A 125,014-nucleotide genomic window follows, 5' to 3' on the forward strand; every position below is an offset into this window, starting at 1 on the left:
TTGCTTAAAGCTTGATATATCTTTCGCGTTAAAATAATTTTGTCGAGAAATATTATTCGAATCGTTTTAATCGCATAAATTTGCTATCGCTAATATTTAAGTTAGAATTTATATTTAAATAAAAGCGTATATTATATAATATCGTACTTCGTTGCACTTTATTTTTATAATTTATATAGCGTTTAAAGCTAGTCGATTCGTTCGTACCGTTCGAATTTGAATTTTTTAAATCGTTTTCGTTTTCTATATTATTAAGAACGTTTTAATTTATATCATCTTAAGTTTGCTTATCGAAAAGTAAATTCGTAATTACTTTCGATTGATTTACTTTGCTTAGTTTTCTTTGTAAAGAATATAATCGATTTGCTACGACTTTGCTTTAAAAAGCGGAAGAATGCGCTTTATATAATCTTATATAATAATTAATAAATGGATTAGTAAATCGATTAGTAAATCGATTAATAAATCGATAAAAAGTAAAAATATCGCAAGTAAATTAACTTACTTTTTAAATGCCTTTCGTAATTTAAAGACTTTCCGTACCGTAGCTATTGCATTTTAAACGAAACATCTTTATTAATATCTTACAACTTATTTAAGTTCTTTTTTATTTAATATAATTAATAAATATTTATAAAATCAATATTATTTAAACTTACGTAATTCTCGCACTTTAGCTTTTAATATTATCAACTTAGCTTCTCGTTACTTAAAACTTATTATTCGAAAGTCTTGATCGATCGCAAGATTATCGCAAGCAAAGATATATTTAAAATAAAATAAGCTTTAAAATTAACGATTTTATTATTCTTAAAACTTTTATACTTTTTATTTAAATTCTTTTTTAAGCTGATCTTTATTTAAATCATTATAATTTATTAAAATCGATTCGAATAAGTGCCGAGCTTTATTTAAGCGAGTATTATATATTTTAAAATATAAAGCAGTTATTTCTTTTGCGATTGTTAATAACGATAAATTATTGCGACGATAATCGTAAATATCTTTTGCAATATTAAATACCTTTTTTACGTAAACATTAATTAAAAAGATGCATAAAAAATCTTTAGCTATTCGAGCTAGATTAAGGTACCGAAGCTTAAGGTTTTGCTAAGAAGTCAAAATCTTTTGTTCGTCGACCGCTAAACTCAATTAATAAAAATCAATAAAATTAAGGTTTTAAATTAAAATTTTAAACTTACGAGCTAAAAGATAATCATGCATTTCCGACGACTCGTGATTTGTATCTTCGAAAGAAGCTTATAAAAAAGAACTTAATATTAATTTGCCGCGGAATAATAAAGCGGCTATCGATTAACGATCGATTGCTTTAATATTATTAATACGTTAAGCTATAAATATTAAAGATTTATAATGTTCGTTAAAAAGCTTTTCGAATTTCGCTTGATATATTGCAGATTAATCTTTACTTTCGTAAAGCTAAGAAAAATTTAAGTCGAAAGTCTTTAGCTTAATAGCAAAATATAAGATTATCGCGAAAGCAAAAATATCTTTTAGCGGCCTTTGCGTTTTCTTATAATACTTATTTAATTTTTCGATAGCATTAATAACGCTTTTTTTTAATTGCAAGATCTATTTAAAATCATTACGATCTTCTTTCGAAATCTTTATATATTTAAACTTTAATCGTGCTTATGTTTTATTTAAACGTTCGAATATTTTATCGAATATTAAAAATCCGTATTAAATAGTAAAACTAAACTCTTTACTTAAGTGCATAGTTAAAAAATGAAACGATCGAAAGATATCGATTAGCTATAAGATTTGCTTTTATTAAATATTAAATAATTTAAAAATACTTATCTTATCGATCTTTATATAATATTTTTAAATAATATCTTTAAGAGTTATAAATCGATTAAGTATATAAAATATAAAATCTTATCTTATAATAATATTTAAAATAAGCTTTAAGCTTTTCGTTAAAAGATGCTTTAAATCGTTAATAAAAGCTTTTATCGTTTTATTAAATCGCGATTTTCGAAGTTAGCTAGCCGTAATATACTTAATAAACTTTCGAACTTAAGTACGTTGATTAATAATTAGTAAATATAATTAATAAATATTTTTTTTAAAAAAAAAAAACTTATAATCGCAAGTGTATATGCAATCCTTCGTTTATTACGTCTTTTTGCTCTTTTTAGCTCGTTTATATCAGAATCTTTTTCTTAATGCTTTTTTAAGCTTTCGTTCGTTAGCGATAATCGCGGTCTAAGCAACGCTTTAAAAGATAATTGCAAGACGTAAGCTATATACGAAACGTATAAAATCTTTTAGCTTATAAAAAGCTTTTTTTTAAACGCATCTTCGACGCATTTAAGCAATTCTTTTATTATTATGTTATTCGAAGATGCGTTATCCGTTATAATCGCGATTATCTTTTTTATTAAGCTTAATTTAATAAAGCGTTCGTAAATAATTCTTGCTAATTCTTTTCTTATATAATTAAATTCAACGTATATAAATCTAAGTATAAGCTGAATTATATGCTAATCTTTTATAATTGCAATTCCGATTATATATATAAAAAAATAGCGCTTAATACTAGATTAATAGTCTAATGAAATGCTGAGTTTTTAATTAGCTAGTAAATTATCTAGTAAATAGCGATTAATTTCTAGAATCTTATCGTCGAAGTCTCGCTTAATAATTAAAGTACTAAAGAGCTTAAAATATAAGTTTTGTAATTCGTAAAAAGATTTTTAATCCGGGTTATTAATTATTCGAAACGAGCTTCGCGTAAATAATATAACATTTAAAACACCTTTTCGAAATGCTGATTTTAAGTCTTAATACGAAAGCGTTCTTTATAATAAATGTATTTATTTGATATTAGTTTTATTATTTATTAATCAGATTTACTAATCCGATTTACTAATTAGATTTACTAATCAGATTTACTAATTAAATTTATTAATTAGATTTATTAATTAAATTTACTAATCAGATTTATTAATCAGATTTATTAGATTTATTAATCGAATTTATAAATAAAAACAAACGTATTAAATTACGTTAAAAAGATTTAGATCTTAATTAAGTTTGCCGAAGCTTTTGTTTTAGCTTACTTACGACGCGTTTGCAAACGTTTGTTTTTTGATAATCGGCTAATGCTTTCGTTTTAAAAGCCTTTAGCTTCGGATGCTTTAAAGCTCGGTCGCATTTTTTATAGCATATTACAAGCTCTTTTATTAATTTCTTAGCTGCTTGAACGAATTTAATTTATATAAAAGAAGTTTTCTTTTTATTTTAATCGATTCGCAAAAGATTTTGATTAGCTTTTTGTTATTAAAAATATTATAAAGTTTATAATTATTAAGTATTAAAAGTCTTAATCTCTTTGACGTTTTAAATATAATATTAATTAAAACATTTAATAGTTGTTGTAGGCTGCTCCATGGGGCCCCATGGGGCCCCACGGAGTTTTGAGTCCTCCCCACGGGGGAACCCACGGGGGGTACAAAATTCTGCCCCTCCTTATAAGGAAACCCTATAAGGCGTAAGGTTATTCCATAGGGTTTATATATATAAAAATATGCATATGCATAATTATTAATCAGGTTTACTAATCACATTTACTAATCACATTTACTAATTACATTTACTAATCACATTTACTAATCACATTTACTAATCACATTTATTAATCAGAGACTTAAAGTATTAGTTAAATTTACTAGTTATAAAAGCCTAAGGGTTGGTAAAGACCCGTTCTTTAGCTTAAGTCTATTAGTTACAAAGAGTTGATAAAGACCCGTCCTTTTGCAGTTACGTAAAATACGTTCAACTCGGTCTCCGCCTTTGGCCTAAGCTTTTGCTTGTAAGCATAGTTTAGATAAATCTCGTCTGACTTAAGTAGCTCTCTTAGCTTTTAGCACTTATTGCTTTACTTAAACTCATTTTCATCCGAGAACTTGAGGGTAAAGCGTTTATATACTAAGGTGCTATCGATAGTGAAAGGGTATAGCATTAATAGCTCTTTCAAGATGCTTTTAGCTTCGGCATGATCGCTATCGAAAAGCTCAAGAGTAGGATCATCCAAGATCAATCGAACCTTAACATCCTTATAAGTGAATTGCTTTTTAATTGCGTTAAAAAAAGAGACAAAGTGGTCGAAAAGACAAAGGACTTAAGCGCTCTCTTTTTAAATAAAAAATCAATCAATGATCATAGAATATAGATGTTATTATTAACTTTGTTAGCATCGTAATGCTTGATGCCGAACTCGTCGATAAAACCTTTGCGACCCTTTCATTCGTACTCGAGGCCGATTGGTCTTAGAAACAAAGCGGTATCCTTTTCGTTATAGCAAATAAACATTGAATTAACAACGCTACCATCAGCATAAACGACTACGAAATCCTTATAGCGATTAAGTATCTCGTTGATTAGCTTGTTGCTATTAATGTCAAAAGGGTTGACTTCGATCATAGCGTTATAAAGGAAAAGAATCGATATTGCTAAATAAAGAAAATAATTAGCTTAAAGCAAAGAATCAAAAAGCAAGAAATTAAAAAGCAAGGAATCAAAAAGCAAGGAATTAAAAAAAAAATAATTACTTAAGTTGAATGTGGTTGTAGTTGAGTGTTAAGGTTGGTTAAGAAGTTAAAGTTGGGTGTTGAGGTTGAGAAGTTGAAGTTGGGTGTTAAGGTTAAAGTTAAGAAGTTGAGTGTTAAGGTTAAGGTTGAGAAGTTAAGTGTTGAAGTGATGATGAAAAAAAGAAAAGGAAAAAGAAAAGGAGCGAGTACTTATATAAAAATAAAAGTGTAGCTTAATCGTAATCGAGGCATTGCTTCGATTTATTAAAGGTGAATTATAATATTTGAAACAATGAATCGACGCGGAATAAAGAAAATAACGCGTTTTGAAACAATGAATCGACGCGGAACAAAGAAAATAACGCGTCGCTTAATGATAATCGATGCAATGCTTCGATTCAATAAAAGTGAATTACAATATTTGAAACACGAACTCGACGCGGAATAAAAAAGGAACGCTTCGCTTAGTAAATCTGATTAGTAAATCTGATTAGTAAATCTGATTAGTAAATCTGATTAGTAAATCTGATTAATAAATGCTGCACGGAAAGAAACCTTGCATGCTGCACGTCCTTTTGTTATACGTGCTTAGCTCGGCTATAGCACGTGCTTTACCGTACGTAATCTGATTAGTAAATCTGATTAGTAAATCTAATTAGTAAATGCTGCACAAAAAGAATTCACGTACTTAAGGCTGCTATACGTAACCTACGTAAGGCTGCCACACTTAACGTACCTAAGGCTGCCACACGTAAACTACGTAAGGCTGCTATACGTAACTTACGTAAGGCTGCCACACTTAACCTACTTAAGGCTGCCACACGTAACCCACGTAAGGCTGCCATACGTAACTTACGTAAGGCTGCTACACTTACCGTACCTAAGGCTGCCATACGTAAACTACGTAAGGCTGCCACACCTAACGTACCTAAGGCTGCCATACGTAAACTACGTAAGGCTGCCATACGTAACCTACGTAAGGCTGCCACACCTAACGTACCTAAGGCTGCCACACGTAAACTACGTAAGGCTGCCACACCTAACGTACCTAAGGCTGCCACACGTAAACTACGTAAGGCTGCCACACTTAACGTACCTAAGGCTGCCACACGTAAACTACGTAAGGCTGCCATACGTAACCTACGCAAGGCTGCTATACTTAACGTACTTAAAGCTGCTACACGTAACTTACTCGTAAACCATAGTTCACGGGCTATATGGCTTTACGAATAACTTAACTTTACTAAAAAACTTAATAGTTATAAAAAGAATCAGCTCTTTTAAAGTTTAGTAAAGGTAATACTTATGATTAAAGGAACTACGTGCACTAGCTAACTAAAAGGTTTTATAATCAAGTTAAAAGTCCTTTGTGTGACGACACGCCAGGTCTCCTGGACGCACCTCACATGCGCCAAGCTACTTCCCTCTTTTTTTCCTTCGTATTCTTCGTATTCTCTTATTCCCCGCTTTTGACTTATGAACCATGGTTCACGAGTCCTTAGCGCTTTTACTTTCGTATATATAGACCTCAGCTACTTTCGACTTTTATACTCGGTAGTTGTTGATTCTAAGTCATTACTTTAAGATTCTCTTGAGCTCTTATATAAACTCCGCGCTCTCGTAAGTTCTTTTAAGTAATCGCTTAAGGTCGTCATATTATTAACAACTACTTTACTCCGCCGGGAACGGCTTTAATAATATTCCTCTTTTTTAGAATTCTTTAGTAGTTAGACGTCAAAAAACATTCAGACGACTTTAACGGTTACGAGAAGGCTTATTCCAAGTACAACTTAAAAGATAGCACCCACACAACACAGCAACCTTCGCCCCGCGAGCAAAATCCTTCGCACACTTCCTAAAGCTGCTCTAGCAGCTCCTTCTTCTTCCTTTACGGCCCAACCAGCAGTTCCTTTTACTCAAGAAGAAGCTACTAGTGAGCAAAACGATGAAGATAATCCTTCGGCTTTTACTAACTTCGAAGAAGCTTTAGCCCAACATTAAGCTCTTTTCTAGTCTTAACGAAAGGCCGCTAAGCTTAAAAAGCTTTTCGCAGATATAAAAACCCGTAACGAAGAGCTCGATAAAAGCGCTAGCGAACAAAAAACCTTCGCCGAAAAGGCTAAAAAAGAGGCCCGTCGAGCTCGAAAGGAACTAGACCAGCTTTAAGCGGTCTTGCCAACTACGGAACGCTCGTTAAAGCTTCTCTAAGTTTCTTTCGAAGATAATTTTAAAAGCAAGGAGCTATACAAGCCTTCGGTCCCCCAAGCCACTCCTTTTACTTATAGAACCGCTAACCTTCGCCGCTTCTTCGCCGACGACGATAAACCACTTTCTTTTTATAAGCTAACCAACCTCCGCATTCTAGCTAAGTTTAACACTCTTAAAGCCTCTTCCTTAGCTTCTTAAAGTCGCGCTCGTATCGAGCGGATCTTTAACCTTAAACAAAAGCTCTTAAACGGCGTAAGCTATCGAGCACGTTATTAGCAAGCCCGCGTCCTCGATAACTTAGAAGCTTTCGAAGAATACTTCTTTACAGAACGCTAACGCAAGAACTACGTTCTTAATCAAACCGAAAGAACAGCTTATTTGTTCTTGGCCCTTTTGGTCATGGATCGTAGCAACTTCGTAACCGCTTCGGAACTCGTCTAGATCGCTTTCGAGTTCTTGAACGACCTCGCTAAGAAGGCTAAAGCGTCAATTGAGTTCGAAAAACTCTATATAAAGCTTAACTAGTAATTTTAAGACTTTTACTTTGTTTTCTCGGAGCTTGCCGCTACCGCTGAAATCAAGGACGAAAACCGATTACGTGAGGCCTTGCGTTTTAAGATCATTAAAACGCTGCGCGATTAGCTCTATTTAGAATTTGCTAAGACTACAACCTTTAAGGACTTTTAGACCGCCGTCTAACAATTAGCTGCTGGCCAATACGCGTCTGCAAGGCTTTACGATGCTCTATAAGCTAAGTATAATACTCAATTCGCGAAGAGCTTTTACAGTAAAGCTTGTACCGAATCCCGCTCGGCTTAAAAAGCAGCGGTCAAGCAAATCACTTATTACGAAAACCGCTAAAGTAGCTCAGCCCCCGTCTCTTTCCTTACCTTTTAGCGTTAAACCTTTAACAGCCTTGGCGCTAATGCAGATCGATCTAATCGATTTAATAAATTCTTTTCTCTCGGAAACGCTTTTAAGTTAACAATCAAAACCTTTAGATCGTCTCGCAAGGACTCGAATACGCCGAAGCTCTTCCGCCACTACTTAATCAACGAGATAGAATACGGCGCTAGACCCGAATACGGCCTTTATTCGGATGACTCGGACGATAAGCCTTATTCCGACGCTCTTAAGGATCACTAAGAGCTCTTTCTTGCTGACCTCGACGCTCCCGACAATAAAGGAAACGTCGAGGCTTAAGCAAAGCCTCTTTCTTAAGCTAGCTTCGAGATATGCGATACCTCGACCTCACGAAGCTTTTTGATAGCAAAGCTATGACTATACCCGTTACTCTTATTAAAAATGGCTTTTCGTATAAGGTATCTGCTTTGCTCGATTCAAGAGCTAATGGGTACGCGCTGATTGATTCAGCGCTACTCAAATCGCTTTTTTTCTTTCTTAAACCTTTAATTTAACTCTTCTCGGCCTTATTCTTTATCAAGTTATATAATGGAGCTCGTGGAGCTACTATTTCACATTTTGCACTTCTTAACTTTACGGTTGATAAGCGCGTTTAATCTTTTACTTCTTTTCTTATCACTAACCTTAAGAATCACAGCGTGATCCTCGGACGAGCATAGCTAGTTGAGCACCAGATTCTTTTTAACTGCGCTCGCCGCAAGCTTTATTAGCTTCGTTTTAACCTTTCGACCGCCACTTACGCTAAACTTATTAAGATTATATATTTTAACTAGCGTAAAGTAAACGCTCGTCATCAACACGACGCTAACAAGCGTGATCGAGCCTTAGACTGCTTTTAAAAAGCTTACGACGCTAATTCACTCGTGAACTATAGTTTACAAGCGGATCAAGCAGCAATAATAGTCGCTGAATCACCTCTTTCTCTTCGGAATCGTCCTCCTTCCGCTTCTTTTTTTAAGATCGTTGAACCCTTTTCTTCTATTCACCTTTTCGTAAAGCCGTCATTCCTTCGCTTTACGAAAAACACTTTTTCTAAGGACTACGCTAAATCAATGTCTTAGATAAACCGTGAGCTTATGTTAACCGATATCGCTTCCGTAAAACCTTTCTTACCTGTTAAACGCTCCCGCTAAACATTTAAGCATAAAATCAATAAAAACCTTAAAATCAACGGCGTCTTCGGACACGCCTTTTATATAATCGTTCGCCAAAAAGACGTAGAACTGTTCTTTACGTCCTTTTACGAGCTCGATTGCTTAATCTCCGAGCGTCAGACGATTGCTTCTACTTAAGCTGATTATTAAGCATTGCTGACACGCTTCACTAACGGCTCTATCTTTGCTATTGACTTTGCAACGGAACTGTCAAAGCTTACTAACGACCTTCTTATCTTTCTCGAATACTCCGATTACGCATACGTGTTTTCTAAAGCTGCTAGCAACGTGCTAGCATTACACAAGCTTTACGATTACAAAATCGAGCTTCTCGAAAGGAAGGAGAAAGCGCTTCGGTACTCATTATTATACAAGATGTCGATCCTTGAGTTAGAGCTTATTAAAGCTTACCTTATCGACAATTTCAACAAAGGTTTTATCGAACTCTTAACAGCGCTATTTGCAGCTCTAGTTTTGTTTGCTAAGAAGCAAGACGGTTCTTTCCGCTTTTGTATTAACTTCCGCGCGCTGAACAACCTCACTCGTAAAGATCGATACCCTTTCCTTTTAATCGATAAAACCTTCGCACGTCTCTTAAGAGCTAAAATCTTTACGAAACTCGATATTCGGCAAGCCTTTCATAGAATACGGATAGACCCAGCTTTAAAAGAGCTTACAACATTCAAGATACGCTACGATGCTTATAAGTGCAAGGTTCTTTTATTCGGACTAACCAATAGACCCGCTATTTACTAACGCTATATAAATAACCTTCTCTTCGACTTCTTAAACATCTTCTGCACGGCATATTTAAACGACATCTTGATCTACTCTTCCGACCTTTTAGAGCACGCCTATTACGTTCGCTAAGTCCTTTAACGACTCGACGACGCTAGCCTTTAAGCTGACATCAAAAAATGCGAATTCAGCACAATCAAAGTAAAATACTTAAGCTTTATCATTTCTATCGAAAGCTTAAAGGTAAATCCGGATAAGACGTCGATAGTAGAGCATTAAGCGCCCTTTACGATCGTTAAAAGCGTTTAAAGCTTCTTTGGATTTTGCAACTTCTACCGCCGATTTATTCGAGATTACGGCGTAATCGCGAAGCTTTTAATGCACTTGATTAAAGCTAACGTTCCTTTTTCATTCAATTCTTAGTATCAGAGAAGCTTCGACCTTTTAAAGCTCGCTTTAACTACTGCGCTAATCTTATAGCATTACAACTAAAACCTCTTTTATATATTAAAGACTAACGCTTCCGACGGCGTAATCGCTTTAATCCTCTTTTAAAAGCATAGTTCCGACTGGCTACTAGTCGCTTACTACTTTAAAACTATAGCTCCCGCTAAGCTCAACTACGTCGTTTACGATAAAAAGATACTGGCTATTATACGCTCTTTTAATAACTTCTGCGCCGAACTCGCCGGCTCCTTTCACTAGGTTCAAGTAATCACCGACTATAAAGCCTTAAAGTACTTTATGACTTCTAAGACTTTTAACGCTCGTTAAGCACGTTAAGCAAAGCTCTTTTTCGATTACAACTTTATCATCACGTATAAACTAGGTAAAGATAACCTTTTGGTTGACGCGCTAATACGTCGCACCGAAAAGCTCTTTTCTTAAAACAGCTTTAAGCGCACTTAACGCTTGTAAACGCTACTCCGCGCTGACAACGTTGACTTACGACTCTTGATCGAAGAGCTACGCTAACTTACGCTTTCGAAGACCGCCGTTATTATCGAAAAGATCGCGGAGCTCTTATCGATATTCCGAGTTATTGACTAAGTCTTAAAAGCTAATCGGACCGCCTTTAGTTTCATAGCACTTCGAATTCAAGCTTTTAAAGCTAAGTCTTCACTCGTGAACTACGGTTCACAAGCTAAACTCATTATAAAAGGCGACTTGCTGCTTTATAACAACCGCTTATTAGTTCTCGACGTCCAAAACTTGCGCTCGTTATTCGTCCGAGAAGTCTACGACCAAGTATTTACGGCACATTCCAGCTCTTGCAAAACTTATAAGCTCTTTGCAACATAGTACTATTAGCACGGTATAGCCAGATTCGTCAACTAATACTACTGCAACTGCTACGCTTGCAAACGAGCTTTAGTGCTTCGCGATAAGAAACTTAGCTTGCTCTAACCTTTCTCGATCTCTTCGCGCTTTTAAGAGCACGTCATTATAGATTTTTGTAGCTTCAATAAAAACAAACACGGCTACGATAACGTCTTTATAGTAATCGACCGCTTCTTTAAGCAAGCAATTTCGATCTTTTATCATAAGTCTATTAACGCTAAAGGCTTCGCTAAGCTTTATATCTACTATATCTATAAGTATTTTAAAGCTCTTTTGACGCTGACTTCTGATAGAAGACTTTAATACTAATCTAAGTTCTAGAAAGAATTCAATAAAATCCTCGGCACTAAACTGACCCTTAGCACCGCCGCACACTTTGAGACTAACGGTCAGACCGAAATCTATAACTAGTACTTGCAGAAGCGCTTCCGTCTTTTCGTAAGCTACTACTAAGACGATTAAAGCGAGTTCTTTCTTATAATGGACTTCGCTTAATTGACGCTCTTTTACGACTCTTTCGGCGGCCTCTCCCCTTTTAAAGTAATTCACGGCTACGCTCTTCGGACCACTTGGAATTAAAGCTTAGAACGACTTGACGACCAAACCCTTTCTCGCAAGCTTAATTAAGACGAAGCTCGCGCTTACGCCAACCGCCACCTCGGAGCTTAAAACCTCGCTAAAGAGCACCTTTAGCGCGCCTAAAACCGCATAGCTAAACAAGCTAATAAATTAAAGCGCCCGGTTGACTTCGACGTTAATAATAAAGTTTAGTTAGATATGCGCCCGTTCTTTACCTCTCGATTATTAAAGAAGCTCGATAACTTTACGAACGGACCGTTCGAAGTTACCGACAACGTCTATAGCAGCTTTAAACTTAAGCTCTTCGAATTAATAAAAGTTCACTTAGTCTTTCACTTCGGACGGCTACGAAAAGCTCTTAATGACCTTACCTTCAAGCAAATCATTCTTGAACCTGACCCGATTAATATCACTAGCGAACTTAAGTACGAAGTAGAAAACATTTTAGCCGTGCGCTAAACTAAAAAGCACTTCGAGTATCGCGCTTCTTAGCTCGGCCGCGATATTGATTTTACTTAGTACTCCGCCTCCGACTTTATATACGCTCTTTTTAAAGTACGTGACTTCTACTTAAAACACAAAGAGCTCCTCGGCTTTCTCGCGAAGCTCTTCGACTAAATCAAAGCTTATTCGGACGGTGTTGATGATTACGATCACTTGAGTAGTAATAAAGCAATAGATAAACGCTCGAAGACGAGCTTTTTTCGGACGAGAAGGTAGTGTGACGATACGCTAAGTCTCTTAGACGCACTTTATATGCGCTAAGCTACTTCTTTCTTTTTTCCTTTTGTATTCTTCGTATTCTCTTATTCCCCGCTTTTAACTTATGAACCATAGTTCACGAGTCTTTAGCGCTTCTACTTTCGTGTATATAGACCTTAACTACCTTCGACCTTTACACTCGGTAGTTGTTGATTTTAAGTCATTACTTTGAGATTCTCTTAAGCTCTTATGTGAACCCCGCGCTCCCGTGAGTTCCTTCAGGTAATCGCTTAAGGTCGTCACACTTTGATTAATATAACATTTTAAGCGAAGCATATTAACTGACCCGTGAACCATGGTTCACGAGTGAACTCTTCTTTTAACTACTACTACCGGTGTTCTTAGCTAGCTAGCTAAAGTCGATATAGATATATTAATAATAATAAAAAAACTAAAAATATCGATAAAAAAGAATTCAATTAATTATTGCAATCAATTGTAAACAAGTAAATACAAAAACTTAATAATATAAAAAAAGCAATTTAATAAATAAAATCAAAGTCGCTAATTATAAAACCTAGCAAAAGCGATACTCTTTGCAATTAAACGCTTGATTCTAGAAGAAGCTTCTTTCTTTTTATCTTGTACCAATCCCGCTTTATTATCTTTTTTTTTTTCTATTCGTTTGCGCTTTAAAGTTGATGATAGATTTGTAATTCGTTCGCTTATAAAAGTATTAGATTTAAAGTCGTTAAACTTATATATAATAATTGACTTACTTTAACTTTGAATAACGACTGAAAGAGTAGTTTTAAGTTTCGAAATACTAGGTTTCGGGGTTTGAGCGGCATTTAAAGTTTTATAAGATAGCGAAGCCGAGTCCGGTATTCTATTAGCTTCCTTTCTACTTATTATCCCTTCATTACCTTGCTTAAGGCTTGATATTTCTTTTGCGTTAAAATAATTTTATTAAGAAATATTATTCGAATCGTTTTGATCGCATAAATTTGCTATCGCTAATATTTAAGTTAGAATTTATATATAAATAAAAGCGTATATTATATAATATCGTACTTCGTTGCACTTTATTTTTGTAGTTTATATAACGTTTAAAGCTAGTCGATTCGTTCGTACCGTTCGAATCTGAATTTTCTGAATCGTTTTCGTTTTTTATATTATTAAGAACGTTTTAATTTGTATTATCTTGAGTTTGCTTATCAAGAAGTAAATCCGTAGCTACTTTCGATTGATTTACTTTGCTTGGTTTTCTTTGTAAAGAATATAATCGATTTGCTACGACTTTGCTTTGAGAAGCGGAAGAATGCGCTTTGTATAATCTTATATAATAGTTAATAAATCGATTAGTAAATCGATTAGTAAATCGATTAGTAAATCGATAAAAAGTAAAAATATCGCAAGTAAATTAACTTACTTTTTGAATGCTCTTCGTAATTTAAAGACTTTCCGTACCGTAGCTGTCGCATTTTAAACGAAACATCTTTATTAATATCTTGAAACCTATTTAAGTTCTCTCTTATTCAATAAAATTAATAAATATTTATAAAATCAATATTATTTAAACTTACGTGATTCTCGCACTTCAGCTTTTAATATTATCAACTTAGCTTCTCGTTGCTTAAAACTCATTGTTCGAAGGTCTTAATCGATCGCAAGATTATCGCAAGCAAAGATATATTTAAAACAAGATAAGCTTTGAAATTGACGATTTTGCTATTCTTGAAATTTTTGTACTTCTTATTCGAATTCCTCTTCAAGCTGATCCTCATTTAAATCATTATAATTTACTAAAATCGATTCGAATAAGTGCCGAGCTTTATTTAAGCGAGTATTATACATCTTGAAATATAAAGCAGTTATTTCTTTTGCGATTGTTGATAGCGATAAATTACCGCGACGATAATCGCAAATATCTCTTGTAATATTAAATACCTTTTTTACGCAAACACTAGTTAAAGAGATGCATAGAAAATCTTTAGCTATTCGAACTAGATCAAGGTACCGAGGCTCAAGGTTTCGCCAAGAAGTCAAAATCTCTCGTCCGTCGACCGCTAAACTCAATTAATAAAAATCAATAAAATTAAGGTTTTGAATTAAAATTTTAAACTTACGAGCTGAAAGATAATCATGCACTTCTGACGACTCGTGATTTGTATTTTCGAAAGAAGCTTGTTAAGAAGAACTTGGCATTAATCTGCCGCGGAGTAATAAAGCGGCTATCGGTTAACGATCGATTGCTTTAATATTATTAATACGTTAAGCTATAAATATCGAAGACTTATAATGTTCGTTAAAAAGCCTTTCGAATCTCGCTCGATATATTACAAACCAATCTTTACTTTCGTAAAGCCAAGAAAAATTTAAGTCGAAAGTCCTTAGCTTAGTAGTAAGATATAAGATTGTCGCGAAAGCAAAAATATCCTTTAGCGGCCTTTGCGTTTTCTTATAATACTTATTTAATTTCTCGATAGCATTGATGACGCCTTTTTCTAATTGCAAGATTTATTTAAAATCATTACGATCTTCTTTCGAAATCTTTATATATTCAGACTTTAATCGTGCTTATGCTTCATTTAAACGTTCGAATATTTTATCGAACATTAAAAATCCGTATTGAATAGTAAGATTAAGCTTTTCACTTAAGTGCATAGTTAAAAGGTGAAACGGTCGAAAGATATCGATTAGCTATAAGATTTGCTTTTATTAAGTATTAGATAATTTAAAAATATTTATCTCATCGATCTTTATACAATATCTTTGAATAACATCTTTAAGAGTTATAAATCGATTAAGCATATAGAATGTAAAATCCTATCTTATAATAACATCTAAAACAAGCTTTAAGCTTTTCGTTAAAAGATGCTTTGAATCGTCGATAAAAGCTTTTATCGTTTTATTAAATCGCGATTTTCGAAGTTGGCTAGCCGTAATACACTTGACAAACTTCCGAACTTAAGTACGTTGATCAATGATTAATAAATATAATTAATAAATATTTTTTTTAAAAAAAAAAAACTTACAATCGCAAGTGTATATGCAATCCTTCGTTTATCGCGTCTTCTTGCTCCTTTTAGCTCGTTTATATCAGAATCTTCTTCTTAATGCTTTTTTAAGCTTTCGTTCGTTAGCGATAATCGCGGTCCGAGCAACGCTTTAAAAGATAATTGCAAGACGTGAGCTATACACGAAACGTATAGAATCTCTTAGCTTATAAAAAGCTTTTTCTTAAATGCATCTTCGACGCATTTAAGCAACTCTTTTATCATTATGTTATTCGAAGATGCGTTATCCGTTATAATCGCGATTATCCTTTCTATTAAGCCTAATTTAGTAAAGCGTTCGTAAATAATTCTTGCTAATTCTTTTCTTATATGATTGAACTCAACGTATATAAATTTAAGTATAAGCTGAATCATATGCTAATCTTTTGTAATTGCAGTTCCGATTATATATATGAAAGAATAGCGCTTAATGCTAGACCAACAGTTTAGTAAAATGCTAAGTTTTTGATTAGCTAGTAAATTGTCTAGTAGATAGCGATCAATTTCTAGAATCCTATCGTCAAGGTCTCGCTTAATAGTTGAAGCACTAAAGAGCTTAAGATATGAGTTTTGTAATTCGCAAAGAGATTTCCAATCCGAGTTATTAACTATTCGAAACGAGCTTCGCGTAAATAATATAATATTTAAAACACCTTTTCGAAATGCTGATTTTAAGTCTTGATGCGAAAGCGTTTTTCGTGATAGATGTATCTATTAGATATTAGTTTTATTATTTATTAATCAGATTTACTAATTCGATTTACTAATCAGATTTACTAATCAGATTTATTAATCAGATTTACTAATTAGATTTATTAATCCGATTTATTAATCAGATTTATTAATCAGATTTACTAGATTTATTAACCGAATTTATAAATAAAAACAAACGTATTAAATTGCGTTGAAGAGATTTAGATCTTAATTGAGTTTGCCGAAGCTTTTGTTTTGGCCTACTTACGACGCGTTTGCAAACATCCGTTTTTTGATGATCGGCTAATGCTTTCGTTTTAGAAGCCTTTAACTTCGGATGCTTTAAAGCTCGGTCGCACTTTTTATAGCATACTACAAGCTCTCTTGTTGATTTCTCAGCTGCTTGAACGAATCTAATCTATACAAAAGAAGTTTTCTTTCTATTTTAATCGATTCGCAAAGGATTTTGATTAGCCTCTTGTTATTAAGAATACTATGAAGTCTGTGACTACTAAGTATTAAAAGTCTTAATCTCTTTGACGTTTTAAATATAATATTGATTAGAACATCTAATAGTTGCTGATGGTACTGGGCTAAAGAAACTAGTTGTAGAGCTTTCGAACTCTTGACTTTGAAATGGATCGGTATCTTCGTAAGTGGTTGAAGTAATTTAAGATGAAAACGAATTAGTAGCTTGAGAAGACATGTTTAGATTCTAGCGAATTTGCTATTAAACTGTTGATTTGAACTTATATATCAACGTCTTATATATTTAAATATTGTATAATATCATTTTATGATTTAAATATATTTTATTAAGTTAGTTTATTTTTAAAAAGGGTTTTGCTTACGCTTAATTCTTTTTAAGCAGCATTCTTGCGAGCGTTAAGTTTTAATTAGCGGTTTTTTTTTTTATCTTTTTATTTCTTTTTATTTCCTTTTTATTAAAGCTTAATTATAATTATATCTTTTAACACTTTTAAGCTCTTTTTACTTAGGTTGACTATTACGAATAACCTTTTTATATATAGACCTTAATGTCGGTATATTTATATCGACTTTAGCTAGCTAGTAGTATTTGAGGGAGTTCACGGGCCACTTAACATGCCTCGCTCAGTATATTATATTAGTCAAAGGACCTTTAACTTAACTAGTAAACTTATTAGTTAGCTAGTGCGCGTGATTCCTTTTAATCATATAGAAAGAATCAGCTCCTTTAAATTTTAAAGAGCAATTAGAATTCAGATACTTTTACAACCGAGTGTTTTGCAATTGCAAGTACTTTAACGACCGTTACGAAGTTACGAATATATTCTTTAATCGCTTAAAAAGAATTTAACACTTAGTTTTTTTCAACTTTTACTTTCGATAATTATTAATTTTAAATTCAAATAATGATTTTATAATCTTCTTAAGCTTTATATGATCCTTTCGCTTTTTTATAAATTCTTTAAATAATCGCTTAAGGTCGTTATAACAAGTACTTACTTAAATTTATTAAGGTTTAATTAGTATACAAAGATAAGGTGCTTATAGAAATCTTAATTTAAATATAATCTTTACAGCTTTCTTTTCGGCTGCTGCTATGCGGTAAATAAAATTAATATAATCTAATAAATATTAAAAATAAAAGCATTTAATTAAAAATTTATTATATAAAACGATAGAACACTTTATAATCGTATTAGCTTATAATTATATCTACAAGCTCGAATATTTATTATGGCTGAAGAATGAATAAAAGAAATTCATATTTTAACGGACGCTTGCCGATTTATTTATAAGTGCCGTTTTATTATCTATATATTAATCAAGTTATTAATTTATTAAGGATTGCAAACCAATCAAACTCGATCCTTACTGAAGTAGATAATGAAACTTATTATTCCTTTTTTATTAGACGAACGAACGGTCGAAACGCTCGGTGTGCAGTAGAAATGCTAGACGAAGAAGGGCGTAATCGTAGCTAGTTAGTTAAAATGGACGAATATCGAGTTAAGCGGTTTTTAAATAACGGCTATAAAATTAAGCTATCTATTGAATGGATTAGTAAAAACGAACATAACGACGGATATCATAGAATTAGTATTATTAACGGGCAAAAGACTTTTTATATATAAAAGGGAAGTATCGCAAGAAAGGAAGGTAATAAATTCGATAGCTTGCGAAGGCCTCTTGAATTTCATTATTATAAATTAATAGATGAGTTTATATAGATAGTTTTAAAATCGTTATTATATTAAATAAAATATATATATGATTAACTTTAAATATAATTTATAAATCTAAATATTAAAATAATTTATTAATATATTTATATCGATTTTAAATACAGCAAGTCGGTCAATTCTTTTTATTCAAAACTTCAAGATGTGACGACTTTAAGCGATTACTTAAAAGAATTTACGAAAGCGCGGAGGTTCATATAAAAGCTTAAGAGAATCTTAAAGTAATGATTTAAAATCAACAATTACCGAGTATAGAGGTCGAAGGTAGCTGAGGTTTATATACACGAAGGTAGAAGCGCTAAAGACTCGTGAACTATGGTTTATAAGTCAAAAGCGGGGAATAAGAGAATACGAAGAATACGAAAGAAAAAATAAAGGAAGTAGCTTAGCGTATGTGAGGTGCGTCTAAGAGATTTATGACGACTTTAAGCGATTATTTAAAAGAATTCACGGGAGCGCGAGGTTCACATAAGAGCTTAAGAGAATCTTAAAGTAATGACTTAGAATCAATAACTATTAAGTATAAAGGTCGAAGGTAGCTAAGGTCTATATATACGAAAGTAAAAGCGCTAAAGACTCGTGAACTATGGTTTATAGGTTAAAAGCGGGGAATGAGAGAATATAAAGAATGCGAAGGAAAAAAGGAAGGAAGTAGCTTAGCGCATGTAAGGTGCGTCCAAGAGACTTGGCGTGTCGTTACAAGACCTAGCGTATCGTTACATAAGAAACCGACGATTAGTAAATGTGATTAGTAAATATGATTAGTAAATATAATTAGTAAATATGATTAGTAAATATGATTAATAAATATAATTAGTAAATATAATAAGTAAATATAATTAATAAGTATTATTAATAAATATAATTAATAAATAAGATAAATAGAAGTATTTTTGTAGAATATAAAATTTGTAATTAATCGTAAATTTTATTCTACATAAACTTAAGCATTGAGTTTAAGAATGATTTTAATTCCGTATCGCTATCCTTAACGCCGTAAAACAACTCCGGAGCTAGCTCGTTCTTTTTCTAAATCAATTGTATAACGCGTTGAAATAAAATAAGATCGCAATCAGCTTCTTTAAATTCAACATTCTTTTCGAATCCTTTTATATTTTATTAAGCGGCTAGACCCGGCAATTCGTATTCAATCTTATTAGTATTTGCTTTAATTTTAGCTCGCTAATACTTCTTTTTATCAAAGGAAAAGTAGACGTAAGGAGGCTTGATTAAATAAAGACTAAAAGTTATAATATTAGTTCAGTTGATTAAAAGCATAATAAAATGAATTCTTACTTAATTCGTTTTGAAACCGTGCTTGCCAAGTCTCAAGCTATTAATTTAAAGAAAGCTTCCCTACTCTTTAAATTAGCAGCTCGGCACTTCTTTGTTAAAAACCGCGCTACACTTTGCTAGTAGCGACGAAATTGCTAAACGGTTATTATATAGCGTGACTTTATATTATTAACAAAATATAAATATTTAAATGAAATAAATGCTTACTTATGCGTGCTAACGTGCTAATTGCCGAGTGACCTTCTTTATCTTTTTATCGGTAATCGAGACGTATCTATCGCGAGGTATATCATCATTTTCTTTTTCGTTTTTTCGCAAATTAAATTCCTTATAAACTTCTTCGTTTGAATTGAATGCTTTATCAACCTAATCGCTATTCAAGTATTTTTTATTATTGAATCTAGTTATAAAAGAAGCGGCTTGCATAGCAAGATTATCCGCGTGGATGCTTCGATTCTTTTTAAAATCGATTAGTAAATTGCTTAGTAAATTAAAGAAAAGAAAAAGTACCGTTTATCTATAAGATTCTTTCGCATTTCGGCTTATCGAGTTTTCTTTTCAGCTTTTGATGCTTAAGAATATTCTAAGGTTTGTTTTTAAATTGCAGAAAGCTGATTAGCGGCCGCTTAATCTCGTCTTTTAGCTTTTCGAAGCTCATTTGCTTAAGGATTTTGTTTCAGCTTTGCTGTACGAGCATTAGCCCTTATCGTATGAGGATTGGTTAATAATTAGCTTCTTTTTGGCCTTCCTTTTTAAGAAAAATTAATAAATTAATAAAAGTTAGAATACTACGTAAAAAAGATACTTACTTTGCGCTTGCCAAAGTTTCTTAGCACCGGATTGCTTATCGCCACGATTGCCGTCGTATCGGCCGCATTTTAAGAAAGACGTTTTTGATTAATAAATAGATTAATAAATAAGAAAATGATTCTTACTATAGATTTTTTAATCTTTTTTATTAAATCAAATTGATTTATATTTGCAATGATACTTTTTATCGAATCAAGCTGATAAGCGGCTATATTGAATAGTATTATAAAGAAGCCAAACGTTAAGAGTAATTGTTTAAAGTAAAATCAAAGGTAGTAGAATAAAAGTGTTAAGATTAAAAGTGAACTCGTACATTATATTTTTAAAACATTTTAGCGCGGCCGCTAGTGAATTCACGAGGTGATAAGGCAGCCGCAGCTAAGATAAGGCGGCCGCCTCGCGCAATTTTTACCTTATAAAGTAAAGTCTGATTCCTTTTTATTATTACTTAGTAATCAATTACAACTATCGCTTTCTTATTTGCTACGCCTTTAAATATAACGCTATTTATTGCTTTGTAAGGTCGTCCTTTTCTTGTTTAAAATTATCAACTTACTGATCGTAAACTAGATTATCGCGATCAAGTCTTTTTACTAATACTTTCAAATGGCCTTTTTACTAAACGAACCTTTGCTTTCGGACCGACCTTCTTTTACCGATATACTAAGCACTACGGCTAAAGGAGATGACGCAAGCCAAGATAAGTTAATTGATAAAGCAATTGAGAATCAAGCGATTAAGGGTTAAGCGGCTAAAGGTCAGGCGGTTAAAGGTCAGGCGGCTGAAGGTCAAGCGGCTAAGGGTCAAGCAGATGAGGACGAAGCACAAGAAGGTGAAGCAGATATAATACGCGGCGAAAGCGTAGAAGAAGAAAACTTAAATTTGCAAGGTGAACAAAGTAAGTTTATATTTAATTAATCGGAGTACTATTAATACTTTTTCAGTTACTTTGCTTAGCGCAAATCCTTATCTTCAATCTAGCAAAGCTCAATTGGCTACGAATGCGCTAGACTTTATTTTTGCTGAGCGCCGCGCTATTATAACTCGATAGCTATCCGGTTAGTATTTGATTAGTAAATTGATTAGTAAATCAATTGCAAATAGCTGACAAGTATTTATAGAAATTCTTGACCTTACTTTTGCTAAGCGCCGCGCTATTACAACTCGACAGCTATTCGGTTAATATTTAATTAATAAATTGATTAGTAAATCAATTGCAAATAGCTGACAAGCATTTATAGAAATTCTTGAAACCTCGCGCGGTATTGCAAGTCTATAATAAAGAACCGATTTATCTTCGTCCCTTTTTCGCCGAATTTCTTAAGGTCAAGCTAATAAGTATTAATTACTTTATTAATTAATAATTGCTAATTTCTATTATTTTAAGTGACGCTTTTTAAATACTAATAAACTCTCGCGCAAATACAAATTAGCACTTATCATCTTTTAGACTTCGATCCGGTAATGTTTTTGACTTATGATTAGTAAATATTTACTAATCAAATTTTTTTTTAGCAAACGCAGTCAGATTTACTCCGGCTATTCAATCCGAAATGAATAAAAGCATCGTTCTTGACAATACTAGCATGAGTACTAATAGCTTTCAGTAAGTTTAATCTTTTTAAACCTTTTTCTTTCGTTCGTTAATTGTTTTAGAACTGCTTTAAAAGCAATATAATAATCGACGAGCTAAGCGAGTGCATCAGCTCAGCTTTAAAACGAGGATCCGTCTTACGACTTAAGTGCTAGAAACAATTCTTTTGTAACTACTGAACCTTCTTTTATTTCTATTAGCAATCGCATTAAAAAAGCTTTCGCGCAAAAAGCTCTTAAAAGGTCTTTTATTGTCCCGGGCCTAATTATAGCTACAAAAACCGCGACGAGAACGATGCTTTATAATGATACAGATGAAGAAGAGCAAAGCGATGATAAAGAAAACTCAAGTGAAAATGATATTCCTTTTTTTTAATACAAAAGAGCTAAAAAATCACTCTCGACGGCTAGAGCTGCTCGCTCCGTTCTATCAGCTAGCAAATCACTTTCGGCAGCTAAAACTTCTTCTTGTTAAAAATCCAAAAAAAGCAAGTATCTTAAGAAGTCTGCAGTTGTTGCGAAAAAAGGAGGTTTAAGCTAACGAAAGCGCCGTCGCTACAAGTTAAGAAGTAAGTTCAATCAATTAATAAATTGATTCTCAAGTACAATTACTGATTTATATAGCTACTGCGTTAAGAGAGATCCGACGATACTAAAAAGGCATCGAGCTTCTTATTAAAAAGACTCTTTTTTAGCGTCTTATTCGAGAGATCACTTACGATTTTAAACAAGACTTTAAATTTTAAAGCGGTGCTTTAAAATGTTTACAAGAAGCTTTAAAGGTATTCCTTGTAAAAGAGTTTGAAAGTAAGTACTTATATATTTATTTACTAATCGATTTATTAATCGATTTACTAATCGATTTACTAATCACTTTTAGTGACGAACTTATATGCTATTTACGCTAAACGAATAACGATTTAAAACAAAGATATAGCGTTGATTAAGAAATTGCGAGAAATCATGACTGGAAGTTTTGTTTAGTAATTTTAGTTTATTATAATGTAATGCAATGTAATTGTAAAGTATAACATATGTGATTAATAAATATAATAAATAAATATAATAATTAAGTAAAATTAATAAATATTCGTAAATTTGTTTTATTTTTAGCGGCCTTATATATATTATTTTTAGCTGTCCCACTTTAAACTTATAGGGTTTCCCCATCCCCCGTAGGGAATTTGACTTAAAAAAATCCTCCTTATGGGGTTTAAAAAAAAAAGTCCCCTATCGGCCAAGACCCTATAGGGGGAATAGGGAAGAAAACCCCATGGGGCCCCCACCCCATGGAGCAGCCTAAGTTGTTGATAGTACTAAGCTAAAGAAACTAGTTATAAAGCTTTCGAACTTTTGATTTTAAAATAAATCGGTATCTTCGTAAGTAGTTAAAGTAATTTAAAATAAAAACGAATTAATAGATTAAGAAGACATGTTTAGATTCTAGCGAATTTGCTATTAAACTGTTGATTTGAACTTATATATTAACGTCTTATATATTTGAATATTATATAACATCATTTTATAATTTAAATATATTTTATTAAGTTAGTTTATTTTTAAAAAGGGTTTTGCTTACGCTTAATTCTTTTTAAGCAGCATTCTTGCGAGCGTTAAGTTTTAATTAGCGGTTTTTTTTTTTATCTTTTCATTTCTTTTTATTTCCTTTTTATTAAAGCTTAATTATAATTATATCTTTTAACGCTTTTAAGCTCTTTTTACTTAGGTTGATTATTACGAATAACTTTTTTATATATAGACTTTAATATCGGTATATTTATATCGACCTTAGCTAGCTAATAGTATTTAAAGGAGTTTACGGGCCACTTAATATGCTTCGCTTAGCATATCATACTAGTTAAAGGACTTTTAACTTAATTAATAAACTTATTAGTTAGCTAATGCGCGTGATTCCTTTTAATTATATAAAAAGAATCAGCTCTTTTGAATCTTAAAAAGCAATTAGAATTCAAATACTTTTACAATCGAGTGTTTTGCAATTGCAAATACTTTAACGACCGTTACGAAGTTACGAATATATTTTTTAATCGCTTAAAAAGAATCTAACACTCGGTTTTTTTTAACTTTTACTTTCGATAATTATTAATTTTAAATTCAAATAATGATTTTATAATCTTCTTAAGCTTTATATAATCCTTTCGCTTTTTTATAAATTCTTTAAATAATCGCTTAAAGTCGTTATAATAAGTACTTACTTAAATTTATTAAGGTTTAATTAATATATTAAGATAAAGTGCTTATAGAAATCTTAATTTAAATATAATCTTTGCAGCTTTCTTTTCGGCTGCTGCTATGCGGTAAATAAAATTAATATAATCTAATAAATATTAAAAATAAAAGCATTTAATTAAAAATTTATTATATAAAACGATAGAATACTTTATAATCGTATTAGCTTATAATTATATCTATAAGCTCGAATATCTATTATAATTAAAGAATAGATAAAAGAAATTCATATTTTAATAGACGCTTGCCGATTTATTTGTAAGTGCCGTTTTATTATTTATATATTAATCAAGTTATTAATTTATTAAAGATTATAAACTAATTAAATTCGATCTTTACCGAAATAGATAATGAAACTTATTATTATTTTTTTATTAAACGAACGAACGATCGAAACGCTCGGTATGTAATAAAAATGCTAGACGAAGAAGAACGTAATCGTAGCTAATTAGTTGAAATAAACGAATATCGAGTTAAGCGATTTTTAAATAACGGCTATAAAATTAAGCTATTTGTTAAATAGATCAATAAAAACGAATATAACGACGGATATTATAGAATTAATATTGTTAGCGAGCAAAAGACTTTTTATATATAAAAAGAAAGTATCGTAAGAAAGAAAAGTAATAAATTCGATAGCTTGCGAAAGCTTCTTGAATTTCATTATTATAAATTAATAAATGAGTTTATATAAATAGTTTTAAAATCGTTATTATATTAAATAAAATATATATATAATTAATTATAAATATAATTTATAAATGTAAATATTAAAATAATTTATTAATATATTTATATCGATTTTAAATATAGCAAGTCGGTTAATTCTTTTGATTTAAAACTTTAAGATATAACGACTTTAAGCGATTATTTAAAGGAACTTACGAAAGCGCGAAGGTTTATATAAGAGCTTAAGAGAATCTTAAAGTAATGACTTAAAATCAATAATTATCGAGTATAAAAGTCGAAGGTAGTTAAGGTTTATATATACGAAAGTAGAAGCGTTAAGGACTCGTAAACTATAGTTTATAAGTTAAAAGCGAAGAATAAGAAAATACGAAGAATACGAAAGAAAAAAGAAAAGAAGTAGCTTAACGCATATGAAGTGCGTCCAAGAGACTTAGCGTATCGTTACACAAGAAACCGACGATTAATAAATGTGATTAGTAAATATGATTAGTAAATATAATTAGTAAATATAATTAGTAAATATAATTAGTAAATATGATTAGTAAATATGATTAGTAAATATAATAAGTAAATATAATTAATAAGTATTATTAATAAATATAATTAATGAATAAGATAAATAAAAGTATTTTTACCAGGGCAGAGGACCAAGTTCTCTGTAGTGTCACCAACGGGCTAATTACTCATTAGTATATTATTAAATTAGATTTTTATAAAATTAATAATTAGCCCGTTGATAATATAAAAGTATTATTATATTAAAAACTATCGAGTTTATAATTTATTATAAGGGGGAGACCTCCTTAAACCCCCCTTTATTACTTATCTTTTCATTTTTATACCGGGGAGACCTCGGACCCCCTTTATTACTTATATTTATATATTTACTTATATTACGAAAATATTAGAACTTACAAAAGTTATAGAAGTTATAAAAGTTACAGAAGTTACAGAAGTTATAAAAGTTATAGAAGTTACAAAAGTTACAGAAGTTATAAAAGTTATAAAAGTTACAAAAGTTATAGAAGTTACAAAAGTTATAGAAGTTATAAAGGCTATAAGATTATACAAGTTACAAAAGTTATAAGAGTTATCAGGTTTAAGAATATGTATTAAAGAGGGTCTAAACCCGAATCTTTAACTTAGCTGTAAGAGGTGCACTTAAAGGAGGGGGGGGGGGGGGGGGGGGGGGGGGAGGAAGGTCTCGAGCAAGAGAAGGGGGTCCAGGTCTACGTTTCTTACGTAGGCTTTTTTTAAACGCAGTATACTTTCGAAGAGACTATCGATAGCGAGCATACGTATTCTTCGAATTAGATATTTGTGCTTTACCGGCCGAAGAGTATGCTTAGCACTCTTGGCGAGCAGCAGCGCACGCATCGTAAAGCGAGTTTATTAGCTTATCTTTATATATTTGTATTAATTTAAGGTTGCTAGAAAATAAAGAAAAGTAATTTTTATAATTCGGTCTTTATGATACGGCCGACGTAGCTGATGATAGCACGGCAAGAAGAAGAGAGCTTTAATAAGTCCGATTGCTTATACGACTATTATATGTTTATAGCGGAAAGCGTATATAAGTCTTTGTTTTTTTTTTAGATAATCTAAGCTTAAAAGAGCCGCGCAAACCCGGCAGTCGATTAAGCTTGTTTAAGCTGAGCCTTAGTAAAGAAGGTCTTTTTATTAACGGCCGGCGGGGACGCAAACATCTATTGATTTGATTAATAAGCATTAATAAAAGATATAAAATATACTTACGCTTGTGCTTTATTGTAAAAGTAAGATCGGTTTAAAGCTTGTAAAGCGAAGGGTAGCAAGTGGCGTAGCAAGGGAAGGCACGGCGGCGGCGAAGAATATAAGAGCCGAGGCGAAGCTAAGAGCCGAGACGCTGATAAGAATCGATAGCGCGAAAAGGACGAAGAGAAAAAGAGAAGGAGAGCGAGAGATTATTAGCTCAATTATATCGTCGTCGTTTTCGAATCTATATATATATATATCATTAGCGTAAGTAGCGGGAATATATCACTTGATCTTAAAATGACTTATATTGCAGGCTTAAAATCTTTTATCACTTTATTTTTCTTTACTTTTCTTTTAACCTTAAAGAGAAAGAGAAGGAGAGAGAAGGGAAAAGGTAAAGCAGCAGCGAGGACGGCGGGGACGGTATGAAGAGGGGAGGGGGAAGGAGAGCGAAAGATTATTGGCTCATTCTTATTATCGTCGTCTTGATTAAATTTATATATAATATTAGCGTAAATAATTAAAATATATCACTTATCACTTATACCGCGAGCTCAACTAAGGCAATAAGCAAAGCAAGAGGCAAGGCAACAGGCAAGGCAATAGGCAAGGCAATAAGCAAGGCAATAGGCAAGGCAATAAGCAAGGCTTGTTAAGGAGGGAGGAGGGGGTGTAAAAGCAGCTACTGCTGCTTGCGAAGTAGTTGTACCTGCCGCTTATAGGCCGGATCCGGCCGACTTACTCGCTTTGTATAAGGTCCGTCTCGAAGGTTGCGCTAGCGGAGTGAGATTATATTGCTAATATAGTTGTAATTGTAGTTGTAGCTGAAGTTAAGGTTAAGGTTAAGGTTAATGTTGATGTTGATATTGATATTAAAGTTGAGGTTGAGGTTAAGGTTAAGAAGAATATTTAAGTTATAATAAATATTGAAAAGTGACAGACGAATTCACTTTTTAAAAAGGTCCGTGCTTAATTAAATTCTTACACTTGCCGTATTCGTCGGTATAACAGTATATCTATATAATATTTTATATAATAGCTTGTAACTCTTGTAGCTCTTATAACTCTTGTAACTTTTGTAACTTCTGTAACTTTTGTAACTTTTGTAACTTTTGTAACTTTTATAACTTTTGTAACATAAGTAAATCTTCGCTTTTACTAAATCCATCGGCTTAGCATGCATAATTATATAAAATTATCAAGTTATAAAAGTTATAGAAGTTATAAAGGTTACAATTGATTCGGCGCAATTAACTATATAATATAAATATATTATTTATCCTTAATCAATTGCTAATAGCTATACAACCCTTTTTAATAATAAACTATTCTTGTACATCTTACAATTCGTTAAGCTTATACTTTTTTATAGCTATTACTCGGTAAAACTTAAGCTCGATTTGTTTATAAGCTTTCAAACTTTGCATGACCCCTTTTACACGCTTATCTGATATCTATAAGCGCTAAAAAGTGCGCTTGTTACGACAATTATAATAAGTATATAAGTTATCGAGCTTTCTTTACGAGAATATACTTAAACAGCTTTAGCAAAGTTCGTCCGTTAATTTAGCTATGTATTCCGATATTATTATATCTGCTAAGTTGCTAACTAAACCCTTTCGAGCTGTATTTCGAATAAAGTATTCTTTAACTAGCTTATAGCGTCGTTGATAATAGCAATTTAAATAAGTTATAAATCGCAGACTAGTATTTAAGATAAAGAAGTATAGCAATAAGCGGAAGCTGCTGCACTTAGTGCATTCGATTTTAATAAGTCCTTTAAGTAGTTAAGCAAGTGCGAAAAGCGCAAGACGCGATAGAGATTGATAAATCGTATTTATGCTTAACTTAAAAGTCGAAAAGAATAAAAGAAAAAGCAAATCTAGCGCTAATTTTAATGCTTTTGCTTTAGCTTTGATTTTATTAGATTGCTCGATCTGCTTAAATGCGCAGTGTACTTTAAGATCGTCGTATATTTTCTTGTCTTTATACGTCGTATATATAAACTTAAAAAGATTTGTAAGTATGATATCTTAGCTTCTCTTTTTGCTTACTTCGCTTTGTTATTTGCTTTAAGCATCATCTTGTATTTTATTATTACTTACTTCGCTTTATTTTTTGCTTTAAGCATCATCTTGTATCTAATTATTGCTTTAAGCATTATTATTAGTTTGTTAGCTGCTTTAAGCATCGATAAATCCTTCGAGGTTGATCTCATTTATAATGCGGGTCATCTCGTCGTTATTATCGAAAAGATCGGATGACTTATATCGCTAGCGTAATAAGCTAGATAATAATATTATAAGGGCGCGTAATAGGGTTGCGTAGTAAAGGTCGTTTAATAAAAGAATTTTTGGTGGTGGTATAATAGCTTTCTTTTCTTCTTTTTTAATGTTTCCCTTTTCCTTAATATCGCTTTCTTTTTTAATTTCCCTTTCCTTAATCTCCTCTTTCTTAATCTCCTCTTCCTTAATCTCTTCCTCTTTAAGCTCCCTTTTTTTAATCTTTTCTTTTTCGGTATAGTTAATAGTACTTTGTGTCTTTTGCTTCGTATTTATGATAGCAATAAGAAAGGCGATGAATGATTTATTGCTATGTGTTGTTTGATTTCGGTATGTCGTAAAAGCAAAGTGTTTAGATATAAAGAAATTATTATATTAAGGTTAAGTGCACGTGCAAATGGGCTTTTGTTTGAATTAAGCGAAGTACAAAAGCTTTTTATTGGTTCTTGTAACTTTTATAATTTTAATAACTTTTGTAACTTTTGTAACTTTTGTAACTTTTATAACTTTTGTAACTTTTGTAACTTTTGTAACTCTTGTATCTTTTGTAGCTTATGTAATATATATATATTTATACGTTTTACAACCGCTATGCAAGTTGACTTCGATACATATGATCTGTGTCCCGATTAATATTAATACTAATAGACTTCTTCTTGAACCGACAAAAATCAAATACATTCTTAAACATAACCTTCGCTAAAGTTTTTACTTTAAAAGCTAAAACATAATATAGCTTATAAGCAAATTCAGTTTTAGCTTAGCTAATTATTGCTTTGATTAAAGAAATTCTTTGACTTTTGTATACCGTGATTACGTAAGCCACGCGGAGAGGCAGCTGCCGACGATTGTAAAGCTTGTTATCGTAATAAAAGTTTCGATCTACGGTAAATATTAAGAACTATTTAGTATTTTCGAAAGTAAGACTAGTATAATCCTCGATCTTTATCATAATGCTTTATAGCAGTTCTTTACGTGGTTTAGCCTTTGCCTTTTAAAAGATATTTTTAATTATTTTTATAAACTTATTGATTATTTTTATCTTTATTTAGAGATTTTAATTTAATATTACTTTAGCTTTAATATATATATTAATGCTTTGCTTTAAGCCCTTAGCTTCTTTTTAATCAGCGTTATAAGCTTTCGCGCTGCTCGTATTCTCTGACTTGAGTCTTAAGATAAGCGCGTTTAGCTTTTTTAACTGCTCGTAATTGTATTCTTTGACTTTCGCGTTCGTAAAATAAATACGAAAAGCATTTTTAAAAAAATCTTTATTAGTCGGCCGAATATTTATTTTAGCTCGAGAAATAAAGAGTTTTTAATTATTTATCGAAAAGTTATCTTTTCGGAGTTTTAAAAAGGCTTTGCGGAAATTAATAGCTTTTAAAGACTCGCCCTTTTAACGCATAATGATTTTAAATCGAATAGTTTTATTAAATAATCGATAAAAAAACTAACCGATCTTTTGTTTCGGCGAAAGGTTGTAAGTTATAAATAAAGACTTCCTTTTAACTAACGGTAATTAATAAAAATTATTATAAAAGTAAATACTTAGACTTTTAAATAGCTCTTAAGATTTAAAGAAAATCTAAGCATAGCGCTTTTAAATTCGAGCGAAGTCTTTTAAATCAATCATTAACTTTTTATTAATAATTAAATACTTGCAATCTTTAAATTTCGCTTAAAAGGTCTAAAAGGTAGCAAGAGAATTATTTATAGAATAGTGTTTAATTAATAGCGTTAATAATAAATGTAATATAGCTTTTGCGATGTTAAAAGCAGTAATACTTATAAGCGCTACTCGGATAATTAGATTAAGCTTGCTAGCTTTATCCGTTATATTTTAAAGCCGGACGCAAGTAGTTAAAATAAAGTAGGTTTTGCTCGTGCCAGCCTTGCCGTCGAGATGAATTAACAGTTATAAAAAGGTCTGGTTTAATAATACTATAGTATAATAGTTTATTATAAAATAGTAAAACCTTTTTTGTTTATCGGAAAGCCTTTTAAAGTCATAACTTCGAGTAGCGCTAACCCGCATATTAAATACTCTTGCAGCAGCTTTTTAATCTCGAATATAAGTAGATAGAATATTATATTTGCTAATATATAAATCTTAATTATAAGCAAGATCTTTAAGCCGGTTCGATATATCGTTTTCGTTTATAAGTATAATACGAAAGTTCCGAAAGTTACGCAAATTCTATTCTTTTTTTACGTTAATATTATTACGGTCTCGAAGCTTAAGGCTTTTTATATCGTATTTATCGTTTGAACCAGCTTTATCTTTTTCGTTAGTTATAAAAAGAAGATCGTAGTAATCGAGCATATGCAAAGAATCGCTATAAGGATTTCGATAAAAGCGCTTATAAGCGTTATAAGCTAAAGCGAATATCGGATGCTCTTTTCCGATAATATTAATAAGTAAGTCGTTTTCTTTTCGATAAAGATAATGCAGCATTAAGTAAGTGCGTGCGTTATGCTTATAATTATCGTAGACTTTAATATTTAAGTATTAAAAGAAGTAATTGATAATCTAAAGCTTGCCTTTTCGTAAGAAATTTTTCTTTTTGTAAATGTATATATCGTAGACTTTAAAGAAGTCTAAAAGAATAACCTTTTTGATTCGCTCGAAGCGTTGTCGGTACCGCTAAAAGTTAAAGAGTTTAAGTTCTAATTTATACTTATTTAATTCTATTTAGTACTTCTTATCTTCATTTAATCGGCAATTTAAATTGATAAAGTTCCGAGTAGATTTAATTAAATTGATCTTAAAAAGCAAGTAACAAACCTTTTAAGCGCTATAATCCTTTTCTTTTAGCAGCTTATTAAGCATCTTAAAGACTAGCGAAAAGGCTAAAGCCTTAGCATTGATGTATTTTAGCATTATATTAATAATATCTTTATAAAAATCGGATTTTTTTTTATGCTTAAAGCAATACTTAAAAGCGTACTTTAAAAGACTTTTAAAGTTAGATATAAGTTGTATATCCGTATTAGTTAACCAGCTTAATATAAAAACAAGTGAAAAAAGGTTTTGCAAAAGATGATTGCGCTAAGCGGCGAATTAATATTTACGAAGATTGATCTTTCGATTATAATTAGTTGTCGATTGTATAAAGCGCTTATAATAAAATCTATAAGAAAAAACTCTTATATCTTTGTTTTTACGTAAATAATATTTGATTAAGTAAACGCGATAGATCTGCATCCGATTAATTAACGCAATAAGTTGATCGACGGTATTCTTAATCATATTAAAAGATAGAAAAGTCGGGTTTTACAAATCTAATAAACGAATAGCATTAAGGTTATAAGCGGTAATATAATCTTTTTAAAAGCTAACGAAGTTTAAAATACGAAAGTAATCGTTTTTCTTAAAGTTTATACTAAGTCTAAGCTCGCTCGTATCGTTCGGTTTGCTTTTTAATTAAAATATATCGTGAATATAGCTCGAGCTACGGTCTTGCTACTCTTATCGTGCTTAAAAATCAGTATACGGCAAATAATAATCTAAAATATCTTGCAAGAAAGCTTGTTAACGGATATAAATGTAATAAGCAATGATAGCCGGGTTCTTTTAAATATTGACTTATATTATTTTAGCTCGCTTAGCTTAATTAGCGGCTTTATATTTATTATACCGAGGAAGATAGCGCTAAAAGTCTTTTTATTGCATGTCCGCAACATTTTACATAAGAAAAGCTGTTGTAGCGTTTAGCTAAGACTTAGCTAATGCTTTTAACTAATAGCCTTGCTTCTTTTAAAAAGGACGAGTGCTATCGATAGCTTGCTTATAACGTACGATTTGATTAAAAAGAGCTAGCTGCTTTTTTAATTGATCTCGCAAATTATTAATACTTAAGTCTTTAATATCTTTTCGAAACTTAATAAAATAAAAAGATACTTTTGCGATTTTAAAGCGCATTAAAATATTAAAAAAGTAGAACCGGAAACGAAAATAAGTCGTAAAACGCTTATCGCGGTACTTTATTAAGTGTTTAGCATAATCTTTTATATTAACCTTTCGGAATCGTTAAGTATAAAAATCGCTTGCGCCGATAAAGAAAAGTATAAGAAAGGCTAAATTAAAGAGCTTTTAATTAAGTTTTAGCTTAAAGATTAAGATAGACCGCTAGCTTAAAGCAAAAGCAAAAATATGCTGCTTCGATGCGAGTTTATTAACTTAAGTAAAAAGCTGATTAGATTCCGTAGTATTTAGATTTAAATCGAGAACGATAGTCTTTAAAAGAAGACGCTTTTGATTATTAAGTAAGTTATCGTTAAGATCTAAGTGATCTTTTATATTAAGTAAAGCATTTTTATCGTTTGCAAGAGCTTTATTTTCGCTCGAATTTTCTTTAAGATTACCGCGAGCTTTTCGGCGTAAGCGGCGGCGTTTTTGTACCGATGATTTTATAACTGTTAAAGCCGCTATCCTTAATAAAAGCTATTTAAGTGTTTCGTTTTTAATAATTATAACCTGTTCTTTTATATCTTTATCCACGAGTAAAGAATCTATTAAGTTTTAGTTTATATTAATATTAATATACTTAAAATTATTTGCTTTTAAGAAAGTAAGCTAAATATAAATTGTAAAGCGCCGAACTCGGCATTCTTTTTTAAACTGCTTGCTGATCCGAAAGTCTTTATTAATACTTTTCGGCTTAAGAATAATTATATTGACTTTTTTAAGCAATAAAAAAAGGTTTTCAAAGAACTTAGCGTTATTAAAAGCAAAGGTTATTACGTAGCTTAAGTACTTATATTAATAGCCGCGGTAGCGCTAAAGCGATATGTTAATATATAACGGTAAGATCAACGCTTTTTTTAATGCCGAAAGCTTCGGCAAATAATCCGGCATTTTATTTAAATTTATATTATTGCTAGCTGTTATAAGATAAAGCTGCTTAAAAAGATCCGGTTCTTTAATAAATCTATTATAGCGGTTATATTCGTAATAAATAAAATCGCCGCGAACTATTTTTAATTTTATTTCGAACTATTTTTTATTGCAGCGAAAGCAAAAGTCTATTTAAATAGCTTTTATAATCGAATGAAAATCTTAGATTATCTTTTATTCTTTTCTATTAATCGCCGGCTTGTATTCGGCTAGAGTAGCATACGATTGTGATAAGTTCGAGAAAAAGATAGACTTTTAAAATTAAAAAGTGCAGCGGCGTTTTTGTTCGGCTTAAGCAGCTTCTTTAATAGCTTTTCGTTTATCCTTTCGCTATATGCGGTTCTCTCGTTCGATATTAGCTTAGATTTTTCGAGCTTTACGTGTTTTACGACTTTGCTTTAAAGCGTTTAAGCGATAGCCGATAACTTTTAAATCGGATTCGAAATTAAAAAAGAACATTTAGCGGTTTAAAAAAGAGTTTCGTATAATGCTAAACGTGTGACGACCTTAAGCGATTACTTGAAGGAACTTACGAGAGCGCGAAGGTTTATATAAAAGCTTAAGAGAATCTTAAAGTAATAATTTAAAATCAATAATTATCGAGTATAAAGGTCGAAGGTAGTTAAAGTTTATATATACGAAAGTAAAAGCGCTAAGGATTCGTGAATTATAGTTTATAAGTTAAAAAGCGAAGAATAAGAGAATACGAAGAATACGAAAGAAAAAAGGAAAGAAGTAGCTTAACGTATATAAAGTGCGTCTAAAAGACTTAGCGTATCGTTATATTATTTTTTTATTTGAAAAAAGCTCGTCTTCGAGCGTTTATTTATTACTTTATTATTGCTTAAGTAATCGTAGTTATTAATACCGTTCGAATAAGCTTTGATTTAATCGAAAAGCTTCGCGAGAAAGCCGGAGAGCTCTTTATGTTTTAAATAAAAGTTACGTACTTTAAAAAAAGCGTATATAAAATCGGAAGCGGGATATTAAGTAAGGTCGATATCGCGGCCGAGCTAAGAAGCGCGGTACTCGAAGTGCTTTTTAATTTAGCGTACGATTAAGATGTTTTTTATTTCGTATTTAAATTCGCTAATAATATTAATTAAGTTAAGTTTAAAAATGATTTGCTCGAAAGTAAAGTTATTAAGAGCTTTTCGTAGCCGTTCGAAGTAAAAGATTAAATGAACTTTTATTAACTCGAGGAGCTTGAATTTGAAGCTGTTGTAAACGTTATCGGTAACTTCGAACGGTCCGTTCGTAAAGTTATTAAGCTTTTTTAACGGTCGAAAAGTAAAAAACGAGCGTATATTTAATTAAACTTTATTATTAACGTCGAAATTAACCGAGCGCTTTAATTTATTAGCTTATTTAGCTATGCGGTCTTAAGCGCGTTAAAAGTGCTCTTTAGCGAGGTTTTAAGCTTCGAAGTAGCGGTTAGCGTAAGCGCGAGTTTCGTTTTAATTAAGCTTGCGAAAAAAGGTTTAATCGTTAAATCGTTTTAAGCTTTAATTTTAAGTAGTCCGAAAAGCGTAGCCGTAGATTACTTTAAAAAAAGAAAGACCGCCGAAAGAGTCGTAAAAGAGCGTTAATTAAGCGAAATCTATTATAAGAAAGAACTTATTTTAATTGTCTTAATAATAGCTTACGAAAAGACGAAAGCGCTTTTGCAAGTATTAATTATAGATTTCGATTTAATCGTTAGTTTTAAAGTATACGGCGGTGCTAAAGGTCAGTTTAATGCCGAAGATCTTATTGAATTCTTTTTAGAAGTCGGACTAGTATTAAAGTCCTTTATTAAAAGTCAATATTAAAAAAGCTTTAAAATACTTATAAATATAATAAATATAAAGCTTAGCGAAACCTTTAGCATCGATAGACTTATAATAAAAAATCGAGATTACTTGCTTAAAAAAGCGGTCGATTATTATAAAGACGTTGTCGTAGCTGTATTTGTTTTTATTAAAGCTATAAAAATCTATAATAACGTGCTTTTAAAAGCGCGAAAAGATCGAGAAAAGTTAAAGCAAATTAAGTTTTTTATCGCGAAGTATTAAAGCTCGTTTGCAAGCGTAGCAATTGCGATAATATTAATTAACGAATCTAGTTATACCGTGCTAATAATATTATGCTATAAAGAGCTTATAGGTTTTGCGAAAGCTAAAGTATATTATAAATACTTAGTCGTAGATTTTTCGAACGAATAACGAGCGCAAGTTTTAAATGTCGAGAATTAATAAGCGGCCGTTATAAAGCAACAAGTCGCTTTTTATAATAAGTTTAGCTCGTAAATCGTAGTTTACGAGTAAAGACTTAGCTTTAAAAGCTTGAATTCGAAATGCTATAAAATTAAAAGCGGTCCGATTAGCTTTTAAGACTTAGTTAATAACTCGGAATGTCGGTAAAAGCTCCGCGATCTTTTCGATAATAACAGCGGTTTTCGAAAGCGTAAATTAACGTAGCTTTTCGGTCAAGAGTCGTAAGTTAACGTTATCGGCGCGGAGTAGCGTTTGCAAGCGCTAAGTACGCTTAAAGCTGTTTTAAAAAAAGAGCTTTTCGATGCAACGTATTAGCGCGTTAATTAAAAGATTATTTTTATTTAGTTTATACGTAATAATAAAATTATAATCGGAAAAGAGCTTTGCTTAACGTGCTTAACGAGCGTTAAAAGTCTTAAAAGTTATAAAGTACTTTAAGGCTTTGTAGTCGATGATTACTTAAACTTAATAAAAGAAGCCGGCGAGTTCGGCGCGGAAGTTATTAAAAGAGCGTATAATAGCTAATATCTTTTTATCGTAAACGACGTAGTTGAGCTTAACGAGAGCTATAGTTTTAAAGTAGTAAGCGATTAATAGCTAGTCGAAACTATGCTTTTAAAAAAGGATTAAAGCGATTACGCCGTCGAAAGCGTTAGTCTTTAGCATATAAAAGAGGTTTTAATTATAATGCTATAAGATCGGCGCAATAGTTAAAGCGAGCTTTAAAAAGTCGAAGCTTTTTTAATATTAAGAATTAAATAAATAAAAAACGTTAGCTTTAATTAAGTGCATTAAAAGCTTCGCGATTACGTCGTAATCTCGAATGAATCGACGATAAAAGTTATAAAATCCGAAGAAGCTTTAAATGCTTTTAACGGTTATAAAAAGCGCTTAATGCTTTATTATCGAAGTCTTGTTCGGATCTACTTTTAAGCTTTCGATAAAGATAATAAAGCTTAAGTATTTTATTTTAATAGTATTAAATTCGTATTTTTTAATATTAGCTTAAAAGCTAGCGTCGTCGAATCGTTAAAGAATTTAGCGGACGTAGCTAACGTGCTTTAAAAGGTCGGAGGAGTAGATTAAGATGTCGTTTAAATATACCGTGCAAAAGATGTTTAAGAAATCGAAAAAGAAGTTATTTATATAGCGTTAATAAGTGGCGAGTCTATTAGTTAGTTTAAATAAGAGAACCTTATATTTATAAGCATCGTAGCGTGTTTTAAATATTATAAGCTTTTCGGAAGCTAAGTTTATTTGTATTTTATAAAAGGCTTGCCGAATATCGAGTTTTATAAAGATTTTAACTTTTAAAAAACGTGCGAAAGTCTTATCGATTAAAAGGAAAAGGTATCGATCTTTACGAGTAAGGTTGTTTAGCGCGCGGAAGTTAATATAAAAGCGGAAGGAACCGTTTTGCTTTTTAATAAAAAAGATTAAAGCTGCAAATAGCGTTATTAAAAGTTCGATAAAACTTTTATTAAGATTATCGATAAAGTAAGCTTTAATAAGCTTTAGCTTAAAAATCGATATCTTATATAATAATAAATATCGAAGCGCTTTTTCTTTTTTTTCGAAAAGCTCGATTTTATAATCGTAAAGCTTATATAATGCTAGCACGTTGCTAGCGGCTTTAAAAAACACGTATGCGTAATCGGAGTACTCGAAAAGGATAAGAAGATCGTTAGTAAGCTTTAATAATTCCGTTGCAAGGTTAATAGCAAAGATAAAGCCGTTAATAAAGCGTATTAGCATTGCTTAATAATCAGCTTAAATAAAAGCAATCGTTTAACGCTCGGAGATTAAGCAATCGAGCTCGTAGAAAGACGTAAAAAATAGTTTTACGTTTTTTTAACGAGCGATTATATAAAAAGCGTATTTAAAAACGCTATTAATTTTAAGGTTTCTATTGATTTTGTGTTTAGATATTTAACGAAAGCGTTTAATAAGTAAAAAAAGTTTTACGAAAGCGATATCGATTAATATAAGCTTACGGTTTATTTAAGATATTGATTTAGCGTAATCTTTAAAAAAAGTGTTTTTCGTAAAGCGAAAGAGTGACGGCTTTACGAGAAGGTGAATAGAAGAAAAGGGTTTAACGATCTTAAAAGAAAAAGCGAAAGGAAGACGATTTTAAGAAAAAAAAAGTGATTTTGCGATTATTATTATTATTTAATCCGCTCGTGAATTATAATTTACGAGTAAATTAGCGTCGTAAGCTTTTTAAAAGCGATTTAAAGCTCGATTACGCTTGTTAGCGTCGTGCTAATAACGAGCGTTTACTTTACGCTAATTAAAGTATATAATCTTAATAAGTTTAGCGTAAATAGCGATCGAAAAGTTAAAACGAAGCTAATAAAGCTTGCGACGAACGCAATTAAAAAGAATCTAATGCTTAACTAATTATGCTCGTTCGAAGATCACGCTATGATTTTTAGAGTTAATAATAAAAAAAAAAGTAAAAGATTAAACGCGCTTATTAACCGTAAGGTTAAAAAGTGCAAAATGTAAAATAGTAGCTTTACGAGCTTTATTATATAATTTAACGAAGAATAAAGCCGAAAAAAGTTGAATTAAAAGCTTAAAAAAAAAAGAAAGTGATTTGAATAGCGTTAAGTCAATTAGCGTATACTTATTAGCTCTTAAGTCGAGCAAAGCAAATACTTTATACGAAAAGCTATTCTTAATAAAAGTGACGGGTATAATTATAGCTTTATTATTAAAAAGTTTCGTAAAATCGAAGTATCGCATATTTCGAAGCTAGCTTAAGAAAAAGGCTTTGCTTAAGCTTCGACGTTTCTTTTATTATCGAAAGCATCGGAGTTAATAAGAAAAAGCTTTTAATGATTTTTAAGAGTATCGGAGTAAAGCTTATCGTTCGAGTTATTCGAATAAAAGCTGTATTTAAGTCTAGCGCTATATTTTATCTCGTTGATTAAGTAATAGCGAAAAAGCTTTAGCGTATTCGAGTCTTTGCGAAACGATTTAAAAGTCTTAATCGCTAATTTAAAAGCGTTTTCGAAAAAAGAGAATTTATTAGATCGATTAAATCGATTTGTACTAGCGCTAAAGCTATTAAAGGTTTAGCGCTAAAAAGTAAAAAAAGAGACGGAGGTTAAGCTACTTTAGCGGTTTTCGTAATAAGTGATTTGCTTAATCGCTGCTTTTTAAGCCGAACGAGATTCGTTACAAGCTTTATTATAAAAGCTCTTCGCGAATTAAGTATTATATCTAGCTTATAAAGCATCGTAGAGCTTTGCAAACGCGTATTAGCTAGCAGCTAATTGTTAGACGGCGATTTGAAAGTCTTTAAAAGTTGTAATCTTAATAAATTTTAAATAAAGCTAGTCGCGCAGCGTCTTAATAATCTTAAAACGCAAAGCTTTACGTAATCGGTCTTCGTCTTTAATTTCAGCGGTAGCGGCAAGCTTCGAGAAAATAAAGTAAAAGTTTTAGAATTGCTAATTAAGCTTTATATAAAGTTTTTCGAACTTAATTAACGCTTTAGCTTTTTTAACGAAGTCGTTTAAAAACTCGAAAGCGATCTAAACGAGCTTCGAAGCGGTTACGAAGTTGCTACGATTTATAATTAAAAGGGCTAAAAATAAGTAAGCTGTTCTTTCGGTTTAATTAAAAACGTAGTTTTTACGTTAGCGTTTTATAAAAAAGTATTTTTCGAAAGCTTTTAAGTTATCGAAAACGCGAGCTTGCTAATGACGTGCTTAATAGCTTATATCGTTTAAAAGCTTTTATTTAAGATTAAAGATCCGCTCGATACGAGCGCGACCTTAAGAAGCTAAAGAAGAAGCTTTAAAGGTGTTAAACTTAACTAAAGTGCGAAGGTTAGTTAGCTTGTAAAAAGAAAGTGGTTTATCGTCGTCGGCGAAAAAGCGACGAAGGTTAGCGATTTTATAAATAAAAAGAGTAGTTTAAAAGACCGAAGGCCGGTATAGCTTTTTGCTTTTAAAATTATCTTCGAAAGAGACTTAAAAAGGCTTTGACAAGCGTTTTATAGTTAGCAAAACCGCTTAAAGCTAGTCTAGTTCCTTTCGAGCTCGACGGGCCTTTTTTTTAGCTTTATTAGCGAAGGTTTTTTATTCGTTAGCGCTTTTATCGAGCTTTTCGTTACGAGTTTTTATATCTGCGAAAAGCTTTTTAAGCTTAGCGGCTTTTCGTTAAGATTAAAAGAGAGCTTAATATTAGGCTAAAGCTTTTTCAAGGTTAGTAAGAGCCGAAGGATTATCTTTATCGTCTTGCTTATTAATAGCTTTTTTTTAAGTAAAAGGAATTATTAGTTGGGCCGTAAAAGAGAAAGAAAGAGCTGCTAAAGCAGCTTTAAAAAATATACGAAGGATTTTGCCCGCGAGGCAAAGGTTGCTATGTTATATAAATGCTATCTTTTAAGTTATACTTAGAATAAGCTTTCTCGTAACCGTTAAAGTCGTTTGAATGTTTTTTGACGTTTAATTACTAAGGAATTCTAAAAAGGAATATTATTAAAGCCGTTCTCGGCGGAATAAAATAGTTATTGATAATATAACGACTTTAAGCGATTACTTAAAAGAACTTACGAAAGCGCAAAGGTTTATATAAAAGCTTAAGAAAATCTTAAAGTAATGACTTAGAATTAATAACTACCGAGTATAAAGGTCGAAAGTAGCTGAGGTCTATATATACGAAGGTAAAAGCGCTAAAGACTCGTGAATTATAGTTTATAAGTTAAAAAGCGAAGAATAAAAAAATACAAAGAATACGAAAGAAAAAAGGAAAGAAGTAGCTTAGCGCATATAAGGTGCGTCCAAGAGACCTGGCGTGTCGTTACAAAACGATTATAAAAAAGATAAGCTAGAAATTTGTTTTTTAAGACAGTTACGACGCAATTGCAATTCTAATAAAATGCGAATAGCAAGTTTTCTTAAACGACTTTTTTGCTTTTTTATTAAAAAGGATAAAGACGGGAATAAGAGTTTATTATTTTTAAAGTCTTCTTCTTAGTTATTATTTCGCTGTAATTAATAAAACGGTAGCAAAGTACTAAGAACCTTTTTAAAAGAAGACGTGTTATTCGTATTAAGTATATTAAATAGTAGTAAAGTGTATAAGATCAAAACGGTAAGCTTAGATCGCATATTAAAAGAATTTAATTAGTATTAATAACTTTAGTAACTTAAGTAATTTAAGTAACTTTAATAACTTTAGTAATTTAAGTAATATACTTAAACCGCTTAAGCTTCTTTAGAAAGCTTTAGACTTTGTTGCAAATCTAATGCGCCGATTCGGAAGAAGTAAGCCTTAGCAAATTAATAATTCTAATAACTTTAATAACTTTGGTAACTTTAGTAACTTGGTTAGAAAGGCTTATTTATGCTACCTTGCGGCGGCTTACGTATAAAACCGTATAAACCCTTAACAAAACCCGAATCTTATACGCGCTAGGCCGTATAATCGAAACCTTAATAACTTTAGTAATTCTAGTAACTCTAGTAACTTAGCTAAAAAGACTTACTTATGCTACTACTTATGCTACTACTTATGCTACCACTTATGCTACCTATCTTACTACCTCGGGCAAGCTTACGCGTAAAATCACCGTATGTATGTCTATTAAAACCTGAATCTTAAGTGTGCTAGGCCGTAAAATTAAAACCTTAGTAACTTTAGTAACTTTGGTAACTTTGGTAACTTTAGTAACTCTAGTAACTCTGGTAACTTGGTTAAAAAGACTTACTTATATTACTACTTGTGCTACTCATCTTATTACTTCGAGCAAGCTTACGCGTAGAATTATCGTATGTAATAATATATTTATCAAAACCTGAATCTTAGACGCGCTAAGCCGTATAATCGAAACCTTAATAACTTTAATAACTCTAGTAACTCTGGTAACTTAATTAAAAAGACTTACTTATGCTACTACTTGTGCTATTACTTATGCTACTATTTATGCTACTTATTTTATTACTTCGGGCAAGCTTACGCGTAGAATCATCGTATATATGTTTATTAAAACTTGAATCTTAAGTGCGCTAGGCCGTAGAATTAAAACTTTAATAACTTTAATAACTCTAGTAACTTTAATAACTTTAGTAACTTCGGTAACCTTAATAACTTAGCTAGAAAGACTTACTTATGTTACCACTTATGCTACTACTTATATTATCACTTATGCTACTTATCTTACTACTTCGAGCAAGCTTACGCGTAGAACTTGTATATCTTCGTAATGATAATAAAAGCGGGCTGAGCCGAAGCGCAAGATTGCGCAATATTATAAAAGAAAATCTAAGCGAGTATTTGCGAAAGGTACGCTGCGAAAAGTAAAGGTGATCGAGCTTGAATAAGGAATATCGTAATAAGCGCTGCGATTTCCGAAAAGAGGCTCGTAATAGAAAAGCTGCAATTAAAGCACGTCGAGGTCGACCTCGAAGTCTTTTTGCTAATTGACTATTATTAAAAAGAAGAATATGTTTCGATCTGAAAAGAGATAGCTTAGCATTATTTTTATTTTTATAACCTTTGCAAATAGCGAATATTTTGTTTTAATCGTCGTTTTAAAATGATAAAAGAAGCTGAAAAACATCTTTTAGCAAGCATTTGCGGTTAGTATAAAGTTTCGTTTTTATATTATAATAAAAGTAGTTGTTAAGAAGGTCAAGTTGTTGATTAATCAAAGCGTTACGCGTAAAGGTATTAAAGTAACGCGACGATATATGCAGCAGAATTAATAATAATAATTGAATTAAGCTTAATTGTATTTCATATTTAATTCGAGCCGACCCGTTTCGAAAAAAGTTTAATAGATTAATATAGAATAAAAGTCTTAGCACGCTTACAAATCTTGCCAGATCCGTATAGAATAGTTTCACGTGATTAAATAATTAATTACTACTATAACTTCAAGACTTTTAGATTACTTACTACTATTATAACCCTTAGATTACTTATCACTATCACAACTACTAGATTACTTATCATTATCATAACTACTAGATTACTTATCATTATTATAACTACTAGAATTTATCTTAGGTCACCGTTAGTGACAATAAAATATAAAATTTGTAATTAATCGTGAATTCTATTTTATATAAACTTAAGCATTAAGTTTAGGAATGATTTTAATTCCGTATCGCTATCTTTAACGCCGTAAAACAATTTCGAAGCTAGCTCGTCTTTTTTTTAAATCAATTGCATAACGCGTTGAAATAAAATAAGATCGCAATCAGCTTTTTTAAATTTAATATTCTTTTCGAATCTTTTTATATTTTATTAAGCGGCTAGACTCGGCAATTCGTATTTAATTTTATCGGTATTTGCTTTAATTTTAGCTCGCTAATACTTCTTTTTATTAAAAGAAAAGTAAACGTAAAAAGGCTTGATTAAATAAAAACTAAAAGTTATAATATTAGTTTAGTTGATTAAAAGCATAATAAAATGAATTCTTATTTAGTTCGTTTTAAAACCGTGCTTGCTAAGTCTTAAGCTATCAATTTAAAAAAAGCTTTTTTACTTTTTAAATTAGCAGCTCGGCACTTTATTAATAAAGACCGCGTTATACTTTGCTAGTAACGACGAAATTGCTAAACGGTCATTATATAACGTGACTTTATATTATTAGTAAAATATAAATATTTAAATGAAATAAAAGCTTACTTATGCGTGCTGACGTATTAATTACCGAATAACTTTTTTTATCTTTTTATCGGTAATCGAGACGTATTTATCGCGAGGTATATTATTATTTTCTTTTTCGTTTTTTCGCAAATTAAATTCTTTATAAACCTTTTCGTTTAAATTAAATACTTTATTATTCTAATCGCTATTCAAGTATTTTCTATTATTGAATCTAGCTGTAAAAAAAGCAGCTTGTATAATAAGATTATTTACGTAAATGCTTCGATTCTTTTTAAAATCGATTAATAAATTGCTTAGTAAATTAAAGAAAAGAAAAAGTATCGTTTATTTATAAGATTCTTTCGCATTTCGGCCTATTGAGTTTTCTTTTTAGCTTTTAATGCTTAAGAATATTTTAAAGTTTGTTTTTAAATTACAGAAAGCTAATTAACGGCCGCTTAATCTCGTCTTTTAGCTTTTCGAAGCTCATTTGCTTAAAGATCTTGTTTCAGCTTTGCTATACGAGCATTAGCCTTTATCGTATAAGGATTGGTTAATAATTAGCTTTTCTTTAGCTTTCCTTTTTAAAAAAAATTAATAAATTAATAAAAATTAAAATACTACGTAAAAAAGATATTTACTTTGCGCTTGCTAAGGTTTCTTAGCATCGGATTGCTTGCCGCTACGATTGCCGTCGTATCGGCCGCATTTTAAGAAAGACGTTTTTGATTAGTAAATAGATTAGTAAATAAGAAAATGATTTTTATTATAAATTTTTCAATCTTTTTTATTAAATCAAGCTGATTTGTATTTGCAATAATACTTTTTATCAAATTAAGCTGATAAGCGGCTATATTAAATAGTATTATAAGAAAGCTAAACGTTAAAAGTAATTGTTTAAAGTAAAATCAAAAGTAATAGAATAAAAGTGTTAAGATTAAAAGTGAACTCGTATATTCTATTTTTAAAACATCTTAGCGCGGCCGCTAGTGAATTCACGAGGTGATAAGGCAGCCGCAACTAAAATAAAGCGGCCGCAATTAAGATAAGGCGGCCGCCTTACGCAATTTTTACTTTATAAAGTAAAGTTTGATTTCTTTTTATTATTACTTAATAATTAATTATAACTATCGCTTTCTTATTTGCTACGCTTTTTAATACAACGCTATTCATTGCTTTATAAGGTCGTCTTTTTTTTATTTAAAATTATTAACTTATTAATCGTAAACTAAATTATCGCGATTAAGTCTTTTTATTAATACTTTTAAATAGCCTTTTTATTAAACGAACCTTTGCTTTTGGACCGACCTTTTTCTATCGATATATTAAGCATTACGGCTAAAAGAAATAACGCAAGCTAAGATAAGTTAATTAATAAAGCAATTGAGAATTAAGCGATTAAAAGTCAAGAGGCTAAAGGTCAGGCGGCTAAAGGTTAAGCGGCTAAAAGTTAAGCGGCTAAAGGTCAAGTAGATAAAGACGAAGCATAAGAAAGTGAAGCAGATATAATACGCGGCGAAAGCGTAAAAAAAAAAAACTTAAATTTGCAAAATGAATAAAGTAAGTTTATATTTAATTAATCGGAGTATTATTAATACTTTTTCAATTACTTTGCTTAACGCAAATCTTTATTTTTAGTTTAGCAAAGCTTAATTAGCTACGAATGCGCTAGACTTTACTTTTGCTAAGCGTTGCATTATTATAATTCGATAATTATTCGATTAATATTTAATTAATAAATTAATTAATAAATCAATTGCAAATAGCTGATAAGCATTTATAGAAATTCTTAACTTTACTTTTGTTAAGCGCTGCGCTATTATAACTCGATAGCTATCCGATTAATATTTGATTAGTAAATTAATTAGTAAATCAATTGCAAATAGCTAATAAGCATTTATAAAAATTCTTAAAATCTCGCGCGGTATTGTAAGTCTATAATAAAGAATCGATTTATCTTCGTCCTTTTCTCGCTGAATTTCTTAAGGTTAAGCTAATAAGTATTAATTACTTTATTAATTAATAATTGTTAATTTCTATTATTTTAAGTGACGCTCTTTAAATATTAATAAACTCTCGCGCAAATACAGACTAGCACTTATTATTTTTTAGACTTCGATCCGGTAATGTTTTTGACTTATAATTAGTAAATATTTATTAATTAAACTTTTTTTTAGCAAACGCAATTAGATTTACTTCGGCTATTTAATCCGAAATAAATAAAAGCATCGTTCTTAATAATACTAGTATAAATACTAATAGCTTTTAATAAGTTTAATCTTTTTAAATTTTTTTCTTTCGTTCGCTAATTGTTTTAAAATTGCTTTAAAAGCAATATAATAATCGACGAGCTAAGCGAATGCATCAGCTTAGCTTTAAAACGAAGATCCGTTTTACGACTTAAGTGCTAGAAACAATTCTTTTGCAGCTGCTAAACTTTTTTTTGCTTTTATTAGCAATCGTATTAAAAAAGCTTTCGCGTAAAAAGCTTTTAAAAGGTCTTTTATTATCTCGGGCTTAATTATAGCTATAAAAACCGCGACGAAGACGATGCTTTATAATGATATAAATAAAAAAAAGCAAAGCGATAATAAAGAAAACTTAAATGAAAATGATATTCTTCTTTTTTAATATAAAAGAGTTAAAAAATCACTTTCGACGGCTAAAGCTGCTCGCTCCGTTCTATTAATTAGCAAATCACTTTCGGCAATTAAAACTTCTTTTCGTTAAAAATCCAAAAAAAGCAAGTATCTTAAAAAGTCTATAATTATTACGAAAAAAAGAGGTCTAAGCTAACGAAAGCGCCGTCGCTATAAGCTAAAAAGTAAGTTTAATTAATTAATAAATTGATTTTCAAGTATAATTACTAATTTATATAGCTATTGCGTTAAGAGAGATCCGACGATATTAAAAAGGCATCGAGCTTCTTATTAAAAAGACTTTTTTTTAGCGTCTTATTCGAGAGATCACTTACGATTTTAAACAAAACTTTAAATTTTAAAGCGGTATTTTAAAATGTTTATAAAAAGCTTTAAAAGTATTCCTCGTAAGAGAGTTTGAAAGTAAGTACTTATATATTTATTTACTAATCGATTTACTAATCGATTTATTAATCGATTTACTAATTACTTTTAATGACGAACTTATGTGCTATTTACGCTAAACGAGTAACGATTCAAAACAAAGATATAGCGTTGGTTAGGAAATTGCAGGAAATCATAACTAGAAGTTTTGTTTAATAATTTTAGTTTATTATAATGTAATGCAATGTAATTGTAAAGTATAATATATATGATTAATAAATATAATAAATAAATATAATAATTAAGTAAAATTAATAAATATTCGTAAATTTGTTTTATTTTTAACGGCTTTATATATATTATTTTTAGCTATCCCACTTTAAACCCATAAGGTTTCCTTATCCTTCGTAAGGAATTTGACTTAAAAAAATCCTCTTTATAAGGTTTAAAAAAAAAGTCCCTTATCGGCCAAGACCCTATGAGGGGAATGGGGAGGAAAACCCCATAGGGCCCCCACCCTATGGAGCAGCCTAATTATGCTAAAGCTAAAAGCATCTTGAAAGAGCTATTAATGCTATACTTTTTTATTATCGATAGCACCTTAGCATACAAACGCTTTACTTTTAAGTTCTCGGATGAAAATGAGTTTAAGTAAAGCAATAAGTGCTAAAAGCTAAGAGAGCTACTTGAGTTAAACGAGATTTATTTGAATTATGCTTATAAGCAAGAACTTAAGCTAAAAGCGAAGACCGAGTTGAACGTATTCTACGTAATTGCAAAAGGACGGGTCTTTATTAACTTTTTATAATTAATAGACTTAAGCTAAAGAACGGGTCTTTATTAACCTTTAAGCCTTTGTAACTAGTAAATTTGACTACTACTTTGAGTCTCTAATTAATAAATGTGATTAATAAATATGATTAGTAAATGTGATTAATAAATGTGATTAGTAAATGTGATTAGTAAATATAATTAGTAAATGTGATTAGTAAACCTGATTAGTAATTATGCATATGCATATTTTTATGTATATAAACCTTATAGAGTAACCTTACGCTTTATAGGGTTTCCTTATAAGGAGGGGCAGAATTTTGTACCCCCCGTGGGTTCCTCCGTGGGGAGGACTCAAAACTCCGTGGGGCCCTATGGGGCCCTATGGAGCAGCCTAGTGCGCTGTATGCTCTAGCTTTGTTAAGCACGTGGTTAAGTTACGTGCAAGCTCTTATATAAACGAATAGTTGGTTCTTTTTTAAACCACTACCATTATATCATTATATAATACAATACACGTATATATAGCACACATTCGAGTGTCTTCGATCGTCCTCCTTCTCCTTTCTTTCTCACCTACGATTCTACCATAGCTATATATATATATATCTCTTGATTTGACGTTGGGTATATGTCGGAGCTCTTCCCCTCCATACTAGCAGTCACTATCCATCTCTTCAAGAGTTGCTTAGCAGCAATAGCATAGACCTTATAGTATAAGAATTTCTTATTCTAATAATAATTCATCTTCAGTACTAAAGGAAAACCTTATTTTGTTACCTATTGCAATACACAAAAGAAGCTTTATTCATTTGACGTTTATTATTACCGGCAAACCATGAATAACGAATTGAGTACAATTGCAAAAACGGAGTCTTTCGAAAGAAGAAAATAGTATTACTGTTTTAATTTTCTTGGCTAATTAAATTGGTTTATGCTTTATTATTCGAGGTCATGTAACGCGGCCGCTTCCGCAGCCGCCTTTTATATATATCTTCGTATAAAGATCTTAAGCGATTACCTGAGGGATTCACGGGAGCGCGAGGGATCAAACAGAGCTCAGGAAGATCTTAAACTAATAACTTAGAATGAATAACTATCGAGTATAAAGGTTGAAGGAAGCTGAGGCTTATATACACGAAGGTAAAGAGCGCTAAGGACGCGTAAACTACAGTTTACGGATGAAAACAGGAGAACGAGAGAAGAAAGAGAATATAAAAAAGAAAGGAAGGAACTAGCTTGGCTGTGACGACCTTAAGCGATTACCTGAAGGAACTCACGGGAGCGCAGAGGTTCACATAAGAGCTTAAGAGAATCTTAAAGTAATGACTTAGAATCAACAACTACCGAGTATAAAGGTCGAAGGTAGCTGAGGTTTATATACACGAAGGTAAAAGCGCCAAGGACTCGTGAACCATGGTTTATAAGTTAAAAGCGGGGAATGAGAGAATACGAAGAATACGGAGGAAAAAAGGAGGGAAGTAGCTTGGCGTATGTAAGGTGCGTCCAGGAGACCTGGCGTGTCGTCACATTGGCCTACGTAAGAATAATGCCCAGGAGACCTGGCGTATTATCATACTTCGGACTTATATTATAGTAGCTAGCCTCTTTCCTTCCTCGTCTTACTTTTATATTACAAAGCGTATAGATTAAAAATGTAATGGAGCTGGCGGTTTGTATTTGTTTTGTCTATGTATCTAGTACTATTATCAGGTATCCTTGGCACGTGGATGGGTTACAACTTACGTGTAAGGCAGTATATAAACAAGTGGTTGATTCCTTAAGCTATTATTATTAATATATATACATATATACAAAACACATTCGAGTATCATTCGAACGTCCTCCGTTTCCTCCTCTTTTTATTTGCGATTCTATCATGATCATATTTATATATATCTCTTGATTCGCCGTCAGATATATATCGGAGCTTTTCCCTTCCATAATAGCTATTATAATACTATCTCTTCTCAGCCGTAATAGAAGTGTGGCACGTCCACCCGCGGTCCCTTTAAAGGACCGCCATAACCTTCCTTAGCGATATAACAATCATAATTAATATAATGTCACCAACGGTGACCCAAGATAAATTCCAGGGGTTGTGATGGTAGTTAGTTATCCAATCACGTAAGACTATTTTATACCGATCTAATAAGATTTCTGAGCAATGCTAAGAGAAATGTCGGCAAGTAATTCTAGATTTTGGAAAGGGTCGGCCTAAATTAAATATGTCCTACAGCTAAGCCTAATTCAGCCACCGCCATCAATTCTGCCGTACGTAACGCACGTCGCTATAACGACCTTAAGCGATTACCTGAAGGAACTCACGGGAGCGCGGGGTTCACATAAGAGCTTAGGAGGATCTTAAAGTAATGACTTAGAATCAACAACTACCGATTGTAAAGATCGAAGGTAGCTGAAGTTTATATACACGAAGGTAAGAGCGCTAAGGACTCGTGAACCATGGTTTATAAATCAAAAAAAGGGAATGAAAGAATACAAAGAATACGAAGGAAAAAGGAAGGAGGTAGCTTGGCGCATATAAGGATACGTCCAGGAGACCTGGCGTGTCGTCACAGTCGCTGCCTTAAATATAAGTAATTCGCAAAAGGGTCTGAGGTTTCCTTAGTAAAAAGGGGGGTTTAAAGGGGTCCCCCCTTATATTATATTATTAAGTATAAGTAATTCGCAAAGGGGTCTGAGGTTTCCTTAGTAAAAAGGAGGGTTTAAGAGGGTCCTTCCTTTATAATAAACTATCAAAATATAAGTAATTCGCAAAATGGTCTTGGGTCTCCCCGGTAAAAAAAAAGGTTTTAAAGGGTCTTTTTTTATAATAAAATATTAAATCATTTCTCGCGTAATAATACATCTATATTTATTTCATTTTTATAATTATTTATTTTATAATTTCGATTTGAATATATTGAGATTATTATAAATCGAGTGACTAGCCCGTTGGTGACACTACAAAGAACTTGGTCCTTTGCTTTGGTAATCTAATTGATTAGTCAATACAATCAATACCTGTATTACCAATACCTTTACTATATTATATTATACCGCCATCATATTATAGAAGTATGGATAGATAACACTTTGTTCGAGTCGAGCAAGCATCGTTTGTTTTGATTCAAGAGCCAAAGGGATGTATCATACTATACTAAGGTATATCTATAATAATCCCGTCCTTTCTTTCTTTATCATACACCAACGCTCGATTCTCCCCTTGCATACCGTCCCTTATGAAGAAAAGGCCGCTCTTATATTGAGAAGCCTCTAATATATACAATGTAAACAGAAAAAGAAACTCGCGGAAAGAAAGGCATTGACTAATAAGAACCCTTTCTCTCCCACCTTCAGCTACCGGTTTACATGCACATCGAAAAGTACGGGTGGATGGGAACGCACTTGTACGGCGTCGGGCACGTCGTAGAGCCTGTGAACCCCGGTCCGCCGCACTGCTGCCACATCGAACCATCGCCACCGCCGAATCCCCCGCCTGTTTTCTCGCCGGTTTTCCCGCCTTGACCATATCCTTGGCCAAATCCTCCGCCGAGTCCTCCGCCGGTTTTCTCGCCGGTTTTCCCGCCTGTTTTCTCGCCGGTTTTCCCGCCTGTTTTCTCGCCGGTTTCCCCGCCGGTTTGCCCGCCTTGACCATATCCTTGGCCAAATCCTCCGCCGAGTCCTCCGCCGGTTTCCCCGCCGGTTTTCCCGCCTTGACCAAATCCTTGGCCGTATCCTCCGCCGGTCGACCCGGGAGTGGACCCGGGAGTGGACCCAGGAGTGGACCCGGGAGTGGACCCGGGAGTGGACCCAGGAGTGGACCCGGGAGTGGACCCGGGAGTGGACCCAGGAGTGGACCCGGGAGTGGACCCGGGAGTGGACCCGGGGGTAGACCCGGGAGTGGACCCGGGAGTAGACTCAGGGGTATACCCGCTTGTTTTGTCGCCGGTATCCCCGCCGGTTAACCCGCCGCTTGATCCGCCGGTCTTTCCGCCGGTTTTCTCGCCTGTTTTCTCGCCTGTTTCTCCGCCGCTTAACCCGCCGCTTAACCCGCCGCTTGATCCGCCAGTTGATCCGCCGGTAAAGCCGGGGGTAGATTGAGGGGTATACCCGCTTGTTTTGTCGCCGGTATCTCCGCCGGTTAGCCCGCCGCTTGATCCGCCGGTCTTTCCGCCGGTTTTCTCGCCTGTTTTCTCGCCTGTTTCTCCGCCGCTTAACCCGCCGCTTAACCCGCCGCTTGATCCGCCAGTTGATCCGCCGGTAGAGCCGGGAGTGGACCCGGGGGTAGATTGAGGGGTATACCCGCTTGTTTTGTCGCCGGTATCTCCGCCGGTTAACCCGCCGGTTAACCCGCCGCTTGATCCGCCGGTCTTTCCGCCGGTTTTCTCGCCTGTTTTCTCGCCTGTTTCTCCGCCGCTTAACCCGCCGCTTAACCCGCCGCTTGATCCGCCAGTTGATCCGCCGGTAGAGCCGGGAGTGGACCCGGGAGTAGATTGAGGGGTATACCCGCTTGTTTTGTCGCCGGTATCTCCGCCGGTTAACCCGCCGCTTGATCCGCCGGTCTTTCCGCCGGTTTTTTCGCCGGTTTCCCCGCCGGTCAACCCGCCGCTTGACCCGCCGGTTTTCCCGCCGGTTTTTTCGCCTGTTTTCTCGCCGGTTTCCCCGCCGGTATACCCGCCTGTTTTCTCCCCGGTTAGGCCGCCGGTTAGCCCGCCGCTTGACCCGCCGGTTTTCCCGCCGGTTTTTTCGCCTGTTTTCTCGCCGGTTTCCCCGCCGGTATACCCGCCTGTTTTCTCCCCGGTTGACCCGCCGGTTAACCCGCCGCTTGACCCGCCGGTTTTCCCGCCGGTTTTTTCGCCGGTTTTCTCGCCGGTTTCCCCGCCGCTTAACCCGCCGCTTAACCCGCCGGTTTTCCCGCCGGTTTTTTCGCCGCTTTCTTCGCCGCTTGATCCGCCTGTTTTCTCGCCTGTTTTCTCGCCGGTTTCCCCGCCGGTCAACCCGCCGGTATACCCGCCTGTTTTGTCCCCGGTTGACCCGCCGTTTAACCCGCCTGTTTTCTCGCCGGGGTTTTCTGGCGTTCCGCCAGTAAGTTCTTGTGGCGGCGCAGTAGGATTATCTGTGGATTTATACTGTGGCGGGATATTAGGATCCTGTGGCTGAGTAGTAGGGTTCTCTGTCGTCGAAGTTGGACTATTTTTTTCTTGCGTCTTATTATCAGTAGCCTGTAGGTCGGGGTAGCGTTCAGCTTTGATATGTCTCCAGAAGTCGCGCATCATCCATATATCAAACTCGGTGACTTCTTGCGTGCTACCTGCCAACATGATGAAAGCTTTCTGCCCGGTCGGCTGGAAGTCGTAGAAGTCGTCCAGGCCCATGGTGTGGCCGAATTCGTGGAGCCAGATGTGTGGCGAGGGTGTCTTGAGGAAGTAATCGGCCCCGACGCGCTGGCCCCAGTCGCCGCCGGCACCACCGATACCATTGTCCATCTCTGAGGTAAGCCAGAGAGACATGTCGTAGCGCGCTTCGGGTCCTCCGGCGCAGGTTGGGTAGCCGGTGTCTTCTCGATTGAAGTAGCGACCGCAGCCGGGGTCACACTCGGGGGCGCCTCCCTTATCGATGTTTGTGTAAATCGTCTCAGAAGCAGCGTCTGTGAACTGGTCGGCGTTCTTAGCGGCCCAGCCGGTGATTTTGATCTAAGTGAACTTGTTAGACGCGGGGTGCTTGATTTTCCAGGGAGGGATGGAACTTACGGGGACAGAGGAGTATGGCCAGCCCATAAAGCCGGTGAGCCCATCGGTCCACTTCGCCGCGTTCCTCTGCAAAGAGCTGAGGATCTCGGCGCGCTGGTCCGCAGACAAGGTGGCGTCCGAGTCCCAGCGAACGCAGTAGTTGATCGTGCTATACAGCAAACAGTCCGTTAGCGAGGCCCATCCCAAACATGGTAGTTGCTATAGGCAACGAAACGGGACCACCTACCCTTTAGCGGCAATTATAATATCGAAGCCGTAGTTCTTGAAACCCAGCAGATCGCCGTTGTTGTACGTCTTCATTTGATGATCCCAGACTTCCTGCAGCGCCGAGGCCATCTCAGCAGGAGGATCCCATTCGCTCTGGCGCTTCTTAATATCATGCGCAGATTCGTCGCGGGGATCGGAGGCGCGAGCCAGTGTTTGCAGTCCTGCTGCAAGGAGAACGATAGAAAGCTTCATCGTGGAAGGATGATAAAGGAGCAAACAAAGAAAAAAAAAGAAAAACGAAGAGTAAATGTAGACTTGTTGATCAAAACCAGTATACAGAGAGAATGGAAACCGGTCCTGGGACTGGTACAAATATCTGGGGAATGCGGTACATTTTGTATGGATTCGAAAGGAGCGCCAGTGAAGTGCCGACCCCGGGACGCAATCTAGCTCTTTCGTTCCCCGGCTCTTGGCCTTGGGATCCTCGCATATACTTTTCCAAGTACACTTTTCCCCATGTCCGGACTCTCCCATTGAAGATACTGTAGGTTATACCACGGTACAGGCGTAATTGTTACCGCCTTGAGGGTGCCTCAAAAGTTGAAATTTCCACTTTAAACCCCCTGATTCCCCCCCTCCTCAGGCCTCCCAAGGCCTTGTGGGTGTAACAATTACGCCTGCGACGTAGTACCGGTGGTTGCTGTAGGAGAGAGAGAGAGCCAAGCAGACGGTGACGGTGCTGTCGCGTATCTGCCGAAACGTTTGAGCAACCGACGACAGCAGGGGGGAAAGTTCTTATTTTCCGGGGCGGAGGTCCCAGCTAGATGAAGATGACGAAGAAAAGAAGCTTGGAAGGCGATGCTTGGATGAATATCCTGAGCAGGGAATCGGAAGGGGAAGAAGGCCTGAAAGACATACTAGTAGTAGTAGTACGTAGTATTACGTACATTTGATTCAATGTTCGACATGGTAAGGATGAGAGAGGGATCGAAAGTAATCGAGGAATTGTAAGTAAACAAATTTTAGTTTTGAAAGAAGTCTTCCTTAAGGCTGTCACCTAACAAAAATGAACAGCTAGAGCCTCTCATCGCTGGTTTCTTTTCCATGATCTAGCCGTAGTTTTCTTTTCAGTGAGCCGCAAACAACCATCTCCCGATACCTCAAGGCCCGCGGAGGAGCCCTTGCTCGCTTAATCTAGCCTCGGAGCAAGCCCCTCTTATAGTTAAATAGCTAAAAAAATAAGCTTGGTACGGGTTTCGGGCGTCCGAGATATAGTAGTAGTACTACCCGTCTTTCTGTAACGCATACGTACATGTTCCGTTTCCTTCCGGGGCGGTGGAGGGAGGAGTTCGTCTGGAGATGAAAATGTTTGAGGCTGATGGCGACATCATAAGAAGAAATTCGAGGAATACGAGTTTGGTTGTGGATGCATGCTGGGATATAGCCACTGCCGAGAAAAGGGGGTTGGTTACTGTACCGGTACCGGTACCGCTGGTCTTGCCGCGCCTGGCAACAGGAAAAAAGGGTTGAATACTCTCCCCCACCTTTGAATACATGTCGAAAGTGTAATTTTGCAAGGGATCTTGTCAGCTTGTAAACCGATCAACTTACCCACGGTCTAGGCGCAGTGGTTACCCCTTGACGGTGCCTCAAAAGTCTAGTTTCCACTATAAAACCCCTGATTACCCTACCCTCAAGGGGTAGCAAGTACGCCTGGGACGTACTACGTACTACCGGTAGTACCTACTACTACAACGGTATAAGGGTTTATTCGGCTTTGAAAAGTGTGAGCCAGTTTTTAGTCTGTGCAATAGAGTTGACAAGGCTTTAAGCCATTCAGAAATCACCGCTCTACGTAGTACGTAGTACTTGTACGATTTATAAAGCTAAACTGGGTCCGACATTTTATTCATAAGGAGGGAATAGTAGATACTGCGTATCTGATCGAAGATCATCTCCGATACTTTCCCGCCAAAGTATTTTTAGATTTTAGATCAGCCGTGAAACATTATCAATCAGCTTGCGGATGGCAAACATTTGCGAATGGATCGCAAACACCTGCAGCAAGTCGGCGATTAAAGCTGCCGAGGAAGCTGGGCGAGGTACAGTCCGCTACCCCAAGCGTTCTATGTCGATCATTTACGGATCCAGCAACATTCCGAATTGAAGGCTTCTTTTTGTTTTACTCTCGCTTCTAAAAATACATATCAAAAGTATATTCTTGCAAAGGACCTTTCCAGGTTTTAAACCGATCAACTTACGTAGTACTACGTACATACTACTAGTACTGCGTCTCTGGCCTAAGTATTACCCCTTGAGGCCCTTGAGGGTAGGGTAAATAGGGGGTGTATCATGGAAACTAAACTTTGAAGCACCCTCAAGCCTCAAGGGGTAATAATTACGCCTGTACCGTGGCAGTATAAGGATTCATTCAGCTTTGAAATGTATCTTTGACCCAGTATTCAGTCTGTGCAATGGAATTTATTAGGCTTTAAACTATTCAGAAATCACCACTTTACGATTAATGGAATTAAATTGGTTCCGACATTTATTTAAAAGGGGGGAGGGGGCAAGGAAGTACTACCGGTATCCCCCCCTTTACTATCCCCCTCCCTGAGCAAAAGACGAAAAGTATATTTTTACTAGGGGTTGCCAGGAGGTTGTAACCCTAACGCTTAGGAAGCAATTCCTTGAGAATTCATTATTTCTCTATATACGTAGTAATTCGTAGTAAAATCGATAACAAGCAATAATTAATGCACACAAGAACTTATAAAGTATTAGAAAATTAATATAAACGTTGTTTTGCTACAGTTGATAAGCGGTAAGATTTACGATCAAAATATGCACTCACCAAGTGGGTCCGTCTTTTAATTAAGGGGGGATTAGTAAGACACGGTCTGTACGGAGTAAAGTGGCTCGTCCGTTCAACGAAGAAAAAAAAAAGACTAAATCGCGCTATACTCGATGCAAAAGGTGTGCTGCTAAATTTATCCCTTTATTTCTCGTGCGATCAGCATATCTGTCCTCGTACAGTATCGAGAATCATTCCGAAAATAAAATTTTAATTTATTAAATTTTGAATGTAGCTAATTATATAGCAGTGCATAGGAAATGTTTGGCCTGCAAGATAAGTTCTTATGAAATGAGTTCTGATGTCTTAGACGAGCTACTCTATCTTGGTTATATTGTTCTAAGATTTCTAATCATTTCCTGTTTCTTTTATTCAACGGTTTCGCTCGAATATTTCATCAGCGAGTCTTTTAATTACCAATATCTAGCTTATAAGTCCAACTCATCGTCTTTAATCGAGTCGGTTGGAACATCCAATTATAATGTATTAGAGCCGTCTGAGGTATATAAGAAGCGCAATTCCTTTTTCGGGTTTGGCATTATTGCCTCGACGTTCTCCATAATAGCTTCTTCGTTTCCGATCCATATATCCTTTCGCCCGTTTTCCAATTCCCGAAGAAATTTCTTCGTAATATGCTGGAATTTATACTTTTCTTACAGCTTTCATCTGATTACTATCCGCTTCGATAATATAATACTATTTATTATTATTAGCAAGGGAACCAGCAGGTACGTTTCCTATTTTAACTTGTCAGCTCCGCGTAATTGAGTGACGATCTATGAATCACTCATATACATTATAGCCGCGTCTTAATCGATGAACGTATTTAGCTGCGAACTTCAAATGTGCAAAATCGGATGCCTTTTCTTTTCAAAAAAAAAGGCTTATAACTATGCTGGATCTATACGGCTTCATCTTATTATTCGCGTAATTAATATAAGCTTATAATCGTCGGCTCGCTTAGGTGGGCTTTCTTATATCTTCTCAGTCTTAGTCGGCGTAAGCGATTGCGGATCGGAAGCGAATGCGGATTTTTCTATTTTTCTATTAGTATTTGTATACAGAATACAATTTACAACATTACTTTATAATCTACAACCGCACAACTCTTCTCGGCTGACTCCGGTTCGGCTTTGATACTGGTCGTTATGCGACCCGCACGGCCACGCTATAAGCTGGCTACAGCAGTCTGTACTGTGGAAGGGAAGAGCTCCAACATATTCCAGACGTCGAAATCAAGAGATATATGTATATATAGTCATGGTATAATCGTAAGTGAGAAGGAAGGGGAAAAGAAGACGTTCGAAAGACATTCGAATATATTTTGTATGTATGTATGTATATGTTTTATGATGATGGCTCAAGGAGGAACCAACCACTCGTTTATATATTGCCTCACACGTAATGCATCTGCGTGACAAGGGTGCCTAGAGATACTACTATATACATAGACAAAACAAATACAGACCCCCAGCTCTATTATAATACTTGCTTCACTCTCTTTTACAGTTTTCTTTTAATAAGAGATTCCTTTTTATTATGATCTATCCTATCCGTAAAAGAAGGGCGTAGACGATAATAGCTTTCGCTGCAATACTTTGAATTGCTTTTTAAGGCTTTCTTATATATGACTCCTTAACTTAATACGTCGCCGTACCCTATAAGAGGTCTTGAGGCGGCAGGCTTCGCCTGCTATCCGCCCGACGTAAATAAATACAGTAATAACAACAACAACCGCACAGCTCAATTATATTTTGTAATCAATTATAAAGCTGAAAACGCATGTAAATGGTTTTATTATACCGATAGCTTGATATCTTAAATCGATAAAAAGCTTGCTGCTAAGCAGCAAGCTAAAACAAATCTTGAATTTATTGCAAAACAATAACGAATCGTCGATAAGCTTTAAAACGAAGAAAAAGATGCTGAATATCGTAAAGGAGTCGATTTACGCAAAGCTAAGCGCGAGCGTAATAGGATAATACGAAAACGCTTTGCTGCAAGCTGAATTGTTAAAGACGACGATGCAATACTTATTATAATTCTCGATTCGAAAGAGGTTTAATAATTGCAATAATCTTTTGAGCGTCAAATTTTGCGGCCTCGTAAAAAAGGTGTTCCTCGACCAACTTTCTCTTAATCTGAACCTTTTCTCGATAACGATAATTTAATAATCATAACAGATATTATTAAAGACGTTTTTTTAAATCAAGATGTTTTTCTTTTTTTTAACATTAATATCTATAGCTATAGCTCTAATTTTAATAGTAATCGTCGGTTTCCTTAGATTTAATTTGAAAGAATTGACCGACTTGGCACCACCAAGGCGGGACAATAACGGTATACCACTTATTAAACAACAACTATTAATATAAATTAGGAAAAAAAAAATCTTTGTAAGCTTAGAAGACTTTGCTTTACAAACGTAAATTAAAAATATAAAAATGCATTCATTTATGGTGAATTTATATATTAAAATATAATGAAAATATATATAAAGACTATCTTAAATAATTCAAATTTACTTGTTTACTGCGAATATCTTAACAATCACAACCTTAATTTTTTTTAAAAAAACGTCATATAGATCGAAAATCAATCATTTGATCTATTATATTACGAAAGGTATTAATTATTAAATCAAAGTTGGTAGTGATGCACGTATTTTCTTAATGGGTTTAAGTAAAAGTCCGACTTTCGTGTTCCTCGCTTATTCTAGGATTTACACGGCAATTCTGATATATACCCACAAGTAAAATCGAAAAATACATATCAAAGGTACCTTTTTTACTACTTTGACTTATTACAATAAAAGAATAACAATTTATAATTAAAGTTTAATTAATTGATTAATATCAAAATCAATACGATGCATCTTTTTATATAAAAATAATTACGATATAATCATTGGTTGATTTTCTACTCATTATAAAGGAGCAAATTTTACTGTCCCGTCTTGGTGGATGTCCCCGCCTTGGTTGGTGGTGCCGACTTGCTCCAGCAAGTCGATCAATCCTTTCGAATTAAAAATTTAAGGAAACCGACGATTAGTTCGATGAATCGAAAATATAGTATTGCGCTTTCGAAAAAGCGCGTCGCAAACACACCGGCATTATTTAAAAGCTACGAACGCGAGCTTTCTTAGCTTTATAACGAAAGAAACCTATATTTGTATTATACGAATCGAGGCCGCTCGTAAGGCCATACGTATTCGATAATCACCGAAAGAATACTCGACGTATAGCATTATAAATTGCTTTTAGAAGGTTTGTATAATGTTGTTGTTATTGTTGTTATTGCATTTATTAACGTCGGGCGGGTATCTAAAACGCAATGCTTGGACCTTAAGGACCTCTTATAAGGTACGGCGACGTGCTAAGTAAAGGAATTATATATAAAGTTAAATACTTGTAAACCCTTTAAAAGCAATTCATAATGCTATAGGTCGAGTTTTCTTTATTCTTTCGACAACTGTCGAATACGTATAGCCTTACGGGCGGCCTCGATCCGTATAATATAAACATCGTTTTCTTTCGTCGTAAAACTAAGAAGGCTCGCGTTCGTAGCCCTTGAATAAAGCCGGTGTGTTTATAAAACGCTCTTTCGAAAGCGCAATACCGTGTTTTCGATCAATCGAACTAAGCTTTTCTTATTTTATCTTTTATATACGTTCCTTTTTTATCGCAAATCCTCTTAGTCTTTTCAATCGATATGCTCGTTAAATATAAATCGTAGTCGGCGTAATATTCGAAAAGAAAAAAAAAAGAGGTTCGGAATCGCCGGTAAAAGAAGATCTCGTTGAAAAGACGTCGCATATCGATGATTTAATTTCGGCTTTTTAAATTCTTTATCTTTCTTTTTACCGCAAAAGAAAGAAAGAAAAAAAGCTGAAGATTCGTAAGGGGCACCTCGTACAGGTAAAGAATCGTAGCCCCCCTTTTATATAATGTTTAGCTATTGAAACGAGAGCTTTTCCTCAACGTATTTTTTACTCTTAACTGGGTAGTACTTTGTATATAATTCTTGCACTTAGCACGTCGCCGTACCTTAGAAGAGGTCCCTAGGGTCTAAGCATTGGGTTTTGGATACCCGCCCAACGTTAATAGATATAATAATAACAATAACAACAACTATTATTTTATTCCCTATCATATACATACCGGTATATATGTATAAAAAAAAGTCTCAATTAAACCAATGAGTGGTCTTAATACGAAACACAAAACACAAAATCCGAAACACGAAATACGAGAGCGAGGCTAAAGTGCCTGAAAGGAAGTAATTAGGTAAATAAGTACCTGAGGGAGTCGAGCGGATACTTTCAAGAATCGGACACTTTTGAAATGACAGGCAGGTCTTTTTCGGAGGGGGAGGGTGGGGTGACGCAAGCGAGGAGGATAAGAGGAAGGGAAGAGAAGGGATGGATGGATGGATGGATGGATGGATGGATAGGGTGGGGGGATATCTTTAGGGGTTTAAGATACAAGATACGAGAGGGAAAGAAAGGATGGATGGATGGATGGATGATTGACTGAAGGGAGGGAGGCCTACCTGAGTGGGCAGATGGTGAGGATGGATGGAGACTTGGGATGAGATGGATAGGGAGAGATGTGGAACGGCAAATTGTGCCGAACGCGATTTATATACACGTACGAATAGGTATGCTGCTCACTCCTGGCTCAAGACATGCAAGGATAATGAGGGAGAGGGGGAGGGTATCACATTCAAGGTCAGACGGAGAAGGGTAAGGAAGGTTGATTGACAGATGTATACAATACCCCACCACACCGCAGCGCGCCGTGCTGCTCTCCTATCTATCTATCGATCCCCTATGCCAAAGGATCGCCACTAGCACCAAGTATGCAACCCACGAAATAACAAACTTCTACCAGTCATACATCCATGACATCTTACAGTCCCAATCCAAACCCAGCAAAGAGACCCACAGCCGAGACGATCATGGGCAGGGCCATGACCGAGAGCGACTGCGGTCCCGCGAGCTGGCTTGCAGCCGAGGAGGAGTTTGCGTCGCTTGCAGAGCTGCCGCCATTCGAGTTGCCGTTGCTGTTGCCGTTGCCGTTGCCGTTGCCGTTAGAGTTGGAGGAGGTGGCCGCGCTGCCGTCCATCGCAATCATGCCGGGCGAGTAGGACTCGCCACCGTACTGGCTGGGGGTGACATCCTTGCCGATTCCGGGTCCTTTGCCCGCGCCCTTGCTGAAGTAGTCCTGGGCCATCTCGGGCATGGCGGGCAGGAGGAGGTCCTCAACGGCCCAGTCCTCGCCGAAGGCCGGGCACTCGGAGGCGGTGGGGTTGGGGTTGTAGCCACCGTCACCTTTGGGGTTGGGGGTCTTCTTGAAAGCGGTGACAAGACGGTCGAAGTCGGCGTTGGGCTCGATGGAGCCGGCGTTGTCGATGGAGACGATACCGTAGCCGTTGGGCTCGACCGAGTATTCGTAGGCGAGGCCACCAGAGTAGACTCCCGTCATGTTGCTGGAGAAGAGAGAGGCGACCTCGCCCCAATCACGGCGGTTGGTGATACATCCGAACTCGGCCATGCTGACGTTTCAAGTTAGTCAGGGTACGGGATGGAGGGATGGAGGGATGGTCCCATCACGGGATGGATCGGGGGGAGAAGAGAGGAGATCAGATCCGCGGCGGAGAGACACTTACACGAGCGCAGCACCGTAGCCCTTGAGCTTCTCCACCTTCTTGTCCCAGCCAGAGATGGTAAAGGAGGAGGGGTCACACCACGAGTAGTCGTTCAGGGCAAAGAAGTCGCCCCGGGTGCCATCGGGCCCGCAGTCAAAGTAGGCGAGCTGCTGGTCGATGTTCTCGGCCACGTCGGCGGCGGCGTATCCCACGGGGATGTTGCGGTACTTGCGGGCCGACATGTAGGCCTTGATGTCGCGCTGCAGGGCCTTGATGTAGGGGGCGGCAATGGTGTTGTTGCGCTCGTTGATGACCTCGTTCCCGTTGATCATCATGAGCATGTTGCTGTAGCCCGAGAACAGGTCGATGGTGGCGAAAACACTCTGTAGGTACTTCTCGTTGTAGGAGAGGAAGAGCGTCTCGTTGTCCTGTCGGTTGAGCGAGTGTCCGGGCGTGTTCAGATCTAGGCAGAGGTAGATGCCCGCGTCGGCCAGCAACTTCATGCCCTCGGCGTGGGTAGCCGAGTTGTCGACGGTGTAGATCCGGATGGTGTTGATGCCGAGCTCCTTGAAGTGCTTGATGTCACGGGTCAAGGCTGGGATGTCGAGGAGCGGATCCGCTGGATCGGCTGCTCCTCCGGGTCTGTGGTCGGTCGGTTAGCTCTGGGGTTCCTGGTGTTCCTGGTGATGCTGTGTAACGGGGAAATCTGGGACGGGTAGAGGGGGGCATGGAGGGGATGAGGTGGAGTTGAGATGGACGTACTGATAGGCGATTCCTCGAATGTAGAATCGGTCATCTCCCGCGAAGAAAGCTATGGCATGTCAATTGAGTTTCTACATTCCCTCTTCCATCTGGGGATGCCATGAGAGACATACCATTGCCCTTCATGGTCACGATGGGAAGATCCCCCGACGAGGCCTGTCTCGGCTTGAGGTCGTTCGTCACTCTCGTCGCCACATTGTCGGGTGCTCGAGCAACGAGCTCAACATCGGGTGTCACGGCGAGGGCCGTCGAGGCCACCAAGGCCCAAAGCGCCGCGACCTTCATCTCGGGAGCGTGGAAGGGGGAGGAGAGGCGAGAAGTGCAAATGCAAAGAGGGGATCGTCGGTCAGAACGACACCGGAGGCGAAGAAAAAAGGAGGCGGAAGGGAGCTAGATGCACGAATATAAAGGGGGGATTTCGAAGGCTAGATAGATTGCTGAGTTGGTAGGATGGGATGCCAGGTACTAGTCCCCCTCTAAACGAGTGAAGAGGTTGATGGATGTTGCTGGCGCTGGAGAAAATCGAAGACAAAGAAAGGAAGGACAAGTCGTAGCAAGAGCGTCGTCGAGTCGAGTGCGTTGGACGGGGGGGGGGAGAGGAAGAGGAAGAGGAAGAGGAAGAAGTTTTCACTCAAATCGTAGAAATGGACGAGGGAGGAAGGGGAAGAAGAGGAAGAAGAAGAAAAGACGGAGAGAAGTGGCCGGCTGTCACCTGACATCACTACTACTTACGACTTCCAGGTCCGTAGCGAGAGCGAGCGGGAGAGTTGGTCTTGGTCACGAGGCTGAGCGCTTCCCGGACAGTCCAATCTTGGTAGGTGTGGGGGAGGGAGCCGGGGGGACGTGTTCTTGTTGTTCTTGGAAAAACCTTGGATGGCAGCCAAATGCGTCGCTCCGCCACGGGCCAAGCGCTTGGCTGCGCTCCGCCCGTCCAATGGGCGCGGCGGACCGTCGCCCTGAAGGTTTCCATTTCGGCCCCCCGTCGTCCCAAGTCGGGAACTCTAACTCGGCAGTCCGCCAATCCGGAGAAGCGAGATGGGTGGGAGCAGATTCAGGGGCGGCGCTGGGCGGCGCTGGGATGAAACTGACGAAACGGCCAAGGGACGGAAATAGAGTCCCCGACCAGGCCGATCAATTCTTCCGACATGCCATCCGAGTCTTCATATGCGGAAGCTGCTGTCAGAGCAGGCTCAGACATCCGTATCCCTGGCGGCATTCTATTTGCGTCCAGCTATTTGCGGTCACCTATTTGCGTCCCAGGTCGGTGGGAGTGAGTGGGCGAGTGAGTGGTAGCTAAGGAAGTCAGCCAGCCGCAATCAACACTCCAAGCGAGCACGAGCATCCTCGCTACCGTCCGTCACGGGATATCCATCCCGTGACCGTGCAACAAGAGACACACACATGCACACACAGACACACACACACACCTACAATGGACCCGGGACAAGTGAATAGACAGACACAGATGCACGCGCAATCAATCCATCTCCTTCGCGCTTCGGTAACCATGGCAAGTGCGTGGTCGAACAGGTTGGGTAGTTGGTGGTGGCATTATGGTGGTGGTGCTGGTGGTGCTGGTGGCGGATGAAGGAAGAATGCCAAGCTGAGAGACACAGGTCGTGATCTTGTATCCATATCCATATCCATATCCAGAACAGAGAGAGACTTACGTGGAGGGGAACATTGCCTCTATCTCTAGCCTCACAACAACACCCACCCACTCACCTCAATACCCATACATCAATCACATTACAACAGTTTCATCTTACAAACTACTCTACCATTGCAGAATCTCCGCGTGACTTTGAAGCAGACGGTGCATCCATCATACCGGTCGCGCCCGGGTCCTTCCCCAATCCCACCACTTCATCCAGGAGACTCCTCCTGATCCTCCGGGGCCGGTTTCCTCCGCCGCCTCCGTGCCGCCCACCACTGGGTCGCCAGCGTGAAGCCGGCCCAGACCACCCCCGTAGCAACAAGCTGCGCGGTAAACACCGCCAGCAGATTTCCCGCCCCGTGAACCCGTGGGCCAACGGGGTACATGTCGCTCGTCCCAGCACCCGCGCTCGCGCCAAACGTCCGGCCAATCTGTCGCATCACGTACGCTTCCACGGGCAGGGTAAGGATGCTGGCCACCATCTCGCGCAGGCCTTCGGTCGCCATGATCGGCGGAAGCATCGTCAGCCCGGTGACGCGGTAAGCGACCCGGGGAGGGGTCGAGGGCTCGTTGGCGCTGCGGAGCTCGGCTGACCAGGTGCCGAGGGAGCTTTCGGCGCGTTCGGTGGCTTCGACGTCGAAGCTGATGAGTGTCGCTTGCGCGAGCTCCTCGTCTTCTCCACTCTCTTCCTCCTCAACGGGAGCGGCGAGGGCAGGCAGCCCCTCGAGAGCACGCAGCGTTGGCTCGTCCGAGCGGTGGTTGGGGCGCTGCTCGGGTTCGGAACAGTCTGGACTATCGTATTCCATCGTAGGAGCCGAGATGGGGAGACCGGAGAACATGCTGTCCCCGGTAGGCCGGGGGAGCGTTTTGTAGATGGGCCGGTAGATGATGCGCGAGAGGACGTGTTTGAACTGACCTTGGGCCAGGAGAAAGAGTAGTGGTGCTGCGGTCTGAAAGAGAGCGACTCCGAATTTGGCGACTGAGCCAGCAGAGAGCGAGGGGAGGGGTGGCATGGAGAGAGGAGAAGCGGATGAAAACGGAATAAAGGATAGGGGGGTCGGGATCCAGCGTGTCGCGGGAATAAGATGGAGTTGCTGGAGCACCGCGAAGAGCCGGCAGTGGAGGGTAAAGTAGGAGAATCCGACATCGCGGCTTCAGAAGTCAGCGAGAATCCAAATGCAACCCGGTACATAACCTACGCAACATTGAGACCCCATTTGATCGATTTCTCCTGATCTGTCAATGCTCCTTCCTCTTCGTCATACAAGGCATCCAGCACTGTCTCGCAGAAAAACGACATCATATCGAGGGCATGGTAGGCCCCGACAGCAGGGAGACCGGTCAGTAGCATCCTTGGAATCCCACGAACCGCTCTCTCCTGCCTGACGAGATCCAAAAGCCCCGTCTCGGCATACGGCCGATACAACTGTAGCTTATTAGCCAGCCAGCCTCTCTCGCATCACTGTTGGCGACGTTGGCGACCAGACAACTCACCAGGATTCGTCTCCTCAACCCCATAACCCCCCAGACGCCAGCAACAAGGACGGCCCTCCCGACTTCCATCAATCTCAGACCCGTGAGAGTCTCCTCGTTCTTCTCCCGCATGGATTCATGGGCCTTGAGCTGAGCGGCCAGCGCGTCCTCGACCACGCCGGTGACTTGCATGACCTCGTTTGCAGCCCGCACTTGGTCTCTTTCGTGGCGGCGAGTCTGAGGGTTACGAGGGTAGCCTTTCCTGTCGTACTTCTGAGAATTGTGGGGATCGAGAGGCCCGGTGTCTACGACTTCTTCTTCGTAGTGTCCTCGGCCCTGGGAATGTTAGTATAGGATAGCCATGTAAATATGAGGCTGGACACGGATATGTACTATGGCGAGAAGAGCCAGAGCGGTAGAATGAGGGCTATTGCTTGCTATGCTTGAGGACAACCCAGACACATACCAAAGCCATCGCAGTCAGAGAATCCTGTCGCCCCATTGTAATGACGAAGTGAAGCTCGTGGCGTTACGAGCATCTACATAGTGGGTGTACTTATTAGGATCAGGGGAAGGATTACAAACTCCCAACAGCTTGTACCGGAATGATGCATTGGAAAGTTGTCGATGGACAGAATGAATGACTGATCCTTTATATACAGGCAGAATTCTATTATTGGGAAGCGAGGGACGCTAAGATTAAGCTTATCTTCAGACCCGGGCCCGTCAACCCTCCAAAGAAAAATATTTTGATTTTTTTTCCCAGTCAACAACTCCAAGCACCACCAGCGACCCAGCATGGCCAATCGAACTCCCTACCAGACCACTTTCGAGCCCGAGCGGACGATTCAGCCAATCTACACTGGTGGCAGCGTCGCCTTGGATAGCGAAGGGCGCATTCTCGCGACCACCCTGGGGGAAGATGCGCTGCTCACGGATCTGACGACGGGGAAGCAGCTGGCCAAGATTGAAGGGGTATGTTGCACTCACTGGCCTGGGTCGGAATGCAATGTTTTGTGCGCATCTGTTGGAGCTTCTGCTAACGGAAACAAATGCAGGATGGCGAAGTCATATCAACCCTCACCCGTACGCTCAACCTCCCCCTCCACCCCTCCTCCCTTCCTCTGACCATCCAACAGTAACCCCGAATGCCTCCCACCTCATCGTATGTTCGCGATCCCTCTCTATGCGAATATACTCCCTGCGACCGGCTCCAGACAGTACCATCCACTACGAACTCCTCCGAACCCTCAAACCCCACACTACACCTGTCGTCGTTCTGGCTGTAGACCAAACAAGTCTCTACCTCGCAACCGGAGCCGCCGATGGAGTAGTAAAAGTATGGGACATCCTCGCGGGATACATCACGCATACCTACCGAGGACCCAATGTCTTGGTGTCAGCCTTGCATTTCTTCCAGTTGGTGGCCAAGAAGGACGAAGAGACCAAACGAAAGAGGAAGAGTGGTGATGTGACCAGTGTTGGAACTGCATTTAGACTGGCGGCTGGAAGCCAAGATGGAAAGGTCCAAGTCTGGGATCTGTCGCAGCCCTCGAAACGGACTGCTGTGGTCCTGGACTCGCACGTCTCGGATGTCACCGCGCTGGACTACTCGCCCGAGGAAAATGCGCTCTTGACAGCCAGTCGAGATAAGACGCTCATGTGGTGGGACGCGAAGACTTGGAAGGTGCGCAAGGTTGTGCCTGTGCTAGAGGAAGTGGATGCGGCGGGGTTTGTGAAAGCTGGAAAAGTGAAAGCTGGAAGACTGGCATACACTGGAGGGGTCAACGGGAATATCCGAGTGTGGGAGACGGACACTGGACGAGAAGTGACATCTCCGCAGGAGCCGGGAGGAGAGGCAGACGCCATCGTTGCGGCTATTGCGTTCAAGGACTGCATCATGTCTGTGCAATCAGACCATACTATGATCCTACACTCTACAGACTCCCTGGACGATACAATCAACACAAACACACTTCCTCCTCTAGCACAAGTGAAGCGAATTTCCGGTACTCACGACGAGATCATCGATCTGGGTTACCTGCTGCCAGATAGGTCGTTACTGGCGTTGGCAACGAATTCGGAAGAAATTAGGATCGTATCCGTAGATCCCGATGCGTCGGACTATTTCGGTGCTGATGTTGCTCAACTGCAAGGCCATGAAGATATTATCATTTGCTTGGATATCGACTGGTCAGGTCACTGGATTGCCACAGGTGCAAAAGATAATACTGCTCGGCTATGGAGGATCGACCCGGAGAATGCCTCTTTCACCTGCTACTTGACTTTTACTGGGCATGCCGAGTCTCTGGGAGCAATTGCTCTTCCACACCTGGCCCCATCATCCCCAGCCTCCAGATCTCCCCTCGACCACCCTCCACCCTTCCTCCTCACAGGGTCTCAAGACCGAACTATTAAGCGCTGGGATATTCAACCCTCTTCCCACAAAGCGCCTCGAGCCCTCTACACCCGCCTCGCCCACGATAAAGATATCAATGCAATTGATATCAACCACACCTCGCAACTCTTCGCATCCGCCTCTCAAGACAAGACCGTCAAAATCTGGTCGGTAGAGGGAGAAGTCCAAGGCATCCTTCGCGGCCACAAACGAGGTGTCTGGTCTGTCAAATTCGCTCCGAAAGATACGCCGTCCATTATTGGAGAGAGTGGGCCTGCAGCCGGAAAAGGGCTGATCCTTACAGGAAGTGGTGACAAGACTATCAAGATCTGGAGTCTTGCCGACTACAGTTGTGTGCGAACGTTCGAAGGCCATACTAACAGTGTTCTCAAAGTTGCTTGGTTGTGTCTCCCCAAAGCCGAAGCCGAAGAGCGAGGAAGAAAACATGTACAGATCGCCAGTGCGGGAGGGGACGGATTGGTGATGGTCTGGGATGCAAGCACCGGAGTGTCATCTTGCACACTCGACAACCACGAGGATCGGGTGTGGGCACTAGCAGTCAACCCTGCAACTAATATGATCGTCTCAGGTAGTGGAGACTCGACAATTACTTTTTGGAAAGATACCACATCTTTGACTCAAGCAGCCGCACATACAGCCGCGACGCAATTCGTCGAGCAAGAACAAGAGCTGCAGAACTATATCCACGCCAAATCCTACCGGAAAGCCATCACCCTCGCCCTACAGCTCAACCACCCGGCTCGTCTCCTCTCCTTGTTCACCTCTGTCGTGACTGGCATTCACGAAGAAGGCAGTCTCAGCGGCGCTATCGGTGTCGACGAGGTCCTTTCGTCTCTCTCCGACGAGCAAATCTTTACCCTGCTCCTCCGCATCCGGGACTGGAATACCAATGCACGATCCACAGCCGTCGCGCAGCGGATCCTATACACGATTGTGAGGAGCTACCCGGTGTCGCGGCTGGCGGGACTGAAAGTGAGGGGCCAAGGCCAAGGCCAGCAGAGTTTGAAGGAGGTGCACAATGCGCTCAAGGTGTATACGGAAAAGAACCGAAAGAGGAGCGAGGACATGTGGGACGAGGCGTACCTGATGGAGTATACGCAGAGGCAGATGGACGGGTTGATGTTGCTGGAGCCTCAAGGAAGAGAGCTGGAGAAAAATAGCTTAGGGGATTCGGATCAGGACATGATTATGGTGTAGGTCGAATAATATATATATGCAGTATCTAAGCTGTCATGGGAATATATATATATATATATATATATATATATATATATTTTTATCAGAGACTGTCGCGTTTGTGAGATGGGGGCGAGAAGCGAAGCGACGATTTGCTATTAATCTCTGATTAATAGTACCTAGTATTTCAACTGACTGCATAGAGAAAAGCCTGGTCGGATTCTTGTCTGGACTTGTAGCAGGCTGATGTGGCCTCCAATATGGATCATAGGTACCGTTCAGCTGCGGCGCTGAATCTGGGTATTTAGACTTGAAAATTTGTCAAGCGAGTCAAAGCGACTACAGTTTCAGACTATGCTGATCAATAAGCGGCTTGGAGATAAGGGGATAAAGCTAAGGGAATACGTGGAATGATCCATTGCTTGTGATTGCTTGACGAGATAGATCACTGACCAGCTCCAATCCTCGAGTGCGAAAAACTCTCAAAATCAACGATATCCAGACTCTAACTCAGACCCAGATTCAGAAACAGAAGACGAAATCCATCGCACGCATGTCAAGTCGAGAACGGGGGATTTCCAGGCCAGCCAGTCGAGATATGAGGAGCCGATTCTCTGAACGCTGTGGGGTAGATATTCGCGCTTTTTGAAGATTCGCAGAAGAAATTTATGGTTGAGGTTGGAGTCCGGAGGTGCTGCTCCAGCCCGTGTTTTGGTTCTTTGCGCCTTGTTGTTGTTGTTGTTGTTGTTGTTGTTTTCCTCGTCCCTCTTGCTCCATTCCATGCGTGCTACTCCATCCTACATTTTGTTGTTGTCCTCTATGTGGTTGATTTTGTTGTTGTTGTTGTTGTTGTTGATGCCCCCCTTGGCCCATCCCGTACGTGCTACTCCATCCTTGTGCTTGATGTTGTTGTCCTCCTTGCGGTTGGTGTCCCCCTGGCCCCATCCCATATGCGCTACTCCATCCCATATTTTGTTGTCCTCCCTGTTGTTGGTGTCCTCCTTGGTAAGCTGGTCCCCCTTGGTGAGCTGGTCCCCCTTGTTGATGATGGCCCCTCTGTTGTGCTTGTGCCCCTTGTGGTTGATGTCCCGCTCGCCCCATCCCATAAGTGCTGCTCCATCCTCCATGCTGTTGTTGTCCCCCTTGTTGTGCTTGTCCCCATTGTGGTTGATGCCCCCCTTGCCCCAACCCCCCTCGCCCATACCCACTGCTCCATCCCCCTGGCTGGTGTCCCATTCCACCTTGCCCTGTTCCCCAGGGCTGTGGCCCCATTCCGGCCGGCCCCATTCCGGCCGGCCCCATTCCGGCCGGCCCCATTCCGGCTGGCCCCATTCCGGCTGGCCCCATTCCGGCTGGCCCCATTCCGGCTGGCCCCATTCCGGCCGGCCCCATTCCGGCTGGCCCCATTCCGGCCGGCCCCATTCCGGCTGGCCCCATTCCGGCTGGCCCCATTCCGGCTGGCCCCATTCCGGCTGGCCCCATTCCGGCTGGCCCCATTCTGGCTCGCCCTACTCCGACTTTCCCTTCTCCGACTTTCCCTTCTGCGACTTTCCCTTCTCCGACTTTCCCTTCTCCGACTTTCCCAGTTCCAACCTGCATCTTATTCATCTGCCTCGTCACCTCGGTACTCTCTTCCCTCTCGCTCTCCTCCTCCTCCTCCTCCTCCTCCTCCTCCTCCCCCTTATCCTTATCCCCATCCTCATCCTCGTCCTCATCCTCATCATCATCATACTTCGACTTCCCCAGCCAGTACGGCGGCGTATACGTCCAGAACATGCGCGACTCGTCCAAGAAATTAACACCATGCGCATTCCGCCGGTGAAAGCGGAGGTCGTTCTTAGTCCAGAAGCACGCTTTGCAAACGCTGCACTCGTGAACCGCCCGCGTCACTTCCGGGTGCATGGTCTCGAAGTGCGCGAGAAAGGTCTCGTGGACGCCGTCCTCGTCGTGAAAGGTTTCGCCACACTTGTAGCAGACTGTCTCGTTGACCATGGTGGGTTTGGGATCGGCTTGCGCTTCTGCTTGCGCTTGGGGAGTTTCGTGGCGCTGCTGCTCGAGGTCTGTCTATGCTCAATAAATGGGCTGGGTACTTGTCTCTCTGTGGATGGACTGTAGTAATAGAGCGGACCTGCTTGAAGGGAGGATATTTTGGTTTACTGGTCAGTAGATCCAGATCGAGCCTGTGAAGGGAATTGTTGTTGCGGTACGGAAAAGGATCTTAGAATGAAGTCTTCTGCTATAGCTTATATATATGTAGATTCAGAGGCTGTGATTCAAGAGATTTTGGGTTCTTGATAATGCATCGATTCACAGATTCGGGCTTAGGGAGGCAGCATAAGTTAACGTTGTGGTTCGATCGACTGGAGAGGAGATACACTGATTCACAAGTCCTATAATTTTGCACATTATCAAGCTGGCTGATTTGCTGGGCTGGTGCTTGGTGATGGATACAGTCAGGACGGTTTGCTGGGTTGGAACTTTGATGGTGGATACAGTTATGACGTTTGCTATAGCACTCCAGAGCAGGTGACGATCTGGTTATGTTATCCATTATCTGATTTTATCCAGAGTACACATGTAGAGGCTTACACCCAAAAGCATCGAAGGTCATAGTAGGTCAATACCATTTGTTTACTGTGTTCGTGAAGTTAAGCGAGACGGAGACATCGATTGCGACTCTATGCGTTGAATGCAATGGCAGGCTCCCGACTTTTGAGTAGTTGAATGACGACCATGAGCCTTGATTGATCGAGAACCGGGAAAAGAAAAAAGAAAAACTGCTCCGTAGACGATGAAGCGGAAGATGAGGTCAATTGAAACTCCAAGTGGGCTTATGAACCAGATACAGGAGACGCGATATGACTAAGAGAGTTGGTTTAATTTCTCCCAAGCCGAGGAAAATATGACCCCTAGTCCCTCACGTAGCACTAAACCGTGGCCGCTGTGCTTCCTTAGAATGCGAGTTACACGATCCATATCGGACATGCGTGCAAAGTGTCTGCCACAGACAACCTGACGGGAAACAGGGGATAGGAGTTTCTGGCAAGGAACCCAACCGCATCGAAGCAAGTAGAGTAATCGGATTACCTGCCTGAAAACAAATGGCTTACGGCTCCAATCTCACGTGGAAACTCGAGATCTGCGTACAGAATCAAAGATAACTGTTTGAGACTATCGAGATTTCGAGTTCATATAATCGGAGTTACCCCTTTTTCCTCCCGCCTCCTCGCTCAGCGGCTAGCTGATGCAGCGTAGACCCGAAGTCAGGGAAGATCCACAACACAGCGACCTAAACAGCTTGAATACTGGATCTGAAGCGCTCAATTTAGACGACGCTGAGAACACAAAACTCATTTGGTATATCGTTTGTACGTCATCCTGTTCCACAGCAGCGCCGTGACCACGACAGGCTCGCCGGACTCCGCCAGAGAAAACCGTCGTGTCGTACAACATCAACCGTTACATGCAGAATTCAGCTCGTCTCAAGCGATGCCGCCACTTCCAGCTGAGCTACATGCTTGGGAAGTGGTAAAGTGGTAAGGCGATGGAAGGGAGCGGCATTCGACGGCTTGCCTCTCTCTAAACAGTTGGCTGATTATCCTCAAGGTTGCAACGATCCTGCGGGTCCGGATCTGGGGACCTGCATTCAACATATGAGTGCGACTCTGGGATTCTTTCGCCCGACCTGAAAATACGAGCTGTGTACAGGTGGGCAAAAGCCCAGCTTCAGCACGAAAGGCGGACAATTTGGATTTTTTACACCGAGTAGCTCGTGGACTGGGAACGCCCTGGAAAGAATCGAGGAGTGGAAAAATGCATCGGAGGACGTTGGCTCTTGCATCGATTTCCAGGGGATGGTCATAATCTCCGGTATCTTTGCTTGAGCGAAATTTTGGTTCGATGTCGATTTCTATTACCACATTCACACGAGCATTGAAAAAAGAGAAGGGGGACAAGAGGATACGCCCACGCTTCAGACAGTGAAGAACTAGCAAACCATCAACGGGTTCATCTCTGAAACGCTGTATACCGCTATACCACCGCGCAAGCCAAACCTATTTGTGGCCAAAAAAAAATTGCGAGTAGATAAATATATACGTCCATCGAAACTTTCGCAAGTGCGTGAACATCAAGCACTAGCCCTAAACCCCAGACCTCAGACGAAATATTAGTAAATGGATGAGAGTGAATTGCTGTAAACATTGCGTATTTGTGTTTCGATTGATTTAATGCTCGAGTGCAAATGATAAATGCGTACGGTTTAGGACATGGCTGAAAGGCCGTCCGTCGTCTTGCGAACTTTACGTACCTGTCACAACGAGGGAGGGCATATATGAAAAAGCAAGTTACCTATCAATCCGGCACAGATATGCAGGTAACAGAAACGGTAAATATGCGAATCCAACACACAGCTTGAGAAAAAACCCCCGCATCATCACACCCGCCTCTACGTATAACCGCGGATTCGGCCTTCCCAGCATCGGCGTCGCCGTCGCCCTCTGCGCCTGGACCTCCATATCCTCGTACCAGATCCAACGAAACCCGGCTAGCGTATCATCCCTTAACTTCCCCAAGTCGAGGCCGTACGGGCCTTGAGGGTTATACTTATCTCCCCGGCCTGGCGGCTGGTCTTGACGACCTTCTGGCTCCGTGGCCGCCAGATCACGTCGTAAGCTTTGCCAGGTCTGCCACGTGTGCGCGTCGGCGAGGACCTTAAAGACACCACCTCCTGCGGGTACTCTCTCGAAGGGGCTGCGGTTGTCATCTTGAAGCGCGTCGGGAATGCCTTGCGGGACAGCGACAACATTCTCGCCGCCCTGAAGGGCTCGGCCGTTTAGTCAAGATGGCCGCACGAATGGGGATTGTGGCTCCGAATGGTATTGCTCAAAAAGCTGTCGCAAAGATAACGTGGGGCGGCCACATTGACCCGAAGAGTATTCAGTACTTTGAAGATCACGCAACTTCGACGTCCATTGGTGATGCGGTCAAGTTCACAGCCATGTCGCAAATATACGGCGAAGGTCGACCTTCCAACGAGCCATGCTACATCCGCAGTGTGAAGCCCAATTTTGGGAACCTTCAAGCGGGCGCTGGTAATAGGCTTGCATATTGAGAGCCCGTTTTCATTTATGTTTGATTGTCCCAAAAGTCCGGGAGACAGAGACATCCACCCATCATCCAACGATTCCTATCCTTTTCCCGAAACGAACCAACTGTACACCTGGCAGCTGCTGACTTTTTAGGATTGGGCTTCATCAGAACAATCATTGCTTTGAGAAATAGAATCATCTTACCACAAGCAAACTTCAGGTTCTTCAACCGAAAGATCGACTGGGCCAATGCGGGTATCAAGGATGGATGGATGGATGGATGGATAGAGAAATAAATGCAGAGAGCCATCGTGATTTTCTGAACAGATTCCACGGTCGGTCGGTGTCTCTGGATGGTGTTGGGATAGGAAGCCGGCTGGTTCCAACAGTTTGATGGGAAGAGCCTCACTTAGCCTGATGTTTTAGCGAGGTCAGCTGACTTTGAGATATTCCCCAGATCACCTGGCCTAGCATTCCTCGTGACTCTCCACTTTTTTATTCGTTTTCCTCTGATCCCACATTCTGCCATTCTCTTCTTCAACTTCGCATCTTGAATGCTCTCGCATTGTTTTGTTTCTGCTCGCGGAGGTCGACATCTACGTCTCCTCTCTCTCTCTTTCAGCTCACCACTTCGGATTCGAGCGTCTATGGTTCCCTCTCTTCAGTGATTGATCGCCCTTCTAATATATGCTTTCGGGCTCTCATTCAATAGTCTTCCCGTGAGATCTGCATGCTGTGCAACGGTCGCAACAGTCGTGCAGAATGTGTACACCCGGCCCGTCCCCGTTGAGATGGATCTCCAGTCTCCAGGGCGCGAACAGACCTCTCGATAGAGGGACAATCCAGTATCGATCTGGCAATACCCCGTTCTAGAAGCGTTTCAATCCCTTTACTGTTCTTTTCCCTCTCCCTCGGCTCGAGTGAGGAAGAAATATCACGTTTGACGTTTCGCAGGCCCTCGGACTCGGTCAAAGCCCAGCCTCGAAAGGCCTCCCAAGGCCTCCCCCAGGTCTCCGACCTCCGTCATTCGGGTCTCAGATAAGAAGAGGATTTGCTCTAACGAACATCAGGATTATCGAATTCTTCAGTGCGTGTTCTGGATTACACGACAGCATGAGACTGGGACTGGCTCTGGGACTAGGACTGTTGTCAAACGTGCAACTGGATGGGATGAGATGAACCACCGCTGTGTAGCAGCAACAGCAGTAACAGCAGCATGCTGTATTGACTGATAATAAGGGGAGGCTGGGCCCTTTGCTCTGGTCGGGCGAAAGAAGAGAAGGCAGGAAAGAGGAAGATAGAAAGAAGGAAAGAAAGAAAGAGAGGATGCGTGCAGGAGAGACTGGGTCCACCTCCACCTCCATCTCCACGTCCACGTCCACGTCCACGTCCACGTCCATCACCACAGCTGGCCTTCCGATATGTCTTTTACCGAAGAGAACATCCTCTCCGTCGCCACTATCGCCTTTTACTCGCCTACCGTGCCGCTGAGCGTGTACCTGTGCCTGCGCCATGGCTTCAGCCCAAATACGGGCTTCCTGTTCTTGATCTTCTTCTCCCTGATCCGCATCGTCGGCGGGGCATTGGACCTGGCCACCATCCACTCCCCGACGGAGCAGAAAGCCGGCGTGCTGCACACCGTCGCGCTGGTCCTGTCTTTCACGGGCCTCTCGCCGCTGTTGCTCTCGACCCTCGGCCTGCTCTACCGCGTCCGCTTCGGCATGGTCAAGATCTATCCAACGACGCTCAAGCCAGTGCACCTGGTCCTTGTCCGCGTGCCCGTCGTGGCCGCGCTGGTGCTCTGCGACGAAGGCGCTATCGACGTCGGCCTAAAATTCGCCGCCACCGGCCACCTTGAGATTCCCCTGACCTCGCGCGTCGGCGTTGTCATATTCCTCGCCGTGTCCCTCATCGCGGCCTTCGTGGCGCTATCCATGCTCAGAATACGCTCGCGCTTCGGGCCGGATGACCGCTACGTGCTGTACGCCATCACGGCCTCGCTGCCGCTCATCTGGGTCCGCCTGATCTACGGCTTCCTGGGGGCGTACATCTCGGATCCGGAGTTTGGCTTCTTGGGGGGGAACATGCTGCTGATGGGCTGCATGTCGATCTTGCCCGAGATGTTAGTGGTTATCATCTACAGCGCCCTCGGAATCCTGCTGCCGCGTCGCGCGCCGGAACCTCCCGTGGAGAAACCGAAGAAGCAGCCGAAGAAGAAGACCAAGACCGTGTGGAGGAAGCCATGGAAGGTGGTGGATGCCGAGGACTCGCCAAAGATATCCGTGGTCGAGGTCGAGGAAGAGACGGACGACACGGTGGGGGATATGGACAGGGCGAGCATCATGGGCCGGCTCGGAGACGACAAGTACGAGATTGGCAAGGAGATGTTTGTGGTGCCCGGCTCGAAGGGCACGCCTGGACGCGGCCAATATCTGGGCTCGATGCTGGTAAATCGATATCTCCCTCCGCTGTCGGGATTGGATTCCGGCGTCGAATTTGCGTTTGAGAAAGTATAATTAGTTAGTATAGCGATGAACGGTGACGACGAGTAATTTGATAACGTATAAATGTACTATACGTAGATGGATATGGATAGATAGGTATATATAGATAGAGCATACCAGACGATATGGAGTCTTGGGTTTAAAGTATTGAATCAATCATTCAATATTCTGACTTCGCAATTATCGCGTCTCAATGAAATATTGACATTACTTTCTATCTGATCCCTTTTTCGGAATTGTCCATGCAAATGGAAACCAAAGAATCATTCATTCGCATTGCATGGCACGAAGCCCCAAAGTACACGATATATAAAGATCCATGATATGCAAAGAGTCCATGCCAGCTGAGAAGAAATCCTCGTCGGACGAGAGTCTGGGCGAGCTGAAGACCTTTCGACAACGCTCGCCAACCTGGCCTCCAGATCCTGACTTGGATCGCGCACATCGATCCTAGGGAGATTCTGGGCCGGAGTCTGGTCTTCGTCGCTCCTCTGGTAGAGTCTGGTAGAGGGCATCGATATCCGAGGCGTAGAGTTTGAGCGCCGCTCCTTTCTGTAGAATCCCCTTTCCGTAGGATGGCGCACGCTCGTTGACCTCGACAGCGTACGGCCAGAGCCAGGTCTCGAGGAAGTGCACCTGATCTATGGCAAAGAGTGTCTTCGCTAGGTCATCTTGTAACTCGACGATAGCCGCCGGGGCAGAATCTCGTTTGTCCGACCACCAAGACGCCTTTCACGCCGGGATGCTGCGTCAAGGCCGCCTCGATTCCATGCAGTTTAGGAACGCATCCAATGAATTGATCCTGAATGACCACGGGACGTACGTCAGACGACGGATATAAAATAAGGGATATATCTCGGTATCTCACGCTTTGGCTGCAGTGCAGTAGCTGGCTATAGCTAAAGCCCTGGGTTGGAAGATGCCGCTTCATATCTCCTGCGCGTGCATGTCTTAACATATGGGGAAGGCAAGGTTTCACAAATAGCCCGACGGAGAGTTTCCAGTGCAAGGGGCAGCAGGAGACGAATAGGGGGTGGAATTGTTATTCATGTGGCGAGACCTCGTCCTGTTCGGCCATGGGCGGATTCAGCTCGCCTGCTTGTTCATGGATCAGTGAGTTGTTGACCGATTGTAAATATAGAGAGAGATTGAGCGCAGTTTGTTGCAAAGGATCACATATAAATTCGGACTGTACTCAACAAGGTAGAGAGCCCAATGCTCTTGACAAGTTGCAAGCAGCTGATGGATGCGAGGCAAGGAAAAAAAAAAGATGCAGATGCCTCGTAAACTTGCCGTCTCGCTAGTAATTATACACCATTGTTTACATGACTAAAAATCTGTTTGAGTCTTCCTTTATTATAAGTGCCAGGGTGAATGGAGATTATAAGCTGCAGCTGGCTGAGAAGACAGAGCCGGCATAATGAAGAAGTGCGAGAAGTATCGAGTTTTTTTAGAAGCTGTCACTCAAGTTATCAAGGCTTGGGAACATATTCAACGACAGAAATGCAATGCAAGCATTCTATCAGAGTACTCCTTATACCCACTCAAGAAAATATGGCTGGGCATGATCTAAAAGGCTAGGCTAGGATTTCGAAAATATTCGAAGTAGCTAACTGAGCCTGTCAATCGAAAGACTTGTTTACACGTGATTGACAATCTGAAGTCTCGTGACTGTTTATCAGATAAGGGCTGATTCCTGGAATTACTGCTGCTGGAAGGGCCATGTGGAAAGTTACATCGATTGATTTGGACCTGTTAGCAGATTGAGTCTGGGTTCGTATGACATCTGACTCCCTCGTCTTAGCACTGCCGACAATCTTGGATAGGGAATACTCATATGCGTATTTCCAGTTATCCGCGTCCACGTATCAGGTATTCCCTTATGATGGAAGTCTGTCTCTCCATCATTGATTTGTTCAAAAGACGACACGCAAATGACGGAGGGAGCGTCATCAATACGAGCCTCGGATGCAAACAAAGAATGCAGTTAGCCGAGCCTGATGCTCACAACCGTCCCAGCCTCCTACTGCGCCTTTGTGGTAACATAACACGAGTTCTAGCCGGTAGAAAGACTCAATTGATCAGCGGCTACCTTGTGTTTGCCAACCGAGAGAGTATATCCCACGAGTACGAGAAGTGTAGTACGAGCTTACATGAGCTATCATGATCAAGTCGCTTTGAGCCATGTGGTTTGGTGCATCGCAACTGCCAGTATAATAAGATAGGGACATAGGTACCTCGTCTAAACACAAAATAATTGACGTATTCTTGACATTCTTGAAGTTCTTAACATTCTTGACATTCTTGACCTGTTCATATATCGAACTTGCTGGCCGACTCATCATACAACTGAACTCTGATCACAAGTCATGTATCCCATTCATACCTCAGCAGCCATCGCACTGGCCCTTCTCAACAACGCTCTCGCAGCACCTCATCAAGCCCGTCAAGAGCCATCCCTCGTGCTCGCGGATACCTTCACCCTCGTCGCCAAGGCCTACGGCTCGAATCCCAATCCCTCTTCCCTCCCCAACATCAACAACTGGATTGCCCAACCCGTCCACGTCGGCGCAGGCAAAAACCTGTTCGTGCTGACCGACCCATCGACGACTTATTTAGACCTTGCTCAACCCGGTCTCTTCCGCAACGGAAGCGACTGCTGCGAAGCCGGACACCAGATGCATGTCACAGCTGGTCTCGTGGCTCCGAACGAGGCGCCGTACTCGATGGTGTTCGCGACCACACACCAGGACGGATCGAGCAATCCGGGGGCGCAGGCGGGATTTGTAGAGCTGAATATTGGCGTGGGCTCGAGTGGGATTGATCTAAGGGGCGGGCGGTTGGACGTCACCTACGCCTTTGACCGCTTCTATGCGTGTCCGGATATTGTCGTCGAAGGGAGCAGGGGCATTGCGGTTGGTGTGGTAAGCATCGCTCTCATACAATCCCACTCCTCTTCTCCAACGCTGCGCTGCGCTCTTACATCTTGAAAATGGGGTTTTGGAATTCATGCGCCTCCCACCCGAGGCTTTAGGAGTATTCGAAGCAGGGCCTCTCTCATTCCCGATACTTGCCACTATACAAGTTGGAACATACTGACTAGAGATAGACCAATAGATATGCAAGCCCGATCCCTGGGTGCTGGCCCATCGTGCTTTACGCCCAGTGCGCTGGGGACATATCGCCGGAGAATGTAGCGGCGTTCCCTGATTTCCGGCAGGCGAGCTGCTACGCGGATGCTGCTTCGGCGCCCGGTCCGACGTACCTGGGTTGAAGCATGAAGCGAAGGAGGGCTGACTGCCTGGTTCAATTGCAAGAAAATAGAATTGGATTAGAGAAATCGAATAGAGGGTTGGGCCTAGGGACACTAAGGCTTTTCATGTTTAATTCATAATGTATAATTACCCCTCTCTGATTATGGAGCGTGATTTTGGCTCTATGATCAATCCTTGTCCAGAACCGAGTGAGAGTTATCCGCCAAGTCACAGGTTGTTAAAAATTGAATCGGCGTCTAACGTAGGAGTAGGCTGGATCCGCAGGGTCATGTCTCTCAGCCCTCCCACCAAGCCAAAAGCATCTGCTTAATCCTATCGGAAGGTGTGAGATACATACCACCATAGGCTGTGCCTCTGTCCAGCCTCCTTTCTTGGCCTGCTGCGTGCCGCTCGAGCATTACCTGATGTAATAAGATATAACGATAATGATATGAATAGCCCTTTTTACTTTCGCAACCATCCCACCACACTTAGAAGCCCAGCCTCCTTTAGCATTCAGCTCTGATCCATCAACTCATATCGCCTTATGCTCAAGTCTAATCATGCTTGGCTCTCTCTTGATCGCTTTTAAAATCGATAAATGTATTAACAATACTCTGCTCGTAAGATGCTTTTAGGTAAGAGCGGAATTTTGTGAGATGACAGTAATACTGAGAGACTTTATTTTCTATTTGGTGTAAATTTGCTTAATAAGATGCATTTGGAGGCAAGAGTGGAGCATCATGAAATGATAAGTAGAACTTAACAGAGTAGGTGAGAGGATTGGAATCGAGAAATGCCGCTCTTGAATAGCTTGGACGAAACGTGATGGCGAGATACATTAGTAAACAAAAATTTAGCGAGAGGGGACGCTATGGGAGTCTGAGCTCGGACCACTAAGCCAAGACTTGCAGCCTCGCAGCTCAGCTTCAACTTTCGCGACCAAAAGAATCACGACTCAACTCGAAGAACAACGCACCCTAATTCAAGCGCATTCTCAAGACCACATTCCCAGATACGCCATGTCCAAACGAACAGCCACGGAAACCCTCGAGGATATTGCCGGCACTGATTCGCCCTCCTTGAAGAAATCCCGGGTTGGCAATTTCCACGAGCAGCACAACGGCTCCGAGCTGCCAATTCAGCAGCGATTCGAACAACATACACTCTCCGAGATCCCTCCACCGCCTCCGCCCGCGCACGACGAAGAAGAAGGAGAAGATGAAGGAGAAGATGAAGAGGAAGAGGATCTGGATAGAAGGAAAGCTCCGGTGCGACAGGAAGCGCCGATGGAGGGTTTCGACGATCTATACCTCGATACGATCAACAGAGGGGTACTGGACTTCGATTTCGAGAAGCTATGCTCCATCTCCCTGAGCAATATCAATGTCTACGCGTGCCTTGTCTGCGGCAAATACTACCAGGGGCGGGGACCGAAATCCCACGCGTATTTCCATGCGCTGGAAGTCGGGCATCATGTGTACATCAACATGCAGACGCAAAAGGTGTACGTGCTGCCTGAGGGCTACGAGGTCAAGAACAAGAGTCTGGATGACATCAAATTCGTCTCGGATCCGCGGTATTCGAAGGAGGAGGTTATGAGTTTGGATAGGCCGGGAGCGAAGGACAAGGCTTGGGCACTGGGTGGGAAGGAGTACAGTCCTGGATTCGTGGGCATGAATAATATCAAGGAGAACGACTATTTCAATGTAGTCGTGCAGGCGCTGTCTCACGTCCCTCCGCTACGTAACTACCTGCTCTTGGAGGATTTCAGCAAGGCTCCGGAACTGGTCAAGAGGCTATCGATTCTAGTGCGCAAGATTTGGAACCCGAGAGCGTTCAAGAGCCATGTCTCACCGCACGAACTGCTACAGGAAATCTCGCTAAAGAGCAACAAGAAGTTCACCCTGACGACGCAATCGGACCCGGTGGACTTCCTCTCCTGGTTCCTCAACAACCTTCATTTGGCTCTTGGGGGCAGCAAGACGAAACCCGGTAGCAGTATGGTCCAGCGCGTCTTCCAAGGAAAGCTCAAAGTCGAGTCCCAAGCCATCACCGCGAAAGCCGATGCTGGCGACCGACTGCGCTTTGAAGAAGCGGCATCTGTACAAACCGATGTCAATCGCTTCATGTTCCTGACTCTCGACCTTCCCGCGGCGCCCCTCTTCCAAGACGAGCTCGACGCAAACATCATCCCACAGGTCCCCTTGACGTCTATATTGAGCAAGTACGATGGCCGGCAAGCGCAAGAACACCTCAACATGCGCAAACGCTACCGCCTCCTGCATCCCCTCCCGCCCTTCCTCCTCTTCCACGTCAAGCGCTTCTCCAAGAACAAGTTCGTCGAGGAGCGCAACCCCACCATTGTCACCTTCGACGCGCGCAACCTCGACCTGTCGCCCTACGTGGAGCCGGATCCCAAGGTGCACGCGATGGGCGAGCCGATCTGGTACGACCTCGTGGCGAACATTGTGCACGAGGCGGTGCGGGGGAAGGAGGACGTCGAGGGGGCGGCGGGCGGCGAGGTGGGCCGGAGCTGGAAGTGCCAGCTGCTGGACAAGGCGCGGGGCGGATGGAGCGAGATGCAGGATCTGTTTGTCAAGGAGGCGCCGAAGGAGCTGTTGTACTTGGGAGAGAGCTACCTGCAGGTTTGGGAGCGGAGGAGGGACGGGAAAGGGAAAGGGAGGGTTAATGGTAAGAAGTGAGGGTCTGAGCTGGAGATGTGATACCTGATCGCTTGTAAAAAGAAGGTTTTTTCTTTTCTTTTCTTTTTCTTTTTTCTATTCTGTCAGCGGGGTTTCGAAGATCGATTGTGTTTAGAGAAGATAAGAGAGTAGGCAAGTCACGACTTTGGAGCAGTTGAGGAATGATATATGTAAATATGTATGTATATATGTAAGTATGTATGTACGTACGTACTTCAGCAGAAAAGTAAAAGTAAAAGCAAAAGTAAAAGCAAGAGTAAAACAGCAAGTCAATCAGCCAGCAGCAGCACGCACCACGCAGTAGCTGACAAGTAGGTACTCAAATCCCCATTGCCCATATACACAAACGTACATACATATACATATGCAGGTACACCTACACACATACATACATACATATATACATACGCTGGATAGGTAGGTAGGTAGGTAGGTATCAGATTATAAAATCAAAATCGATAGGCTAATCAATGCCTTGCTTGAGTATCTATGTATATTCAACCTAGAGCGTTTCTGTAGCTAGCTGCCTTTGCCTGCACCTCTTTCTACACTGGAGTAAGAGGGAGAGAGAGAAAAAAGGAGGGGGGGGGAGGGAGAGAAATAAATAAATATCATTTGGACATCATTCTGATGTTTGGAGTGGGTTTGGTTCAATTTCAATTTGGTTTGGTATGGATGTATGGATGGATGGATGGATGGAGAGAGAGGGAGGGATGGGATTGAGTAGCAGGGGATGCAGGAATGGGCGGGAATGGATATGGATTGTGGTGTTGAATTTGGGTTTGGGTTTTGGTTGCTGGATGGATGGATGGTATGCTGGATGGTATGCTGGAGAGTTGCTGGATAGTATGTACAGGTTGGTTGTGATTGCGAATGTGATTGTAGAAAGAGAAGAGGGAGGGAGACGGAGAAGACTCAGTATCTATTCTATTCTGTTCTTTTTAACAGAGTAGTAGCACCCGAGTGAGCTCTCTCAAGTGTTAATATTTTTCACTGCGTATCGTCGAAACCTTCCTTCCCTCCAATCCAACATAACATGTAAGTAATCTTCTACCATGTTCTCCCTTTCTCATTCGACTCTCTTCCCAACAATTTTAGCCTGCCCCTCCCCCTCCCCCTTCTGCTCCCCTTCCACCTCGTCCAGCGAACCATTCCCCGCAAGGATCTTAGGAATCTCAAACACGACGCCGCCGTTCTTCCCGTTCGCGCTCTGGATCCACCGGCCCATGCGGTGCTCTTTGCCGACTGCGACGACGACGCACACGCCGTCTTTACCGCGGTCACCGCGCTCGAAGAGGGAGATGTCGTTTATGATGCCGCGTATAGGGCCTGGTGGTGGCGGTGGTGGTTGGGATGGGGCAGAATCGCCTTCTGCGAGATCCGGATGGCTGGTCAAGGCGGTAGTTGTGCCGGTGCCGTTTGCGATGATGCCGGATGCTCCCAAGGTTCCCAACGACTCGATCTTCTTCTTGTCGTCGCTAACCCTCCACGCTCTGATCTCTCCGTCCCAGCTTCCTGAGAGGATCACGTCGGAGTAGGGTATTGTGGCTAGAGCGGTGATCCAGCGCGGTGTAGGCTGCGGTATGACCTCCTCCTTGGGGTGTTTTTCAGCGGATACATCTTCAGCTTTCATGGCAGGATCGACACCGTGACATAACGGGAGCACGAAAAGGGGTTTCTTCTTGTGTACTACCCAAAGTGACAGACTGCCATTGTCAGATCCCGTAACGAACATCTCTTCGTCGATCATCGCCACGCGATCAATGCTGCCTTCCTGCACCGATGGTCTACCGGGGGCTTTCGACCGTGATTTCTTCTCTCCTCCACCTCCTCTGAACACAAGCTGCGTCTCTTCGACGACTTTCCACAAGCGTGCTGTGCGGTCCCGAGCACCAACTGAGATGCATCTCTCCTGCGCCAGGGCCGAGACATCAACGACTTCATCCTGATGTCCGAATAGTGTTTCGACGTACGCGAGCTCGTTCAGACTCCAGATCTTAATTGTGCGGTCCTTACTCGCACTATACAACTGGTTCGTCCCTCTCCTGAAGGCAAGGCCGAGCACTGCGTCACGATGCTGATGGAACACTCGCAGACATGTAAGCGTAGCAGCATCCCAGACGACGATTCGCCTGTCCTTGCCGCCTGTAACTACAAATCTACCGTCCTGGCTTGCGGCCACCGTGAGAATGGTATCGACGTGGCCTTTGTAGGCGTTGTTCTTGCTCTCCTTCCTGTTACCCTTGACGTGGGCGATCTGCTCTGGTACACGCTTCGGCGGCGGTTTGGCCTTCTTGCTTGCTTTTTTCCCAGCTTTCGGAAGCCATTGATGCTTTGGTAGTTCTTGGATCTTCCATTTCGTGAGGCCCATATCCTTGCCAACGGTATACGCCCATGGGAGACGTGTCGCTACGCTGGTCACCGTCTGTGTGTTCCACTTGAACCAGCTGTGACCTGCGCCTGAAAAGTCGAGTTCGGAGGAGAGCGAGTCGCGGTACATGCGCCCTTTACTCTCGGCTACATCCTCAATCAGGCGTTCCGCAATCAAGTCCCGGTCGATTTCCTCGGCGTCGAATTCTTCCGGGTTCGCAGCTTCCACCTCTCCACGGATATTCTCGAGATATCTTTCGGCAAGCCTCAATCGTCTCTCGGCAGCCGTCTCTTCCTCCTCTCCTCCCTCGCCTTCATCGCTACTCCCGCTGGTATCTGGCATATCTTCATCTTGGTCCCTAGCTTCGCCGTGATCGTCATCACTGCCGGAAATCGATTCATCTCGCTGTGGTCTCCGTGCGGGCGCTGGTTTGGACTTAGATTTGGCGGACGATGCGAGTCGTTTCTTGGGAGGCGCCGTGAGAGCGTTGTCGGGACGCTTGCGCTTCTTTGCAGAGGGGAGCGTGAAGAAGGAGGACATATTGTGGTGGGCGATCGAGGGTTGGGGTTCGAGGTTTTGGGGCTGAATTGTAGCTTGGGTTTGTGAGGTGGAAATAATTTTTGGAGGGCCGCTTTTTTCTGCCAGGCTGAGAAGGAAGGCGGTGAGATCTCACTGGGGATGGTGTGGTTTGAAGCACGTGAGGACTGTGGAGAATATCACTTTTATGTGGAAGTTGGATATATATGACTAGGTATCAGGTAATCGACGTGAAAGAAAATACCACATTGTTAATTCTTCTCCAATATAGTTGTACGTTGTGGTAATACTGGTTCCCTGCTCTGACCAAGCCTGTTGCTGGCTAATCCTACCCATGTCTTTACTCTACACTGTTCGCGAGCGAGGCAGAGCTCCACGCGTAGAACAGGAGCCTCGCCTACAGCTACAGCAGAGAGAGAGAGCTCCAGCTAACATCCACAACCTCAACATCAACCTCAATCCAATCCAACAACACCACGACCCGCAATCACTATGTAAACAGCTCCTACTAGCTTCTTCTGAATCTGCTAACGTACCTCTAGGGAGGTCTTACTTGGAATCACCGGCAAGGACTTCACCTTGATCGCCTGCAGCAAGGCCGCCATGCGAGGAGCGACTGTCCTGAAAGCCAGCGACGACAAGACGCGAGAGCTGAATAAACACACATTGATGGCCTTCAGCGGAGAAGCTGGAGATACCAGTATGCCTCGCCTCTTCTCACTTTCGTCGAGGAAAAGAAAAAAAAACACAAGCTAATCCCCCTCCCAGTCCAATTCGCAGAATACATCCAAGCCAATGCCCAGCTCTACAGCATGCGCAACTCCACCTCTCTTACCCCGACAGCCCTCGCACACTTCGTCCGCGGCGAGCTGGCTTCCTCTCTTCGGTCCCGTAAACCCTACAACGTCAACCTGCTGCTCGGTGGCGTCGACCCGCTCACCAATCGCCCTTCGCTCTACTGGCTCGACTACCTAGCTTCGCTGGCTCCGCTGCCCTACGCTGCCCACGGATACGCCCAGTACTACTGCTTGAGTATACTTGATAAGCATCACCATCCGGATATCGGGTACGAGGAGGGGATCAAGCTGTTGAGGTTATGCACGGATGAGCTGAAGAGGCGGCTGCCGATCGATTTCAAGGGCATGATGGTCAAGGTTGTGACGAAGGATGGAGTGAGGGAGGTGGATTATGACGACGAGGCGAGGATCGCTTGTCCTTAGGAAGGGGTGGTTGGGGAATTGATGAGTGGCTGGGTCGGAAGTAAACTGGCTGGCTGTATAATAGCGGATCTGAGGGCATCAATGGATTGGCGAATGTGGTTGCTTTGACAAAGGCGCTTCGGGTAACGTGCAGAAGAGCAACTATGCTGGATAAGTTGTGCTGTGTATTGCGTCTCTCCATGGAAGAAGTTCTCCCCTCGATCCCTAAAGAGGAGAAGACCACCTGACGCCAGTGTCAACAACCACTCCTATTTCAACACTTGAAAGTGTGAGGGTTTCCTTCATGAAGAGAGCTTCTTTCTCAGTCTCGGATTCCGAGTGCTAGGAACGCAACCTCGTCGGATGTACCATGATGGATGAAAAACATACGTCCAAATGGACGACGGACGGCGGGGCGGGAGGATATAAAGAGGTACCGAATATACGTCATGGGCTGTGGAGCTCTGTTCCTGGAGATTCCTTCTGGAACACCCGAATGACGAGCCAGAGTCTACTTATTCTCTAGACGATCGTTGGGGGTAGTAATAGCGATCTCTTAGTAGCATACCTAAATGATGCGTATTGCCACGTGACTGTATTGACCCCCATGCCTCCCGCATTTCCGATATTTCCGATATTTCCGATATTTCAGATAGGTACCTTACTTGGCTTGTTGCAGTTTGTCGGTCTTGGAAAAGTGCATACGTATCTCTCTATCAATGTCAATGTCAACGTCAACAGTAAATAGGCAAAAGATATAAAAGAGAAAAGGAGTCACTTGATTAATGGGTAGAACGAAGCCTAAAGAAGCGAAGCGTTGCAGAGGAACGAACATAGCGGCTCTACCCCGTAACTACTTAAAAGCCCCCTTTGCTCGGGACGATCCCAACCTAATACCGGTTATATAGGGGCTATCGGATTACCACCGATCGGAGTAGCTCTGACCGTCAACTTGTCAACTTTCACCGACGGACCTACGACGAAGTACAGGAAGGGGTCAAGTCACATGTCGTCTGCTTTAGCGCGGAGCTAAGCAATCTTAGCTCGGCGCCTCAGCTACAAACAAAATTTTGCCTCCTGCTCCAACGTTCATGATCTTCCAACCTTCCAACCTTCCAACCCTTCAACCCTTCAACCCTCTCCCTCTCACCTACATTACAACCTCAAGATCCTTCCTCTCCCTCTCTCCTTTTCCTTCTTAGATTCTTGCGAGAGTCTATACACGGAATCCTAATTTCCGATCCTTTTTACGCGTTGTCTTTCCCCGATTCTCACGGCCTCGTTCTCTGCAACAAAATCGTTTCGATCGTGTTTCGTCAAATCCAACACCAAGTCAACTCAATCCAAGGTCTCTGACCCCTTTTTCTACTCCAAACCAAAGCAGCAGCCTACATCCTACAAGGACACAGCTTCCTTCGAAACCTCAAGATGGCAGAACAACTGAACATGAGCGGATTGAACATCAACTCGGGTGATGCTCGCGGTGCCAGCTCGTACATCCCTCCCCACATGCGTGGAAAGGTTGGCGGTCCTGGTCCTGGTGGCCCTCCTGCCGGTGGTCCTCCCATTAACCCTGGTATTAATGGCAGCGCTTGGGCTGGTCCAAGTGGGTAAGTCACATTCTTGTCTACTCACGTCTACACCTATGGCTCATGTGCTAATACTCTCCCTATAGCAGAGGCGGTCCTCCCCCCGGTGGAAACTGGGCTGGGGCTCCCGAGTTCACTCCTGGTGCTGGAGGCCCTCCCCCAGCTGGACGTGGCGGCGGTGGATGGGACAACTACTCTGAGCCAAAGCACTTCAACCGAAATGGATACGGAAACCCAGGCGCTGGTGGTGCGTCGGGCGGTGGCGGCTCTGCTCCTCCTCGTGGCGGCGGTGACGGACAATGGCGCGACGGAAAGCACATTGCTGGACCCGTGAACCTCCGTCTCGAGCGTGAGCTTTTTGGTATTGCAGATGACCCTTCCAAGCAACAGACCGGTATCAACTTTGAGAAGTACGATGACATCCCAGTCGAGGCTTCTGGTTCCGATGTCCCAGAGCCTGTCTTGAGATTTACCAACCCTCCTCTCGACGACCATCTGATTCGGAACATCGAGTTGGCTCATTACAAGGTCCCGACCCCAGTCCAGAAGTACTCGATCCCTATCGTCATGGGTGGTCGTGACCTCATGGCTTGCGCCCAGACCGGTTCAGGAAAGACTGGTGGATTCTTGTTCCCAATCTTGTCCCAAGCCTTTCTTACAGGTCCTTCAGCAGTTCCTGCTGGAGCCAGCAACAACTTCCGCCAACGCAAGGCCTACCCCACCTCCTTGATCCTGGCCCCTACCCGTGAGCTTGTCTCCCAGATCTTCGACGAGTCTCGCAAGTTCGCTTACCGTTCCTGGGTTCGTCCTTGCGTTGTGTACGGTGGTGCCGATATTGGATCCCAACTTCGTGCCATGGAGCGTGAGTACCTCCTTTCTTTCCTTCCCCTTCAATCATTACAGCGTTGCGTTTCTTCTATGAAGTGGTGGGCTCTTGCCGGATCTGTCGCCCAGGGTTCCTACTAGAGTCTAGGAGGAACAATTCGGGCTCACAGTGCTGGATGTTCTTTACTTCAGTAGCAAGTGCTACTTCAGTTCCTTCCGACAATCCACGATGATTCCTCTTCATCTCCATACATCATCACGCAGCATCTTTCTCTCTGTCATGGCGATTCTTTCTTTTTGTCACTTCATCATGATCATGTTAACAAGCTCGCTCGTGTACATCAGCTAATCAAACAAACAGGTGGTACGCAAATCGGATCTACCGAATTTTCCTTTCTCTTCACTCCTTAACCTTCCCCCTACCCCCTCCCCCCTCCCCCCTCCCCTCTCCCTTCTTGGTCCATTGCTAACAGCCAAAAATGCTGTGATCTTTTGGTCGCCACTCCTGGTCGTCTCGTGGACTTGATTGAACGTGGTCGCATCTCCCTGTGCAACATCAAGTATCTGGTTCTCGATGAGGCTGATCGTATGTTGGACATGGGTTTCGAGCCTCAAATCCGCCGTATTGTGGAGGGTGAAGATATGCCAGGTGTCCAAAACCGTCAAACACTTATGTTCTCTGCCACCTTCCCCCGCGATATCCAGATGTTGGCCCGTGATTTCCTGAAGGACTACGTCTTCTTGTCTGTTGGACGTGTTGGTTCTACTTCTGAGAACATCACACAAAAAGTCGAGTACGTTGAGGATCCGGATAAGCGATCTGTCTTGCTCGACATTCTCCACACCCATGGTGCTGGACTTACCTTAATCTTCGTTGAGACAAAGCGTATGGCCGACTCGCTCTCCGACTTCTTGATCAATCAGAACTTCCCAGCAACCTCGATTCACGGTGACCGTACTCAACGTGAGCGTGAGCGTGCACTGGAGATGTGAGTACTGCCAAATGTTCTGTTTTCAAAAAGCAATGAGATTGAATGACACGCATTTGCTGACACCCTAATCAAGGTTCCGTAACGGCCGCTGCCCAATCTTGGTTGCTACCGCTGTCGCTGCTCGTGTAAGTCTCACCAACTCAGCTCTTTCGTCTTGATACATTGGCAACCAGTTACCTTTCTCGTCTTAGGGATGCCCAGAAGCTCCGCGTTTGGAAAATTTTTGAATTTCCATTTACTTGCTTGTAACCAATGCATCTACTGACATTATTCAGGGTCTGGATATCCCTAACGTGACCCATGTCGTCAACTACGATCTTCCTACTGACATCGATGACTATGTCCATCGTATTGGTGTACGTTCCACCCCATCCACATCCCTCGAATCATAGACTGACAACCACGCAGCGTACTGGACGTGCCGGAAATACAGGAATCTCTACCGCTTTCTTCAACCGTGGTAATCGTGGTGTCGTTCGTGACCTGATTGAGCTTCTCAAGGAGGCCAACCAGGAAGTCCCCGCTTTCCTCGAGAACATTGCTCGTGAGAGCTCGTTTGGTGGCGGCGGTGGCCGTGGCGGACGCTCCGGAGGTGGACGTGGTCGTGGCGGCGGAGCCAACCGCGATTTCCGCAAATTTGGTGGTGGAGGTGGCGGTCCATCTTACGGCGGTGGTGGTGGATACGGCGGTAATTCTTCGTACGGGGGTGGTGGAGGCGGTTCTGGCTATGGTGGTCCTCCCCCAGCTCCTTACGGTGGAGGTGGTAATCCTGCTTACAATGGTGGTGGAGGTGGTGGATCAGGCGGATACGGTGGCGGCTCCTACGGAAACCCATCCGGAGGTGGCGGCGGCCAATCCTGGTGGTAAACGCCCCCGGACGATGCCCATTCCTCTCTTTGATCTTTGCTCCGCATAGGCCTGGGAATAGGGCGTCTTGGAGCATCGGCTCTTGCTGATGTTCGGTGTGGTTCACATCATCTGCGCGACTGCGACAAATACTTCTTTCTACGACATTGCTTTTGCGACAACTGATTTTCTGGTGGCGGCAAGGTACATTGTGGAAGCTGACTCCTGTCCCTTGGTACAAATGGAGTTGGCTTTACATTGTGCTTTCGGCCATCGAACGACATACGGATAGATCGCGTTGTCTTCTTGTCTTCACGTCTCGAGATACCCCATAGACAGGAGACCGTACGACGCATAAGCGCGGCGTACCGGGTTCAACGAGTGCTTTTTCTCTGGCACTGGATGGGTCAACAGAACGGGCACATAAACGAACCGGGTGTTCCGCCGAAACGGAATCTCTTCTGCTTCTCAATAATTCTTTCGAGGGTCGGCGGACAAGATCTGACACACAGAAGATCGTGCATATTTTCTTTTCTCCCCTGCGACATAAGTTTGCTTCGGCGTTGCCTCTCAACATAGACAAAAGCGGTTGAATGGATGAATGGATGGATGGATAGATCTTTCTGGGCTGCGGTTCTATCATAAAAGATGATGGATGGTCATCTCGGAACGCTTTAATATGGGGGCGATGTGTCTCCTATCCCGAATCTGTACCTGTGGCTCTCTTTTCCTTTTCTTTTCATCACACGTGTGGCTACTGCACCAAATCTTTCAGCGGGCAGGTATTATCTCCGGTAGTCTTCATACTCACTCGAGGCTCTTGACTGGGAGCGCAAGGAAGCCTGAGAAGGCGAGGGAAACATGGGTGAGCCGATGGTCTACGGAAGTGCTCCTGTCCATTCGAGCGAGGGCACATACATGCATGGAAGCGCTGCACGCTTTCAAAAGACGTGATGGGAATATCGGGACGATGATTCTTCTAATACAAGTCCGTTCAACTCGTGATGGGATTTCCGATATGCCCTGTGTGACTTGGAGTGATCTCGCGTGATTTTGATATACATAACCATTTCATCCTCTCTGGACCCAACAGCCAGCGGACCAAGGTAAGCAACAAGACAACGAGTAACGAGGATGAAGCGCTGGATGATCAGTGGTGGAACATGTATTTCGCGGATGTGGAAGGGGGAGTGGGGCGGATTTCTCGGATAGATTGAATTGGAGGAGCGGCGTGGTTGCGTCCGCTCGCTAAGCTTATTTATTTATTTACCCGCCCCTCTGGTGTTGTGCCTCCCACGATTGGGTTTCGGTTCCGATTCGCGTTTCTTTTTCTTTTTGGGCTGAGATTCTTTCGGGTCGGAGAGAGATGGAGGGAGAGTGGCTTGCCAGGGGGTTTGCTTTAGGTGTGGATAGATAGTACCGTAGGTACCTAGGGAGGTACATCGTTTTGGTCGTCGGGTTTTGATTTGGGGTTTTTATTTTTGATATTGATTCTGGTTTCGATTTTGGTTTTGTAGAGAGACGGGAGAGCTCTTCTCCCCCTTGCAATATTTTGTGGACCACGACCTCCGTGTCAGGACGGAGGAATATATCCATGGTCAGCATCCGAGATCAGGACGGAGTAATATATCCATGGTCAGCATCCCGAAATCACAGTGGCATCAGGCCGGTGATCTATGACTGGATTGGTCGTGTGTCTCGCGTCAAGTGAATTGGTATGGATCGTGTCGCCAGCCATAGCCATATAAGAAATTGGATTGCCCTCCAGATTCCAAAAATGCAGGCCACACCGACCAACTCATTGTCACAACACCTTATTATCCCTTCAACACCATGAAGTCCTCTCTGGCTGTATTCGCTGGTACATTCCTGGCAGCGGCAGTCCGGGCGCAGAACGCAGCTTACCAGCAATGCGGCGGCTCTTCCTGGACCGGAACTACGGCATGCGTATCCGGATTCTACTGTCTCTATCAAAGCCAATGGTACTCTCAGTGTGTTCCTGGTACGGCGAGCACGACAGCAGTCGCCATACCTTCCTCCACGCTCAAGACCAGCACCACTTCAAAGTCCGTCGTCTCCAGCACGAAGTCTAGCACAGCTCCATCTTCGACCAGCAGCGGGAAGTTCAAGTTCTTCGGGATCAACGAATCCGGTGCTGAATTCGGCCAGGGCGCCTATCCCGGAACCTGGGGAAAGGACTTCATCTTCCCCTCTAACTCTGCTATCGATGTACCTTCTCCCTCTCACCCACCCCCGTTGAGAGAAGGATCATGCTGATAGCTGGTACCAGATTTTGATCAGCGAAGGCTATAACACGTTTCGCGTAGCGTTCGCTATGGAGCGCCTCGCGCCCTCTGGAATCACGGCTGCTTTCTCCGCGGCGTACTTCGCAAACCTGACGGCGACCATTCAACACATCACGGACAAGGGCGCCTATGCCGTTCTCGACCCGCACAACTTCGGCCGCTATAATGGGGCCATCATCAGTGATGTTGCTGGCTTCAAGACGTTCTGGACCACCCTCGCTACCCCGTTCAAGGCTAACGCGAAAGTCGTAAGTCATCAGCCATCAGCGGCAATCACCTGGCCTTTTCTTTCTTTTCTTTTCCTTCTTCTCCCTCTGCCCCCTCCTCTCCCCCCCCTTCGCCCTCCTCAGCAGCAAGCAAGCCTTGATATCTACTGAACCAAGCCGCCGCCCCCTTAGGTCTTCGACACCAACAACGAGTACCATGACATGGACCAGACTCTCGTCCTGAACCTCAATCAGGCCGCCATCGACGGTATCCGCGCCACGGGCGCCACCTCGCAGTACATCTTCGTCGAGGGCAACTCCTACTCGGGCGCCTGGACCTGGGCCGCGGTGAACGACAACCTCAAGGCCCTCCGCGACCCGCAGGACCGGCTCGTCTACGAGATGCACCAGTACCTCGACTCGGACGGCTCCGGCACCAGCGACGCCTGCGTGTCGGGCACCATCGGCCTCGAGCGCGTCACGAGCGCGACGGCCTGGCTGCGGGCGAACGGGAAGCGCGGCATCATCGGCGAGTTTGCGGGCGGCGCGAATGCACAGTGTATGAGTGCCGTGAAGGGCTTGTTGGAGCATCTGAAGGCGAACAGCGACGTGTGGACGGGGGCGCTGTGGTGGGGGGGTGGACCGGTACGTTTGCCGATGGATTCTCTTCCTCTTGCTATCCTTTTCATCTCTCTTTTTCCTTCCCTCCCTCTGTTTTTCGTTTCCTTTTCCCTATGCTTGTTTCAGTCGACTGACTGATACGCGCGCGCAGTGGTGGGGGACCTACATCTTCGGCTTCGAGCCCCCGAGCAGCACGGGCTACAACTACTACGGCCGCACGCTCAAGACGTACGCGCCTGGCCTCTGATACATTCTGAAAGCAGAACTGTTGCAATCATTCTCGATGTACATGGCTCGCTGGATCACTCACTGGGGCAGCTGTTGTCATTTGTTATCATGTATGTAGATAAGAGGCGACAGGCAGTGGCGGACCGTACGTACAGCTCGGTAGCAGGCAGTAGTAGCCGGGTGCCATCAGTCCACAATCGATACATCTTTCTTCTGTACGACTTCCTTCGTTCCCCGCGACTTCTTGAACCAGATGGATAAATGCATGGATGAATTTAATCAATAAAGCTAAAAGAGAAAGCTATGAATGAAAGGGGAGGGGGAAGAAAAGCAGTATTCGGATCTCGTAAAGCTAATCCTCGCTTCGCTTAGTGTTAGCCTCTTCTTACCTTTGCGGATATATCAGATATAAGATTTACCCTTCCTCTTGTACCGGAATCAGCCTCTTAGCCTGCTCCCCTGCTATGCGTAGTACTACGTATATCTCTTGCTACTAGCTTCGCTCTCTTCTACTTGCCATGATCAGTACCTGCTAGATCCTTGATTCGATCACTTCACTTCATTTCACTTCAAAACCACGTGATCTTTCAGGTGCTGCTCGCCTCCTTCTCTCTCTCTCGTCCTTCGGCACATGGTTACCCCGGCGGTCCTTTTCACGTTTTGGTTTTCTGGATTGCATGTCGATTCTCAAGCGAGAGTGGGAGTTTCCCGAAACTTAATTCGCTCAGCAAGGTTTTATATATATATACGTAGTATATGTGCGTGTATATTCTAAAATATATTAAAGATATCCTTGATGGTAAATGGAATGATAAAGGGTAGACTTTGTGCTTCTGCTTGTCGAGTTCCTCGTCTCACTCACTGCCTTCGTTGCTGCTGCTCTTGAATCGGGTATTGGTATTCTGTTGGTGAAACCGACTTTCTACTAGGAGCGGGGTTTCATGCTATGATGATAGAGTTACAAGATTAGAGAGAGTGTTGCGATGATGGTATTCGATAAGTGGCAGCAGACTTCGGACATGGCGTTCCCCGCGCGGCATGAGCTTCGCTTTCGTTTTTTTTTTTCAGCATCGCTGTCTATCGACATGTGTATATAACCGCAGACGGAGATTCTGCTCCAAACTCTGCTATCTATCTCGTGACATTCCAATTACTGAATTCCAACTCACTGTAGGAGGCGGGCGATACTGGTGAGAGAAGTCAGAGAAGATGGAGCAGGAAGTGATTCTCGCGAAGAGAGTACGGTGCTTGGTATATGAGTGATTGGCTTCTTTTGATTCGAATCAAATTCTAATCTCGTAATCATTTTGTTTATGAGAAGTAGATGTGGATTCAGTATCATTGTAATTATTATTATTATCGTATTCATTAACGTCGGGCGGGGAGCAAGCGGAGCCTCCCGCCCTAGGACCTCTTACAGAGTACGGCGACGTGCGAAGCTAAGGAGTTACATGCAAAAAGGCCTGAGAAGCAGTTTACAGCGGTAAAGCGAGAACTGCTATCAATTGCGCCTTCCCTTTACAGATAGGATGAATCATAATGAAAAAAAAATCCTCTCGTCAAGGAAAAATAGAGGAGCAAGGCAGATATTGCCGTGGTCAGCTTGAAAGCGCAGCCGTATTATAATCGCAAAACGACGATTGTCGGACCTGGATTGGAATCAGCCGTGGGTGCATACGGTAATATACAAGAAAGAAATAACGTCGTAAAAGGAATCATGTCTAAAGCTCCATAGACGAACGCCGTCGTCCTAGTTGGCTTTATCCTTCGCACTGATAAGCAAGAAAGAGAATAGTTGAGGATAAAATCTACTAAACGCTTTCCTATGAATACGAGGCATTGGCAGCTAGCCAGCTGGCATATGCCTGCGATTCTCATTCCGTGCCCGCGGGGTTGGATACAAGAGGGTTTGCCGGTTGGGCTGGAGATAGATATTCGAGATCAAGTTTTATACAAAGAGCAGAAGCCACTACGTATTAGAGGTTTGCGTATCTCGTATTGAAAAGGGTTTTGATTAGTGCGAGGAAAGAGGGGCACTGAATCTTGAAGCTTTAATAACGCTGAAGAAGGAGAGGCTAATATCTGACTTCCTGATGGCAAGTACCGGTAAATACCACGGTACAGGCCGAAGTATTACCCCTCGAGGGTGCCTCGAAAGTCTAGTTTCCACTTTAGACCCCCTGGTTACCCTACCCTCGAGGGGTAATACTTACGCCTGGGACGGAGTAAACAAAGACATCACCGGTTGGGCGTGGACATTGGGCCGTTATTATAGTTAATTAATCACCTGAGAGCATTACTCGCGTTACAAGTCTGTTTATGTAAAATATGCGTTGATTACGCTTTATTAGAATGGATGCTGGCCGTTCCTTATTGTTAATTAATCACCTGCGAGCATTACTCGCGTGACAAGTCTGTTTATGTAAAATGTGCGTTGACTGCGCTTCATGAGAGTGGATGCTGGCCGTTCCGTATTACCCTCCTTCCCTATTGAATACATATCGAAAGTATATTTTCACGAAGGGTTTAGCAAGGGCTTTGCAAAGGGACTTGACGGGGGGTTTGCAAGGGGGGAGGATGCCAGTGAACCCCAGGCGGTCAGCGAACAGGATCGGGCCTAGAAACCGTTAGAATACGACCCGTAACCTTAAAAGGCTTTTAAGCTGCAGAATTACTATATTTGCATCCCGAGCAATTACGCCGCCGCGACGATAAAAAATTCAAGACCTTTTTAATTACGAACTCTAAAGGCTATCGCGCTACACGTACTACGATGAAGTAGTACCTACAATACTTGATTTGCAAGCGTCGGCCTCCTTAGCTTCAACGCTAGTTCCAACTTCTCAAGCTTTTACGCAATCGTAAGATTTTCGAGATGGCTCTCGACCTTGTCTGCTAACGCTTTGCGATCAGCTTCGCTCTTTTCCAATTCGATGGCTTCGCACGCTAAGTGTACGAAGACCTGAATTACTCACGACGCGCTCCGATCGCATTCGGATTAACACAGCTCTATTTTTCGGATTTGAATCGAAGGAGATCCAAGGAGAAGTTGAGGTAGACGAATAAACAAATCCGCTTTGCGAAAGCCTCTCTAGCGACCCTCCGGCTGTAAGTTTATCGATGCGGGCGAAGTTTATCGATGCGGGCGTAACCTTGCTTTGGATACGCTAGAACGATAACGCGTCGGGTAATACCCACGGTGCAGGCATAAGTAAGGTACGTAGTAGTAGGTATTAGCTTTTCGGATCCTTTTTACGCCGCCGAATTGCTTGGCGCTATATACTACTGTAAAAATCCCTTTCTTTCGAGCTTCGGAACTGTGCCGTACCCCGCTCCCTTCTCCCCCCCCCACATTAATAAATGTAATACTGGGTATTTTATAGGCCGATTCCAAGGGGTACGGCAGGGGAAATTGTGGAGTCCAATTGGAATAAAGAAAATATCAGTCGATTAAGAGTCTATCTAGTGTGGAGCTGGCCCTCCCTGAGCATCGATTACAGCTTCATAACGCTTCTATTGCGATTCGTATATCGATTCGATATACTACGTAGCTATGGAGAAGCGTCTCAAGCCTTCGATATTATTTCTCGGAGTCTCCCCAAAGAGATCGATTGATCGTAATAAACAGATGGAAAATATCTCTTCCAAATAAAGCAGTTTCCTTCGAACGTGTACGTCGTTTTTTTCCGGTGTCTAAGGAGCAAAAGTGGTAGAAAAGTTCCCTTTGCAAAAGTATAAGTGGATTCATTAATTGACTAGGTATTACCCATTATAATGAGCAATAGATCGCGAACGAGTTGAACACAGAAGAATTCTACGCAAAAAAAAAAAGAGTCTAAGCCGTACAAAAAGATGAAATGAGTAAGGTTAAGTGGCCTCTACTCCAATTGGCTCACAACCCTGGTATACTCAAACTATGACCCCCCTGCTGGACCCCTGGGCATCGGCCCAGAAGAGACGTACCGTACGTACCGTACGTACCGTACGTACTACGTACGTAGTAGAAACCCGATAAAATGACCCGCGGAGCTGATCATAAGGTCTAATCTTTGCTTAGTAAGTGATCAGTGCGGTCTGACTGCGCAGAAAGAAGCCTAATAAGCGATCTCCAAAGTATGCTAGAGCCTCAATCAATACTACGTATATATATATATATATATATATATATATATATATATATGTTTTACCAATTACCGCGGTATGAGCGCAGTTATTGCACCCTGAGGATAGGTAGGCTCTCGCTGTTTATCGACGAGGTGATTCGGTCATGCTAGCTAGCTGTGCACCACCCCTCCCTCTCCCCCGCGACTTGCGACCGACCAACGCTGTCTTGTAGTTCTAATTAAAGCAACGAGTATACCGGTACTGTACCTCTCTCGACCGAATCCCACGCTTCTTACCAGAAAAAAAGGGGAGGGAAAACAATGGCAGCGTTCAAATAGGTACCCATCGATTAGAATTCACACCTGTCCGATACAGTAGAAGATATACTTTCGCCATGTTACCGATCCAATAGGACGCATCTCCGATCTAGTACCTACGTCGACCCCCTCGAAAGTCTTACTTCTACCTACAGCACTTTACCTACCTACTACGTACTACGTACTACTAGTACGTAGTAGTATTACCCTTCGTAAAAAACCCCTGCGCGGTACCGTACCCCTCCAGGTGCGACAATCAGGCCGGTGACGTTTGTCAGAGTCGGAAATAAGCAGGGCGCCGGCCGATCTGGTCTTGCAAAGTCAAGTGGGAAAGCGCCGCGCGCCACCCCTTTTTAAGGTTCCGTACTCTATCCGAACGATCGGCGTCAAGAATAGTGTTGACGTCAACAAACACGCGATCGGTGGATGTATAATATACTACTAATGAATGGCAGTATGTACGGTAGATGGCAATGGATGGCAGGGAGGGGCAATGATTGATGGGTATGTATTTTTAAATACTCACCGTCGGTTTCTGCGTTGGTCTCGGTTGCGGTGTTAGGGCTGAGGGTCCGCTGAGGGGGTTGCGCTGGTGGAGCGGTGGATGGATAGGAGGTGTTGTGGTCGCTTGCGTGGTACGTGAATAATGTCAGGTTTCTTGTATACTTGATAGTTTTCGTGGGTGGGAAACTCAGATGATAACTCCTTACTGGCGGTCAGGTTACGTAGCAGTAGTAGTAGTAATGGTAGTAGTAGTAGTAGCAGTAGTAGTAGTAGTAGTAGCAGTAGTAGTAGTAGCAGTAAGGTAACTAATACTACTAGTTGTCTATAGTGCTCCCGGGATAGCGGACCAGGACCTGCGCTGTTCCAACCGACCACCGGCCCCGGGCAATCCCATCCTTTCTAATTACATCGGACTGCTTGTGGACTTGACCTGCCCGACTCGGACTCGTGGTGGTGACCAAAACGCAATTGGGGACAGGAGCACCTGGAGACTGGCCCTGCGCGGATCGGCGGTAGGTCCAATCCTCGGATCACTAGACGCGAGGCTGCGACGATTCCAAATGCCCCGATGCTGATTGGGAAGTGGGATGCTCGTCAGAACTTGGCTTTCTTAAAGCTTTCGTTTGAGTTTCTCATCGAATTTTCCATTTGGCTCGGCGGCGTCCGGCCAAGTCCGAGTGTGTCGACCCGTCCATGAGGGGACGGTGATGGGGTCGTCTCGCGTTGGGATGAAGAGGTACCCCGTGGTATGGAGCGGAAGTCCGGAACCGCGGCAGTCCTTAGTGACTGGTTGGCAGAGGAAACTCTCGAGTACCAAGAAGGAGGACAACTCAATTAAATACTTCGATTGTCCGCGAGATGAGATGGACGCTTCCCTTCTCCCCAGCACAGCTCCATCTCTTCTCGTGACCGCTTTCCCGTTTTTCATCTCGCGGTCAGTTAATCGTCTATAATCTTCACCATGAAGTTCAGTACTCTTGCTACGATCATGAGCGCTTCGTCGCTCGGCGCGTGTCAAAACGAGTACATTGCTCCGAGTGACACCGACAGTACGTAGTCTATCTCGGCGTCTCCCATCCATAGCGCTCCCCCTCCCCCCCCCCCCTCGGTAAACTTGTTGATACTGAAAAACCGACCCAGGACGCGCTCCGTGCCCCATGCTCAACACCGTCACCAACCACGGCTACCTCCCGCGCAACGGCCTCAACATCTCCATGGACGATCTGGCCCAGGGCCTCGCCGAGTCCATCAACCTCGACCCGGCGGCCACGGCCATCTTCGGCGCCGCCGCCGTCCTGACCAGCACGACCGGCAACCCGAACACCTTCAACCTGGACGACCTCGTCCTGCAGGGCCCGGGCCTGATCGCGCACGACGCCTCGCTCTCGCGCGCCGACCAGTACTGGGGCAACGCGCTCACGCTGAACACGACCGTCTGGGGCGCGACGGCGGCCTTCTTCACCGGCCCGACCATCGACGCCGCGACCGCCAAAGCCGCGCGCGACGCCCGCATCGCCACGTCCAAGGCGACCAATCCCGAGTTCGACCTGCCCCCGACGATCCTCCGGAACAGCGCCATCGAGTGGGCGGCCATCCTGACCGTGTTCGAGGAGCCCGACAACGACCCTGCGGTCGCGGCGCCGGCGGTGACCGAATGGATCAAGACCGTCTTCGGTACGTCACTCCTCTGTTCTTTCATCTTTCATCTTTCATCTTTCATCTTTCATCTTTCATCTTTCATCTTTCATCTTTCATCTTTCATTCCTTCCTTCTCCTCGTCGGAGTGAGATTCCGACGGGGGAACCTGCGCGGTACGGAACGGTGCTGACGAGAGGGGAATGTAGAGCAGGAGCGGTTGCCGTTCGAAGAGGGCTGGACACGGTCCGAGTCGACGGTCACCGTCGCCCCGGTCCTGGCGTTGGCGGGACAGCTGACCGGCACCGCTTAGGCGCGGAGGTTCATCAAATAAGCAAGGCGTTTTTCCAATTCTCTTCGTTATAGACAGACCTTTTATAGCAAGGCGCCCGGCCTGACAGACAGTCGGGCTTCGCTCTAGAACTAGAACGGCGCCGAGATCTAGATACACATTAATGGTTGACGAATCACAAAGACGTCCGTCCGTCCCTCCTTGGTTGGAGCTGCTCGCGACGTTGTTGACAGTGTCCCTCATCAATCATCTATCTGATGATCGATCGATGTACCGGTAGACCAGCCATTCGCGTGCGTGCGTGCGTACATACATACAGCCCTAGGTCACTCCCGTAACGGCGGCCCACGCATCGAACCTCCCTCCGCACCCAAACCAAGGGTCGACCCGACCCCTTCGACCTAAAACCAGGCATCGGCCGGCGTCGATTAAATTCCCTCGTCGCGGAAGGAACGGTAGTTAATCAAACCGTTAGTTAAGCTTAACCCCGCTTTTTTTGCTAAAATCCCCCTTCCCCTCCCGTTCCCCGTTCCCGTATGTTTAGATCCTCTTCCCCCCCGTTACATACTGTACTGTATCAGCACATATCGAAAGTATAATTGGGCAGGGGGATCGATCTGGCTGGGGTTCCGCCCAATCACGTTCTACGGATGGTTGAGTCTGTGCGATTGGGTTGGCAGGGGCTGGGAGCCACTCGGAGAGCACCGCTGTACGTCGAAGTCGAAGTACGATTGATTTAGTAGTACCACGGTAACAGGCCTAAGTAGTAGTAAGTAAGGTACCTAGGGTCACCAGGGGGTTTGGAGTGGGAGAAGGTTAAACTTTGGAGACACCCTCAGGTTAAAGAAACTTCCTACGTATCTCTGCTTCTTCTTCTGAAGAATCTCTTTTCTCCTGGTACACCATCTCGATGTCCATCAGAGACCGCGTTTCTCGTACCGCGATGGGGTGTCGGAGGGTGCGGTCTGTCTCTCTCTCTGCTGATATGTGCCGTCATCCTACCTACCTTACCTACCTTACCTTACCTACCTACCTAGTCTGCGGCCATCCGTTCGCACGAAACCTCATCCATCAGACAGAGCCAAGCTCGGATTGCACGACAGGGGAAGAAGTCTCGACGTGTTGCCATGGCAGATTGCAATCGCCGCGGACGTGTCCTGTGGAAGGGAGAAAGAAAGAAGCATTCGCTAGGAGGGGAATTGGGTAGGGCTGACGAGTGAGTGTTGCGGACTTTCTCTTCCTGTCTGTCGCTCGCTGCTGCTTAAGTGCGGCTAGTCGCGAAAGCTTAGAGAGCTGCGAGATGTAAGAAGGCCGCGCTCGCGGTCGGTTGACAAACAGTCGCGTCTGGGAAGAGGGTGAGGCGAGGGCGGCGTACGTACATGGGCGAGTCGAGGATGAGGCTCAGAGCTAGACGGAGGCAGATAGCGGGAAGCTCGGCCTCGGAGGAGATGGTAGTAGGTCTTGCATACCATCGCACGAGCCGGTACTACTGTCCTTCTCTAGAGTCCGAGTCCTCCCGTCGGCTGGATGTTCGGCTGACTAAAGATGCGCGGGCTCGAAGCATGCGTACTTCGGATCCAGCCGTTCCTTCTGCGGAAAGAGTTCGCACAGCTCTCGCGACCTTCCATCAGCAACATCGACGCTGTAGGCTGTGGGGGAAAGTAGACGTGGTTCTGTATGTATGTATGTATGCAGGTAGGTGTAGAAGCGGAAATGCGCCCCATCTTTCGCAGAGTAGGTAGGTAGGTGAAAGAGACATGGTATTGTGATCATCCAACATTGCATTGAGCTCGGCTAGCGCGGTCAGCAAATTGAATCTGCATAGCCTTCCGCGTGTAAAGGGCGAGAAGAGGGTATTAACGTGAAGTGTGGATATAGTATGATTATATAAAACCAGACCAGCAGAAGACACGCACCGTTTCTTCAGACCATACATAGTACCGGTATATACCGAAGTTTAAGGCCCTCCACGGAGCGTAAATCCGCCGCCCTGACACCTCCTTTAGAGTTTCGCTTGCCACCTCCCGATCGCGCATAAGGTAAGTAAACACCAAACATCGGAGTTGCCAAAATCTTTGATATCTAGCCTGCGAATACCGCGCTGCCTCTCTCCGTCGCGACTTCCAAAAGCGTTCCGCCTCGAGACCGCGCACCAGCAGCACCAGAAACCGCCGAGGGGACTGCCGCCGACCCGCCTCATGCGTCGCTGCCAACGGAGGCATTCTCGTCTTGGAGAGCGAGCTTGCTGCGAAGCGCAGTAGACCGACCCTCCCCCTCCCCCCGCCTCAAACCTGCGACAGGTTCACCGTTTCGGATACGTAGCGCCGGACGGGAGGTCGACGTTGGTGTGTGGATGCGCGGACGGGTTGGCCTCGTGATGCCGATGGTGGCTTGGGTGGGTAGGTCCGGACGGAGTAGGTACTCGGTACTGCTGTAAGCTGATTAGCTCAGTCCGGGGACGCGAATGAGATTCTCTTTCTTTCTTTCGCGGCCCACTGATCATCCGAAAAAAGGCACGGATGTTGATCATCCCGGCGGATTTCTACAAGTCTTTCTTCCGGCCGTTTCTAAAATAGAACTAACAGCAGCGCAGCGCATCACGCAGGAAAAAGCAAAAAAAAAAAAAAAAAAAAAAAAAAAATATCAAGGATCCCACAAAGTGCATAACGAAGCCAGAGAGAGACCTGACGCTGCAAAGTACTTAAGTAACCAAAGCAGCCGCGGATCCGCCTAACCTTTCCTTCCTTCTCTACAAAACTCGAGCGAGCGAGTTCCTCCCCCTTCCCCTTTCCAAGCATAAATAAGCCCACCCAATCCCCCCCCCCAAAAAAAGAACCAGGAACTCAAACAAGAAGTCAAGAATAAAACAACAGATAGAGAGAGATGACGCGCGCTTGAATCTCTAGTATCTTGCAAAAGCGGCAACTCAAGAAAGACCTTACTATCAGACCTTCGACTTTCAGTCTGCGCGCTGCTCGCTGGTGTTGAAGGCGGGCGGCGAATCTGACGATACGCGCGGAGTAACGGTCCATCAGCACTTTTGCACCTCGCCCCGCGAAGCCGAGCGGGAAAGCAGTCGAGGCTTGGGCGGGGATGGATGGCGCGGCGAGGCCAATCGGTTGCGCATGTGCAGGACACAGGTCAAGAAAGACGTCGTTTCTCAATCGCTAGATAGTAAAGAAGACATGTAGAAATGTAAAAGAATCGATGATGAGAAACACACACATGTAACTAACTACTTATCACCTTCCGTCGTGCCCTCGCCGTCTATCTATTTTCTTATCGTGAGACCCAGCTCCCGGCTTCTATCTCCCGCCGCCAGGAGAGAGAGAGGGAGGAGAGAGAGGTGGGCCGTTTCCCCCCGTCCGCGGCTCTGTTTCAGGACCGGGTGGAGAGATCTAGCAGCCGCTTGGCAGAGAGTAGTCCTCTATGCGTCTGTTGGCTCCGGTTCCTTGGGCGGCGGCGGCGGCGGCGGCGGCGCTGCCCAGACCGCGCCTGGCGAAGGCCTTCCACAGGAGACAGCGGTTGGCACCACCGGTCAGGGCGAGGTCGGCGTCGATGATGGCGTTGCGAGCCGTGATGAAGGTTGGGGAGCCGGGTTGGCTGGAGCTCGGGTTAGTGATGGCTGGGATCTGGAGTCTGTAGTCTGTAGTCTGTATCGTGAAGGGTGGTGGGTGGGGAGGAGGAGGAGGAGGAGGAGGAGGAGGAGGAGGAGGGGGGAAACTCACAGGGCCATTCCGTCCATGACAAGCTTCATGGCCAGGTACCTGCCGTCGGTGGGCGCCCCGTCGGCGTCCACGGTGGGAGTGCGGGAGGCGGTGATGCCGTGCTCGTCGATCAGGTTCCAGAGGACCGCGTACAGGATGGCGGCCCAGGTCGTGCCGATGGTGTGGACCCGGCTCTGGGTGTTGACGGACGCGTAGGTCCGGGGGTTGGTGGCGAGACGGGTGGAGTAGCGGTACGTTCTGATCCCGGCCGGGTCGCTGTTGATCCAGTCTCCCATGGCGCGGTCGGCGGCGCGGGTCTCGCGGGCCTTCAGGGAGATGGCGATCGCGTAGAAGTCTCCCCAGCCTTCGCCCATGCCGCCGGACTCGAGGGGGTGGTCATGTCAGCGTTGTTCCTGAAGGTGGAATCCTGCGTGTTGAGGATGACAGGGTCGTTTCCGAGATCACCTTGGCCGTCGTTGTTGACTTCGAAGTTCCCCGCCGCTTCGGTGCATCCGAGGACGTAGTACAAGTCGTGCATCATGTTGGACGTGTAGAAGAGCTGAGCAGCCGAGGCGGCAGCGTACGACTCGGCGTCGGTAGGAGCAGGGCTATACGGGAAGTCGAAGATTCCCGATGCGCCTCCATCCGGGCGGAAATCGTTGATGTAAGACTGATCACCTTCAAAGTTGGCCTGAGCGATTCCATCTGAACTGACCATCAGCTTTTGTTACTCTGTTCGCCGTGCTCACGAGGCAGACGCGAGGCAGTTTCAAGCCTTGACATAGGGGAGGGACTGGATGTGCGTGCACTTACTGTTACCACGCGTCACGGTGTAGGTGGTGGTACCGGTTCCGAGGAATCCACACTCGGACGCCTCTGCATTCTGAGGGTCGGTCTCGATACCGCGGCTTCCCTTGTCAGGGTCGGCGACGTCCATCCACGGGCTAATCAATTGTAAGCGCATGTAGAGGCGCCTGCAGTAAAGAACTTACTAGACATTCCACCGTGAATCTGTCACGTAATCAACGACACCAAGAATGTGTTGAGCGTTGACAGCATTGACATAGGTGAGGAGCCAGTCGTTGGTGATATCAGTCTCTACTCTCCAGGACAGAGTCAGGTTGTTGTCAGCGTCTTGGAAGTAAACCAATTTCGCCTTGGGCTCAGACACGGTACCCTCAGCGCCTTGAATGAGATAGTATTGCAAAGTCTGTTCGGGATGGGGGATTGCGACAGCTTCGGAAGCCTTGATGGGAAGGTCCAAGACCGCGGCGGCGCCCTTCAACGCCGCAGTAGGTTCGACTTGATCACGCTTCACTATCGGGCTCACAGCTGGCAACTCTCCATCGTAGAAAGAGTCCCCAAAAGAGAAAACCCTTCCATCTTTGCCAACCTGTTACAGATTAGCAGTGGTCGATTTTGGGCGGGTTCCAGTTCTCAGATGACTTACGTTGACGTTGAAGTCGGCGTTGTCAATGTCCAGACCGTGAACAGTTTGCTTGAAGTGGACGTGGGCGATACCGTTTGATCCTACGTAGTGATCCTCCACCAGGCGAAACTCAGCACTAGGGGCAACAGACCGCACCAAAGCGGTGGCGGTGTTGACATAGCCGGCTGGTCTCACAAGGCCAGCGGAGGGCTCAATATCAGCAGCGGTGCTTGCGTTGGTGTAGGTACTCGCAGTGGTGAGTCTGAAAGCTTCCAAGTCAATCTTTCTGGCCTGGATATTGCCACGGCTCTGGTGCGAAGAGGTAGGGTGGCCGATAGCGTTGATGGCAAGAAGAGCAACAGCTCCAGTACGGAAAAGGAAGTGCATCCTCAGGAACGTAATAGTGAAGAATGGTAGTGGTGGCCCTTTGGAACCGAGGAACTGGGAATAAAATTGTGGCTGCCCTTGTCCTTCGGGTCTTCCGAGCTGGTCTTATACAACTTCTGCCAGCTCCACGTGCGTATCTCGAGCTGCCTGGAGCTTCCCATTGCAACGAATAGCCTCTCGAAATACCTCTCTACCAAAAGATTAGCCCCCTCGCAACATGCTTGAGCATATCTTCTGTAAGATAGCTTCCCCATGAAGCTAGGCGGCCAGGAATATCAAGTCCGGGTGACAGGCGAGTACTGACTGTACTGTAGATGATATGGGATAGCTATCCAGAGATACCCGTAAGCCTGCTTGAGGGCGTAAAAGGGGCCAGATTCAACTTCACCTTCATGACTTGTTGACATTCTTCGACCGATAACCGCTTCCGACGCAGAACCGATCAACCGCTACTTGGCTGTACCGTGTTCATCCAGTCGTAGATGGCAGTTGAGCGGGCACATTTCCAATTCCATGTTCTGCAAGCGAGCCGGGGCCCGGCCGGTGTAATCAGTACATACTCTAGATAGAAGTACTTGATATATACTCCACCCGACTGTGTGGGAGTATGAATCAAGCTTTAAGTGCCAGAAGCCAAGTTTTTTTTTTGAGTTTCAAATGCTGAGAAAGGAAAGAAACCCCATCGAGGCTCGCCAATGTCTTGGGCTCGACCCGAGGGTTGGTCACATAACAAAACCGAGTCGCGGTGACCCTTCTTTTTGACTCCACCATCCAAAGATAAGCTACCATGCCAATAGTGACGACCATCTTGGCAGTAATATACATGCCAAGCGACTTCGCTTAAGCACCTACCTACTTCGGACTGGGTGATCTCGTGATGAAAGTCTAAACTTCATTATGGGCGATAAGAATTCCGGAAGCCAAGGTAAGTCCGGTAGTGGGGGAAGGCGAAGGTGGGCGGGAACCCGTGCAGCCCCTTGCCGAAGCGGCAGACACAAAAGAAGAAGAGGTTTAGGCCACGGGAAAAGCTTAAGCGGCCAGAGTGTGGCTACGACGCCCTGATGGGATACGAGCTTGGGGAAGCTGAGAGGCTGCGAAAAGGGCATGAGAGAGAATGTTCTTGGATACGGGTCGGAAAAGCCCGCCAGAGCCATGGTCAAGAGAGAAATAATAGTTGATTGCATAAGCGAAACACCGAATGTCAGAAGCGAGAAACCAGACGGCAAATAAACAAATAGGTACGGGTACTGCTTATCGCATCAAGTATCTACGGCCATTTTTCTTCGTGAAATAGCAATTCCGGCTTCAAACTGGCCGCTTGGGTTTGCTACAATTGCGGGCCGAGACAGTGTATGGGCTGATCTTGATAGCCAGAAATCTATGGAGCAATCGATTGTGTGTTTGGCTGCATGCGATATGCATGCAGGACCTCTAACGGCCCGATGCTGGAGCAAGCCTCGATGATTTCTTACTTGTGCCCGAGACGCATCTGGCTTGCAGGCACTGTTGATTGGCTCTAAGCTTGCCCTCCAAACGACAACGATTCAGTATGTTGCGACTATAATACTCGAGTCTGAGTGAGTACTGAGCGAGGCTACTTGGTATTCGGAGAACTGGGTTTACTGCGGCGGCGACTCAAACTTTCTCCTCGCTTTTTCGCAGAAAAAAGTGGATGGGACTAAACTCTGTGGCAACAATGCCCTCAAAAGCTTGACTGGAATTAGCATAGGCCTTGTCAATGCTTGATTGAACACAAATGCGCAAACAACCAGATTTGTCTATTTACGTATACATAAACAACCGTACTACAAACAGCAATACAAATAGCGCTTGAGGATCAATGTTTGCTCATCAGGATCTCCTATATATATATGCCACTTCATCACCTTTCATCTTTTCCATATCATCATTTAATCCTCCACAGTAATTATATCTTTCTCGGAGCTAGAGTAGGAGCGGTGCCAATCCATACCGTTATTCAATGCTACTGTATACTATATACCAACACAAGAATTTCAAAATGGAGAAAGCTCAATATGGAGAATCCCATGCTGCAGGCAGTTACGAACTGTCGCTACCTTTAAGACCTTACACATCACAACGCCTCACGAGGCATGCATTGACACATTTCCATACATGGTGGATGAACCCCGAAGTACCGGCGCGCTTCAAACCCCCGGGTGCTCCAAAGAAGAAGCCCATATTCAACAATATCTCGACAAATTGCACCCCTTGCCGCGACCAGATTGGAAACAATCACAACCAATAAAGACATCTCCAGCCACATAAACAGCCAGTGAGTCTTTCTATGCTGTTTTCCAGGCAGTCTCCCCGGAGATGCATATGTGGTCGCTAATCATCATTCTGCTCCAGGAGGCCGGAAACTACAGACTCGGGTACAACCGAGCAAGAAGAGCTCATTCCTGCCGCACGAATCTCCCCCGGATCTGAGGCATAGTGGCTGCCCACGTCAACGACCCAGTTCATATGCCGGGTCGCGGGCTGCTCAAAAAAGAAAAAAAAAACAGCACGCGAGGACAATCTTTGCCGTTAGCATTTGGATATAGCTAGACAGAGATGCAGGTAGTTTAAAGAAGTCGAGTTTCACCTCGCAGTATAGAAGTAGATCGATCTTCAGGCTACGCGATCGACAGCGGGCGACACATTGCGAGAAGCTAGGGATGGTTAGTAAGAAGGGTGCGTATCGAAGGCTAGGGACTACCTCGCTAATAGGTATTTAGATGAAGCATACCGACGGTGCGCAGACGAGGAAGTCCACGCCGCAAGGCGCGCAGCCATGGCCGTTTGCGAGGAGGGCAAGATCGCTCTAGCAGGGATGAGCCCGTGCACTCCAATCCTGGGCGAGGTGCATCGCTACTGAAGGCTGATGTGGAGAGACGGTAGAGCGGAAGGTATACGTGCTCATGGGCTTTCCTTCCGACGGCATCTGCTCCGAAACCGGGTTTATGAAGGAGCAATCATACTGGATCAACATTATATCCAGGCTTTGGAATCAGTCAGTCCTCTCAACAACATTTGAGGACTTAAGACAACGATATCTCCGGGCACATGGCCAATGGCGAGGCAATCCCATTTATCTCGTCCAAATTACATCAATGAAGCTTTCTACAACCAGCTACGAGCTCGGTTTACTGGCCATGGAGCTCGGTTACAAGATGATTGACCTCTCTGCTCGTGCGCAGCTCAGGGTGCAAGCTTCCCGATATGCATTACTTGTTCGCAAATGTGATGGACAAGATCTCCTACCAAGCAGAGCTAGACCGCGACTAGCACATCCGCAAGCTAGCCGCTCTACACGGAACAAATCCCACGATACAGTCTCCTGCAATGAAGACTGAAATCAAAGTGGCACATGCAATCCCTGTATGAAGGGACATCAGCAGAAGTAAAGGGGCCTACTCAGGACGGCGAGAACAAGTAAGCTGGCTCTTCTTCATCAATTCCTCTTGTATCCTGCTAATGGGTATAGATAGCTATGGAGGAAAAATTTTGATAGCGCCCATATTACACTCAATTCATTCAAACGGTTGCGGCGTGTCTGACTGAGTCTTATGAAGATGCTCGCCCACGTCAACGACGTTGACGGAAATGACTCCTGCCTAGGAATCAGTGGCCGGCGGGCTTTACAAGAAGAGGAGACTAGCTAAAGTCTGTAACTCGATAGAGATGAGCTCCGGGTGGTGTTTTCGACCATCTCTTCTAGGATATGGAGAGTTGTCTGCACTGACTCTTATCCTCTTTACGAGTATCTCGTTAGACTTCGAACTACGAAGGAAAAACGATTGATGATCCACAGCATGGCTCTTCGGCAGTCGTATGAGCGACGAGAACTTGCTGAAGTTTGGTGGATTGATGGAAAAGATGATCCAGCTGATGCTACCGGTATGACGAAGCTCAATCCGAACAAGTCATTAACGACATTCATCGACCCAAATAAGGTCAGCGTGCGTGTAGACGGATGGATGGAAAGAGCTTAGAGGGAACGCCAGAAGTGGAAGGAGCGGGGACATGGAAGAATAGCCGAAAAGGTTGGGAGTTTGGAAGCTATTATTATTATTGTTGTATTGCATCTCGATGATTGACCTCAAGGACTTCGCACGGAGTTTACATTAGAATCGAAGTTATTCAAAGCTCCGTGGGTGGCTCAAGTGTATCCCTCCACCAAAGTTACCAGAGTTATCAAAGTTGTTAAGATTACCAAGGCTCCTAAACAAACCTGAGACCTCGCTCTCTATCTGTGTCGAGACTAGGGCCCGCACAATCTTTTCGGCAGCGTGTCGGTAATCGTGTGGATGGGATTTCATAAGTGGTTGATTCCGACAATCCTCAAGGAAGTGATATGCGATCATGGCCCATGGTTTTTATTCCATGCACCTTCCCACCGCTAAATCGAAAGTATACAAGCAATACTTCGTTTATACAAGAAGACTCTACTCCTACTTTCTCTAGCTCTCAGGATATAATACGGAAAAAGGTCACTCCCTTTCCCTTTCCCTTTCCCTTTTTTAAAAAAGAAAAGTACTCCGTAACAGAGCAAACTATTATTAGTAAGGGTGTTTAAGAATCCCGATTCCTGGACTCATTACAGGTGAACCTCCAGCACTATCCATCCCACAAACCTATAGAGAATTAATTGGTAAGACACTACCTATTCCGCCAGCACCAGCACATCAAAGGAAAAAGTCTCAATGTAGAGAGAGAGAGAGAGGGGGGGGGGGGGGGGTGAAAAAAAAAAGGCAAAAAAGTCTGGCACATGGGATGGGTATCGTGTGCACCATTCATTAATTCATTCATTCATTCTCGTATATCGCTACATACCTCCAACTAAAACATGTTTAGAGCAAGAACAGTTCGGTGGCCCTAGGTCCTATTATACAGACGTACATACATAAGAAGCTTGCCCGCCTTCATGCATCATCTTTTTCCCATTCCGCAGCACAATTCTCTGAGCCCCGTCGTTGCCCCTCCTCTCTTGGCCAAACCTCTTCAGGTATTACTGCTTCGGCACACACTTGTGAGGTAAATGCGAAAGTTGACGACCTAGTCGTCCATAGCCTTGTCCGTCAGACTCACCCCAACTCTGGCACCGTCCTCCCCAATACTTACTACACTGCTCCGCTTGTTGTCATCAACACCCATCCTCGAGAGCCCCATCGGTCTCCTTCCCGCAAACCTTCCAGTTGCCCCCGCAGCCGGCGCTCTCCCCAGCGAATTCCGCTTCTCGACACCAGCGCCCAGCCCATCCAAACCATCATCCAAGCTAGGGACATACGTCGCGCCAGTCGGGTGGTTCTCTGCTCCATTCGTGATAGTCTTTAGCGGAGAGTCGGGAGTGCCGTTCGTCTCAGCTGGGATGACAGGCGCAGATTCACCAGGGACTTCAAGACTCGATCGTACGCCTGTGCTGGTGCGTGAGTTGCGTGGAGAGTCGGTATGGGCAGCGGTAGGAGAAGCGATCGGAAAGCGAGTCTCTGGACCACCCGAGCTCCGGTCTCTACGGTGACCCCTGGGGGAAGGTGCCGGACTCTTGTCACGTCCACGGTTCGTGCCACCAGCAGCGATGATGGCTCTCGCACGAGCTTCCATATTGGCTTTGCGGTTGCTCTCGTCAGTACTGACGGCGCTGACGGATCTTGGACGGGTATCAACGCTAATGGTGTGGGACAGGGAGGATGCGCGCTTGAGTTCATTGAAGATGGCGTGTTTGTGGGAGAAGAGGTCGCGAATGAGGCGGTAGGAGTACCTCTCCTCCATGGTCATGGAAGTTTCGGTACGGGGCCGGAGGATACAAGGTGCCAAGGAGGTAGCGAGAGCTGCGATGTAGGTTTCGTCGGCGGAAGTGAGCTCGATGAGGCGGGTGAAGTGGGTCATTAGGGCGTCAAGGGTCGCGATATTTGCGAGCCGGAGCTGGCTGAGGGTGTTTTGCAGGACGGAGATACGGGCCGCGTCTGTAGACTCGGACGCCGGGGTCGAATAGATTGTTTTCATAATTTCGTAAACGTGAGAAGAGACCAAGGAGTCTGTCTGTGTTAGCGGATATTGCGGGAAGGGAAGAGGGAGCATACCTGGGAGTTCAAGTAAGTACAGTCTAAGGAGGCTCGCAATAATGGGGATGTCGTAGGGCTCCAGAGCCTCCATGGAAAACGGCTTTCCGGTGTTGAGAGCTTCGCGCAGTCGGTGTGTCTGATGAAGGGGTACATGAACCAGCCACACACTTCGTCTAGCCTCATCGCCTTCCAGATCGGGGTACCGGTTGTCGAGGAATGTGAGGATGTTGGTGATAATGATTGGGACCCTCTTGCGATCAGCTCTAGCACGGGCCTCGAGGTCCACACCAAACGTCTGTCCGTCGGCCGAGTTGTAGTAGTTTTCATAGACCACGACCTTGGGCACGAATCCTCCGGTGCGGTAGTTCTCCAGGAGGTATCTGAGATCGCCGATCGGTTGGATCGTCTCCTGGTAGAGCATCATCTTGTCAACCGTCGATTGCAGACTAGGGATGACATTGCTGATGGTGCCGGAAAAATCCAGGATGATGGTCTTGATGGCCTTCAGCCGGTCCAGCTCGCATCTCTCCAAGTACCGCAGGTGCTCGACGATAGCTTCCTCGAGTTGGCACCGAAGGAGATCCAGCTTTCGGACACTGCTCCTGTATCTCTCATCCGCCTCTGCAGCCTCTCGTCTGAGTTTGTCGCCTGGTGTTTCGTTGGGGTATGGATTATTCAGAGGGTTCCATCCAGCCAAGTACTCGGTGACAGTGCCCACCACCGGAGAGTCGGCGTAATCGGAGTTGGAAGCGATCGAGAAAGTGCGACCCAGGGGCAGTTTCTTTTCCGGAATTCCGGTCCACTGGAAAGCCTTTGGCTTCCACTGATAGTTCATCTTGGAGCTGTTGGCAAAAACGCTTCCGACATTTCCAACCAGTCGCAGGAAGCCGTTGGTGATCAGGTCTTGTCCGATGCGCTCGGCATGGCTGACACTGGTTGCGCCCATGTTCTTCTGCAGATACTCCACGATGTCGGCTCCCGTCGTCGTGTTCTGGTACGTGCCCAGAATCGGCACCTTCGTCTCGCCCAGCTTGACCGTCTGCAGGATGTGCGTCAGGATCTTCTTGAGCTGCTCTGGCTGGTAGATTTCGTCCCCAATATCGATCTGCTCCTCGTCCTCGTCCTGGTTCTCCTCCACCTTGATCTCGGGTATCTTCGCCTGCGGGCTCGTCTCCGGGTCCTGGAAGGCAAGCTTGTTCTCCTCTTCAATATCCTCCACCAAGCGGCACTTGTTGAAGTAGTGGCTGCGGAGCTTCTTCACCAAGTCCGCCTGCTTGTCATGCAGCTTTATCCGAGCCTGCAAATCGTCTTGGGAATTCTGAACTCGCGACTCGTGAGCATCGCACCACCTGGTAAAAGGGGACACGACGAGATCTCGGATGCTTTGGGCAATTTTCCGATGGCTCTTGGCCGCCTCCTGCATCTCCGAGCGTACCCCATCGTAGGCCTGGAGCAGTTAGCAGCCGGCTCGTACGAACACCCGCCGAGCAGTCTTGCCTACCTTCTTGACACTCGCTCCGTCATCTCGTGAGAAGCCGCCGCTCACTCTGTCTGAGGCAATCTCAATCTCGCCCAGCTTCATTCCGTACAGGTCTTCCGCCTCCGCTCGCATCCGCGCAATCATGAGAATCTGCTGGTTCTCTTGCACACCCTGTTGGAGCTTGCTGAAGAGAACGCCGAGTCCTGTAGTCCCATCAGTAACTGTGGCCGTATCCTCGGCCACCGTTGTCCTTACCTCCGGCATAGTCCCCAGACCAGAAGGAGTCCGCGAATCCGGGCATGGTGGTTTCGGTATCGCGGCGACGGTATTAGGGGCTTGCTGAAAGATCACTTCTGCGCCGCGGGGAGAACCTCACGGGGATTCTGTGGTGAGCCTGGGAAGGTATTGATTGTGATGAGTGACTGTGGTGGGAGCGGCGTGCGGCTGCGATGATTCTCCTGGGGATATGTAGGTAGGTAGGTCGGCAGGTAGGTCGGTAGGTCAGGCTTGTTCAGTCGGTACTCCTATTCGTGGTTCCTCCCTCCCAGCGCTTCTGTAGCTGGATCCCTGCCGCGGTTGGTGGTCTTGCAGCTGCTGTTGAGCTCGTCGTCGTGATGGTCGTCGTCGTAAAGAAATGCTACCCGGAGTGAGAGAGGGCAGCGGCATCAATAAAGGAGAGAACAGAAAGTGAGGGCATCCAGGTCGGGTGGTGGTATTGGAGGTGAAATGGGTCGAGATCAAATCTCCCCGGGCAGGGAATCTCGCAGCAACAAGCGGCCGATCCCCGTCGTGGCCGCAAATAGCACACGGCACGTGGCTGGGGGATCATGTGACCTGCTGCGACCGACCTCATCAAGGTCAAACGAGTGCAACGTCCAAGCACGCTCGGTCGGGCTTGGGCTTGGAATGAACAAGCAAACAAGCCAACCAACATCTTGTCTCTGGATGCATTGGTTCGATCTGCATTGCTTGTTATTTGCGATTACTTATTTAGTATGGGTGCTGACACCCCAACCGAGCAGGATTTACTGCTGCCCGGGGATATCGAGCAGCGGTCGTCTGTGGCTCATAACTCGAGGACGGGGAGCTTCAACGATACGGAACACGGCAAGGAGGTGGTGGTGCTGGGAGATGAGCCGCGCCGGAGATCCATCTTCAACGATGTTGGGGCTATAGTACTTGGAACATGCATTATGCTCAGCTTGGCTACGATACTCTTCTTGCCTTCGGGGAGTAGAGAAGATCCAAGATCACCGGTGCCCACGACGATCAGCCAGAGAGTCGACCGGATACTGGAGGAGACGCCACTCATTGGTAAGTACCTAAGCATTGCCTTCCAGCCAGATAATACATCGGTGTTAATGCCATCGTGTGCAGATGGCCACAATGATCTTGCGATCCTGATCCGATTCTTACACAAGAACAAGATCTACGACTCCAACTTCACGAAGCCCTTCGTGGAGGGTGGCATGTACGGCCATGTTGACCTTCCTCGGCTAAAGGAAGGTAAGAATGGAGGGGCTTTTTGGAGTGCATATGCTCCATGCCCGAAGAACGGGACGGACTTTTCTGATGAGAACTATGCGGAGAGTAAGTCATGCTCCCTCCGGCCGGCCGATGACCGATGACCCCTTCCTGCTCCGAGCCCGCACGTGACCAAGTAAACAAAGATGTTGGGACCGAAAGTGCAAGTGAAACTGACTCGTCCCAGCTGTCGCCTTCACGTACTCACAAATCGACGTCCTTACCCGTCTTCGAGGCGCCTACCCCGACGTCTTCTCGCCACCACCCAACAGCAGCACCGCTCTCTCAGCCTTCAAGTCCCATCAACTCATCTCCCCTCTCGCCATCGAAGGCCTCCACCAAATCGGCAACTCGCTTTCCAATCTGCGCAACTAGTAGGTCTAGAGCCCAACCATCACTCGTCCCCTCAAACCCACACACTCTCTCTCTCCGTCCACCAACTTCAACCCTCGGCAAACAAGCAAACAAACAAACAAACAAACACTGATTCGAGCCCATCATCAGCTACGCCTTGGGCGCCCGCTACGCAACACTAACCCATAACTGCCACAACATGTACGCGGACGCCGCCCTGCTCGAAACACCCACCGGCGTCATCCCCTCCACACCCCTCCACCACGGCGTCTCGCCCGCCGGCCGCCTCCTAATCCATGAGATGAACCGCCTGGGCATGATCATCGACCTCTCGCACGTCTCCCCGGACACCATGCGCGACGTCCTCGGCGGCTCCTCCCCCTCCGCGTCGACCTGGCCCGGCAGCTCCGCGCCCGTCATCTTCTCGCACTCCTCCGCCCATGCACTCTGCCCCCACCCCCGCAACGTGCCGGACTCGATCCTCCACCTCGTCCAGCAGCGCAACTCCCTCGTCATGGTGAACTTCTCCCCCGACTTTGTCTCCTGCGTGGCCAACCCATCCGACCCGACCGGCCTGCCGTCCTTCTACGCACCGAACTCCACGCTGGCCCACGTCGTGTCGCACATCATGCACATCGGCGACCTGATCGGCTACGAGCACGTCGGGCTGGGCAGCGATTTCGACGGCATCCTGAACACGCCGCGGGGCCTGGAGGACGTGAGTAAGTACCCGGATCTGCTGGCGGAGATGCTGAGGCGCGGCGTGAGCGATACCGATGCGGCCATGGTGGTCGGAGGGAACGTGTTGCGGCTTTGGGCCGAGGTGGATCGGGTTGCGCTGGAGATGCAGAGGGCCGGTGTGAAGCCGGTTGAAGATGAGTTGCCAGCCTTGCATCTTGTATCAGCTACCGGATCTGAGTGAGACGACGTACATGTATATGCTAGCGTCCGTGCACGTACGTTCACGAGAATCTCCTCTTATATCCAGCCGGGTATGCATAAAGCAGGTAATGAAATCAAAACAACCAAACAACCAAATCTGTTTCTTTTCATCTTTTCATCTCTCTGTCTCTCTCTCTCTCACACACACACACATCTTATTAATTCAATAACTAAAGCTCCCATTCCTATCCTCTCTCCTTTCTCCTTTCTCTCCTTTCTTTTCTTATCTTTTCCTTATCTTTCCATTGAATATCACATCACATCACATCATATCACATCACATCAAATCACATCACGTATACTCCCTCCCTTTCCCCTTCCCCTTCTCTAAGTATAATCACCAGCAGGCAGCGCGCGCAACATGTATGTATGTATGAATGGATGGATGGATGGATGGATGGATGGATGGATGGATGGATGGATGGATGGATAGATGGATGTATGGATGTGTATACAGCTACCATCTAACAGCTATCAAGACCCATGTTTCCAAGCGCGGGGCAGTTGGAAGAGGAGGAGGAGGAGGAGGAGGCTGGCTCGCTGGCTCGCTGGCTGGGATTAAGATTAGGATTAGGATTGGAATTGGAATTGGAATTGGAATTGAATTGAAATTGGTGTTGGAATTGGAATTGGAATTGGAAATGGTGTTAGAATTGGAATGGAATTGAATTGGTGTTGGAATTGGAATTAAAAAGGAGGAGATATTTGCTATGGGGTTATATAATAGGATTGTATTACAGTGTATCATGTTACAGCTATAGTTACACAAAACAGGTATTTATCTGGCCCCTTGTAGCCCGATTGCATTCCGATTGCATTCCATTTCCGCTGATCCCTGCTTCTCTTCTTCTTCTTCTTCTTCTTCTTCTTCTTCTTCTTCTTCTTCTTCTTCTTCTTCTTCTTCTTCTTCTTCTTCTTCTTCTTCTTCTTCTTCTTCTTCTTCTTCTTCTTCTTCTTCTTCTTCTTCTTCTTCTTCTTCTTCTTCTTCTTCTTCTTCTTCTTCTTCTTCTTCTTCTTCTTCTTCTTCTTCTTCTTCTTCTTCTTCTTCTTCTTCTTCTTCTTCTTCTTCTTCTTCTTCTTCTTCTTCTTCTTCTTCTTCTGCTCCTCCTCCTCCTTCTCCTCCTCCTCCTTCTCCTCCTCCTCCTCCTCCTCCTCCTTCTCCTCCTCCTCCTCCTCCTCCTCCTCCTTCTCAGCATCGAAGTTGAAGTCGAAGTCGCAGAAAAGAAGGCCTGAATGAGCATGTGCATAGGCATGTGCATAATCAATAACTACAGAAAAGATACCGACGAGATGGTTAGCGGCGAATAATAAAAAGAAGAAAAAAAAAAAAGGGAAATTTCCCTCCCCGACCCCAACGGTATTTTATAAAAGAGAGGATCTGCAAAAGGGAAAAGGGAGAAAAGGACTTACAACCCACTCAAAACCCCCCTGTGCCTTCTCTGTGACGCGGATCCAGACCTGGTACGGTATAAGCAGTCAGTGAGGACTTGCAAGTAAGTAGCCGGTCGGTCAGTAAGGACCATTCATTACCGGCCACTGCCACGGAGAGAGAAGAGTTTGATTGTCTCCTCAAGATTGGACTTTGGGAGAGGGGGCAGCGGCAGCGGCAGAGGCTACCGTGGTTGCAGTGACTCTGACAGCCTGTGGTCCGAGGGGCTGGCGCTTCCGCCGCTGCTACCACTGCCACCCTCATGTCTGAGTCTCAAAGACCCGACGCAAGGAAATGCGTATAAGTTCTATTCTTCATTCCAAAAGCTTGAGCTGAGCTTGGTAATAGAGGTGGCAGCGGCAAGGCAGCGGCAGCGGCTCTGGTAGCCTGTGGTCCGAGAGACCGCCGCCCTGCGAGAGCTGGCACCGCTGCCGCTAGAGCCTCTGCAGCGCTTACTACTGCCACCTCTATATTCGGGTCGAAGAGTCCGACGCAAGGAAATGCGTTTAAGTTCTATTCTTCATTCCAAAAGTTTTATCTCCATCATCGTAGTGCGATACGCCTCTCCCGCGCGTACCTCATAGCACGCGTAGCGTGAATGGACCGATCTCCATTATGCTACGAAGTACGCGCCGGGATGGACCTAGAGGGTCATAGGGCCTTGGGCGATAAGTATCCAGGGATATCTTTGACCGTGACACGAGCTCCGTTGAGCGTCGTGCCGTTTCGACCCTGGACTCCCGAGATGGTTGTTAGCAAGCGAACGATGTTATAAGGCGGATAGCTTACAATCGTCCGAGGTATCCTCGTCCTCTTGGCTATAAAGCAAAATGCTTTTAAGTTCTATTCTCCATTCCAAAACTGATCTCTGCTTAGCGTCGTAAGCGAACGATGTCAAAGGGCGGATAACTTACACTTATCTGCAAAGTCGTCGTCCACCTCGATCTGGCCTTCGACGGCCAGACCACCGGCCGTGAGAAAGTTTACAAGTTTCTTCCCGTCATATGCCACGGCATTTGCAATGACCACGAGAAGGAGCTGCCGGGCCCCCGCCAAGGCCTTGTAGACCTCGGACTCTTGATTGTCCGCGATTCCGGTATGTGTAGGCCGGATGCGGTAGCAAGGGCACCGGCAGCATCTTCAGCGCTTGAGTCAATGCTTCGACGTCAGTGAGGACGCCGAGCAGACCTTGGGACGGGCGATGAGTGGGTAGTCGCTCGCTATCTATCAGTTAGTTGCGGATGTACTTGTAGTTGAAGGAGGGGGGCACCTTACAACCACCATCATCCCCGTCCTCCTAAGTTCATCGAGAGCGTGAGTTCCATGTTTTCTGAAAGCAAATCGCCCGTGCGAGATCTTTGAATGCTATGTCAGTAGATCGTACAAAGGATGACTCTGATTCGCAGAATAGTACTTACTGACACTCCGAGAAACCTTTTAAATTTCTTCCCCCGTGTCTCTGAAACCCGTGTCAGTGAGGACATCGAGAGGGAGAATAAGAGGGAGAATGAGCCAGAGCTGCTCAGCCGCGGCCATGGCTTTAAACACTTGAGCCTCAGGGTAAACTACTAGCCGCGACCACGGCTGGGATGCGAGGCTCCGGAGGCTGGGGTCAATGCATCGACGTCAGTGAGGACGTCGAGCAGACGTTGGAGCGGAGGATGAATGGGTGGTCGCTAGCTAGCTATCGGTCAGTTGCGGATCTACGTGTAGTTGGGAGAAGGGGGCACCTTACACCACCATCAATCATCATCATCACCCCAAAGTTACAAAGACCTTGAGTTCCATGACTTCTGAAAGCAAATCTCTGCGTCGTAGAAACGATGCAAGTATTAGGAGTAGAAGACCGAAAGTGTGGGTGTGAAGAGTGAAAGACCGAAGTTGTGGATAGTAGGAGTAGAAGACCGAAGTTGTAGTATCGGTCAGATGCTGAAGTCTTGCAGTGTCGGGGCGGGCTTAAAAGGACGAGGCAAGTGGGTCCAAGACGCTAGCGGCCGACGGGCGGGTCTGTAAGGTGAGGTTATATGCTCCCTACCGATCCTTTGTTCTCTTTGTTCTTCTGGGTTCGCGGTACGAATCACAGCAGGTCCGATCACGTGAGTTCGTCGTTGATTGTCGGGTCTTGTAGCCCGGCCAATCATATGCTTGCCGTCTCTTGACCGCCCGGGCAAACCCCACTCTCTGCTGACAAACCCCATACAGCCCCGCAGTACCGGTACCGGTATTCCTGCTCAGAAGTAGCAGCTCCGCCTCATCAACCCGATCCCTTCACCTTCCCGGCTTCCTCAAGAGGCAGCGCAATCTTTAGATCGGCGAGAGGATGGCCCGAAGGAAGGGGGTAAGCAGAGCACGTGAGATCTTATCAGGAGGAAGCTGCCGCTGAACCTTTAACTCAATTTACATCTCCAACTACCCTCCCGAAGAATACAGCAGTCACGTGAGAATTTCAAGAAGTCATTGCCTGTTAAGATAGACGTGCCGTCATTTCTTGCACACTTCTATCCATCCGTCCGCTTGCTAAGCTAAGGAGCTACACACAAGATAGCCTTAGAAAACATTTCGCGGTGGGGCAGCGCGGTTGTTCTTAACTGCGCCGTTTCCTTACCGGTAGAATAGATCGCAGGGAGAGAAGACCCTAGTATAAGTTGGAGAACCGAAGAGACAGGGCAGAGTGCGCTTCGCAAGCGGGAAGACCTAGCGATAGGGTGTCTTAGAGAGATGTGAATCGAGGCTGGGCCGAGATCAGCTGGTGGAGGTTCGAAGACAGAGGAGGTGGAGAGATAAAAAAGCAATGAACAAGCAAGGAAGCAAGCAAAGTCCTGACCGAACGCGAAAGATCGTGTATGTATATCTTGCACTACCCTCGAAGCGTTGTCCCCTTTATAAGCACTACACTTACTTGATGGTTGAGCGAAAGCAAGCAAACAAAGTTTTAACCGAACGCTAAAGATTGTACATTCTATCTTGCATCACCTTCGACGCTTAGTCCCTTTATAAAAGCACTACAATCACTTGATAGTTAAGCGCCTGAGTAGAAGATAGCCAGTGCTAAGGTCCGCCGTTCATGCAGAGTAGAGCATCAGCCCTCTCTCAACAGAAAGCTGGCAGCCAGCAGCAGCTACAAGAGACGGAGCTGCTCTGAACGGTGCTTATACTTAGAAATTCGTCGCAAGTCTCCCGTGAAACCTGCCGGTGTATATGATTCCCAAGCACAAGAACGGGTAGAAGCTGCGTGGTATCTAACGCCGAATCCCGATACAGAGTCTGCCTGTCACACCACCGACCTTTCTATCCCAACGTCGACTGCTAGTGCCTAAGATTGGGAAAGTACCTCGCCGCCTGATTCTCTCGAACAGTACATACTCGTCCTGCGGTGCCGGAGGTCCAAGGAATGATGTTCTTCGCTCACCGAGACTAATACAAGAACTTCCAAGAACGGCATGAGATGGGATATATCTGACTATATAAGAGGAGGTATCTTGCCTCTGTCGATAGCAAGAGGCAAGCAAGTAAGCAAGCGGGGAGACGCAAACGCAAGCTACAGTTACCAGCTACGAATCTCCCACCTCCTATCTTCCACTTCAAATACCCAGCTATCACATAGCCACTCACTCACCTACCGATCCACTTCACAACCGCTTTGAATGGCTCTTCAGCATTAAGTGTGAAGTCATAAGTACTAAGTCATAAGTCAACTATAATGTGCTTTTTAAAACCTACACCTTTTCTTTTTTCTCTCTCTTCTTTTCGCTTCTTGATCTCATTCCCATCATTTTATCCCGATCTTATCCCGATCTTATCCCCTTCAAAATCCATATTCACATTCACTTTCAAGCATTCTTTACGCATCTTAATATCGATACAATTCAATACGTATCAATCCAATCCTATACCTCTACCTCTACCTCTACCTCTACGTCTACGTCTACGTCTACCTCTACATCTACGTCTCTATATATATTCACGTACAAATATAAGCGAAAGCGCCAAGCTTTTATCTTAAGCCCCCGTCCACCCCGCTAAATATCCCGTGCTTAGAAAAAGAAGAAGGACTTACTTACACATTCACTTATTCACTCATATCTTATCTATCAACATCAACATCAACACCAATAAATAACCATCAACAGAATTAAATTAAACATTCTCATTTTCAAATCTCGGTTTCAATTTTATATTTTCTAAGAAGCGTAGCATAGCATAGGACAGCGCGGCTTCCCTTTCGAGTTAGCTTATAGCTTAGCTTAGCTTAGCAGCTGAGTTGAACTGAATTAACTAACCAACTAACTAGTAAAGTCGCTTCAACCCAAGACCATCTCTATCATTCTTTACTTAGCGCCGAAGAAGGCGTTGCAGGCCTAGGCGGCGGGGCCAGCGTTGTGAAGGTCGTCGGGATCTCGATTATGAACGCGGGGGGTTCGGGGTTGACGGGTTTAAGGGAGGTGGGCGTGCTTTGCGGGGAGGCGGAGAGCGTTGAAGGGCTTGTACTATAGACGACTGGGGCGGGGAGGGGAGGACGAGGCTGGAGGTAGAAGTGGAGAGGCGGTGTCGCCTTTTAAGTGGGTGGGTAGATGTATAAGAGGATGTATATGTGTATGTGTATAAATCTGGGCGAAGGAGAAGACTATTATTATTGTTGTTGTTATTGTTATTATTGTTGTTGTTATTGTCGTTGTTACTGTTGTTGCTGCTACTTAAAGCGGAAAAGGGAGGACTTACAAGCGGCTTTAGCGACACAGGCGGCTGAGCCACCGGCGGAAGTCGAGACGAAGCAGACGTCTGGCGGGAAGCCGGTCCGGGGATTGCCGTTCCGTCCCGGGATAGGTGCCGCAGCTGCCGGTCACGAGCGTTGCGCTACTGGAAGTGGGGGCTGTGGCGGACAGGGCGCCGTAGGAGGCAGCGAGACCGGGAAAGATAACGGGGATACGTTTCTCGAGAGGAGCGGCGTCTGGATGCGACTGCCCGGAGACAACAACGAGAAGGGCGAGGAGGAGGGCGGGTGTGATGAGCTGCGTCGTGATTAAGGAGGCGGAAGGACATTCGAGTGTGAAGATGATAGAAGTGCGTATGTGTGTGTGTGTGTGTGTGTGTGTATTTATTCACATCAGGGTTAATAACAAGGTAAGCAAGAAGAAGAAAGGATATCTGATCAACAAAGCTACAAAGCCTTGTTTTCTTTTCCCAGACCGGGAAAGCACCTTTAAGTAGCCCATACCAGTAAAAATCCATCGCGCACTCCAAGCTGCACTTCCGGATCATGTGCAACGGGCAAGATATATGTTTTTCGCAACGGGGATGGACTGGACCCTGATAATCAAGGCCACGCCTTACATTAAAAAAAAAAAAAAAACGATACGTTCCAGGTCCTCGATATCTCGATTGTCACTCCTTGGATCGGGTCTTGGTATCTGGATACCCGTCCGTCAGTCAGCCTCGGCAGCCATGCAAGTAACATACCACCACCGAGCGGGATGTTAAGGAAGCTGTTCGTTAAAAGGACCATTTCCCGCGGGGTAACTAAGGAATGATTTCACGGAGTTTCCCATTTTCCCACGGCACAAGAAAAGAAAAAAAAAAAAAAAAAAAAAAAAAGGAGGCCTTGACAGCCAGCCATCTTGAGAAAGAAGTAAAAGAATGCCGGAAAGTATTCTTCACATGAAGATGTGAAACATCCAATAGCAAACATCAGATATCTAAACAGCACAAAAGAAAAGAAAACCCGCAAAAGACCGAACCCCTAAAACGTCAGAGATGAGATGAAGTGACGAACAAGAATAGCGTCTCGCTCGGACGGGCTGCACTGCAATCTGCATTTGCATATGCAAACAACCTACCGGTACGGAACGGCTCGCGTCGAGCCCGTTTCTGGTATCGATTCAAGCTTTCTCTAGAGAGAGAAAGAGGGGCATGCAGCCGCGGCAGAGAGATGCATGCTATGCTGGATTGAGCAAACGCAGATGATTCGATAGTGAAGGCACGGAAGATGCTGATTAGGTGATGATGCGGCGGAGAGCTGGATTGCTAGGTCGCTTATTTGTAGGCGATTACCAAGTAGATACCCATGGAGAACAAGAGGCTTCGCTTAAGAAAAGAGAAAAAAAAGGGGTGCTGTGGATATAAGGAGAGGGAATGAGAGGGGGAGGGGAGGAGGATATATGCTGGTGGAAGGGCAGTCCAGGCGTTTCGCGGTCGATGGAACGGAAAGGGATATTG

General features: G+C 43.2%; 22 protein-coding genes across 22 annotated transcripts; 11 read left to right on the forward strand and 11 right to left on the reverse strand.

The window, feature by feature from the left end:
• Nucleotides 1–50,774: 50,774 nt before the first annotated feature.
• L3040_007765 (uncharacterized protein) lies at nucleotides 50,775–53,618 on the reverse strand (the record flags this gene model as incomplete). The annotated part of the gene is made up of 4 exons (XM_066154683.1): nucleotides 50,775–51,918; nucleotides 52,420–53,102; nucleotides 53,160–53,307; nucleotides 53,386–53,618. 4 exons carry the CDS (start codon nucleotides 53,616–53,618, stop codon nucleotides 50,775–50,777), a joined length of 2,208 nt encoding a protein of 735 aa, XP_066010590.1.
• A 7,512-nt stretch (nucleotides 53,619–61,130) lies between these two features.
• On the reverse strand, nucleotides 61,131–62,916 carry L3040_007766 (uncharacterized protein; the record flags this gene model as incomplete). Its single annotated transcript, XM_007293263.2, has 4 exons — nucleotides 61,131–61,776; nucleotides 61,891–62,511; nucleotides 62,632–62,680; nucleotides 62,745–62,916. 4 exons carry the CDS (start codon nucleotides 62,914–62,916, stop codon nucleotides 61,131–61,133), a joined length of 1,488 nt encoding a protein of 495 aa, XP_007293325.2.
• A 1,581-nt stretch (nucleotides 62,917–64,497) lies between these two features.
• L3040_007767 (uncharacterized protein) lies at nucleotides 64,498–66,263 on the reverse strand (the record flags this gene model as incomplete). Its single annotated transcript, XM_007293262.2, has 4 exons — nucleotides 64,498–65,440; nucleotides 65,488–65,714; nucleotides 65,783–66,097; nucleotides 66,228–66,263. The coding sequence occupies 4 exons, from the start codon at nucleotides 66,261–66,263 to the stop codon at nucleotides 64,498–64,500; spliced, it is 1,521 nt and encodes a 506-aa protein (XP_007293324.2).
• Nucleotides 66,264–66,559: 296 nt separating this feature from the next.
• On the forward strand, nucleotides 66,560–69,974 carry L3040_007768 (uncharacterized protein; the record flags this gene model as incomplete). Its single annotated transcript, XM_007293261.2, has 5 exons — nucleotides 66,560–66,736; nucleotides 66,820–66,847; nucleotides 66,901–69,371; nucleotides 69,801–69,825; nucleotides 69,877–69,974. The coding sequence occupies 5 exons, from the start codon at nucleotides 66,560–66,562 to the stop codon at nucleotides 69,972–69,974; spliced, it is 2,799 nt and encodes a 932-aa protein (XP_007293323.2).
• Nucleotides 69,975–70,153: 179 nt separating this feature from the next.
• L3040_007769 (uncharacterized protein) lies at nucleotides 70,154–71,348 on the reverse strand (the record flags this gene model as incomplete). The annotated part of the gene is made up of 2 exons (XM_007293260.2): nucleotides 70,154–70,603; nucleotides 70,869–71,348. 2 exons carry the CDS (start codon nucleotides 71,346–71,348, stop codon nucleotides 70,154–70,156), a joined length of 930 nt encoding a protein of 309 aa, XP_007293322.2.
• A 1,497-nt stretch (nucleotides 71,349–72,845) lies between these two features.
• Nucleotides 72,846–73,125, forward strand: L3040_007770 (uncharacterized protein; the record flags this gene model as incomplete). The annotated part of the gene is made up of 2 exons (XM_066154684.1): nucleotides 72,846–72,892; nucleotides 72,963–73,125. The coding sequence occupies 2 exons, from the start codon at nucleotides 72,846–72,848 to the stop codon at nucleotides 73,123–73,125; spliced, it is 210 nt and encodes a 69-aa protein (XP_066010591.1).
• A 360-nt stretch (nucleotides 73,126–73,485) lies between these two features.
• On the reverse strand, nucleotides 73,486–74,756 carry L3040_007771 (uncharacterized protein; the record flags this gene model as incomplete). The annotated part of the gene is made up of 4 exons (XM_066154685.1): nucleotides 73,486–73,498; nucleotides 73,707–74,181; nucleotides 74,567–74,584; nucleotides 74,651–74,756. The coding sequence occupies 4 exons, from the start codon at nucleotides 74,754–74,756 to the stop codon at nucleotides 73,486–73,488; spliced, it is 612 nt and encodes a 203-aa protein (XP_066010592.1).
• A 1,111-nt stretch (nucleotides 74,757–75,867) lies between these two features.
• Nucleotides 75,868–76,962, forward strand: L3040_007772 (uncharacterized protein; the record flags this gene model as incomplete). Its single annotated transcript, XM_007293258.1, has 1 exon — nucleotides 75,868–76,962. The coding sequence occupies one exon, from the start codon at nucleotides 75,868–75,870 to the stop codon at nucleotides 76,960–76,962; it is 1,095 nt and encodes a 364-aa protein (XP_007293320.1).
• A 438-nt stretch (nucleotides 76,963–77,400) lies between these two features.
• Nucleotides 77,401–77,881, reverse strand: L3040_007773 (uncharacterized protein; the record flags this gene model as incomplete). Its single annotated transcript, XM_066154686.1, has 3 exons — nucleotides 77,401–77,591; nucleotides 77,635–77,752; nucleotides 77,819–77,881. 3 exons carry the CDS (start codon nucleotides 77,879–77,881, stop codon nucleotides 77,401–77,403), a joined length of 372 nt encoding a protein of 123 aa, XP_066010593.1.
• A 1,438-nt stretch (nucleotides 77,882–79,319) lies between these two features.
• On the forward strand, nucleotides 79,320–80,224 carry L3040_007774 (uncharacterized protein; the record flags this gene model as incomplete). Its single annotated transcript, XM_007293256.2, has 2 exons — nucleotides 79,320–79,874; nucleotides 80,060–80,224. 2 exons carry the CDS (start codon nucleotides 79,320–79,322, stop codon nucleotides 80,222–80,224), a joined length of 720 nt encoding a protein of 239 aa, XP_007293318.2.
• Nucleotides 80,225–81,226: 1,002 nt separating this feature from the next.
• L3040_007775 (uncharacterized protein) lies at nucleotides 81,227–82,909 on the forward strand (the record flags this gene model as incomplete). Its single annotated transcript, XM_066154687.1, has 1 exon — nucleotides 81,227–82,909. The coding sequence occupies one exon, from the start codon at nucleotides 81,227–81,229 to the stop codon at nucleotides 82,907–82,909; it is 1,683 nt and encodes a 560-aa protein (XP_066010594.1).
• A 1,069-nt stretch (nucleotides 82,910–83,978) lies between these two features.
• L3040_007776 (uncharacterized protein) lies at nucleotides 83,979–85,820 on the reverse strand (the record flags this gene model as incomplete). Its single annotated transcript, XM_007293255.1, has 1 exon — nucleotides 83,979–85,820. One exon carries the CDS (start codon nucleotides 85,818–85,820, stop codon nucleotides 83,979–83,981), a length of 1,842 nt encoding a protein of 613 aa, XP_007293317.1.
• Nucleotides 85,821–86,151: 331 nt separating this feature from the next.
• L3040_007777 (uncharacterized protein) lies at nucleotides 86,152–87,037 on the forward strand (the record flags this gene model as incomplete). The annotated part of the gene is made up of 4 exons (XM_066154688.1): nucleotides 86,152–86,311; nucleotides 86,360–86,363; nucleotides 86,411–86,517; nucleotides 86,586–87,037. The coding sequence occupies 4 exons, from the start codon at nucleotides 86,152–86,154 to the stop codon at nucleotides 87,035–87,037; spliced, it is 723 nt and encodes a 240-aa protein (XP_066010595.1).
• Nucleotides 87,038–88,444: 1,407 nt separating this feature from the next.
• On the forward strand, nucleotides 88,445–89,841 carry L3040_007778 (uncharacterized protein; the record flags this gene model as incomplete). The annotated part of the gene is made up of 3 exons (XM_066154689.1): nucleotides 88,445–88,626; nucleotides 88,692–89,467; nucleotides 89,792–89,841. The coding sequence occupies 3 exons, from the start codon at nucleotides 88,445–88,447 to the stop codon at nucleotides 89,839–89,841; spliced, it is 1,008 nt and encodes a 335-aa protein (XP_066010596.1).
• Nucleotides 89,842–90,102: 261 nt separating this feature from the next.
• On the forward strand, nucleotides 90,103–91,289 carry L3040_007779 (uncharacterized protein; the record flags this gene model as incomplete). The annotated part of the gene is made up of 4 exons (XM_007293253.2): nucleotides 90,103–90,419; nucleotides 90,496–90,547; nucleotides 90,698–90,778; nucleotides 90,831–91,289. The coding sequence occupies 4 exons, from the start codon at nucleotides 90,103–90,105 to the stop codon at nucleotides 91,287–91,289; spliced, it is 909 nt and encodes a 302-aa protein (XP_007293315.2).
• Nucleotides 91,290–93,101: 1,812 nt separating this feature from the next.
• L3040_007780 (uncharacterized protein) lies at nucleotides 93,102–94,648 on the forward strand (the record flags this gene model as incomplete). Its single annotated transcript, XM_007293252.1, has 4 exons — nucleotides 93,102–93,497; nucleotides 93,559–93,822; nucleotides 93,973–94,425; nucleotides 94,553–94,648. 4 exons carry the CDS (start codon nucleotides 93,102–93,104, stop codon nucleotides 94,646–94,648), a joined length of 1,209 nt encoding a protein of 402 aa, XP_007293314.1.
• Nucleotides 94,649–100,515: 5,867 nt separating this feature from the next.
• L3040_007781 (uncharacterized protein) lies at nucleotides 100,516–101,502 on the forward strand (the record flags this gene model as incomplete). The annotated part of the gene is made up of 3 exons (XM_066154690.1): nucleotides 100,516–100,603; nucleotides 100,695–101,228; nucleotides 101,399–101,502. The coding sequence occupies 3 exons, from the start codon at nucleotides 100,516–100,518 to the stop codon at nucleotides 101,500–101,502; spliced, it is 726 nt and encodes a 241-aa protein (XP_066010597.1).
• A 3,377-nt stretch (nucleotides 101,503–104,879) lies between these two features.
• L3040_007782 (uncharacterized protein) lies at nucleotides 104,880–107,004 on the reverse strand (the record flags this gene model as incomplete). Its single annotated transcript, XM_007293249.1, has 6 exons — nucleotides 104,880–105,084; nucleotides 105,210–105,571; nucleotides 105,634–105,893; nucleotides 106,002–106,132; nucleotides 106,181–106,581; nucleotides 106,639–107,004. The coding sequence occupies 6 exons, from the start codon at nucleotides 107,002–107,004 to the stop codon at nucleotides 104,880–104,882; spliced, it is 1,725 nt and encodes a 574-aa protein (XP_007293311.1).
• Nucleotides 107,005–112,065: 5,061 nt separating this feature from the next.
• Nucleotides 112,066–114,853, reverse strand: L3040_007783 (uncharacterized protein; the record flags this gene model as incomplete). The annotated part of the gene is made up of 4 exons (XM_007293247.1): nucleotides 112,066–113,045; nucleotides 113,091–114,519; nucleotides 114,574–114,755; nucleotides 114,808–114,853. 4 exons carry the CDS (start codon nucleotides 114,851–114,853, stop codon nucleotides 112,066–112,068), a joined length of 2,637 nt encoding a protein of 878 aa, XP_007293309.1.
• Nucleotides 114,854–115,547: 694 nt separating this feature from the next.
• On the forward strand, nucleotides 115,548–117,352 carry L3040_007784 (uncharacterized protein; the record flags this gene model as incomplete). Its single annotated transcript, XM_007293246.1, has 4 exons — nucleotides 115,548–115,866; nucleotides 115,930–116,142; nucleotides 116,264–116,450; nucleotides 116,581–117,352. The coding sequence occupies 4 exons, from the start codon at nucleotides 115,548–115,550 to the stop codon at nucleotides 117,350–117,352; spliced, it is 1,491 nt and encodes a 496-aa protein (XP_007293308.1).
• Nucleotides 117,353–118,116: 764 nt separating this feature from the next.
• Nucleotides 118,117–119,065, reverse strand: L3040_007785 (uncharacterized protein; the record flags this gene model as incomplete). The annotated part of the gene is made up of 3 exons (XM_066154691.1): nucleotides 118,117–118,640; nucleotides 118,783–118,788; nucleotides 119,011–119,065. The coding sequence occupies 3 exons, from the start codon at nucleotides 119,063–119,065 to the stop codon at nucleotides 118,117–118,119; spliced, it is 585 nt and encodes a 194-aa protein (XP_066010598.1).
• Nucleotides 119,066–119,444: 379 nt separating this feature from the next.
• On the reverse strand, nucleotides 119,445–120,557 carry L3040_007786 (uncharacterized protein; the record flags this gene model as incomplete). Its single annotated transcript, XM_066154692.1, has 8 exons — nucleotides 119,445–119,533; nucleotides 119,591–119,662; nucleotides 119,716–119,939; nucleotides 119,990–120,021; nucleotides 120,077–120,157; nucleotides 120,220–120,260; nucleotides 120,439–120,481; nucleotides 120,537–120,557. 8 exons carry the CDS (start codon nucleotides 120,555–120,557, stop codon nucleotides 119,445–119,447), a joined length of 603 nt encoding a protein of 200 aa, XP_066010599.1.
• Between the last annotated feature and the right edge of the window lie 4,457 nt (nucleotides 120,558–125,014).

The sequence above is a fragment of the Drepanopeziza brunnea genome (genome assembly GCF_022702325.1).
Source record: "Drepanopeziza brunnea f. sp. 'multigermtubi' strain 214-2 chromosome Unknown ctg14, whole genome shotgun sequence".
In the NCBI taxonomy this organism is placed as follows: Eukaryota; Fungi; Ascomycota; class Leotiomycetes; order Helotiales; family Drepanopezizaceae; genus Drepanopeziza; species Drepanopeziza brunnea.